General features: G+C 41.6%; 10 protein-coding genes and 3 long non-coding RNA genes across 20 annotated transcripts; 10 read left to right on the forward strand and 3 right to left on the reverse strand.

Moving 5' to 3' along the window:
* Nucleotides 1–670: 670 nt before the first annotated feature.
* Nucleotides 671–3782, reverse strand: evx1 (even-skipped homeobox 1). Its single transcript, XM_061060288.1, has 3 exons — nt 3158–3782; nt 2068–2303; nt 671–1537 (listed from the first exon to the last, which is right to left on the reverse strand). Exons 1-3 carry the CDS (start codon nt 3522–3524, stop codon nt 1010–1012), a joined length of 1131 nt encoding a protein of 376 aa, XP_060916271.1. The 5' UTR covers nt 3525–3782; the 3' UTR covers nt 671–1009.
* A 9306-nt stretch (nt 3783–13088) lies between these two features.
* hoxa13a (homeobox A13a) lies at nt 13089–15956 on the forward strand. The gene is made up of 2 exons (XM_061060131.1): nt 13089–13858; nt 14366–15956. Exons 1-2 carry the CDS (start codon nt 13198–13200, stop codon nt 14611–14613), a joined length of 909 nt encoding a protein of 302 aa, XP_060916114.1. The 5' UTR covers nt 13089–13197; the 3' UTR covers nt 14614–15956.
* A 4833-nt stretch (nt 15957–20789) lies between these two features.
* LOC132991369 (uncharacterized) lies at nt 20790–24038 on the reverse strand. The gene is made up of 2 exons (XR_009676175.1): nt 23090–24038; nt 20790–21300 (listed from the first exon to the last, which is right to left on the reverse strand). It is a non-coding gene; the product is annotated as an uncharacterized LOC132991369 (long non-coding RNA).
* LOC132991365 (homeobox protein Hox-A10) lies at nt 21222–35541 on the forward strand. Of its 2 annotated transcripts, none has more exons than XM_061060130.1 (3): nt 21222–21335; nt 32798–33811; nt 34576–35541. In XM_061060130.1, exons 2-3 carry the CDS (start codon nt 32941–32943, stop codon nt 34848–34850), a joined length of 1146 nt encoding a protein of 381 aa, XP_060916113.1. In that variant the 5' UTR covers nt 21222–21335; nt 32798–32940; the 3' UTR covers nt 34851–35541. The 2 variants fall into 2 exon arrangements, with proteins under 2 accessions (XP_060916113.1, XP_060916112.1); XM_061060129.1 differs by lacking the exon at nt 21222–21335 and adding an exon at nt 29373–29644.
* Nucleotides 24375–28342, forward strand: hoxa11a (homeobox A11a). Its single transcript, XM_061060132.1, has 2 exons — nt 24375–26218; nt 27008–28342. Exons 1-2 carry the CDS (start codon nt 25552–25554, stop codon nt 27238–27240), a joined length of 900 nt encoding a protein of 299 aa, XP_060916115.1. The 5' UTR covers nt 24375–25551; the 3' UTR covers nt 27241–28342.
* Nucleotides 35542–35683: 142 nt separating the features above from the next.
* hoxa9a (homeobox A9a) lies at nt 35684–41204 on the forward strand. Its single transcript, XM_061060133.1, has 2 exons — nt 35684–39753; nt 40120–41204. The coding sequence occupies exons 1-2, from the start codon at nt 39198–39200 to the stop codon at nt 40359–40361; spliced, it is 798 nt and encodes a 265-aa protein (XP_060916116.1). The 5' UTR covers nt 35684–39197; the 3' UTR covers nt 40362–41204.
* An 826-nt stretch (nt 41205–42030) lies between these two features.
* hoxa5a (homeobox A5a) lies at nt 42031–53463 on the forward strand. The gene is given in 5 exon segments (XM_061060296.1): nt 42031–44950; nt 45850–46116; nt 46119–46243; nt 50971–51682; nt 52310–53463. Coding segments are annotated over 5 exon segments (1725 nt in total). The 5' UTR covers nt 42031–44580; the 3' UTR covers nt 52561–53463.
* On the forward strand, nt 47593–77880 carry hoxa3a (homeobox A3a). 7 transcript variants are annotated; one of them, XM_061059888.1, is made up of 6 exons: nt 47593–48004; nt 54039–54124; nt 59505–59626; nt 69461–69521; nt 73120–73699; nt 76208–77880. In XM_061059888.1, the coding sequence occupies exons 5-6, from the start codon at nt 73237–73239 to the stop codon at nt 76984–76986; spliced, it is 1242 nt and encodes a 413-aa protein (XP_060915871.1). In that variant the 5' UTR covers nt 47593–48004; nt 54039–54124; nt 59505–59626; nt 69461–69521; nt 73120–73236; the 3' UTR covers nt 76987–77880. The 7 variants fall into 7 exon arrangements, with proteins under 7 accessions (XP_060915871.1, XP_060915873.1, XP_060915876.1 ...); XM_061059890.1 differs by lacking the exon at nt 54039–54124; XM_061059893.1 differs by lacking the exons at nt 54039–54124; nt 59505–59626.
* Nucleotides 60260–63135, forward strand: hoxa4a (homeobox A4a). The gene is made up of 2 exons (XM_061059898.1): nt 60260–61473; nt 62000–63135. Exons 1-2 carry the CDS (start codon nt 61050–61052, stop codon nt 62335–62337), a joined length of 762 nt encoding a protein of 253 aa, XP_060915881.1. The 5' UTR covers nt 60260–61049; the 3' UTR covers nt 62338–63135.
* Nucleotides 65570–72560, reverse strand: LOC132991231 (uncharacterized). Its single transcript, XR_009676157.1, has 2 exons — nt 72237–72560; nt 65570–66483 (listed from the first exon to the last, which is right to left on the reverse strand). It is a non-coding gene; the product is annotated as an uncharacterized LOC132991231 (long non-coding RNA).
* A 2933-nt stretch (nt 77881–80813) lies between the features above and the next one.
* Nucleotides 80814–83347, forward strand: LOC132991227 (homeobox protein Hox-A2a). Its single transcript, XM_061059896.1, has 2 exons — nt 80814–81642; nt 82234–83347. The coding sequence occupies exons 1-2, from the start codon at nt 81276–81278 to the stop codon at nt 82965–82967; spliced, it is 1101 nt and encodes a 366-aa protein (XP_060915879.1). The 5' UTR covers nt 80814–81275; the 3' UTR covers nt 82968–83347.
* Nucleotides 83348–87469: 4122 nt separating this feature from the next.
* On the forward strand, nt 87470–89914 carry hoxa1a (homeobox A1a). The gene is made up of 2 exons (XM_061059897.1): nt 87470–88088; nt 88625–89914. The coding sequence occupies exons 1-2, from the start codon at nt 87482–87484 to the stop codon at nt 89005–89007; spliced, it is 990 nt and encodes a 329-aa protein (XP_060915880.1). The 5' UTR covers nt 87470–87481; the 3' UTR covers nt 89008–89914.
* An 18652-nt stretch (nt 89915–108566) lies between these two features.
* Nucleotides 108567–110874, forward strand: LOC132991588 (uncharacterized). Its single transcript, XR_009676205.1, has 2 exons — nt 108567–110263; nt 110396–110874. It is a non-coding gene; the product is annotated as an uncharacterized LOC132991588 (long non-coding RNA).
* The last annotated feature ends 32516 nt before the right edge of the window (nt 110875–143390 follow it).

Below are 143390 nucleotides of genomic sequence, written 5' to 3' on the forward strand. Positions count from 1 at the left end.
TGAGGACAACTCTGCCCCAAGAAGAAAAAAAAAATCATCAAAAAAAAAAGAAACAATCAGTCATTTTAAGTCAATTTTTCTACAACCTGGTGCCACTGTGTTCAAACATATTTTTTAAGAGGCATATTGTCATATTGGTCATATATTAATCACATTTTTAATCGAAATTAGGAACTGGATTCCATGTCATTAGGAGAGGAAACTAAAGGAGTGTTAGATGTTCACTTTTATTCATTTCCTTTTTTTTTCAATGTGATTGTCCTCCCTCTGTCTCTCCATCCTCTTCCCTCTCCTCCCCCCTCTTCTTCCTCTTCTTCTTCTCCTCCTCGTCCCCCCTCGTCAAACCGTGCAGGCTGTAGTAATCCGTTCCCCTGGCGCCTTGTTACCTTTTGGCAGTAACGATCCCTTCCTGGTATTATCATTAATTCAACACTCAAAATTCGCCGGGTCGTACATATACATCACTCTCTAATTTTCACCAGCATCTGCACATTTCGGCCCGGGCTTCCAGTGCCGCCGCTGAGGCCCCCAGTGAGGAGAGCTGCTTTCTAATGAGACGACCTCAGTGCGTTAACAAATCTCCCTTGTTAAAAATAGTGATGGAAAGCATCATTCTCATGAAACAAACAATACATGTAGGACTATTTGGACGACATATAATATTATTTAAAAAAAAAAAAACTTAACGCCATCCATCACGCAGATTTTAAACGTTTCTCTGCACCCCGTCCTTCTCTCAAACATCTAATGAATCTTCTTAAAATCAAATCTGCTTTTTTGTCCATGTCCTAATATTTCAGTCCACTGTCTTGGCTCTGAATGAGATTATCAGTAATGGGAGATCCGTTGTGCGTCACGTAGCTGGAGATCTGGCTATATTTTGCCACAAAGTTTAAGCTGGCTTTCACTGCTTACAGGCTACCTCTTCATGCTGCTTCAGTCCTGATTTCATAATATGTGAGTTTAAAAAGCTTATGGTAAAGGCTTAAATTATGGAAGAGTTTTGGTTTTATCTGGTCAGGGGCACTTCCTCCCTCTGGTCTAACGTCACAGAGGAGGATTTGCTGAGCACTGAAGGCGTGAATGTAACAAAAGCGTCAGTCCTGCTGGTTGGAGAGCACGCGAAGTCCGATCCAGAGGGCCTGGTTGAGATACCGTTAGATTGACTTGAGTGACAGGCCAGACAGGAGCATGGGCTTCCTCCGGGACCGAGGCCGTGGGGAGGTCCGGGGTACAGGGAGGGGTGTCTGAAGGCGCACAGCAGCTCCGGCCTCTGGTAGGGATGAGACAGCATCCGGAAACTGTCCAGGGACCGCAGGGGATGTGAAAAGGGGGTGGCGGCCGGAGTAGCGCCAGCTCCGACACCCAGGTGGGAATAGTAAGGCAGCGGCAGGTGGGATGGGAATGGGTAGGGCAGGTTCCCCGTGGCCGCCGCGTGGCTCATCATGTAGGTGTAGAAGGCCGGATCTGCGGGGTGAGGCCACGTCATGGCCAGACGCTGGCGTTTGTCTTTCATCCTGCGGTTCTGAAACCACACCTGCGACGGAGACATAAAGAGTCAAATATTAACCACGACACCTACAAATCAAAGGGTGCAACACAAACCAACGAGAACAAAAGCAAACATGCAGAGCTAGGAACAGTAGTTCCGCCTTTACGCATTCATTTGGATTTTCTTTTCGTTACGTGCAGCAGGAATTAGCTTGTTGAATTTTGTCTTGGGAATAAAAAAATAAATTATGATAAGAAAAACGAAATGTGTCCTTGTTTTGCCACATGAAAAAAATAACTGAACAAATCCAGGCACTGTTGCCCATTAAAAACGAGGAGATTAGATTATTCTCACAATCTATTCTCGGTCTTTGCATGACACAATGTGCTGTCTTATTGTTATTACCTTGTATTCATTTATATATATTTAAAAAACTGTTTGGATTTAGTGACATAAAAAGAAAACTGTTTTGCAGAACTGTAGGTTTGATAAAACTATCTTTCTAAATACAAACTGAGAAAATATCGGCCTCAGGCCTGACTGTGCCCTGGTCGCCTGACACACCGTGGTCTCACCTTGATTGTGGTTTCAGGTAGATTTAAGGCGGCCGCAAGTTCGCATCTCCGCGGCCTGGACACATAGTTCTCCCGGTAAAATTCCTTCTCCAGCCGGCCGATCTGCTCCCGGGTGAACGCTGTCCGGTACCGGCGAATCTGATCCGCTGAGTAGGACAGAGAGCCCTGACCTGGGACCATCTTACCCGGGTCTGCTCCATTCTCACTTAGGTGTCCCGGAGAATCCCCATTCCGACCTGCATAAACAGACACATGAAAAAAAAAAAAAAATGAAGCATCATTTTTTGTTTTTCGTTTCATTTTTAGGTGTTACAGTTATTTACCTCAGTGGTTGGAGGTTACAGACTTATCATGATCATTTAAATACATTTTTATCCAGGTCCCTCCTGTGATATTCACAGGTTTGTGTGTTTTTAACAACAACTAACTTGTGTCTTTTTTTGTATTTTGATATTTATTTTGTGAAATATGCAGAACATCATTTAATTTGACTAGAATAATAAATGATGAGGATATTGTTGTCATTCGTTCACCAGTCTTCCTCGGCATCCTTTTTTAAATGGCCGCTACAAATTAGAAAAATATTCCTACCTTTATCATATTTTTTGGTATGATTTTAGAATTATGTCACCCATTTGCAGCACAAGGTTTTGTTCTTTGGAACATGCCTCATTCCATCCCATGTTAGTGGCCTTAGTTTCCTTTTTTTTTCTTCCTCTTGTTCACATTAAACTTCTGCATTCCTCGTGCAGTAAATATAGGCTACATATAGGCTCAATTGCCTGTATTGTTAAAGTCAAAGGGGAAAATGCCTGGTTAGATTGTGGGTGTCACCTCAGCATGTTTCCAGCCACACTGGTCACTTGACAGCACAGCTGTGCAGCACACACTGCATTTATCTGTTGGTATTGAAGCTAAACTGTACAGGATAGATTCATATTTTGATGCTATTGCACATTTTGATGTATTTGAAAAAGAGTCGGGGTTTAAATGACATTTTGATCGGCGTAACACACGTTTGCATTCGATCAGCGTCAAATTTGCACGAGCATGCATTCACGGAAAAAGCCGCAGTGCATGCAGCTCTTACCTCTAGCAGTCGGGTAGTCCATGCTCTCAGGCGTGCAGCTCACATCAATTTCTTCGTAGAAGTCCGACTCGGTGTCTGAGCTGCTGCCTTCTTTGTGGAGATGATCTGTCCGGTTTCTTCCTCCGGATGAAGAGGTGCCAACCGGTCGCATGTCTGCGCACAGATTCCTCCGTGGGCTCTCCTCCACCATCACCTCCGTCCTGTCCCGGGAGTAGGGCGCAGCACCGGGGCTCAGACAGCTCCTGTGGCCCGGCTTCCCTGGCTGTTCTCGCAACTCGGGGCTCCCAATGGCTTCCGGTAAATTAGAGCCGCTCTTGCTCAGCTGACCTGCTTCTGCCAGCATCACCATCTCCTCTCTGCTTTCCATCAGGAGTGACTTTAAAAACCTCGACTCCGCGTGAGAGCGCAAACACCGAAGCGACGGGTTTCAGGTTGGAGGGGTGTGTTTGTGTGTAGAGGTGGAGGTGGGTGGGGGTCTGACTCTTAGGGAGAAGGAAGGATAGGCTTCTAGAAAAAAAAAAGAGGGGATGCAATCCGGTGTGACCCTGAGAGGAGAGCGCTCCAGAGTGCGCAGAGGGAGCTCTGGGAAGGATCACCATTTACCCCCTCTCTCTCTCTCTCTCTCTCTCTCTCCCTCTCTCTCTCTCTTTCTCCGGAGCTGTCATTCTTAATAGGCTTGTCGTCATGACGGCCCCCCCCTCTGATGACGACACGCATTGATTGGAGATGGGTAAACAGACGGAGCGACGGCAGCGGTGGGGTTGAGGATTGGGGGGCATCTAAACATCTATCTGTCTATCTCATAAAGCACACTGATACTGACTCGATTTCTAAATAACAAAATGCAGACAAAATAACATGACTAGCCATTTAGTATGTTCATGCAGATTTGTATTTATTGTCCCCTTATCACTCTATCATACAAAGACATTTTTTTTAAATAAATTGGGTCCAGAGTTTCTGTAACTTTAACGGTGTAGTTTTCTTTTAATTAATATTTTAAAAATCAAACGTAAAAAAAAGAAGATATATTTTCTTGCCTTTGAGTACAACCCTCCCAACTCCCATTCTCAGCCTTAGTGCCTCTCTATTATTCACTTAAAGTGGAGTCAAGTAAAGTCCTCAAAGGTCAAGTCCTGAGGTCAGAGTTTAGATAAGAGGCAATTTGACATAAAGTCCTAAAAGTCAACAGCAGAGCAACCAGACAGACACATCTCTATTACTCATCTGGTCCTCTTAGATGGGGTATAGAGCATTAACATGAGTATGTGTAATATGGGATATTTTTTTAATTCACATTTAATATTCAAGAAATGTGTCTTTCTCTCACTCATCAACACACTTTGACAGTAGATGTTTTATAGTGTGGACTGCTGGGAAAATACCTCAACAAATAGCATACTATAGTGTGACAGAGTGGTGGCTGTTTTCTTTTCTTTTTTGGCCTTTTTCTTATTACCAAAATATGACACACAAGGTGGTGGGGGTGGTGGGGTGTTACTGGAAAACATCACAGGAAGATTGTCATTGAGAGGTTCAGACAGAGAAGACAACTTACAAGTTAACTTGTGTCATCACACACCATCTCTTTCACAAAGATCACAGGCATTAGTTTTAGTTTCAAATAAAGTTTGATGTTTAACTGAAGGATGCATTGAACATTTAAAAAAAAAAACAGAAAGTTTTTGGAGATGAATGCCTCCTAAGACTGTTACCGAGTTCATGCTGTCATTACTTTAACTTGCACCATGTAATAAAAAACAAGCCTCCCAAATAAATGGCAATCATTTACTTCTTTGAGCATTAATGACTTGAGATTGGATCCTTTATGCTTTATTAAAATATGGATTTGAATTGATTTTGAAGTGTGATTAAAAAAGCATTAAAGTAGCACTCCCCTTGAATGTGCTTTGAATCAGAATCAGTTTTATTCTCAAGTAGGTTTACACAAGTTGGAATATGTCCTAGTATATTGGTGCATTAAAAGTAAAACCCAAATAAAATAATGTGAAATAAAGAACCAAATTGAACAGCAGAACTTCTATTTTCAAGAGACATAGAATAAAAATAACAATGCACCAAATAACCTATAAACACATGACTAATAACAATACATTTTCAGGTATACTTGCCCCACTTTTTCAGTTGTTGTTAAAAAAAAAGGCAATTCATGAGAAGGACCTGACCATGCTTGACACTTTTCAAAGCAGTCTTTCCCACCGCCTCTTTGTCAGAGTGGAGGATTGCAGCGGTAGGGCTCAGTGGTAGTTGGACGGCCATGATGTGTCGTATATAGAGGTGGAGTCATGTGGTATCACAGAGAGGAGAGGGAGGCAGACTGAGCAGCTCTAGCAGCAGCCTCTGCTGTCCTTGTGCGCCCTCACCTGTCCGAATGAGGGAAAAGGCCCTCGAGCGATGTCTCCCCCTCCCCCCACACAGCCTGGCAGACAGGAGTGAGGGAAATTCCTCTGGCTTTCTCCCTCCACTCTTTCATCTGGCCAGCAAAGGAAAAAAAAAGTACACCCCGCTCTTTCTTGATTTCCATTCCTCTCTATCTTTTCCTGACTTGCAGAAGTGGCTCAGTGGTAGTCAGATCAGATGTCCCTTTTCCGTAAGGTTTCAGGATCGACCGGTAGCTCCGGTGACAAGCGCCTGAAACTAGACTGGTTAAACACAGCATATAGGTGAAATGCAATTTTCTCTTGTCAAAATGAGCTTTTCTGATATCCACAGTAACATTCTTCCTGCCTATCCATAATTATTTCACATATCCACAGATTCATTCAGCTTTCTACAACGTAATTTTTCCTATCCAGAATGAACAATCAAGATATCTGCGATTGAAATTTTCCTAAGAAAAACTCCCATTTTATAGATACCCTGACTACAACCCATTACTAGTTAGAATTTTATTTTCAGATATCCAAAATGAAAAATGATTCCAGATATCCATATTGTAATTAAGTATATCATTTGTCCATCTGTCTGTCTGTCACGAAAAAAACCGCCAAGGCACTCGCTTTTAAACTATTAAAATGCCTTTAATTTCATGGCATGGTCATGTGGACTTTAAAAACACACTTCAATGACCCTGCCCTGAAAGTAAAGGCATATGCATTGTTTAAATGAGAGTGCCTTGGAGTTTTTTTTTTCTTGTCAGACAGACACATAGACAAACATGCATTAAATGTAAATGATTTGCTTCAATAGAAGTCATTTGTTAATGAATTTGTTTTTTTTCTATGACTGAGTTGTTCCCTATCCAAAGAGCACCTCTAACCACACTTGTTTGAGTCCTGTTAGCGTTCCTTCCTACATTTGTTTGATAACACAATATGTCTGATTTTAGATTATTCTTCATATTGTTTATGAAGAACCAAAAACGTATAGCAAAGCATTGAATGAACTCTTAGAGGGGGAATGCAAATTTAATTGGTTTAATTTTTGACTTTGTGGCGCAGAGGCAAAGGTCAGTCAGCTTCTATCATTTATAGACCATACTGAATAGTTTTTAACTGGCGTTTAGAAAAATGATCAAACATCATTACATCCCCAATCAAAATGTGTTTCAAACAGTTATTGAATGTACCAGATATAAAATGATGCAGTGCAAACCCAAATCCAAGGCATGGAAGTCTCCTCACGACAACTCAAGATGTCCCCAGTGTTTTTTTTTTTTTTTTTGATGATACGTTTAAAAATCATAAAGAGGAGTCACCTTGTTGCGTTTTAATGGTGCGCCTTATGGTGGCAAAAAAACTCGTTGTTTTGCTACTTACCAGGAGGAGGAGTTATGCAACAGGTCTTGGCCAGGGCAGATGAGATCTTGTGATCGTCCAGAGATAAGTAAGAAGTGACTTTGCGCAAGAGATGAGTGACCTTGCGGGTTTACAGTAGTGTCACGTATACAGTGTGTGTTTAAGATAGTGAAGGACAGCGGATGGGTTTGGAGGGTTTTACTGATTGTGGAACCTTTTATTCCTTCTTTACATAAAGGCATTGCAGTTCTACATGCATCATCTTTAAAACATATAGACTATAGCTGATGGAAAACCCTGGGCAGTCTTGTTTTGCAAAAGTGCAGAAACTGGGCAACAGTCATGGCTCTCCTGCTTCAGTGTCTAGTTTTGCAGGAGCAGATCAAAGAGGGGGAGAGACCCACGCGGCAGACACTGCAGAATGCGCCCCCCAGTTTTACTAGCCAGCCCAACTTGAACTTGACCATGGAGCCTGCGCAGTAAGCTTGTAATCCAATCCACGGCCCTTGCAGTGCAGGCATGCCAGAATATTTTCTTTTGCCACAAAAAGTTTGAGTGTGTGAGATAGAAAAGCGCGAGAATGGTTTTGGTGAATGTTAAATCTGCCTCTGGCTGAAGGTGTAAAGCATTTCCTTAGGAGAGAATAAAAAAACCTAGACGGAAATAACGTCGCACCTCTTCTTCATTATCATGGCCCCTCCCTTCTCCATTGCTTCAACTTGGCCTTGAAACAAGATGACGCAGCTACCCAAGAGTTAACTCGATGACCTTGGGGAGAAACATGTCCTGATGACTATGAGCTAAAATTCTGTGCGCTTTAAGACTCGTTGTTATAGCTCTTCTCTACGCCATCCTGCAACCCCTTTTAGCTATCACACCAAGGGCTTAGCAAGCGATGAGAGCCAGCCAGTATCACCCTGTTAAAGAGGAACACATCACTGGGTACGGCTTACCACCAGTTCAGCAGTAGCAAAGCAGCACGCCAGGTGCAAAGCCCTTCGCTTGAGCGCATGTAAAGCTCGAGTCTTTGCGTATCTGGCGTCGTTGAGGGAGGTGATATTTACATGTATGTCTGCTTGCAAATGTTTTTTTTATTTTTAGGGCGTGTTGCTGTCATCAGTTCCATTTCACGTATATGTTCCCTCTGTTTGCTTTATGTCTTGTCAAACGACTTATAGCTTCTTTTTAAAGAACTGAAATCATGCCAGAGGTAGAACAGATGTAGGTACTTCAGTGATTTTTTTTTTCTGGAACTTTCCTCTAATTCAAAGCCTTCGTTGAGTGCTATTGTGTTGTGTTGATGAAAAGTAACTTTCAGACAGATATCCAACTTATTTTCATGCTATCCAAAATGCTTTACACAAAGCCCGGACAGAGGACTGATTGAACTCGTGTGTTATCGCTTTCCACCAGTACAATTGGCGCTTATTCAACAGTGATTGACAAAACCAGTAGATTTGTACAAATATCTCTCAGTAAATATATTAACTATAGTCAAAGTGTTTTAAATTACAAAGTTGTATTTTTTAAACGACATTGTGAAAGACTTTCTCTAGAAATACTTAACATTATAAACGGTTATTTATTACTATTAATTTTTTTAATTGAAATGACCCAACATAAACTTTTATTATGAACTTAATATGAAAAGAAGGATTTGGTTCCAAGTAGTCAAATAGTGAATTAAATTAAATACCCAAACCCTTTACATTTAGGCTCATTAAATGCTCATTTCATCCTTGAAAATCATTATTCCAGTTTACACTGATCAGAGATGTGTTATGGTGAAAACTGCCGGTGTTTATTTCTTCCTTTTGAAACTTTTTATTTCGGTTTTTAATGTTCTCTCATCGAAAACAATTTACAAAATGTCTGCATCTTCATGCGGCGACACCATGTCGTTAGTGTCAACGCATAGCCTACTTTAAAAGAACATAATGCATTGATAAATAAAACTGGGGTATGTCTTTCATGCCAGTGCAGCGCGTTGTATCATTTGAAAGTGGGACATAGGCTGCATTCGTATTCTGTAAATGCATTTTTATATAGTTTTATTTGTGGTATTCATGGCTTCTGAAGCTTGGCTCGGAAACATTTTCTATAGGCTATGTCGGCCTCCATGCTTTCTGCTCAGAGCAAAAGGCCATGACGGCAGATTGTAGAGACAGAATCTTATTCTGTTGACAATAACTGTAATTATCAACAACACGCTAAATAGGAGAGCTGCGTTAATAATGAACTAGGCCTATATTGTGCTGAATTCAAACTTGAAGAGCGATGTGGTCGAGAGAATAAACAAAGGTTGGTATTTAAATGATGACTTCATTGAAATGTGGCACATTCAAAATAGTACACACGCAAATGCTACAATTAGCCTATACAAATAATAACAACATAGTCTGAATGCAGTTAAAACACGCTGTATCTGCAATCACAAATACAACACATTTGAGACTGAGTACCGGCTGAACATTCTATCAGAATCCTGCGTGCCAATAAATGATTTCACACGCAGCTTACAGGCTCGAGCCTTAGCAGGCTGTTAACGCAACATTTAAGACTTCTGCAGGAGAAATAGAAACAGACTGACACACAGACACCAGCACACATTCAGAGCACCGTGGGAGTGAAAGTTTACAGTTAAACCGTGCACCTTAAGGTGGCATTCAGTGTGTGAGCTAGAATAAGTGGGGCATTTTTTTTTTCCTCTTTATTTTTACGCAATCCCTGTTAATCCCACCACAGGCCACCGTCCAGAAAATATGCAAAAGTCAAGTGTGTGACCGCCCTGTGGTTCACTGCTCTCACCAAAGAAATACATTACTTTTATGTTCTGACACTTTTTTTGACAGCAGCCTGTTTTAAACACGTGTCATCGACAAAACTGAAATTTGACTGCGTGTAGTTTGTCTCAGTAGCTCGTTTTATAACATAATTTATGCTATTAACGATATAAATTTATAGCCGATCATAACTTTATATAGACCTGTTCCTCCTTCAGGCGCTGGATGCGGGGAATGAAACGCGCGCGCGCTGCGTAATTTGGATAGCGTACAAACAGGGTTGAACCTTAATAATGACCTCAGAGAAAAGCCTCCAGGTTGTGCTGCCAGGTCCTTAAGGAAATTCCAGGGATCCTCAGATGGGTCATGGGGAAGTACTACCCAAAATTTGAAACACTTAAATTTGACATTTATTTATGTCTATCACTCAGAGCATGTTTAAATTACTTTTCACCATCAACTCAACACTTTCTGCAGGGAAATGAAATCAGTGAATTGACAAATCAAACATGAATACTCGTTTCCAAAGAGACTATTACAAAATGTTTAGCTCCAGGATTCACTGCATGTGCTTGTATTTGGCGGGACAATGAGTGCGCCGCCCCTGTATTGTGTTCATTGTTCCTTGGGATGTCTCATGTCTGGACTGACCACATGTGTGCGCGCGGCGACAGCCACCTTGGCGAGGACGCAGAGTTGCTGTGACTGTAGCAGGAAGAATAAGAAAAGGATCCAAAATCAATCTTGTCTGAGTGAAAACATCTCGCGGCAACATGTTAAAGAGACTCAGACGGTCTGAGATGGAGGCTCTGATACTGATCAATGTTCACCTAACATGACACTAGACGACAAGTGGAACAATAAATAATGAACGCGTTGGGGTTTATTTTGAAGATTTATTTGCCTAGATTGTAGAAAACGCCACAGGGCAGCGCGCAACAGGCCGGGCCTTGTGCAGTTACTCGGTGACTAACAGTAGCTACATGTTTCTGAATGATTTCATTATTAAAGATTTATTGTTTAATAAAGTAAGGACACATCCAGGCTGGTGGTAAGCGTTTGAGACACACTTTGGGATTTCTCCTCGTGAAATAGTAAGGGAAATTCAAATATCTCAACTGTTTATTAAGAATATTAAGCACAAATCGTCATTAGAATGATTTACCATTTCTCCCAAATAAACAACGTAGGCTACTAGATTTAGACCATGACTTTATTTATCCCAGAGGGCAATTCTGTTTTGTAATTTCGTATTATAACAATTCAACAAATGTCACTCTGCTTTAATTAATGTTGAATTTGATGCGCTTGCAGTTGAGTTAAATGAACTCTTAATTAGAAACGGTCCTTTAAAAAAAAAGAAGAAAAAAGAATCTTCAATCAACAACACTACAGAAAAATATCACCCTGTGTCACATTTGAGTTGAAATAAATGCATTACCTCACGATATACAGGTTCTAGCAATTGAATCAATAATAATTTGACAACACAAAGTAGACTACATCTCATCGCTTTCGTTGCTATCACGGCCTTAAACTCTCTGACCACCACCACCACCACCAGTCCGTCATATTTGTGTCTGGTCGACACTTGTTTTGTCCAGATGGGTTTCTTTTTAGATCTGTAAATAGCCTGTTAATCTTCATACTTAGGCTATTTATTTTGTGCTTTCCAAATAATGTGAATTTTGACATGATGTGAATATAGACTCTTTTTTTATTTTTTATTTTTTTTACATGTAGGTGAATCAACATGAATTGTGAATAACTTGTATGGTAAGCTTTCGCGTTGTTAAAGGATGCATTTGAAAACAGTGAAGCTAATTATATTTTACGTAAACGTTTCACGTCTATTGGTGGCAACCCAACCGTCTGCATGCATCAGTGTTTTACGCACTTCAGTGGCAGATTCTGCTGGTTTGAATGGTATCCCTTTGTTGCAGACAACACACAAGTACAAGTACAATTCCCCTCAGTCAGACATCAACTTATGTTGGACTTTGAAACAAATCAGGTGACAAGTCCAGTGAAAGGTCCACCAAGTCCATTTCCTCCAACAAGGAATAGAAAGAGAGCCTTAGGTCGTAAACACAAGCCACCAGACCAGACCAGACACACACGCACACACATTAAACACACACGACACGTCTATCCCTTTCCCTCTTTTCGGGGATCAACATTTTCACACGTATCTGTCAAAAACACCCCCAATAGATCTGCCAAAAAAAACCCCCAAAAAACCAGCAATTCCTTTTCATTTTTCCAACGCCAGGCCTCAAACGCACCACCCAGGAGTAGCGGGTACAGACCAGTCTGTGCGAGTAAGCGGCGGAGAAACCCAAATGATAGTAAAAGTTAATGTCCTCCAATAGCTTTCATTGGGACAGGAATTCTCACCCCTCTTCCGCTCCTTTCAGGCGCTCAGACGGTTCCTTCAAAGCGTGAATAGCCCGACAAGCTGGACGGCTAGACAGCAACTTTCAACTTGACCTTGGCCTCCAGCCGCGTCAACCTCCTATATGCAAAAAAAAAAAACATGCACGCACTGCAAGGTTGAGAGCAATCTTTGCCTATATTGTAATCATATCGGAAGTCTGATGTCTGGAATAGTCACTTATAAGCCTGATATAACAACCCATGGTCTTGATTTCTACCTGGGATTGCGTTTGGAGCTTTCTGGTGTGGGCTTTCTCTGACTGTATTTGTTCAAATCTTTGCAGGCACAACACAACATGATATATATATCGACTCTAATGCTGTCTATTAATGTCTTTATCCAATAGTGAACGCGAGTATCCAGAGTATTCATTATACAGACACACTATTGTGTATCAGCGATTGAGTTTACTTCATGCAGGCTATATAATGTGCAACATTAGTATACACTATACGAAAATATTGTATTTGTATTCGTGTGTATTTGCTTTTGGTGAAGGCTGTTTAATTTACTTCTCGTACCAACGCAGACATGTGATCAGTGCGTGCGTAAATGCCATAAATAAGCATATGATCCTTATGTAGATGCTTGAGTCTGTTTTCAAATCAATCCATCATTCTTTTACAATAATCGACTCTTATTTGAACTCAAACCAGGACAAGAAGCATTTTAAAGAAGCCATTTTAAATTCAAGTAATAAGGATTATACATTATATAACATTAGAAGTAAAAAGCAGACAACTCCTTTGTGTGTCTTACTTTAAAAAAAAAGGCATACAATCCATTTCAGTCGACGCAGACACGACAAAAGCGAAATTCCTGGAAAGGTACGGTCACCTTACTTCGTCGCATTTTTCTCCATTTAATTATCTGTACTGGGTGATGTTTACCGTCCTCTTTGCATAGCCTGGTCACGTGACAACCGCCTGGCCAATGACGGCACAACCTCTGCGCTCTTGTGCGCGTCAGAGTGGCATTACTCTCTGGGAACCAGTATCTCCTTTTTTCAGTCTCTGAGCTTTTTTAAAAAGAGCCAGAAGCTCTAATGTTGGATGCCGTGCTATGACAACATCACTGCTCCTCCGTCCGCGCTGGGTCGACCCGTCGGTTATGTTCCTCTACGACAACGGCGTCGGTTCCGATGAAGTAAGCAAGAACATGGACGGTTTTCCTGGTGGCAACTTTGCTGCGAACCAGTGTAGGAATCTGATGGCGCACCCCGCGTCCCTGGCACCCAGCACGGCTTACTCGTCCAGCGACGTGCCCACCTCCGGAATGGGCGAGCCAGTGAAGCAGTGCAGCCCCTGCTCTGCAGCTCAGAATTCATCCAGCGCGTCCCTGCCTTATGGGTACTTTGGTAGCGGCTATTACCCGTGCAGAATGTCGCATCACAGCAGCATAAAGTCGTGCGGAACGCAGCCTCCCTCTGTATATGGAGAAAAATATATGGACACCTCTGCCTCAGGCGACGACTTCACCTCTCGGGCAAAGGAATTCGCTTTTTATCCAACCTACCCTTCAGGCCCATACCAACCTGTTCCTAGCTACCTGGACGTTCCTGTGGTGCCAACAATCAGTGCGCCCTCAGAAGCCAGACACGAGTCCCTGTTGCCCATGGAGAGCTACCAGCCGTGGACTCTTGCCGCCAACGGCTGGAACGGGCAGGTTTACTGCGCCAAGGAGCAGCCGCAGCCCGGACACATGTGGAAGTCCTCCATACCAGGTAGGCTGCTTTCCTCTGAGTCCAGCCTTTAGACACAGAGCAGTCTGACCATGCTAGTGTGTTACCAAACGCAACCAGTATGCATTTTGTACAGAATGGAAGTGCATTAAATGTCAGTCAACCAGCAGAAAACACACCTGTGTGTTACTTTAACAAATAACTGGAATTATGTGCGACAGGAAAAAATGTTAAACTTGCATGGACGAAGAAGGAAAAGCCCGATGCGCATACATCATTTATGTAGCTTTTTTTTTTTTGTTACAGAAACAATTTTGTCATATTTATTTAATCATTGGGTACTATAACAAAATCAGTCCCATATATTTCTTACTTTTAACACAGTAAAGCAGATATAAATATTTAATTTAATTGAGAAGCTAGTTAAAAACGTGCGACTCATATTTTTATTTTGAGAAATAGAAAATCACTAAGAATTTTGAGGTTCATTCACTTGTTGAGAGGTGGCTACTCAACAGCTTCTTTTGTCTCTTGTCTCTTGTCTCTCAGACGCGGTGTCCCACTCCGGGGGAGACACAGGCTCTTATCGACGTGGAAGAAAGAAGCGCGTGCCATACACCAAGGTGCAACTGAAGGAACTCGAGCGCGAGTACGCTGCCAATAAATTTATCACGAAGGACAAACGGAGGAGGATATCGGCCCAGACCAACCTGTCCGAGCGGCAGGTCACGATATGGTTTCAAAACAGACGCGTAAAGGAGAAGAAAGTTGTGCACAAATTGAAAACCATCAGCTAGTTTATTGTTATTTTTACACGGACAATTATCTGTGGGAGATAAACTGACACACACACACACACACACACACACACACACACACACACACACACACACACACACTCACACGCGGACTCATGGATTGGAACAACTCTCCTTCCTGACTGAACATGATTTATTTTTCCGTTGCCAAATGATTTCCCGGACCTTTTGGAACAAAATCTAAGGCCTGTAAAGAAAGGCGGACCCTTCCACTTGTTGTATATTGTTTCAGGAGTCAAGTGGTGGGGAATAAGGGACAACATATATATATATATATATATATATATGCAGTATGTGTGCTCACTCTTAACACAAGAACAAATGACCCCGGCTCAGAACATTTTGCGCCTCCGAGCTACGCCTTTATCTGGAACTTTTAACGAGAGCGATAACGTGAAGATTCACAGGAAGTGGCGGATCTGGACCTTGGAAATGTTAAATATTAATCTCTCCTGGCTTCTTATTTTAAAACCTGCTCACATGCTTAGCTTGTATGAAGTTTTAGTCTTATCATATGAACCCTTGCTCTCATTCATATTCACTCAATCCATGTTGCAATCCCTCTTGTGATAATGCTTAGATAATCGTTGGGGATATGTGTTCATAGCGATCATAGCTTTTATAATGTGTGCGTATTCATGTGGTTGTATATAAAGTAAATTCCGGCATGGTATCAAGGTATTTGTATGAGTCCAATATGTCGGTGTTAAAGTCCGCCCAATTAAAATATGGACTTGGAATTTCATTTACGTGTTCTTCATAGTGGATCTGAGATATTTTGATGGCTCAGCTTTCAGTTTGTAGCCTATATTGACATTTTAGGGGTAAATTTAATATATTGTGCTCTTTCGTTACTGGTTTACTTCGGCTACTACCCATAAGGCCTCCCTACTCTCGCTGCATGTGGAAAGAAATCAGAAATGTTCTATAATCAAGGTATTTTTTAATGGGTTTTGCTGTAGCCTATTTTTTTGTTTTATATTCATACAGTTTGTATAAAAATATAAAAGAGTGCAGTGTGTGTAGCAGAGCTCTGTTTGACTCTGGGAAAAGAAGAAATAAGTCAGTGTGACCTGTCGGTTCTAAAATGTAGGCTGACATTGCCATCTAGCGGTGACTTTGTGACATAAACCAGATTACATCAGTGGTTAAATGCCCCATAGAAAGCTTGACTGCCTTCTAAATAACAATAATACTTTAGATATATTAATATTAATAGGAAATTTAAAAAAACATATAATTATAGTTAAATTCTACAACATTTGGAAGGCCTATGTTTCCATTTTCTCTGTCTTTGAGTAAAACGAATGCCACAAAAAATACTCAGGTGTTGTTGCTCATTAATTATTATTATTATTGTTTTTTATACAAACCAATGTAGAATATCACCGCTGACTCACTCCTGTAGAATATGTGTATGTGTGCAGCGAAATCCACCGCATAGCCTAAATATCGCGTTAATCTCAAGGACATTTAATGATAGAGGTCATGAAGGTAATCTCGTTTATTTTTACCCTCAAGCGAGTTTCGTTGTGATTTTTTTTTTTTGCCAATATAAGAGAGATATATATTTTTTTCAGCTATTGGGTAGGCTACTTTGAAAAGCAGCACGTTTTAAACAGGACTTAGATTGTTATGCCGTCTTTTGCTGCGTTTTCTCACGGTCGGCAATTTTCAACGGTGAACATTATTCAACGTTCAACGTGGAAAAAAATCAATTCTGAAGAAATAATTGACAAAAGGGTTTGTTGAGTTTCAATCCCTTAATGCTGAATGAGCTTTATTTAAAGGTAAAGAGGTAACTGGATTCAAACGGCAGACAGTCAGGAATTAGATCTGGTTATATAGAAAATATTGAAAAGCATTCAGTGGCCTTATCTGTTAGTCTCCATCAGGTTTTTAAAAATACAACTGGACTACATATTACATATTTCATAAACTCAGCCAAGCGAAACATCTTTAATTTGACATGTCTGTCTTTAAGGGGTTTTGGACTAATTAAAAATAAGAAGCAAAACAGAAAGTTATCCTGGGACTTAAAATTAAAATTAAATTAAGATGTAAACGTTCATCTACATTAATGTCTATTTTCTTATCACTTTTTGAAAAATAAATACTGTATAAAATAGGGGTTAAATGTAAATGAGGTGTTGTAACTTAACCTGATCACATTGTTTTGTCGCGTTGCAAAGACAAATGTGTAATTGAAGAAACCACACACGTCTCCTTTGTGTCTGTTGCCACTGGTATCACTTTATTTGTCACTGTCGATAATTATATGATAGTTTTGAACTGTGAATGTGAACTCGTATGAAATATTTACTTTCGTAGTGACCAAGTGCAATATTAACGCGCAGCTGTAGCCAGAAACCCAAGATCCGCACGCTTGACTGCATTCGGTGAAATGAGTCAGTCTCACTGGCACTCAAATTTCAGACATGAAACCAAATCCCTCCTCGTTTGGAGCTGGTAACTCCTTTGGGTGCCAGTCCCACCTGTTAGACGGATTTACACCGTGTTATAATTGTTTATTTTTTACCCTTTTTTTTGTCGTATATACGCATTTTTATCATGCCAGTAAGGGCAAACATAGCCTACCCATACTACAACTATTCCATATGTAACATCATATTCCCAATCATTTGAAAGCTAATCTTACTTCTCCGGTGATCGCATAAAAGAAGCATTCATATTAAAAGTCCATAACTTTTTGTATTCATTCATTTGCATTGCATGAACTAAAAAGCCCAAATGTTGATGTCTTTATTTCACTGAAAGATCAAAACTCTCTACATTCTCTTGACTCACATAGTAATGGCCTAAATAATAGTTATAGTAAGAAATCTAATAATAGTGATTAAACCTAGGGGCTAAACCATTAAGCTTTATTAGCCTATAGCCTATAAACAGGGACTTTTTTGGCTCTTTGGTTGTTATTATTTACAATAGACTAAATAAAATAAACAAAGTGACATAGGTATGTTGTGGTTGTCAGGCCATATCTAGTCTATTATGTGAATGTTCTTGTTTAAATAATTATAATCTCTAAACTGTGTGCGTGTTTTAACACTTTACACCAAACGTTTTAATTTTCCATGATAATATAAGAGTTCTACAAGCCTGCCTAAAGCACAGCTTTTCCCCCACACTTTAAAAATCAGAAAATAATAAGTAACCTATCCTACTATAACTCAGCCTCAACTAGAGTATTTAAAAAATCTGAGTAGTCTGCTATCGTGTGTTTATGATGTGCGCATGACCAACTGAATGACAGAAAGTAACCTCACTGAAATGTGAGACAATAAACTGCGTCCGCGAGCACGGCATTCAGCGTGGCTCTACTACCACCCCCCTGTGACGTAGCACGGCGGAGCGCGCACGCGTTATAAACTCAGAGATGGGAGAAAAAGTGTGATGTCTGACTGCACAATATATTCTGGAGTCCAAAAGCACAGACTCGTGTAAGTAGCGGAAGTTAACTGCAGAGACTTGTTAGCGCGATTCCTCATTGGTTGTAAGGGAGCACAATGGCGTCCCATTGGCTCACCGAACCAAAACAAGGCTATAAATCCCGCCCCATTTGCCATAAATATGTCAATCTAAAGCTCACAGCAGAAAGCTCCGCCTATCCCTCTTACTGCACGAGCCATCTTTGACGGGACAGGAAACACAGCAGACTGCACAGAATGACTGTAAAAATTGAGTTTTGCTGCCACACTAAGGCGAAATTTTGAATTACAATTAATTTCAGTTCACAAAAAAAAAAAAAAAATTAACATCAAATATAACATAATCCTATTTCTGTTACAACATGCAAAGTTAGTTTACTGGATTTTATAATCAAAACAGACAACTCATAGAGAAGCTATAAGGGTAGACTAATAAATAGGCCAAATGTGAATATGAGATTTCCATCAGCATATAATCAATTTTAAAGTCTGTGTTTACTATCAAATTAAACCAACACTGGCCCTGCTTATGCCATGTTTATAGAAAATAAATAGTCATTGTATCTTTAAGCGTGATATTTAAATGACTATTTTGCCTCCTCCGACACGTATGATTTTAATGTAGCCTATAGCCTGAGAAAAGAACATTTCAACTGCTAATGGCCTATCTGAAATGCACTGATGCCATGTAAGGTGTTGGGATCAATGCATTTGTTTAATAGTCCACAAATCCACCAGGCAGCCTGTGTGTGTCCCCTCCGCCTGTCAGACCCTGTTGAGCACAGACAGGCCCACATTGCTCTTTACATTGACCTTCGCTGTCTCTGTGCGTAATGGAGGCGAGGCCTGCAACCTTCAGACAGACTCAAAACAATGTAGCTCTCCTCTGGTCAAGCTTCAATGCATTTGAGTTTCAAGGTAATCTCGTAATACAGAAAAAGGACCGGAGCAGACATACATTAATCCAGCACCGTGTCAGCGGTCAAATAGAAGCACTTGACAGAGATTATGTGAAAGCCTCCTCCATGTCCCAGTCGGCGCCTCATTCCCCCACAGACACGCAGGCTTCCCCTGTCCTCATCTCATTTCATTTGAAATATAAATTCCAAATAATTTACGCAGTTCATTTATAGAGGCTGTGGCCTATCGAATAAATATGTTTTGTACACAGCAAGGAGAGCGTATGGTTTATAAACGGACGCACAGTCTGTTTCCTTGGTGTGGCTTTAGCTTTGTTTATTAAATTATTTATTTCAAAATAAAGAAACGAATCACTTCAGATAGAGTAATTTACACGCTGCAGCACGATGGAAAACACATATTCCCTCTGAAAGAAAGGCGCTTACAAAAAGTGACAAGGAACAAAATAAGAAAAAAAGTTTTTTTTAAAAAAGGTTCGATAACCACTGCAAATGTTCAATTCTTGACTTTCTTTATTGGTCTCTGTTAAAAAAAGACTGTACAGACGGAGTTACCCTTATGCAAAAGAAATGGGAATAATTTGTCACAGCCTATTTTGAACATCTTTCCAGCTAAAAACACTGTGGGCTATTTAATAAAAACTAAGATTTTTTCTGACTAAGTAGGATCATTTAAAGGGAGATCTTTTTTTTACTTTCATTGATGGTAACCTGGATAAATTGAGACAACTAAAACATTTGTGAAATCGTTCGTTAACATTCGCGCTCGCATGAAAAAAAAAAGAAAGCGACTCGCTGTGGATAGGTTACAATAAAAGAATAAAGGCTAACTTGTTTTCATATAGGCATCCATAGGAAACACGGAGTCATATAGCCAATTGATCTGGTTTTGAAATCGAAATATAACTGCTTAATGTTTTATTGAGGACAACAGGCTGTATCTCTTGGCAAAAAAAAGGAAATTTTACATTTAGGGGAACAAAACAAACCTACAACCCCAGCCATTTAGACTCCATTTCACTATTTCTGATCAAAATACGATGCCAACTTGAATCCGATTTTAGTGAAACATCCTGTGCAGAATCCTGTGTCATAATCTACAATTATTTAATTTTGAGTTGTCTTCATTTTATTTGGGTAGAAAACCACATGTCGAATTCAGTTTGAATGCCTTCCAACAACTGGACGAAACCGCTCTTGTTTTTCAAATGAAAAATCTAACTGAGAAAAGCGCGCTCTAAAAATCCACATTTGTACTGTAACTAGCCTATTCTCACCTTAATCCAGCCATATCTACGACTGCTGGATAGTCTATTTTCCTTTTTTTGTTTAGAAACAATCCTAAAGTCAGTTGCAGTACAGATGCTGAAAACAATCATCTTGATGAATGTACAAGTCGCTATATGTTTAAAAAAAAAGATGTAAAAAACGCTCCTCATATAATAGTGACTACAATTCATCAGGCTGAATGTAACTATCCGGCAGTAAGATATTCACGTGTGTCTTGTTATGAAGGATGAGTGGAGCTGCTGAAAACTGAACATCTGATAAATCTGCTTTCTTTTTCAAAATCCAATGTAGAAAAACAGCGTTTGAATATTACTCTATATCTTTCAGCAGGTTCGGTTGAACTCTACGCGTTTGAGCTGTTTCATTCTGTAAATAAAGACAATATCCTTTCTAATTCACATGTGGATGCGCCGAAAATATACCGAGATACGCATATCAGGAGGAAATGTGTTTCAATGTGAAACTCAAATTAATAAAAGTCTACAAATCATCAGCGTCAAGCTAACTATTGTCTGTATTTATGTTTAGAGTTAAAAACACAACTAGCGAGTTAAATGTAAACTCTAATCTTCTAATTGTGTTCTGTTTTTATGGTTATACAGTCTCTCAATTCTTCAAATGCAAACGCGCAATGAAGACACTATCTTCTTCTGTCGCAGAATTGAATTTTTACACAGGTTCCTTTTCCAGACAGTAAACTTTGCCTTCTTTATAATTTAACTGGGACTCTTTCTCTCGCTCTGTTTTCCCCTCTGTGTTTGTTTCCATTGTAAAATTTCATTTCTCCCCCACTGAAGTCCAGTTTATGTCCTTTTGTCCCATGCAGGCCCTCTGATGATGACGCCTTGTCTCCCAGGACACCCTCCACAGGCTGATCCAGCATTGTGAGTCAGTCAGAGGGACTCCCATTGACCGTGGAGTTGGTCGGTTTCCCCCGCTTGGCCCCTGTGTGGTCCCGCTTGAGCCCTCTTGTCGTCGCCGTCTCTGCGAGCCAACATCTCTGTCACCTGTGGATAAATCAACAGATGTGTCGCTTAATCAGGTTCCCATTTAATGATATTTTTTTTCCTGCTCGTTCACTTGTTATTTGTGCGGTTCTGATTGCTTCATGTTTCAGTGTGACGCTTTTTCTAATCGCCCCGCAAATCCAAGCTGGCTTCAGAGTGGCCAGTAACATGATAATGTGTTTTAAATGACTTTCCTGCATTCAAGTTCAAACACATCTTTTTAAACACATCTTAATGTAGAAATACAGAGGACACAAATAACCCAAGATTGCAGGGAAATTCCTATTTTTCAAGCATTTTGATTGAGTGTTACACACTTAATAATGAGTTAAGTCCATTCCTGCTTTGGTTGTGCGACTTTTTGTTCGCATAACAAACCCTCATGTTGAGTTAAACCTGCAGTTTGTGATCTTTAATTGCTTTCATCAGTGTGTGCATTAACAACTCACGGTTGACGCCTGTAGTCTTCCTTATTGTACAATCAGACTGTATCTGTTCGGCCTCCTGCTCAGCATGCTGCACTGCAAACTGTGTCTTCATTTAGGGATTAAGAATATACTGAAAAGAAGCTTTCAAATGCAGGTGTGGTGGCCCCATTTTCCCCCCCTAAAAATGCAAACAACAGAGCAGCCTGTACTAAAGCTCTGCGCTTTTGATTTCAATTGAGGACTAAAACTACAGGAGGTTTCTTTGCAAGACACTGCATGTGTCCATTTAGCCTGCTTTACAGCCTATAGGCCTACCTGACGTGGCGTTAAACTGTACTCTCAGTTCCAACACGTGATTGTTTACTTGTTGTCTCACAAGGTTTTATGGCGCACGGATTGGGCTATCTGTGCGTCTCGTTCTCTTCCTGTCCTGTCCAGTCCGCTTCTGTCACCCGACGAGTCACACTTCAATTACCCCTTTTCCTTCCATTTATTGTTAATTTGTTTTGTAATATTAACATCAAGTGTGTGCGTTTATGGATGTCTCCGTAAAGGCCAAAATATTTGAGACAAAAAGGTGTGGAAAACTATTTTACTGCGTAAATACACTGTATCTGTCTATATGTCAAATCTCCCTCATAGTCACCCGGGGTCTTTAATATCAAATATCAGTGTTGTAATGTTTATCCTTGAGGTTTAATGTTTCTGTTTTTGGTCCAAACCCTGACAGACCAAATATTTTCCTTGTGTTTGGTGAAAACATGATGGCATCATCAACCTTTAGTCTTGAAAAACTCCCCAAACTTTGCCAACACCATATGTTGCTAATATATTGCTATCTTTTTTCAGTTTGTTAAGGGCATTATGCTAAGTGAAAATAAAAACCTACAGCATATAGCATCTTACGCCTGTATCAAACCTAATGCGCTTTTAAAGGAAAAGTGAAAGTGAATTTGACTTTTCCTTAGTTTAGACTTACAGGTTCACATTATCGACCACACTTGTAACCTGGGGGCCTGCGTAAATGCAAAAGCAATTAGAGGAACTCCATCCGGGGCACAGTTGGGCCCTTTGCTCGCTCTGAAGGACCCTCTCCCTCCCCCGAACTTGAAGTCGACCGTACAGACAAGCTTTGGCTTTGAGAGCTTTTACGCAGCGCCAGACTGCAAGTTTGATCAACAAAAACCGCACGAGGAGGCTGGTTAGAGGATCACCAGAACGACATTCTTAAATACAAAACTCATTTGACTTTAAAGACATTGATTTTTTTTTTTATGCTTGTCTATTTTTAGAATACATATTTGATTCAAATGAGTCAAATGGTTAGAAGTAGGCCGGTTTGGTTTAAGAATAATTCTTACCTTAGCTTGTAACAAACATGATTAGTTTCTATGATGTTGAAAATCCTCAGCTGCTGACTTTGAGTCCGTGTAGGTGGCGACTTCCCATCACGCTTGAACAGTTTTGTGGTGTCTGTCTGGCCGGGGAGGAAAAAAAGGCACAGCAGAATACTATAGCAGCTATAAAAACGCAGGTCTATGCAAAACCGGCTTTGGTTTTCCTGGGCATCCTGTGCTCAATTACGGCTTAAAAGCTTCAGCACAACTCGTAGAATTTGTCTGGATTGACTGAGAGGCGGAGCGTGTGGTCGCAGAGGCACTCGGCTTGTTTGTGCCCCTGCAATTTATCCAAACAAAAGGGCCTGTGAGCTGGACTCTGGCTAGCAAAACGGCTACATGCTTTTTCCTGTTTTGGTACACTCGCAAGGCGTTAGTTGGTGCTTGCACAGTCTTTATGTCTGTGATATTTTAAGGTTGTGTTTCACATGTGCCACCAAGGAACCCCTAGATCTCCATGTGCACATCGGGCTGTGGGGCCCGGCCAGCCGCGGCGGTCTTAATCCCAGCTCAGGTCTCTCATTCACAGCACATTAGAGTCAAGTTGCAGCCTCTCAAAAACAAGCTCCATGGTGGCCTCAGAGCAGATATCCAGGGAATGTATACGGATATGAAAACCAAATCACGTAGATGGAATCTCAGCATTTCAAAAGATACTTGGTATTATTTACACTGATTTACTTTTACTTCCGAACAAATTCAACTTTTATATAAAATGTATTTAAATAATTCAGTATGACAATGTAGCCTATATCCTCATGCTCTATAATGTTTTTCACATTCCTAATGAAAAATATTTGCCTCGAAAATATTTCATATATATATATGTATATATATATATATATATGAGCTCTGACTATGAGGAAAGGTTGCAGGTATTTTAGAATAGTGTGCAGCAACATCCGTAAGCAAATTATTTCTTCACTTCCAGGTATTATTTTTTTTTGATAGAATTGACCCACAATATTTTTTCCTCATGTTTATAAATATATAAAAATGGCATCTGGTTGAAATTATTGTTCATTTAAACATAAAAGTGTCTTGTAAATGTGTAGGAGCTATCTTTCTTCTCAACGACACACATCTGAGTAAATATTTGCACAAAAACCTGAAGAAATGGCGGTGCGTAAAAAGGAGTGCCGAAATGTTTCGGCTTGTTGGGATTTAAGTGGATCCATTAAAAGTCAGTTTGAGGAACAATAGAAACAGTAAGGCAAAAACATTCAAAAATAGAGTTAGTTTATATTTTATAAGAGGATGTAACATTTAATAATGAGGCAGACTTGTTTAAATGATTTCCCGCTGCTGATTCTCAGTTCTTGCGCATTTACCTCAATACCCCTCTAGTGTTTACTTAGACCTATGTGTCTCTTTCTTCCGTTGAGACTGAAAAATAAATACAATGTAACACAATTACACTGATAAAACATGAAATGTCTTACTTACGCCTGTGCGTAAGGTTGTACGTACCATCAAAACACAATTATCTTTGATGACCTTATTCTTGAATTCTATACTGTTTCATTTTAAGGTGATACTTTGTTGTTGTTAAACTCAATAGTTTATTTGTTACACTTACTAACACAAGGCCTTGGCCAGTTGAAACATTAGCCGCTACTTTGAACATGACCCTGATAACCAAATGCCCACTGGGCCAAATGCTACGTTGTAAAAGCACCAAATGATGATGACTAAGACCTTTCTAAAAGCAGACACAAGATAAACTGGTTGTCTCCTTCCTCCAATTCAGGTCCCATGTTATCTGTGCACGGTAAAGCTGATGTAGTTAATGTTATTGTCAGGTTGGGCTTGGCCAATTATCCGGCTGAAATGTCCTTTTTATTATTCAAACGCTATTGTGGAAAAAAAATAGCGAACGCGTAAAATACGCACATGTTTTTCCACAACAGAGTTAGAGTGTAAAAAACACAGAACATATGGGAAAATTAACATCACAGTTTTGAATTAAACTTCGATTAAAGTTCCTCCCCTTTAGTTTAACAAACAACATCACATAACAGTTTCATGTTCTTCCTCAGACTTCCTTGCATGTTAAGGAATTCTTTCTTAAGCAGACATGGCGATGAACCACCAATGTCAAGCTTTAGGACACAGCAGTCATGGCTTTTACACTCCTACACACACTCCTTCTCTTTTCTTCACACACACACACACACATGCACACAGTCACGCACACACACACAAACACACACCCTGAAAATCTGTCAATTTCTGCCGCGTGGTCACGTGACCTCCTCCTCAGTGGAGTGGATGGAGATGGCTCTCCACGTCAGCTTACGTCTCCAAATTTCTGCTTAGCGAACCTGCTTCAAAGAGGCAGGAGGCACGGCGCTTCAGAGCCATGTTCAGGGCGGTTATAGAGGAATCAAAGCCCAACATAGAATTATAGTGGAGGGTGAACTACGATGATGGATTTTGACGAAAGGGTCCCCGTCGGATCAAACATGTATTTGCCCAGTTGCACTTATTACGTGTCGGCGGGGGCTGATTTCTCCGGTCTCCCCTCTTTTTTATCCCAGACCCCGTCCACCCGCCCCATGACATACTCCTACTCCTCCAATTTACCGCAGGTCCAGCCCGTCAGAGAGGTGACGTTCAGGGACTATGCAGCCATTGACGCGTCCGGTAAATGGCCGCACCGAGGAAACTTACCCCATGGCTACCCGAGCGCGGAGGACATGGTGCACCGGGACTGTTTGTCGGCGCAGACTGCCGTTGTAGGGGACATGTTCGGTAAAAACAGCCCCGCAGCAGCCGCCGCGGCGTACCATCACCACCATCACCACCACCACACGGGAGCCGGGTCCGCTGCCTCCAATTTCTACGGGAACGTGGGCAGAAACGGCGTGCTGCCACAAGCCTTCGACCAGTTTTACGAGACGGCGTATGGGAACACGTCGGAAAGCTCATCCACAAACGGCTTCTCGGGGGACAAAACCCCGACCAAGCAGCCCAGCTCTGCGCCGGAGGACGCACCTTCATGCAGGGACTCGGAGGCGAAGGAGCCGCGGGAGGAGACGAGCAGCCCAGAGTTATCTTCCGGCAACAATGAGGAGAAATCCAGCAGCAGCAGTACGTATTAAAGTCAGCGCCTTGGTTATGAGAGAAAGTTTGCAATCTTGCGCGCTGCTGTTAAAAATTTTATATGCTGTTTTATAAGCATATAAGGTTTATAGAGGGCCTGTAGACCCCCCACCCCCCAACAAAACTTTGTTATAAACTGCAGGATCACGTGTTTGGAGTTGAAATTGGCCGTGAAAGGCATTAGCCCTGTGCATTTCCTATAACACTCCCTGGCGTTTTCAAAAAAAGCACCACGTTATGAAGGAGAATTCTTACACAGACATGCGTTAACTCCGTGTGTTATAAACGTGCTTGTTTCACGGTTTTTTAACGTAAAGAGTATTTGCTCGTAATGAAGGTTGCGCCTCTGGTTTGAAGCTTAACACACTTGAGCTCTTGTGTTGTGTTTCCAACGTAAATCTTCCCTTTATGTGTTCTATAAATCTGATAATTTCATAAAATATACAAGGTGTAACGATGTCGTTTTCATGTAGCTTTTAGTTGCCTTTATTTGATAGGTAGCTTTTGTTTTCATTTGGTAGAAAAGGTTATTTCCCAAGTAGGTTGTCTGTTGAATCAGCAGTAAATTAACTAATATTCCAGTGGTATTTAATATGTTGTATTATAGAATTTGGAAATATGTTGTGTAATGCTGTATGTAAAGGAAATCAGCTCATGTATAATCTTGAGAAAAAAATCCAGGGCGTATATATATTTTTTAAAGCCTTTTAAGTCTTGGCTTATTTGAAATGTTTCCAATTTATATCACAGCTATAATTTTATTCTCTTGCATTTCAGGTGGACAGAGGACACGCAAGAAAAGGTGCCCTTATTCCAAATACCAGATCCGAGAACTTGAACGAGAATTCTTCTTCAGTGTGTACATTAACAAGGAAAAACGCATGCAACTGTCTCGGATGCTCAACCTCACCGATCGACAAGTGAAGATCTGGTTTCAGAACCGTCGCATGAAGGAGAAGAAACTGAACAGAGATCGATTACAATATTACACGTCTAACCCTCTGCTTTAGGGGACAGAACAGAACAGCACCGCGCCCTGCTGTGGGACTCTGTTGCGTTTACAGACACACTGACTGACTCTCCGGCTGCGACTCTCCGGCTGTACATTCTGTACCACAATGGCTGAGACAGCAGCAACAACAACGTCGCTGCTCAGTGGTTAATTTCAAGTTCGAGGACAACAGCACCCTGTGATCTGAAAAAACCTCAAGCGTGAGCATGTATTAAGACAGTCTGTGGACTTTGAGTTCTCTCTTCAGGCTCTGTAAGGCGAAATGTCACGGATTTCTGTTTTCGCCAGGACTGCGAAGGCCCATGTTAATATTATTGTCACTCACAAACGCCTTGTTTCTTTTCCTTTCACGCGGCAGAAATTAGCAGTCACTTAAATGACTAAGCCAGTGTATTTTGTAATCAAAAGACTTATTTTACGTATTCTGTTTTGAAATCAGAAAAGGGGTGCGTTTATGATGATGGCGGCTTTGATTTCATATTGGTGTGACCAAATAATGAGTCCGAACGGGTGAGAATGTAACGTGTTTCTGTTTGTTGTGTGCTTATTTATTCTGTAGCCACTCGTTTACTATCTCCTTTAAAGCCACGGCGAACCAGGCAAAGTCCATTATTACAGGCAGGCTTGTTGTGATTCCGTGTTCAGCCTGGGGTGACCTCAAAGCGAGCTTTTGTTGTCCCTCCTACAGCCTGCAGAATGAGAGCTATGCGTATTTATATTTAGCGTATCTCTTGAACTTAAATCCATGCTGTCTTTTTGATTCTTTGGAGACTATCAGTCCAGTATTGATAATGCAGGCCACACCAGAGAGATAAGCTTGTCTACTGGAGCAGTGTGGAGTTGCACTGAAGTTCACGCCCAACAGATTCACACAGGTAGACATGCAGCGGGCCTCTTTGGTCTCACATTGATACGCATAAACAGAATATTTTTCTCACGACTGGCGAGCCTTTGGTACTTGCTGAGTAAAGAAGGTCACGTTTTCAAGTGTGCTGGCCAGGGTCATCGCATTGAATCAATTGCTTGATATGCCCAAACTATTGTTGTGTATTATACTATATTTCCAAATAAAAAACGAATGAAAAAAAATACTGAAAAAAATGTATACATTCCTGCGTGTTTATTCTGTTCATTTTCTAACAAAGATTCATTTTTTCTTATTAGTTCTGTAACACTTTTCATAAATACAATTACGCACAGGTCGAGCATTTTACGCACGCAAATTCACCACATTTACCTCGAGCATTCAGAAGAATTCTTACAAGTTGTGGCTTTGTTTGTAAAATAAGACTTAAAAAACAGAAGTGACGCAGATTTAAAGGATCAAGTGCTTATTGTAAACCGCCCAAGCTAATGGAGACGAACACAAAACAACTCCCACTACTACTGCAAAATGAAGAATGCTTATGTTCAGTTTCTTTGAGATAATTCTTTAATAATTAAGTTACACCTTAACTATTCAAGGTGTCCAGTCTAAATGCTTCTCAGATAACCCTGACTCTTTTTACCTGCTGCGGTTGATTAGAGATAAATAATAATAATAATAAAAATACTTCTGAATTTGAATTTCAACTGTTGTGTACTATTATGAATCATGTCTTTATATCTTGGGGCAGTGCAAGAAATCTTAGATCATGCATTCAACCTTTTAATCTTTTGGCCGCTGTGGTTAGCTTGTTGGTTCACTTTTATCCATCTCTCTACATAATATTGTACATTAACATTTTGACTTCTATTCGTTTCTCATTTGTTCTATTTCTCTCTCTGTAGTATGTTTGTGTGTTTGAGCAAGCTGTCATTTCGCTGATTGGCTTTGGAAACACTGTTCCAACAACACTCTCCTTTAGCGAGGGTCGCCATATTTGCTGTTGTTATCACTGTGTTTATGGGGTCTAGCCGCAGCGCATTGGCGTTCATATATGACAGTCAAAAGGGCCATAAACGCGGGGAGAGAGGCTGAAGTTTATGGTTGCCTCTCTCTGCCATAGTCCGGCCTTGCCTTGCGCATCCTTTACTGCGCGCTGGAATTCCGTCCCTAATTACGGGACATCCTCCCCGTTGCCGCAGCAACGCGGCCATAAAAGCTGTCTGAGAGTCTGGGGCATTTGTACAATTGGAGTGCAGTGCCATAAACCGTCTGAGACCAAGGTTATTATCTGTGTTACCAAGGAGGCGAGAGCCACGACATGGTGAGGACGGATAGGAAACGCTTCTGCTCGCTCGCTGCAGCAGCTTCATTTGAGAGGCTTTTCCCCCTCGTGTGGTTTGTCCACCTCGACTCACATTAGCGGCGAGCTGCGGCACTCAGGATGAGACCCATCTTTACCACAGGGCGGCGCTATTGGGACCAATGTCATGGCCGTGGATCTTTTCTTCTCTAAGCTCACCTCGAATGCACGCAGGTAAAATAAGTTGTCAACACAGCCTAAGGCGTTGGTAGTTTCTTGCAGGAACAGCCCCTCTGTGTCTAGATTATTCTCCTGCATGCGAGGCTTGTTAGTTTGAGATTTAAGTTTACTTTCCACATTTCTCTCAGTGCTCACTGGGCCGTGCTGAATAGAAAGTCATCCTGGGGGCCCTAATAAGGCAACACATCTGTGCCAAACCTTCGTGCTGCATGTGCTATTCATTTTGCTGAGCTGGAGCTTTTTAATGGTAGAAGTATAGCAAGGCTTGACTATACCTGGAGAGCTCTGCAGTCCAGCCTCAACCACAAATGCTTTGGATTTGTGGGAAAGTCTGCTTTATTATTTGAAAATGCATATAGGGTTACAATCTAAACGATAGCCGTAAGCAGTTGTGGCTGTCTACAAAACAAATGATTTCATTTCTGGTTCTCGTGCTTATCTTAAATCACATCCCTGCCTAATATGCTCACTCTCTCCTCTTCAAATAACTCATTGACGACATTTGACGTCCTTCCAAATAACATTATTGTGTGTACGTGCCAAGAGTACCAAAAGTCTTCTTAGAAGATTCGATTGGACTGTGATAGGGCAGCTTACGCGTGTCCCCTTACTTCCTGTCATGGACACAGAGCCGCACACTGAGGATATCAGTGTCAGAGTGGCTATTCTGGACCTTTAATGCACGCCGACCGAGTCTCTTTCTCCTTTGTCTCTCGTGAAAAATAAATGCTTCCGCTGGATGTAATAAAACGCCGCATTATTGTTCATAACTGCACTCGGGACGAACATGATACGGCTCAAACGGCCTCTTTGGCCACGATTATATGGGCCGGATCAAAGCCAGTGGTCAGAGTAAACTGTTTGGAGGATATAATAGCCGGGCAGCTGTGAAAATGAAGATTTAATAGCTACAATTAATAACTGTAACACTCAAGATATCGATAGGCCCCCATGCCTGTACAACACCACGAAGTGTGCTGGGTAAAACAGTTTAATCCTGGGCACACATAATTAATTGATGTATTTAGTTTCCTTACTGGCTCATATGTCCCATAAGGACCAGGCCGCTGTAGGGAAGGAAACAAAGGCTTTGGAGCTAAAGCCGTGAGTTTTTCTGTATTTAATGGGTTAACATTGCATTGAATTATGTTTTGGTTTTAGAGGAAATTTACTAAACAGGCGCAAACGCTCGGAGCACGGCATGTGCTTTAAATTCCCACACAGAATAAAAATCCTCTTTTCTCTCCTTATTTCTGTAATACATAATTTAACTCTCCAGTATGATTATTGCATTATATTTATTCTCGCATAAATAACCTCCAACTAACTTCCAGACATTTAAGTCATCTGAAATATGCTCGTTTTGACCACGAGCGAGTGACAAATGTCCACCATCAACACGCTAAAAATCCCAGCCAGTGTGCATAAATGAGCTGTCAATGACACAAGCGTTTAAAAAGCTAAATGGCCTCAATTTATGTATTTCTCGAAATTTTTCCTCATTTCAGTTCAACAAGCTGGAAAAAAAAAGAAACCGGTGGGGGGCTCGCAGCGGCCACCTGGGCCTGGTAATGGCAAGGCTGGCCGAGATTAACTTCAACCTGGAGAGAGCAATAGAGTGCACATGGCCAAGGACACTAGGAGATGGAAGGAAAGTTTTATTGTGGCTCTTATTGCCCCAAATTGGACCGACAGGATGACTTGTATGTGCAACAATCCTGTCTTTGTTGTGGCAAACAGCGCCTGTTTTCTCACAGCGCTGGAATCAATATTCTAGGAGTTTAACGAATTAGAGTTATATCCCCGAGCACATTTTAGATTATTTGATCCCTAAAACAAGGATGTATGAATACTGAATTATGAATTTAGTGGAATTTTATCGACGCTTGTAGCATCAAAACAGCACTACCTGCAGGTTTAAGTATCTTTGTGTCGTGCGTAATGGCTATTTGATCCCGGATAAAACAATCATATTTTTTTTAATTATTAAAAATAATCCAAAAATAGGACCTAAACCCTATTTGACAAAGATATGTTGCGCAATATATGCCATATACGATATGGTAAAATATAAAATATTTTGAGTTTAATTCTAATTTATTATTAAAATGAAACCATTACCGTCTGTTATAGAGTAAATGTTTTTTCTTACATGGAACAATTATGTGATGTTAAAAAAAAAAGTTTCAAAGGGCGCATGAATTCTTTTGATGTGAAACCAGCTATGCTGCATAAATGCTTTTTCGTTACGTTACCTTCATTGATTTTAATTGACAGGGAATTGGTAAACTGTCGATACGCACAGGGATAGTTTTAAAAAAATAATAATAATTATATATTTACACAGCTTATTTAAAAAAAAAAAAATAAGTCAGTAATTTGGAGAATACGCTAAGACAGTTAAAAGAATTACACTCGATATTAAAATACTTCAGAGAACTTTCCTGTTGTAACAAATCTATTAGCCTACATAAAAGAATACAGTGTGCTTTGTTTGGTTCACTTTATCTCTAGCAAACATGAGCTCTTTTGATTGTAGTACGGAAGAGCTGAGACTGTCTTAAGGCTAAAGGAAGCATCATATAATATGGCTTCTTTCTAAGTCATTTTGCCATTGCCTACTGTTAGAAACTGTTTTATTACCACTACGTCCGATGGCTTTGTTGTTGTATTTCTTTGGTGGTGGGATTCTGCAGCTAAACTTTTAAACTTGATTTTCTTGCTTCAGGCCATATTTTATTTTGTACACAAACATTCTGTGTGTGGTTGTAGCGCGTAATGGTATGCTTTTTTTCCTATATATTATTGTCTCCTTCTCTTACTTCAGCAAAATCAGTTGACAAGTTTCAGATTCTAAAGATCTGAAGCTTTAAACTGTGTTTTTATTGCTGATCATTGTGGTGACATATGATTTGCATACACTGCACTGCATGGAAGCAGTGTTCAAACAACACTTTGTGGTTTGTACAGTAGGAAACTGATTTATAAGCTTATTTAAACCACAAATTCAGTAGATTCTTAACTTCAGCTCATCAATATTTACTGTTAAACTTTGTATCGGGTTGGACCTCGCCCCTAAATGGTGGTGCATTAAGGCGAGGTGAGGCAACACACTGATTGCTGTGCTGTCTTCTTTCTCTGCCTCAGCTCCATGATGGATTTCGCTCCGGCTTCTACGTAGCTGCGGTGTGGGAGGGACTGCCCATCTTCCAGCATTTCCATTGGTTTTACAGTCTGCATGGTGGAGAGGGGGGTGCCTCTAATCATATCCAGCATGTTTTGTACAAGAAATGTCAGCCAGAAAGGGCTATCTTCTCCCTTCGCCAAAATACACCACAATAATGTCATGTTCGGACACTCCGTCAGGAAATGCGTTTTTAGTGGATTCTCTGATCAATGGCCGCAGCGAGAGTGCCGGAGGTCACTACGCAGGGAGCGCAGTGTGCGTGCCCCATAGCACCGCAGCTACAGAAGTGCCTTACGGACTACACAATTATGGATACTTCCCAGGTATGGGTAAGCGGGGCGAGGTGGGTCCACAGAACATTGTTTCTGGCTCAGGCGCGTACATGTCCAGCATGGAGATGTGGATGGACGCGCAGAGGTCATGTCGTATGGACCAAGAGCACCCTGCGGGTCCCCAGGTCGCGCCCTGCTCGTTCCCGCAGAACATTAAGGAAGAGAGCACATACTGCCTGTATGAACAGCCCAAGTGCCCTAAAGCCTCCACCGCCGAAGATCTCACATATTCGAGGTTAGCGACAGCCGGACTCGGTTCGAGTTCCTGCACAGGTACCGATGGCGGTGGTGGTGGCGGGGGCTCAGTGCCTGTGCCGGGCTACTTCCGCTTGTCTCAGACGCACGCACATTCTCATAAACTTTACAACAGCAACGGCCCCCAGCCGAACCCTTCCCATTCTCATTTTGGCCTACACCCCACTGCTCCAGTTCGCTTCCATACGCCACCGACTCCGACTTCTGCTCCAGCCACGGCGCAGGAAGGAAGGACCACCGAGGAGCCCGCGCCGTCGGTAAAAGCCGACCTGCAGCCTCACCCTGGACCGGTGACCGATGAGGCACGCGAGTCCTCGGACGCGGAAGCCTCGTCGGGTGACGAGACGGAAGAACGTGGCAAAGCTAGACCAACTAAAGCTACTAAAGGTAAACATAATTCGTCATAGGTGTGGTCCTGTAAAGTTCTGACTGCATGCTGCACAGGTAGAGAAGACAGGCTTTTTATGGCACCTGTCAAGTACCATTTTAGTGTACCGCAGAGACCGGTCAAGACACGGGTACCAAAAGTGTACAGTAACGAATTGGACCTTGTTTTTATACCATGAGCTTTTGATTAAGTTGAAGTGCTATAAATGTGCATCATTACTGCCGTAAAATTATGCGTAGAATTAAAGTTAACCAAAGCTAGTTTTGGTTTAATCAGACTATTCGTTACTGTAAAACGAGATGAGATGTTTTTTCCCAGATGAATACTGCATGATACATTTTGTGGCCCTAAGCTAGTATTTCTATTCAGGCGCTGCGTAGAATACAGACCTAAATGAAAATAGGCCTGCATGTAATCGTGTTGTGCCATAATGTAATTGATATTAATTAAACACACACCATGTTTTGTATTCACTGGACTGTTGTTCTGCTGTACTGAAAGTTCTATGAAATGTTATCTGAATCATACTCGTACCCATAAAACATACTTTACGCATAACACACACACACACACACACACACACACACACACACACACACACACCTACACACACACACCTACACACACACACCTACACACACACACACACACACACACACACACACACACACACACACACACACACACACACATACACAAGCACACACACACCAGTCCCTCATATTGCAGTGCGTAAAACTCTTGTGTCTGCCATTCTCTCCAGGAGACACAAAAAGTGAAAACATGGCTAACTGGCTGACAGCGAAAAGCGGCCGGAAGAAACGCTGTCCATACACCAAACACCAGACACTGGAGCTGGAGAAGGAGTTCCTCTTCAACATGTACCTGACCCGAGAGCGCCGCCTAGAGATCAGTAAAGGCGTCCACCTGACGGACAGACAGGTTAAGATCTGGTTCCAGAACCGCAGGATGAAACTGAAGAAAATGACGCGGGAAAATAGGATCCGGGAGCTCACTTCCAACTACGGATTTTCGTGATGAACGAGGTGATCACATTGAAATAGAAGTAAATGGGGGAAATCAATGGCACCCATACTCCCTCACCACTATGGCTGCATATTGACTCATTTTACTGTAGGGTACAACTCTCATTTTTATTACCAAACAAATTCAGTGCATCGTCCTCTGTGAGCTTCTGAGCAGAGAAAAAGGAAGAAAATGTGAATATAATGGGTTACATTTGGTTTACGAGGGCGTGTTTTTGTATTGTAAACCTGTTTTTGTGTGGTTGGATTGTATCAGTGGAGTTAAATGAAAACAATTTTAAAAGAGTAGAAAAGTGAAAACTTATCCACTTTCCCCTACTTTTGAAAATTATCTTTTTTTTCTATTCATTTAATCCAAAAGTATGACTTTATTTTATTGAATTGGAATTGCATGATAAAACGTTTTCACATAAAAAATATTAACCCCCCTCCCCCATGGAATATAATGCCCATGTTTCACCAGGGGAAGAATAATTCACATATGGACATTAGCTGTAGTTTCCCGTGAAATAGAGTTATAATGTGTACGAGCTAAATGTAGAATTGAAACCTTTGTTCACAATGAGGACGTTCACACGACAACGATGCGCAAAGTGAAGGAGGAATGTTTTTATTGTATATTTCTGTGTACATATGACATTGTGTTTTTGTGTAATGCTTAATAAATTATCAGCTGGCATTGAGCAGTAGCAGCTTGTATTTTTTTGTTCTTTGGGTTTATATTTTTCAGCCGTTCTTTTTTGTTATTCAGAAGTAAAATGTTTTATTCAAATATAAAACAAAAAAAAACTGGCTTTTTGGTAACCAGCTCCTAGAAATGTTTCTAGAGGCTAAAGTAATGGTCATCGGAAATAATAAAGATATTAGGCTATAAGCCGTCTAGCTGCAAGCCCAGCCGGCTATTGTAGAGTTTTATGACTGGCTGGTATATGAGGTTTCTCCCTCTCCTCTAAGAGCTGCTTCAGTCGTGGGAGAGCCTTTGAGACGGAGAGGAGAGGAGGCCCGGCTCTGTGCTATGAATCTGAACTGTACAGAGACACTGTGTGTTCATTAAACATTTCCTTCTGTGCTGGTGTTGGGAATACTGGCATTAACATCTCCGGGATTTGGGTGAGTCCATGTGTCATTGTGAATTTTGCCTTTGTGCATCTTGTTGCTGTGGCTTCACTTCTGTGTGTGTACGATAGAGATGTACTTTTTTCCTGTACAGATTATTTTTGGACACTTGATGACTGGACCGGAGAGCACGGGGCATTGTCTGTCGCTGGTTGTGTTCCACTTGAGGCCCTGATCGACTGTCGAGTGGTTTAGGTAGTTTCATGTTGTTGGGGTCAATTTCTAACTCTGCAACATGAAACTGTCTTAATTGCCCCAGTTCCACACATCGGAGAGTAAACGGAGACAAATCAGAGACACAAAGATGACTCGAATTGATGAAAATAGTGGAGACGTGTTTTGGAAGCATACTCTAATCCCCCCTGGTTTACCATCCGGAGAGGGGTGGGTGGCTGCTGTGTATATTCTTAACCTATCTCCTGCAATGTTTTCTTTAGACCAACGCGCTTGTTTTCGACGTTACAGTGAGCCGCGCGCGCTTGTGTGCTCAATTTAAACGTGGTCAAAGCTGAGCTACAGTATGCGTCGTGGACTTGGGGGATTAAGAGTAAAGCCGCGAGAGTTTTCCGTGAGTAGTAGTGACACAGACACGCCAGACAAGGCCTCGGTTACGACCACTGCAGTGGAGGGGAAGGGGAAGGTGAATGGGGCAACAGCGACCTCCGTGGGCAATGAGACCGGATGCTTCCTGTGCGCAATAGTGGCTCAGACAAAAGGAGGGGAAGGGCTTTATGGCGATATTTAGATCCGCCAGACAGGCTGTTATCTGCAGAAGCAAAAGAAGTGAATAGCCCCTGCGGTAAACTGGGTGAAAAACACACCCTGATTTAGGTTTACAGCCTGAGAGCCATTGGAAGAGCGGCGTCTTTTCCTGCTCTGAAGGTGTTTGTCTATTCGAACTTTTAGTGCACAAATAGGCGCTGAGCCGCTCCTTTCCCCCGTCGGCGTGTTTGAAGTCTGTTGGCCAAATAATGTGCAAGTACCAAGGAGGTGATAGCTCGCAATTGCAGTGCACATTATCGACAGCTTGTGTCTCCCCCCCCGCCCCCCCCCCCCCTGAGATTCTATTTTAAAGGCAGTAACAGAAAAATAGAGAGAATCCCTGTGTTGGATCGCCTGTGGCCTTGTGGGGTGTTGGCCAAGCTCTGCGTTTATTTGATGGTAATAAATAAAACACGCAGAGTAATGTGCGAGAACTCAAGGTTGCTGCTTTGGAGACGTGAGCTGCAGTGTAGGGTTATAGGTTTAGGATGGTACGCAGGAAAAACAAACAGTGTGTGTGTGTGTGTAGTTCATGTTGAGTTTCAGCTGTGGCTTTATTTCTGTTTAATATAAAAAATCAGCATTTCTGTGTAAAATGTGTGAACCATGGTTAAATCACTGTAGTTCATTTAAGTTGCTTTTACGCGCTGTTTTGCAGAATCAATGTAACAATAGTAATTTTAAAATCTACAAATATGTTCTTATATCAATATTTCGAACCGCTAATTTTTGATGTTTAACAATTTATTTTATTATTTTATTTGCAACACATTACAATCTAAGTCTCCACTAAACACGTGTATTTTGAACGTGTCGTTTCTCGCCAATCCTCGCACCATTTAATTTTAAAAGGAGGAAACCACAAACACCACATTACGCACATTTGTAGCTCTATTTGAGTGTAACGTTACACCGACGCTCTGGCCTCTCTCTGGCATTACAGTTAATACGCTGATGGTGGTGATGATGGCAACATATAGGCCCATACAAGTGATAACGGCGGTGTAAATAATAAACGGGTTAAACGGCAGGTTGTGCGTGGAGCAACGAGCATCTGCCATCAGTATGCTGTCTGTAAAATATAAAAACAATTTAAAATCACCGTGCTTCCATTCAGTATCTGTTTAACACAAAAACAACACACGTGGCCTAATCCGCATTATATTCGTGATTTAATTCATTTTACTATATTTATTTTAAATATTGACAATTTCCTACACGATTTAACACACACAGTTCAACCCTTTATACCCTGTAGTCGTGATTTTATCAGTAAGTAACTTTTATTTTTGTTTATCATATAGGTTAATATTTTGCAGCGTATTTGTAGCGACACTTTAGTAGACTGTTACTACCACTAAAGTTTAAGATTTAATATTGTCCTTTTTTGTGAACCTGATTGAAAAGTCGAAAAACGGATGAATAAAGTTTTGAATTATCCACAAAGTAACAACATGTATTTACTGTTTTCTTTTTAACTTAAATAAATGTAGCCTACGTCATGCTGTGATCACCGTTATTTATTTTCTATTATGTAGAGTATTAGTTGTAATATATTCAGATAGACCATGGACTTAGTCACAATCACGAAATGTGGATTAAAAAAAATAGCAGGATCTTTTTCATAATCTTATACTTTTAAAATTGTTTAAATTGACAAAAGTGCACCGATAGACACCCTGTGAAGCACACAGGTTGAACACACTAAGCTCGTGCAACATATTCCCTATGAGGCTGAAGTAGTTACTCTCACTTTGTAAGTTTTGCTTTTAGAATATATTTAAAGGATCACACACGGACAATAGAAAATGTCTGCCGCAGAGAAGGAACTGAAAATAGTGTAATTTGGTTGGATGCAATTTGTAATCCATGATTTCTTTCAGCTCTGAGCCGCTAAGTTTCTTTATTACTTTGGTGTTTAAAATGTGTTTTGGTGAGCAGTAGTCGTAGGGTGCTTACGTGTCCTATAAAATACCTCGTAAAATAAGCTTTCCAAAAACATGCAGCATCGTTTGGGAGAACCAGAATGGGTTTTATCTGCAGCAGAAGAAGAGGTATAAGATCCTGTAAAGTATTTTATTTTTAGATTCATTAATTCATATTCAGTCTCACAGATAACAGATCTAACCCATAACTTGATCATTCTTAGCTTTAAAACTAGAGGTTGTTACTGGAGAGCGGGTGAGTATTTAATGACCAGCGGGATTGATTTATCCTTTATTGTTCAGCCTTTATGATCACGTGCGTCTTCTACCCAATGGCGCGGCAGCCTAGCTCCCCATTACTAGCCCACTGTAGTTCTCTGTGGGGCCAAGTTGCTACTTGATTTCTCCACATTGTTATTTTGTGAGGCTGGGTTTACTGCGTGTGTATGTGTGTGTGGTGTGTGTGTGTGCGCGTTTTACTTTTGCATGTATCTTGCTGTATGACTGCGTACATGTGAACGTATCATTTTTCTGCCATGTCGACATCCGGAACACTGACTAGTTACTACGTCGATTCCCTCATTCTGCCCGAGAGCGAGGAGCTCTCTGTGCCGAGATACCCCTCCGGTCCTGGGCTCCAGCACGCCAGACAGTCCGCCTCCTCTATTGGCGACCACAACGAGCTCGGGACCTGCACCTTCCCGTCCAAGCCCCCGGTATTCGGGCCGTCGTGGAGCCACGTTCCTGCTCAGTTCCCCGGCACCGTCTCGTCTGTGTATCACCACCACTATGGGCATCCACAGGGCCCGGTTGGTGCAGACACAGACGGTCGCTATCAGTCATGGCTACTGGAACCAATGTCCGGTTCTCTTCCCATGGCCGGATTACCCACAACTCATCACTACGGGATCAAACCGGAGGGTATTGGAGCGAGAGTTGACAGTGCGCTGCCCGGCTCCCACACGGCACTGCTGCTCTCTGATTACGCAAACGGCACGGTGGCCACGGCATCACCGGGGGAAAAGGACGCACTGGCCAGCCAGGCTGGGGACATAAGCGGGGAGACTGAGGAGAAACCGGGCCTCGATCCAAGTAAGTCACTGCACAGCCCTTTATGTTTATAGCTGACTATTTATACCGCATAAAGCTGTGAGGATTTGGGTGCGTGATGGGGGTGCGCGTCTGCACAACAGATGCCATTCTGAACGTGCCATTTCCTTATGGGGACTTTTAATGGCCCGGCTCCCATAGCAATATTAGATAACCCTTTACAGCTTTCAAAGTGAAACAGAGAAATGGGGGGAACGTGTTACTTGGATGGAGCTGCTTTTACGCACGTCCTTTCGTTTTTTTCTATTAATGGATTTATTTTTCCATTGAAGTAATATTTGTTGTTTGCATTTGGTCACTCGGCACCGGACAGCTCACACCAGTGTCGCCCCCCTCCACTCTTTCCAGATAACCCAGTGTCCAACTGGCTCCACGCGAGTGCCACGAGAAAAAAGCGCTGTCCGTACACCAAGCACCAGATCCTGGAGCTGGAGAAAGAGTTCCTCTTTAACACCTACCTGACCAGGGACCGTAGGTACGAGGTGGCGAGGCAGCTAAACCTCACCGAGAGACAGGTTAAAATCTGGTTCCAGAACCGCAGGATGAAGATGAAGAAGTTTAATAAAGACGGCGCACCGAAAGACGAATAACTGAGCCGTAGTGAATCAGTATTTAGGCTGTTAGCGAGCTTTGTGTGTGGAAGCTCTTAACCCTGCTGGACCTTGTTTTTAAACTTCATTGTCTTATTATTCTATATTACAGAAGCTATTGGGCTTATTTGTCTTGTAAAAAAGCATGTTGGGCTTCAGTTTGATGCGACTACCTTTATATTGCACAATTTTAACAGTGCCCACTCGTTTTTTTAATTTTTCTTAAGCTGTTTTTTTTTTTTTTTTTTTTTTAAATAATACCTCGTTAAAGTGACTTAGTTGGCCTGGTCCCTGTGCTTGTCTGTGTATGAATGTTACATTCTGTGTTCGTTCTGGTTTGTAGCTCTATTTGTTGTCTGTCTCAGAGTTATCTGAGCGTATAGTTTGTAATGTATTAATTTGAATGTTGTCTTCCCTCACTGGTAGAACTATGACTGATGACCATGAGTTTTAACCTAACATTGGAAACATGGAAAACCCCGACTGAGCGCATATTGAAGAAGGTGCTAAAACCTCAGAAACCTCTTTAAAATGTTCCAAATTAAAATGTGTAATAGAAGCTATATTACATGACTACCTATGTCTTTCAACTACCTACAATAACCTATTCTTTTTTTGATGACGGATCCTTGTAGATTTACTTGCATTAGATGCTGAACTATGACTTTCAGGGAGTAGCTAACATGTTAAAAGTACATAATGTTTGCTCGTGAGAGAAAATTAACTCTAAACACTGTAGGCTACTTATTGATACCTCACGGTCTGCTGACCGTCTGACTTTTGGTTCACAAATGTAATTTGTACTTTATTTATTAAATAAAACGAATTATATCTGCGAATGCATGCAAGTTGCATTCTCATTTCATTTTGGACTCGCATCTAAATGAATTATATAATTAATTAATTCACGATTTGTTGCTGTAAACAAAATTTTACTGGTGCAAGATCGTTTTTATTGCGGCAGGAAAAATCTGAAGGTTACTGCTGTCAACCACACACACACACACACACACACACACACAGGCACACACACAGGCACACAGGCACCCGACCCACCCACCCTCCCCCCCCCCCCCCCCCCCCACACACACACACCATTTTCTCTAAAACGACATCTTGATAGGACTACGTGCTCTTTAAGCAAATACAAAAATTTAAAAGTTGCAAAGAGCACACACACAACACACACACACACACACACACACACACACACACACACACACACACACACACACACACACACCATTTAAAAGAAACATCTAAGGTGAATATGTAGGCTATGTGTTTCTGGGTTGGGGACAGAGCTGTGTCTTGGCAGAGGATGTTGTTAGCTGTATACAGCCATAAAAGACAATTACCGCAATAACCTTTTATGGGGTGCAAAGCGCTGCGAGGTGATAGGACACAAAGCAAAAAAAGACATCGACGGCTTCGACAGCTGAGGCCCAAAATAATGCAGCCGATGTGTTTGTACTCAGCTCAGATATGACAAGGCCGATATGCCGAAAGCTCCAGCACTAGAGATCAGTCCGTCATTTACAGAAAGTAAGATTCTGTGAATGAATATCTTAAGATAGGGAAGCTCGACACATGTTGTTTTTTAACCGCAGCTTGACTGACAGAATGTATAAAACAAGTTTTAGGACAAGACGATCATTGAAGACGAGTCTTTGCATGTTGGAGGAAATATTTGGCACATAGAAAATGAGATAATCAGCAAACCCAATTTGAACTTTCTTAACTGGAAAGCCAAAGTGAGAGTCGAGCGTGGTCATGCACGACTCTGTCACATACACCAGCTCATTTACTTGTCATTAAAGGGCTGCGCTGAAACTAGTTGATAATTGTAGATAGAAGGTAACTTTAGTCCAGCTGGAGTGCTGTTGTGACGCGTAAGGAGCCGCAGATGGACCCAAACTTCAAAGACTCGACCAGAGACAGTGCAATAAAACGCCTGGTCTGCTATACTGTCTGGCATTCCAGTTTTAATGGCTTTATGGCCGTCCAGACACAATTAGGCTGTTTCCAGAATGGCACCCATTTGTTTTTTCTTCCTTTTCTGAGACTCTGCGCCCTGGACAAAAGGCCGAGCGGAAATGATCAGCTTTATTGGATTCTACCCGACGGGGACGCGCAGGACTCACGGTCATTTGGAGCGATCCTTTGTCTCTACCTGGGAACCTTCCGCCCTCTGCTCCTCTGTTAGACCCGACCTAAAGGAGAAGGAGCAATAAAGCCAGCGGCGGGTTTCAAACCAATGGGATTGCCTGAGTACTGATGCTTATTGAATACATCCGGAGAAATCTGCTTAAAGACATTGGCGCTTTCCTGAAAATCATAACCTTATAAAGATGGAGGCCCCGTTTGAGAGTCATTTTTCCTTTTTGTATCTTGCATTTTTAACCGGTATTGCAGCAGAGACCCTATGCGTGCGCAGTGTTGTTCCCTGGCCTGCAATCCCTTCATGTCACCAGAGGGTGGCGACACTGTTCCACAACATCCCCTTAACTCTTTGAACACTTCTCCCTAATGAACCTGCTCTGGGAACAAACTTTAGTAACATTTACAAGAGTCCAGCTAAATAATTTCACACCTTTTTACAGTCTCAGAGCAGAAGCTGTTTCTGCAGCCTGCGGAAATAATGAAACAGGCAGCACGCGGTGCCTGCTGGATGTGCTCCAGCTCGGATGTTTCAGTATGGCTTCACAGACGCTGTGCATTTTGAACCAAGAGCAGTGTTTGGTTTACAACGAACCTTTAAAACTAAGCCTACTTTTCTATATTGAATTTACAAATAACCTGTATGTAGATTAAGATATCTTCACCCAGATTTCTGTTTGCATTGAACGGTTTTAAACAAGTTAAACACAGCAACACAAAAACACATTCGTTTCTTATGCGCAATAAAACGGGTCATAAAAACACCCTTTTTCTAATTCAAACAGAGTTTAAAATAGTTATTGTTTTTATTTAATTTCAATTATTGCTATTATTTTGACTTGTTTTTGTCTGTTGGCATTAGAAGTTCAAATAGGAATTATGAGAAGGCCTATTATAAGTTTTGGTTTAAATTATGTTCATCGTAATATTATTTTTTTAAATTGTAGAATACTTCTATTTCCTGCTCTTTGAATTCCAGTTTCCGTTAGCATAATTCAAAAATATATTTTTTATTAGAATTTAATTTATTGAAGATAACATTGTTATGCCATAAACACACTTTTCAGGAGGACACAAAGACTTGATAGTAGTAGTAATAATAATAATAATAGTCATAATAATAATAGCAATAATAAATAGAATTATAATTTCAAATGTTCTATAATACAAACACTGTTTATTATGTAGGCTAATGATATAATAAATACTTAACATCATGAACGGCTTATACGTCTACAACAAATGCTAACAATGAAAACAATTGATTTAAATTACTATAATTATGGAAAGGCTTATAACATGTATTGTTGTACTAATATCACTATTAACAAAATATATATCAATATTCTATATTACTGCCAAAAACACACTCTATACACATACACTCTTAAACCATCTATGTGGGGAAAATATTATTCAAATCAATGACGTTCAAAGCTCAGAAATAGTTGCTGGTATTAATCATCGGTGGGGTTATTTAAGACTACACAGCGTATAATCAAACTGTTTTTAAGACAAAAAATAATGAACTATGTAGTTAAGAAAAAACTATTATTTGGAAAACGAGATTACTTACAAGATCTGATAATAGCCATCAAACCCGTTATGTTCTTTGTATATTTTTTTCAGTACTGAGAGAGAATCCGTATCGAGTATTTTCAAAGCATTCTATGGAGTCACATGAAATTAAATAAAGGTAAACAGATGATTATTTGTACATAAGAAGTAAAATAAATCATGTAAAACAAGTACATTCAATGGCGTAAATTACGTTTGGAACACCGAGATTGTGTGAATTTCTCTCGTGTGTGTTTATGTGTGTGTGTACGTGTTTGTATGTGAAGTGTTAATCCCACTCTGCAGTCCTGCGCCATAATGAAACCCTTATCTGCCCGCTGATTGGACGGCAGCGTCCAGGCCGGAGTCACGTGGGTGAGTTCTTTGGTCCAGAGTAAAAATGGGCTTTGGTGTAAATCTAGGGTGTATTGCTGTCATATATCACACTACCTCGTAAAAACGACACTGAGGATTCTGGGCCAACAAATCAGAGAGAAAAAATATGAGTTCTTATTATGTGGACGGTCTTCTTAGCAAATATACTGCTGCTGGTTCTTTCTTCCCAAACGTGGAGCGGGCGTCCTGCAGCATTGGACCCGCTGGAGAGGACTCGGCTCGGAGTGCTGCCGCCATCGCGTTCGCCCCATCTCTGTCTGGAGTTTACAGCGTCAGCAATGCGGTGTACCAGACCCGGCCTGCTTTTACCTCGGACTATGTCCAGGGGCAGGACCCACACATACCACAGACTCTGCACTACAGCTTGTTTGACCAGAACCGCCTGTTCACCGACAGCTGCTGCCATCCGGAGCCTGGACACCTCGCTGTGCCGCCGGACAAACAATACCGGATGTACCCCTGGATGACAGCATCAGGTATGTTCTGGTTCTGTCTCTTATAGCTGTTTCAAAGCCCTCAGGTCAATGCTTCCAGAAAACATTGGGATACTTACATTGGCCGTTACTGGTTCAATTAATTTCGTGAAGCCATTGGTGTTGCATGGAAAGAATCGTAAAACTTTTATTGCGCAACTAATGAGTTCTGCAGCCATAAATTCATTTGGCCAGCGCTCCTGTGTGTTGAGTGTGCAGAGACCTTGCCGCTGGGGGGTTTCGCTGCACTCCTATTACTCTTATAGCCTCTTCTCCCCTTTGTGGTTGTAAAAAAGAGCAGCCTGTTGTGTAAATCAGCTCTCTCGCACTCTGCAGCTCCTTTCTAATTGGGTCTGCACTGCAGAGGCTCTGCTATTTTCTTAACCTGGTTCGTACAGACATTACTTGATCAATATGGCCCAGTATTGTCGATTACATAAAGAAGTCAAGTGGATTTAGAATGCAAGTAATTTGAAACATTAGGTTTTGTTATACTTGTGAAGGAGCAGGGTGTTGGGAGTTATAATCTAATTACTTATGTGGCCCTTTTAGTGTGCAGAGGATTGTTGGCTTTTAATTGGGAAGGCATGCAGAGTATCAAAGGAGGCAAAGGCCAAACATCACAGCAAGAACACTTTAAATAGATGTAGGGACCGACCAAAAAAAAGGCTGTCTTTGAGTATTAGTAGTATGCTCCGTGAGGGTGTTTTTAGAGAAAATGTAAAAAAAAATATAGTCCCAATTAATTGCACAAAAATAAAAAAAGAATGCCCAAGATGATTCCACATACAGAATTTTATTGAAGCGATAGCAACATTTTATTTTCTGCAGAATTGTATTTCATAATTTGTTAGAAAATATTATCTGAAAGATACAATAATAGCTCATCTTCTGCACCACAGATCCAAACAAAAAGCGGGGCCGGCAGACCTACTCCCGGTACCAGACCCTGGAGCTGGAGAAGGAGTTCCACTTCAGCCGGTACCTGGCCCGCAGGAGGAGGATCGAGATCGCCCACGCCCTCTGCCTCTCAGAGAGACAGGTCAAAATCTGGTTTCAGAACCGCAGGATGAAGTGGAAGAAAGACCACAAGGAGGATCCGGTGTCGACTGCTGACGGCGAAAAGGAGGGTGAAACCCGGGCTGCGTCAGAGTCCACTCAGCCCGGAGCAGGAGACACCCGGAGCGCCGGCTCGGAGCCAGAAACGGCTGCAAAGTAACAAAAGAGACAGAAGGGGCATTAAAAAAAACACCATATAAAAACACGGCAGTTAAACGGTTAGAGATATTTCTCACATAACATACATGCACTACTTTGTATGCTGATGATGAAATAAGCATTTAACAACACAGCATATATGTTTCATTTTTTTAACATATATTCAGTTCAATGATCCCTGCGATAGAGCCATGTTATTTAAACATTATTTTTTATAAGCAATAGGACATATTATCTTACGTCATTGTATCACTGAAGCAACATTCCTTAACGAAAAACTACCTACTATTGACCTGCTAACATACAAGTAATGACACAAGCTGAACATGATTGTAAATAACTATGCTACCTATTCGAATATCTCTCTCAAGGTGATTATTTTCTAAATTGAACAAATACACATTCTGCGCAAAGGTGCCTTACTATGAATCAAGGCTTAATATAAATGCATAATTCGTCTATAAAGTGCATCCAACTGTTTTTATATCACTTCTAATCACTCAGACGCAACTGTTTTTACTTATTTACTCTTCATCCAGGGTTGACTAAACTATTTGTTGAGTTCTGGATGAACTCTTGTAACCTACCTCAGATTCTCATTGCTTATTACACTGTAAACAGGAATATCCTAACGTAAATATTTTGAAGTCTTCGCCTTGCAGCGTAACGATGTTCTTGCCTTTTTTATTTAAGGCTTTACATATTATAGCGGATTGTCGATACCAACAAGCAAGCACCCTTTATTACCCTTTACCCCTTATAAATACATAATTGCAAAACGCTTTTTTTCTTCATCATTGCTATTATCATTATTATTATTATTATTATTATTATTATAAATGAGTAGGTTGCAATCCAACATGTGCAAACACTGTGATATATTTAGGTTCAGTGCCCACGCTTCAATGTGAATTATGTAAACAAGTCAATAAAATAAACATTTCTCATGTCTTCAATCTGTGAATGAAAATATAAACTTTGATTTAATAGCTCTGATCTGTCTTTTTTGTCTGCTCGATATTTGCCAACTGAACATTGAGTGGCCAAAACATTCATTCACTAACCTCAACAATTACGCACCGGTTTAGTGACAATAAGTCGGGTTCACTGCGGTCAATATTAGGTTGCATGACATGAAACGTTTTAGTCCATTCTGCGGGTTGGGTAAACACTGCAGCTGGGGAATGTGAACTATGAGGATGCGAGATGGGGCAGGCTGCAGATGAAGGGAAATTACTGTTGAACTCTGCGTTGCCTCTTCCCTGTGTAAGATGGCGCCTGACGGTGACCTGCCCCCTTTCCTCCCCCCCCCCCCCCCCCCCTTTCTCCCCATCTCTCCCTCCAGCGCTGGGTCATAAATCCGTTGTTGTTTATGAAAATTTACAACATAGCAATGCAACTTTACGACCCTACTCGTCTTCCTATTGGCTGCGGTTTGTCACGTGGTAGGGAGCCGTGAACATGAACTTTTTTTTATATATAATTTCCAATAGCGGAATAGAGCAGCCTTTCATTTAACGGTCTCGAGCGTCCGCACGGCTGTTTTCACCAGCGACTCTCTGCATTTTTATACATCCTGTCCTCTTTTGCGGAGTTTTCTCTCGTCGAGACAGGGCTTCTAGGCGCAGGAGCTTGCCTTTGGACATGTCTGGATCCTTTGGGTGTCCTACTGTCGCTCTCCTGACACGTTTTGGCAGGATGAGTGGATGGAGCCCCGGTACGTCACTAACCCCTCGGGAGCCTCAGCTTCCGTCCGGGGACGCAGCTGGATACTTCCCTCCGTCACTGGTCGTTTACACCTGCCAACTCCCTCCTCTCAGCTCCATGGCACCTCAAAAAGTAAGTCAAATGTGTGTTTTTTGTTTGTCAATTTGTAAAGACATAGCCGAATAATGGCAGTTCACTAATTTAAATATGACGCCTCATTTGCTTAAGGAAGCAAATGAGAAAACTAAGGAGTTTGGTTTACATGGTTTCAGATTAGTTTATTTGATTAGGATTTGAATGTCAGATGCTTCGTGATTAATTCAATCTAAATCAGATAACAAGAAACTAGTGCCTTTGCCTTGAACTTCCTGCTGGCTTCTGCATTCTGTCAAGACTGTGTTTGTTGTGGCATTTAAATGTGGACGGGCTTTCGTCCATAGTGCATTTGGGTGGATTGTGCTCATGAGACGTGCTCTTTGACGCCCTCCTGTGGAGGCTCAGGGTTTGTGGTGGTTGCAGCTCTGCTTGTTATGCTGCAAAAGGAACATGTCGACCTCTATTTTTTGCCTGTGTGTCCTCTTCGATGCTGTAAAATGGTGTGCTTCATATACGTGCGCGTACAAGCCCATATTCAAATATTGATAGATGGTATGATGGTAAAATTGTACAAAACATGATTGTTTCGAAGTTTGGACGACCTTAATTGTATGCACATTGAATTCTCTGAGCGAAATATTTAAATGTTAGTATGTATTTGTTTGAAAACATTTACTAGATTCAGTGCTGCTATATGGTGTTCCAAATACTATCTTCATATTGATTTTATTTTTCATGCAGAAAATTGAGTCGGGCAATCAACTAATGTTTGACCATCAAAAATGTGAGAGAAATAAATGCATAGTCCATGCATGTGTATATGCGATGATGTGCCCTTCTTATGATTACCATTAAAACACATCTATGCTGTTTTAACTTGAATAGGCCGTGGTGACAACCATTCCTGTGTGCTAGGGATTTGGCTGTTGTGCACTTTGTCTGATTCAAATGAGTGTTTCATTGACGTAGGGTTGAAAAGTGTGCCATGATAATTTGTTGTGACTACTGTGCGATTTAGTCGAACTGCGGTCGTGCGTAATGATACTTAAACATCATTACGCACAATATTTTACTCGCGAGTGCTGGTGTGTGTTAGTGCCTGCAGAGAGCAGTGCCCTCTTGTTTTTCAGCAGCAGTGGACCCCTCGCTCCCAGTCCCATATGTTTGACACTAACTCTTTCCCTTTCTTTTGGTGCCTGGGTGTGTCCCTGGCTCGATTCCGGGAAATACTTTTCGTGGGAACTTTGTTGCCATTGGCCAGCCATAAATCAGCTGTTGGGGCATGACTGTTTAAACAGCACACACGGAGTAGTTCTCTCATTATGGGCCTACTGGATGTGGGATCCCGGTGCTTCGGCTACCGCGCTTTTTGCGTGTGTTTTTACCGATACAAGCGCATATACGTGGATCAGAATAAACAATATCGCAGTGTTTTGTCCGGAAACACGTGATTATGCTTGTACTCGTTGCAGGGGCTGCTTTTGGAGACAAGTCGCAGCCTTGAAGAGACGAAGGTGCCATAAAAATTCCAGAAGGAGAAAAGCAAACGGAGAGTGCGAGGCTCAATTTAGGCGTCGTGTCAGTGTCAGAATCAGCGGAGTTTCCTGTTGTGTATGCATGCTTTGAATTAACAGGACCAAAGTGCATTCGCACTTTTCCATTAACGGTCAGGTCAGGTTACAAAAAGTGTCACTTCTCTAAAATTAGTTAATAACTAAGACTAAACGATTTAAGTCAAAATACGAATTATCAAATTGTAATTGATCAATTACAGAAATGTTTGAAACTATTAACTTTCGTACAGAAGAGACTCATTTTATGCAGTGGAAGAGAACCTAGTGTTAAATACAAACAGCCTACAGCACGGTGCAGAATATGAATTTTTATCTGATCTTTATTTTTATAAAATGTTGCAAATATATTGCCAACAATTTAGAGTTTCTCAAATCTGTCTTTTCATAAATAGGCCGACGCTTAATTTGATTCTATTATTAATTTTCAGTCTTTGTTACCTGTTGAAGGACATTATGCTCTTGATATCAAACAAAAACTCAAAATACACAAGAAAACACGCGAAAAAAAAAATCTACGTTTTGGACCTAACAATGAACGACAATTTGCCACCATACAAATGCGCCTGGTTTAAAGCTACTTAAATCAACAGAGGTAATTATGTAAGCGTGAATTGTAAAAAAAAAAAAAGCCCCAAAAATGTGTTATGTGGAATCACATGAGTTCATTTCGAGCTTATATTCTAGACTTTCGTTTTTCAAAGTGCCATAAAATAAAGGCCTGGTTGGCAGTCTCTGCAATATTATTCGAGAATGTGGTGTTATGCTGTTATCTTTTTTTCAAACTTTTATAAATTAGTTTTGCATGAAATGAGTGGGGTTTTTTTTTTCAAACTTTTTTTTAAGATTATAAGAAAAACATCTAAAGAAATAAGGAAAGAAAGAAAAACACGCAGCTCTGCTCTGGATGGGCCTTTATTCTATTAACTGCACAGACTATTTGCACTCACTCGCCTATCATAACATATAAAGATCCTAATGGAATTATTTCTGTACACTCTCCCCGCAAAGATTGCACTCTCAGCGTGTCACTTGTTGTATTGTTTAGGAGCTCGTTGCTTTTTTTGCCGCAATAGTCGTTAACCTCTGAATGACCCCGCGCGGAGCCCACGCCTGACAAACCTCCGCAGACACGCAGTGCAACTATTACGCCAGAGGATGGCGCACCACGACAATCCAAAACACAGGAGCCCTGCCTCTGAGTTTGCCCTAGCCACGAGCGCTCGGAGGCGCGCGCCCTTCACATCCCACCCAGTATTTCCTGTGTGCACGAGTTTACCTCTCGAGGTCACCAAGGAGGATTTACGACTGGTCAACAAAAGCACGTGATACCTCGCCGTACCCCATATTTGGGTGCCTACGTAAGAGAGAATCAAGTCCATGTCCCACTCATTTCCATAATTCATCATAAATTGTGCAAGGGTGCTATAGGACGCGCTAAAGCATAAGAGCCACAAATCAAGCACACAGGTTTATGCTGTTTTAACCTACAAAAACAACAAAACAACAACAAAACCTGCAACGAGCAAACTGCGGAATTGTCAACAAATGAGCTCCTATTTTGTGAACTCATTCTGCGGACGCTATCCCAATGGCGCGGACTTCCAGTTACATAATTATGGAGACCATAGTTCGGCAAACGAGCAATACAGAGACTCAACAGCCATGCATTCCAGCAGGTACGGCTATGGCTACAACGGGATGGACCTGACAGTCGACCGGGCCGGTACAGGACACTTTGTGGGCAACGAGCGGACGCAGGGCTACTCCCCGAGTCACTCAGCGGCGGCGACACCCTCAGTGGAGCAGGTCAGGTACAGCCAGTCCGCAAACAGCACCGGGACCGCGTCTCTATCGCCTCCACCTGACCCGCTGCCATGCTCATCGGTCGCCAGCTCGTCCCCGGCCACCGAGACTCAACCTCAACACCGAGCCGTGAAAAACTCTATCCCGACCTCGTGCTCAACCCCGTGCTCGAGCTCCAACGGAGGCACGCTGCTGCTCAACCGGGACTGTTTGTCCAAAGCTTCGCCCCTCGAGGAGGAGAAGCCTGCGGGGAGCGCACAGACAACTCCTCAAAATACCACCGACTCTACACAGCCTCAGATCTATCCGTGGATGAGAAAACTGCACATAAATCACGGTAAACTTCTCTTTTTAATTGACTTGAATGATTTTAGGGACGTGGCGCTCTATATGTTCCTTGTAAGGTTAAGGCGAACATGCTTTTTAGCTTACTAGAGTAGTTTTTAAACTTTGTAATAAAGGGATCATTATTTGCTATACATAATAAAAATAGAAAGTGGGTAAACCTTCTATGATGTGCCTCTCACCTGTTTGGTGTGTTATAGCTTTTTTTGCACTGTCAACATAGAGCAGGTACGCTTTAATATAATAATATAATAATACAACATACAAGTATAAATTAAGTGGGAAAAAGAATTAATGTTAAATTAGATAGCCTACATTATTTTTTATTGTCTTATTTTAATGTACTGCTTCTGGTAAAACATGTCCGATTCTTAATAAATATTTTTACGCAAAGTCTAACTGCCAAGGTGTGTCTCACTTTAATAACTGATCTTAATAATGTTTTGTGAGCCTCTAAGGCGACTTACAAATCTGAGCTTGTGTTAACTTTCAGCTAGTCCTAACTAAAAACCAATAACATTCAGAACGCGAGGGATTTGGTTCAAAAGTATTTGTTAGAGCTAACTAGTATAAAAAATGTTTTTGCATCTACTGATGTTTCTTTTTTTTTCCGTCGAAGATTTAGCTGGACCAGAGGGCAAAAGAGCCAGGACTGCATACACCCGGTACCAGACCCTGGAGCTGGAGAAGGAGTTCCACTTCAACCGGTACCTGACCCGCAGGCGGAGGATCGAGATCGCTCACGCCCTCTGCCTCTCAGAGAGACAGATCAAAATCTGGTTTCAGAACCGCAGGATGAAGTGGAAGAAAGACAACAAGCTGAAGAGCATGAACATGGCGGCTGCAGGCGGGGGAGTCTACAGGCCCTGATATCCCCCACTTTACACCTGATAACGAGCACTATGAAAATAAAACAAAGATTGTCATATGAACTTCTCCTTTTCCTTCCCCTTGAAAAGGCGCAGAGACTTATAAACGGGGATGTGTGCTGGACAGGGGACATCCTCAGTCACACCCCGCTGTGTGTCCAACAACTGTCCCATTATATATTCCTTGATATTATTTCCTTTTTACCCCCTCCGTGGTTATGCGTATGTGATTACAAAAAGATGCATTCTGTACAGTTCTGTCTAGATTTAGAGGAAAAAGACACATAAGTGTTTGTTTAAATTATTTGTTGTTCTGACGGACAAAAAAAACATAAAAATAAAGCTTGAAATGCTACAAACTAACAGCAAATAAATCCAGTAAAAGTTGTATGATGCACTCAGAAGGGAAAATACCCTAATAAAATGAGGGTTAAGGTTGGGCTTCCTTTGTTTTTAGCCTTCGTTTTCTCTGAATGTACTGTATATGTATGTATTTATTTGTTTGATGTATTGTACCAGCTTGTCAGAAAACTTGCTTCCAAAAAAGTAGAGCCAGCAGTCAGCCGTGTGTGGTTATTGTGTATGTCGTGGACAATTGTATGGACAGAGGTTCCGAATCTGTCTTGTATGTACAGTAGCTGTTGCCTTGTGTCTTCTTTTAGCTCTTTTTTTTTCTGCAGGAGCTGCTGTTTGTGTTATTCACCTGAACGCAACATTTGCGTAAAAATGTATTCTGTCTTTGTTTGATCGTGGAGGGCTCCACAGTAAACGTTGTCGCCTATATGTGTATAGCTCCATCGTGTTTAGCTTTTTGTAAATGTTTTTCAAAGACTGGAAGTCAAGAATATACTATAATAATACAAACGATGATTATTGCCAATATAATAAACTTTCTATTGGAAATACAACTTTTCAGTGAGTTTCTTCCCCTAAAATAATTTGCATGTCATTAACGTGTTTGAAGCGCTTCGTTGTGGAAAGGAAGTCAGATTGCAGTTTTTTTCTAAGTACCATTTTAACGTATGAGATGTAAGAAATTGCCGTAGTTTTACCGAGTTCAATCCTGAAATCAACAGGTCCCCTTGAATGAAAGCTTCATCTCTTACTCACCTTGCTGTGGAGCTTGGGGGGCTTTATTTGGGGGTCCTTGGTCACTAACCGGCTTCAGGGGCCACGCGTCCCCCTGTTGCGCACAGACTCCTGGGCTTTTCCCGGAGAATCAGCACTACTTTTCGAGCTGTAAACTTTATTAGGCTTGACTCTGACTCTCTGACATTTGGGTGCTAAATGAATGGGGGTTTTTGTCTATGAATTAGATCGTAAAAATCATCCGGAGCGCGGCCAGATAGGCTCACTGGCCATAAACGGTCACGTGGTGGCCATTAAAGTAAGTTTTATGGTTTTGGGGAGTTGACAGTATATTGCACATAACATATAATCGTACTGACGGCGAGGCTTCGTCTGACTCTCTCTTTGCAGGCTGTTAGTGTTACTTGACCGGTACAGAGCGTCTATTTGCCTCAGTATGGACCGGACGCTCTACAGGACGAGGAGCGCCTCTCTGGGTAAGTTTCTGCAGACTATCCGGTAGCGCGAGAACAGCCAGCTTGTGTCAAACAGCCGTATTATTGTATTCGCTCCCTCTATCCGTCCCTATTAGACCATTACACTAATTTGTCAGTTGTGCAGTGCTGAATGCTGGTCTCGGCAGATGTTGCGCAGGGTTGGGTCCGGCTCATGGCTATTTAATTGCTTCCTTCCCCGTGTAACTTGTTTCCCTCCATCTGTGGTGTAACTCATAATCCATTTTTACATGTTGGATAATTATCTCTGTGTCCATTTCCACCCCCTCAAACTTCTAGTTGTTGTCGTTTATTGCATTGGAGGATTCACAGAGCCAGAAAGTTTCCACGGGGTGTGTGGAGTGTGGAGCTTCCCCTGATGAAGTTACGCGCTAATGCAGTCCTATACATTTGCAGCGATTGGATTCTGTGTGTGTGTGTGTGTGTGTTCATGACTTCTGGAAGTTGTTGCTCCATCACTGGAAAAAGTTACAGTAGTCGTTTGGCTGCGCGCGTTCCACACGTTGGCACCATGTTTGGCTCCAGGCTGTAAACAGTGTCAAGTAAACACAACATGGAAACAAACAGCAGCAGGGAGACGTTTGAAAAGGAATTCCGTTTTGTGTCTGCCACGTCGTTTTGTGTTTGGGGTTGAAAAGTTCAGATGACCTCTTTAAAAGTCACTCTCGCTTTGAGCTGACCTCTTGTCCGTTCTGTGACCGGCTGGTGGACGACCCTCCCTCTCCCCCCCCCCCTCCAAAACATGGACTGTAATCTGGAAAAAATACATAATTTCTCACCTTTTTTTTGGACGAGTTGGCCTTTTTCTTTTCATCGCTTTGGGATTAGTTTTTCAATTTATCCCAGTCTGTTTCTTGATGCGCTCGTTTCTAATTTGACATTTCCAGTCAAAACATGAAAACATCTGAAAAATGTAGAGGACATTTGAGTCTAATGAGTCATTTCGCATCGTAGTTTGAATTGTCCCCTGAGCGAATTCACAAAAGTAAAATGTTTGGCAGGTGTTCTTTATTTTTGAATTTCCGAGTTTGTTTTTTTTAACGCACAGGCCTACATCTCAGCATCTTGAGCCTTTGTGGGATATTTCAGAAGCTTTGAAAAGACACGTTTAAAAAGAACGTGTTTAATTCTGTCCGCTTGAATCAAAAATCTGGACAGATAAAGCGGATTTTTTTTAAACCAAATAATCTTTATTTCTTCTTTGATCAAACAGAAATCAGACATAAACAAAATTCTATAAATACCACGTTACCTTTACCTAATGTTTCATAGTTTAACACAAGTAGTTCATTGGTAAAGAAGTTACAAGTCAACCAAAATACGGAATATAGGCACAGACTCTGTAGTTTGATTTCAGGTGCACTGAAAATAAAAAAAAGGACAAATGGGATTTCAGCAATTTGGAAATTAAAAGCCTATCCAATATTTCAAAGTAAGATATTTCGACAGGGCCCCATGTGCGGCAGACTGCCAGGCAGAGGGAGAGAGGAGCTGTAGGTTCATCTGGAGGTCAGCCACAGCACCAAGATAAATCTGCATCCTCTCTGAGCCACCAGCAGAGCTCGCTTTAGGCCAAGTTCACTGTCAGCCTCCTGTATGGAGAGAGAGGGGGAACCATTCACACACTCCTGGCACCGTGCACATACACGCGCGCACACATGCGTTTTCACGTTAATGACACGTTTACTATGCGTTGCCTATAAGCACAATGCGTAAAAATGAATTTAGCGAAGGGACACAAAAAGCCTTTGGCTGCATCGTGTACCCGAGGAGAAACTATGTGAGGAGAGAGGGGGAGACTAACTTTAAACTATGGCCTCCAACAAAGACTTTTGGCTGCTTTGGTGTCCCTATAACGCTAATGAATGATTTGCATATTTTACAGCTCTATTAGTCTTGAGAAGGAGCCGATTGGATTTATCTTTTCACTCCCTTGTTGGAAGCATCATAAAGCTACACTCGCATTTCAGGTCTTATCCTGGCATCTTCTCTAATTATGAAATTTGGGGAAATTATCATACTGATAGCAAGAGAGAAACACATTGTTCAAATCAATTTTTCGTTTCAAGAGGGCTTGATGCCTCGCTGGGCTGGGACAGATGAGGGGGAGATAGCTGCAGAAGAGGAGGAAAAATTGGGGTCAAAAGTTTATGCACTGAACAAGTCTCCGTCATCTGTTCTCCCAGAGCTTGATGCCAGCCTTATAATAGCGATCTTGACTCTCCACACAAAAGACAGAATAGCTTTGAATTACATATGTTGCACGGTGCACTCCAGGTGAACCCTGGAAGCGCGGTGACCTCGCGTTTGGGATCGGGGGAGGGGACCCCCGCCCGTCCCCGGCAACAAGATTGAGTGGCTGGCGTTTTATTAGGGCGGTTGATTGGTGAATTTCCTTTGAATAAATTGCATTTGATATGTTTAGGGACGAGGGCAAAATTTGCATTTTGAGGATTGATACTTTCGACCCGGTCACAGGGTAATGGGAAGGCCCACAGCCCCCCAAATCGAGCCCCCGGACCCCTTAAAAAACATTTAGCCCCTCTCTTCCTGCTCTGTTGAATAGAAGCTTTTCAAGAAAGCAGAAATGACACAGATGTTTTTGTGACTCATAAAGAGAAAGTTTGAAGAAAAACGTTATTATGTGCTAATATAAGCCTATATATATATTTGTGTTATTACTTTTCAGTGGCTTTGTGAAATGAATGCTGTGCCTTTTTCTTTAATCTGACTGAAATATCAAACATTTTGTTGTAAATGTAAAGGAAAAATATGAAAAATCTCAATTTAATAAAAAAAATAGCTGATAATTATTCAAAAAAGACATTTAAAGCAAACTATATTTTATGTAATGCTAAAAAGTAGAAACTGTTTTCTCGCCAGTAGCGCGTGACTTCTTTTTCATCGGCATCTCTACAGACACGAATGTAAAGGTTACTTCTCAGGACAAAAAAAATCCGTTTTAACAACAGTAAATACAACTTTACACTTCGTGGAAAAACGCCAAACAAAAAAGAAAATAGTAGAACTTCCACTTTCATCAACTTTTTATTGTCATATAAGAGAAACAAACAGAAAACACTTTAGTATTTGAACAGATTATACCAATACTTGTATTTATAAATGAGATTGTTAAAAACACAAAGCGCAACACCATACATTTTTCTGTGTTTCGTAAACCTTTTAAGTGTTAAAATATCCAAACAATGTTTAGAGAAATTCAGAGAATCCACGCCCGATGTTTGATATTCACAATCTGTTTAGAATACTGGATTTAAAAGTTAGAGCCACCTCGTTCATCCAAAGACACCAGCGTTGTTATGATATCACAACCTACGGGGTCAGTTATTGATAGGCTACTATTTTTATGCAGAACGCGTTATTTTATGGGTTTTTAAATCTTGTCAATTAACCCTTAAAACCTTCAAATATCCCTTCAAACTATAGTTTTCCAAATAAATATATTTTAGCCTTCAGCCATTTGGAAACAATAGTTTGGTTTTCTTTTAGATTGAATGGTTGAGCTCGTTGGATTGAACAATTCAGAGAAATAAGGCGGTTGTCTATTCTTATGTGAAGGATGTAGCTGCTTTTGTTCGAATCTTAAAACTCTATTGAATGCTTGAAGGTCAGCTTGTTGCCTAATCAGAGATTGCTGCTGTATATTTTAAATATTGACCATTATTGGGAAACCTATTCTATTTCGTGATCTTTTAAAATGATGATTCACACATGAAACTATGAGGAAAGGAAAAACATTTTATTTTGGATGCCCCCCTAATCAAAATATTTCCATAAAGCTATGTGAAAAATGTTTCTTAGCCTGAATCTCCGTCACATCTTGAATGCAGAGAGGATTTTTATTCGGCTGTCATGACTCCGGATAGACAGGAGACCTTGTGAGAAGCATCTGCAATCTGTCACCAGCGTCACAGCACTTCTCTGATAATCTAAATGTACAGTAAACTGTCAGCGTGATGTATAAACTGAAATAGGCTTTCACTTCACAGTATACACTCTGAAAGGGAGCATCGAGTATGGCTTTTGGATTTTTTTAGTCCAAGGTTAACATTACATGCAGTGACTGTTTGTTATTCCGCATAAAGTGCAAAGAATGTCTCTATATTTTGTGGAAAATTCTCCAAGTTTGTGAAAGTTAATTCGAAAATAGCTTCCACGTGCGTCATTTTAGTCGAATAGTCAAATAGCTGATCCTTATCCTGTTGTATTTAGTGCGTGAAGAGATCTCATGAAGCTTCATTGCATTTAAACGCACCTTGCAGGCCTGTAGGAGATAGCAGAAATATTACCAGCACTGTTATCTTACATGCTTCTGTTGCAGCACTAGATCGGTTACTTGATGGTAATTCTAGTAAAAGTCTTCACAGTTGGGAAATAAAAAAGAAAAAGTAGTCGATTGCAACAGGTACCTATAAAACAGGGAGGCCATATTCACGCGAGGATAAGTCAGAGTGTAAGTGGATAATAGCCGAGCTGGTGTTGCCCATATTTACACTGGACATATATAATAGAATGGCAGCAGACTGTAAATTTAGATATCATGTGAAGTCGTCTTACCGCTGACATTATGTTGACATATTGCCTCTCAGGTGGTCTCTGGGCCATGTGGATGCACGGTGGATATATGGCGGAAAGAAGCACCAGCTGCCATGTACAATGAGTTAGGTGCGAAGAAGGCTGTAAGATACACAAGATAGCATCAGTTCTGCCTTACAGCAACAGTGTGGGGACATAAGAGAAAAAGATGGAGGAGCAAAAAAGTGAGGCCTGCTAGAGGAAAAGAAGAAATCACCTGTTTAAATTGTCTGAATCAACATAATCCATAATCCAGAGTTTCATGGATGGAAATTCAAACTCTAACGAAAAAAATAAAATAATTTAAAGCTTATTTGCAGCAGATTTGTATAGTTGCAAGAGTCCCTGCTCTATGCTAACCAAGAGTTCCACGTGTGATTTTTTGAGAAAGTTGGTCCTCTTTTGCACAACCCCCAACCCCCCAACGCACTCATCAGCTCCCTCGGAGTTGAACAGATCCTGGACAACCGAAGTCCAAGTCCGGGGTGAACCCCAGGTCACTGCGTCTAACAGATATGAAAATGTCGCCTCTTTGGAAAAAGGGGGCACGCCTTGTTGTTTAACAAAGACTGTCAATGGGCAAGATTAATCAGAAACAAAATGGAAACGGTGTCACTTTGGGGTCAGGCAGAAGTTATCTCTGTTTAGAGGAGCCAGAGAATAGAATAGAGGGGAGGGGGTGCCGAGAGGGGGGAAAGGACAGAAGAGGAGTGAAAAAGAAAGCTTTCAATATTTCCGAAGTTTGGCCTCTTGTTTCACCATGCAGGGGCCTCGTTGACGTGGACAGTGTGGACGGGCTTTGTGAAGAGAAGCTGCAGATACAGTGAGCCGCCTCGGACATGGAGAGAAAACACGAGCTGGACGTGATGGCTGACGGCGAGGAGCACGGTCAGACACTTTTACAATTTTCCTCATAGATATAAAAAATCAAATATAGCTGGAAACCAAAGTGCCCAAAATTTAAATTTTTTAAGAGTGTTTAAATTTATAGGACTCTGACAAAGGGCTACCCTGACTTTTGCAATTTACTTTCCAAAATTATGTATTTTAAAAATGTAGGGGAAGAATTTAACATTTGAATTTGTATCCTTTTAAACTAGTTACCACTCTCTAAGTGTGTCTCTAATTATATTTCACTGTTACAATACATGTAACATACTGAGTTATCATCTCAGCTGCAGGTTGATGTACAGTAATCTGGCATTGTTGCACACCAACATAAATGTTGGCAAACTTTCTGTACATTGTTGTTTAAAAAAAAAAAATCTGAATAAATGTATGTTTAGAAAAATGTAATGGAGGGGATGTCGTCTCTGAATTACAGAGCACACATGGCATTTCTTACTGTATGCTGGTTTTCAATCCCACGCTTTGTTGTATACATCTAATGTCACAAACATGTCCTGCAAGTTTTCGGATGAGCTTTTCGTAAAGGCTTTTAAAAGCAACATGACTGAGAATATAGGTGATGAACATGCGATGCGATGTATAAAGAAGTTTGTTGTCTTGTGTTTGTACATACAGAAAGCAAGGAAAAATCACCTTTAAATAATTATTATAACGTCTTGGTTAATGGCAATAACAGCCGTTTTATACATTTCTAGTCGTGCAAAATGCGAGACCATGGGTTTAGAAATGTAAGGTTGTGCAACGTGAGAGATGGAAAGAGTTTTTGCGTTTTTATTTGTGTGTGGTGTTGACCAGGTTTTAGTGGTGCAGGTCTTTATCTGCAGGCTTGTGTGTCCGCAGAGGAGCGGCTAGTCAGTGAGCTCGTGTTGTTTTCTTTACCCATCGATTGAATTGTCAATTTGCGTGGTTCTGTGAGTGTTTTCTGTTTCCCTGTGCTCCTCGTTATTACAATTTAACACATTTTTTTTTGATCAAAACATGATATAGCTCTCTGATAGAAAAAAGGTCTTTGTTTGTGACAACCTTTGTTTTGTCAGGGCTTGAATTTCACATCCACTGTCTAGTTTTAGAGGATGCTGATTTTTTTCTCTCTCGCATCAAAGCCTCACCCACAGAAGTTTGGCCCCATGCAGTAAACAAGTTAGTTGATTGCTTTTGCTTTATATACCGTGATTTAATAAGGAAAACACCAACGCAAGCCAGTCCGAGCAGCGTTGGTGGTACCAATGCCATGCTTTCCATTGGTTCCTGTTTACATGATGCCCACAGGACACGCCGTGATTGGTGGCGCCTCACACGTGACCAGGCAACTTTGTACATTTGACAGGGAGTAGGAGGGTTTTGTGGAGATCAGAAAAACGACAGCGCGATAAAAATTAGTATTGTTGCACTTCACAAATTAATGACCATGAGTTCCTACTTGATAAACTCCAACTATATCGAGCCTTCCTTTCCTCCATGCGACGAATATCAGCAGAGCGGATACATCCCCAACCCCGGTGATTACTACGAGCGGCCAAAAGATACGGGCTTCCCCCATCATGAAGAGCCATCCTATCCGAGGTCAAACTACACGGAATCGGGATACGACTACGCGAATGTGCCCGCCACGGGACTCGATGATTTCAGCGACGGGCATCACGCACAGCCGCAGCCGCAGCCGGTTCCACAGAACCACGGTCCCCGCCTCACCGCGGCCCCAGACGGTGGCGCAGGGGCAAATGCCAGCAAAGACTGCAGCCTCGCCGGTGAGGTGTATCCCGGCGTTGCGAAGGGCAAGGAGCCGGTGGTCTATCCTTGGATGAAAAAGGTCCACGTTAACACCGGTGAGTTATCGTCACGGTTAAATAGCAGAACCACTGAGAAACAAGCACTGGAACACACGCGAACCTATTGAAGCAGCACTAGTAGCAGCCCTTACAACAGCAATTTACGACTATCGAGCAGCAGGGTCGGTAATTAAGGACCCTCGTAAATTTTATAGCCTGTGTTCGTCTGTCGGGGCCATGTGCCTTTGTTGCTTTTTAAACCCAAACTACCTCCACCACTGGATCCGAGCCAAACTGTAATATCCAACCCCGCTGTTTTGTTAATCATTTCTAAGCTTGATCTGTCCCTGGATGCGAGTGCTTGTACACTCGGCATCTCCACATTAAGGTCATGTCCGTAAACGGAAACAAGACAGAGAGTAAAACAAACAGATCGGCTTTAATTTCTAACCAAATCCAATATTGCTTTATAGTTTTTTAGCTTGTTATGCTCTCAGTGGAAGAATTAAGGGGGGGTCAGAATAAACGCTATCATGTAACACCTGCTTGCATGCCTCTATATGGCTTTTCTTCCCCCCTCCAGTCAATGCCAATTACACTGGAGGAGTGCCCAAGAGGTCCCGCACTGCCTACACCCGCCAGCAGGCTCTGGAGCTGGAGAAGGAGTTCCACTTCAACCGGTACCTGACCCGGCGCAGGCGGGTGGAAATTGCGCACACCATGTGCTTGTCCGAGCGCCAGGTGAAGATCTGGTTTCAGAACCGGAGGATGAAGTGGAAGAAGGAGCACAAGCTTCCCAACACCAAGATCCGTTCCTCTTCCAGCTCGGCCTCGTCCTCAACCTCGGGGGCCCAGCAGCAGCAGCAGCAGATCAAAACAGGCCAGCAGCTCGTCCCCACGCCGTGCACCGTAGGTCTATAGTGCCTGAACGAACCCCCACCCCACAAGAACCCCAATCCAGACTGAGATGGCAAATAACACAAGTGGAATTTGATGGACCGATTCTCAGTATTTTACACTCATGGTGTTCTCTCCTTCCCCTTACCTCTGGGCCCCTGTCACGTCCTTTGTGCCCTCTACCCTCTCCGCTCGTCCTCGCCCTCTTCATATAAGCTTGAAATCCACCTTTAATTGCCACGGTGGCAACTGAAGTGTTTATATATTTGTTTATTATCATAAAAGGAAGGATAACGCACATTCAAACATAGGACTTGGATCAAATTGTATTATTACAGTTAAAACTGAGTGAGGTCAAAGTAAGTTGGAGATCATTTTTTACGTCTTTTTTTATTATTTTTTTTATTATTGCTCATGGAAAGTTCTAATATACTTGAAAGATATTTAGCGAGAGAATTTAGATGCCTGTTTGAGATCCACACGGCTGTTTTTAGAGTGCCATCAGTCAGAGTAACATTGTAGTTTGTGTGTTTGTTTGAGTGGGTTGGTTTACTGTTGAATGTAGTCCAGGAGACGTTCACATTTTAATGTACATAGGCAGATCATAACGAAGGCACAATAAGGAGAGCATTTCGTCATGTAGATTTTATGTTGTTGGTGTCGTAAGGTCTAGTTTTATTTGTGCTAGCCAGTCCCATGTTGTGCTGTGTTCTAAACTGTGAATATTTGTATGTGCTGTCTCAGTAATGATCGCTGTGATGTCGGCTAGTGTAGGCTCAATATGTCCTTGTGAAATAAATATGTACTTCACTTATAAAGCTGCATTGGTTTTTGGAGATTTTGTCATTTCTAATTCTGGTTTTATATGACCGCAATATTCATCATTTGAAACGTGCATAATTACATACCCAAACGCGTGTTTTTCGTTTTGTTACGATTCATAAATTTGTGGATATCATTTTTAAAGTATTTTTATTTTATTTTATTGCTGCTTCTATTCATTTCAGTATGTTCACAGAGATTTCTAATATATCTACTTTGAAGCGTTAACCAGTTATCCAGTGTTTAGAGATGCGTGCGTACAAATTTGTGAAACTGTGTCCCAGTTTGGAAAAGTTACTACTCCTCACCTTGACTTTAGATCATATATGTCATTTTCACTTTATCAGAGCATAAATAAAAATGCTTTATTTAATGAAATAATAAATCAGGATTAACGTGATTCCCAGTGCGTAAAGTTGCACATTCTCTCCAAAAGAAAGATTTACTGAGAGGGAAATCGTTCCGACATCTTTTGTGTATTAATCTCTGTATCCGTTTCACTTTGGATAATGTACAACAATCTTACAAACCCCATCTGCAACACGTTGTTTAAAGAGTTTAAAAACGTCTAATTCCATTATGTATTTTATCGCTCAATCGTCTGTAGTTCTAATCCGTGAAATGTGCATGAATGTCATGCGTATTTTCGCGGATAAAGATGAAATGGGGAAAGAATTTGTGAGGCAGATATCAGCTGCTTCTGTAGCAGCCTTTGCTTCCCACGCGGGAATCAAAGCAACCCTCAGTTGTTAAATGTATCAGTCCACACATATTGTTCTCACTTTGCATTATGAGGAGATCTCAGCCAACCTTAGTGCACCAGAGTGTGAGTGTTGGTCACTACCTGCTACATCCAAACAATAGAGAGTTCAACCAGGGGACACAGCCGAATCTGGCCAATCATCAGCTCCGAGCACTTCTTCTGACCCCTGACCTTTCGACACACACACAGTGTTCAGACTATACATCAGCGCTGAGACCTCCACGAGCTTGGTCTTCTTTTTTTAAGATAAAGACAGCATGGAAACAAAAAAAAAACGGAGTCAAGGTGTGAATCTAAGCCATGAATTTTCCCAAAATTATTTCAAGAGACAGCTCCTCTGCAATTCATCACAGAAACACATCTGTCAGGCCGCGCAGGGCACAGTTATGAGTTAAAACAGGCTGGCATTGTTCGTGCAATTTAGCATGATTTTCAATATTGTTATGGCATTGATGGGGTCTGCTCGACATTTAGGACTATAAAAGCATAATGAATGGGGTTATAATTAATTTATCTTAAATGATAAAATAACATTCGCAAAACCCTCCACAGTAAAGATTCACACGACGACAGATACAAAAAGAAGTTTTAAATCCTTTAATTGTATCCTTCACATTTTATCATGACAAAAATATGAATGGAGAAACGTTAGCACCTTCTGTACATGCACTATCCGTGTCTTCATGTGTCCAGTTCAGCCCTCGCTGCAGACATGGTCGCTGTGCAGGAGATGGCGTTGAGGCTGATTGGAACCGATTTTGCGCAGACTCCAAGAAGCCCAACTAGTTAAATCACGGTTCTCATGTCATTTGATTCGGGGATAGAGGTCACTTCCAATGTTCTGAAATTTTAATTCGCTGGTTCACGTGACTTGTTCAATAATGAATGCCCCGGGGTCAGAAATAGATCTGAAAATCTGCCTTATTTTCATTTGAAGTGATCCTCTGCAGGGTGCGAGTCACATCTCCTCTCCCCTGACTAAACTCTGGATTCAGACCGACATGACCTGTGAGTAGATGTGCCTATTTCTTTCTACTAAGATTTTTACAAAAACCTGGAAAAAATCTCGAAATTATTGTTAGGTTCATGTTCACTTGCTCATATTCCTCTTTTATTTTTGTTATAAACTCGGCTTGTTTCTTACATTTTCTCTTTTTATATTACTGTGATTGCAGAAGAACTTTAGTGTATACATTTAGTGTACTGATATATACATTCATGGCATGATAAGGATTATTGTGATACATTCTGAGATATCAGTTATACTCACAACTGGCATCATATCGAATCTTGGAGTGAATATGATACAAGGGAACCTTTTATAAAAATGCCTTGGCTAAAAGTCTTCACACCAGACCAGTTAGAATGAAAACAACTTCTTTACCTTTTACAAATAATTTAAGTAGACTAAATACTTTTGTTAAATATCTTAAAAATAAAGTGATACATACATATGGGACTGCATGGTGAAAATGCTCAATTGCTATAGCTTAAACTTATTGGTCATAAAGTGGAATAGTCAGCATTTGTGATTTGTGCAAAGTTAACCTAAAATATACTTTATAAGCATTCAAAAACGGAGCAAATCTTAATTCCTTTTATAATGGAATTAAGGGGAAAAAAGCTCAACGTTTTGCTTTTTGTCAATAAGATACATTTCACAATTAGATATAGAATTAAGAGGAAGTTTAATTTAGCCCAGATACAAAACAAAAGTTTCTCCTGTTGCCTGTTAAAGAGCCTTTCAGCCAGTCTGAACACAGAAGTCGATTCAGGCAAAGGTTAATCAATAACAAAGTCCCGGGACAACGCGAACATGTTAATAGTCATTATTATAACTTTTTAATGATCACGTTGGGTTACATTTTAACTTACCTTCACAATGTAACTGGTATTTAATGCATAAGCATTTTATAATACGAGATAACATTTCAGCCAAGAAAAAGAGCCAGTAGCAGAGACATTTCATTTCTTTATTATAACCAACTTCACGCACAGTTACGCCGCCCTGCTCCTCCTTGGGGATGTCTCCAATTCTACCAAAGCGTTGACTTTCGCTTAGCCTTGATGTTGGCCGCTGTAAACCTCGCAGAAAGAGTTTTATCTTCGTCTGAGAGTATCTCTAACCCTTGCCTGCCTGTTTAAGAGCTCAGTGTCAACAATGTGGGAAGATATGGACCTTTGCCTGGCCAACATCCAGAGGTCTGCGCCTCTAACTCCTCTTTGCTGACAGTGATAAGGAGACCTGATTCGTGGAAACAAACCTGAACCTTTTTTTTTTCATTCTTAAAAAGCTCAGATCCAAAACATAATCAACTATAACTTTTTTTCTTTAAGCAATTGGCAAGTCCGGAAAAAGTGCAACAAAAGGTGAAAGATGTAGGCTACCAGCTGGTGGCTTTTGGTTTCCATCTTCTTCTTGTTTTTGAAATCGAAATAATTCCCCACTCCACACCCTACGATGCCTCTGCCCGGGTCAGTAAAGAGTTCAGGTGCGGTGGCGAAAGGCAACGAGGGATTAGTTTCCATTGCGCGGTCATGGCGAGGCATACAATCCTATCCTGGTTACAGCTTCATATCTGTCACTAAAAAAAGAACCAAACATTAAGAAAATACACATTTAGATGATAAATATTGTGTTTCACAACAAAAAAAATTACTCTCCTATTCATAATAATTAGACAAAAATCCGTGCGTAAAACTTAAATCAGAATCCTAAATCATTAATATTCCTTCCTTTCTGAAGTGCTGAAGGCGAATTAATAAGAGCTGCTCTGCTTCTGTTCCTGTCTTTAAAAAGTTTGCCGCTCAACTTGTAGTTTGAGAAGACAAAGGCTGGTGTGGGTGTGGGATGCTGTCTATGTCCGCCCCACATGATTAATAGTTGTGGTGGGATTTTTCCACGCCCGCTGCTCGGTGTTGACGGAAAACAAGCGCCAACGGTGCCGAGATGAGAGCATCTCTTCCGGGCTGGGACTTTTGGCAAAATCTGCTGTGGCAAAAGCCAGAAACATCCCATGGCACACGCATGGCACGCTCTTTAGACGGGATTGAGTTAATCATTTAGCAGCTTTAGGCAAACTTCAGCAAGAATATGGCTAAATTGGTACTTTTCCCACCATGCCCTCCTCCCCTCCTCTTTTGCAAAATCTCCAAACTTCCGCTACACAAACCTATAATTTCCCTCAGCTGGTAGGAAACGCGTAAGCGCATGTAGGTCTAATGGGGGTCCATGTTCTGATCAGCGGGGTCGAGCAGCCACTCTTTGGTTCCATCACCTCCACTTTCCGCCCACTGCTGACTGACACGCACCCCTCACGACCACCAGGACGTACCGCGTCCTTGTGTAGGACAGGTAAACGTGTGGCTTTTGTTTTCGATTTGGCTCAAAAGCATGCAGGCTTCTGCTGATGGAGAACCAGGGGCAACCTAAGTGGTGCTACAACCTAACTGTGGGTCTGAGAGCGGGGGCGATGTTTAGTAAAGCTCTGTGTAACCCTGGCTTTATTGTAAAGAGAAAGAAGGCATGATGAGGAATTATTATGTCATGCTCTAAATGGCGTTTTGTAGAAAAAAAAAAGAAGTCCTCTCCATCTCACATAGTGCGAATTATCACGCTGCAGTGCAAAACACTCCGCTTTCTAACCTGGCTCTGAGCCGCGTCTGTACTTGAAACTCAGCATAATACAGCAGGATTAGCTCTTTCAGCCGCTAACAGGCACAGAATATATGGCACTTTAAACCTGACAGAGTAGTCTTTCCCCCTGAATGGGCGACACGTGGAAAAGCTGCTTCTCTGCGAGAGACCTGCTCCTCTGCCAGATACATTGCAGTGTCACATAGCCCTCTTTTTTCTCCCTCCAAACTGATCCGTTTCTCCTCAGGGGCAATGACTGCCTCCATTAATGATTCACGGGCTCAAATAAAAGGGATTTAAGTTGACGTTGCGTCACGTGAGCGGGGCGCATAATACTGCGCGATGTTATGGCACGGGGAAGAAAACCGAAGCCCCGGTCTGGCCATATGATGCTGATTATACGCGGGTTACCCCCACTTACCGTGAGGGGAGTCCGGGTTTTGTAGTTTGTTTATCGAGAGGAGAAAAGGAGCCGAGAGGCGAGCTGATGTAGAGAGGATCCCGGGTTTGTGGATGTATTCTACTGCTGTCACGGACGGATATGTTTTTCCACGCGGACAGAGTTAGAGTGCGAGCTTTGGGAGGATGGATTTTATTTTGAGGTATTTCCGCCGATTGTTCATTACTGTCGTGAGTTATTGCTGCGTGAGGCAGAGGTCAGTCAAAAGGGAGTCCGGGGCTTCTGCAGGGCGAGAATAGACCGATATAAGCTCTCTTTATATTTATCTGTTAATTTATGTGATTCTTCGTCGTTAATAAAGCGACACACAAATAGGCCTTTAGGATTTACACATCACTTTTACAGGTTTTTATTTAAGAATCCATCAGGGCCAGTAAGGTTAACACTATGTTCATTTTATGCACACTGGTTTAAACGTTTACATTGAGGCCTGCTACATTTAAGATTAAACTCGGATTACATCAACAAAACATATTTGTATTTTATTTTAATTAGATTCTGAATTACACCAGCAGTCATTTGGATAAAGGGCCTGTACAGCCATTTGTAAATAAAGCAGCCATTTGAATATCGGCTTCTAAGAAAGAAAAGAAACAGAACGCGCGGCTGCTCCGAGGTTCAACCGGTCCTGTGAAACAAAACATCTCGTGTTGTTACGTGAGGTTTTAGTGCGTAAATGATACATCAGAACGAGCGCCATAAAAAAGTCGGGCAAAGCGGTGGGGTTGTGTCGCTCCGCCGGGAAACGAGGATATAATGGGAGACGGAGTGCCATCCAGGATAGCGCGGCCGCGCTGAGGTCACGGTGCTCCTGCTTGATTTATGGGCCCGGGGACTTGGGGAAGATGGTGCGCGAGAGCTAATGACTGTTCGATCCGTGTGGAGAAAATGCTCACTGGGCAGCGGGGAAACAACAAACACGTTATTTGCATATATGAGCATTATATTTTATTAGTTGTTATATGCTGATAGGCAGACATATTTGAATGAATTGTTTTAATTGTCAGAGACTAATCCGTGCGACTTTGTTGTATTTTTTTTTCCAGTTTAATGAATTATTTTTTTTATATTCTCTTGTCTGTATGGAAATAGGTTTGCCTTTTTTGTTTTGGAATAAAACAAGTCACCTTTATTTATGGTACCAAGACGATGTAGCTGTACGATACACATAATTCCATGTAGAAAATGTAAATAAAATGACCCAAATAATTATCTTGAAAGTGTTTGTCACATATTCTTAATAAATCTGGGTTGGCCTTTTGTCAGATATTTCTTGCGCCTTCTTAAAATTGTGCCTAAACAATTACTTATTGTAATAACAGACCTTTTATTTAAAATTCACTTACAATAAAGGTAGCAACTATTGGAAGGAAGAAATCCACATTGAATGTTTTTTTTTAAATCGATTAAAAATGTGATGTTATCCTCAAAATAAAAAAACAAAACATGTATTCTTCCTTTTCAGAAATCCAGCTGAGTGAATTCAGGCAATCGAACTTTGTAGGAGACACCTTGAACTGCCTTCGGTAAGTCCATATATCTTTATTGATTTGTGTTATGAATGCTTGATGGTGATATCCTTATTCAATTTCTAATAAGTATCCCACACGCCCACCGAAGCACGCGCAGGGATAGAGAGGCAGCTTATGGCTTGTACATTTCCTTGTAACAGCAATATGACCGGCGCGAGAGCAATAATTCCTTCTCTTCCACTTGTCTTTGTGGTGTAATTTGTCACTATAAAAGTGACGAGGGGAATCGCAGCACTTGGAGCGCTGCCTTACTCCTTTCACAAACTACTTTCTATGAAAGCCATCTGCTTTTAGCTGCTGTACTTTGCTGGACTGAAAATTTCAAAACGTTTTTCTTCTATCACCGATTTTTCCACGCATGTTTTTTTTTACGCAGGGAACAATACAACCTACACTTCTCTGACATTTAACCCTGTGCTCAGGGCCAAATTGCAGAGAGTGACGAATCAGCAGTTTGAAGCACAAAGTAGTAAATAATTATACAAAGTAACTGAAAGAAAAAGCCGAGTTGACCAAAAAAAAAAATCCTCACGCGTGAATTTTTGTCCCACTCACCCTCCTACGCCGTCCGTGTGTTATACCTTTTTAATTGTGTCGATGCATTTCATCCCAGAGCCTGGAAGAAGCAGGGAAGCTGTAGCTTTGGACGTGTTTACAGCCTCGAGTAGCCGGGAGGACATCAATCTTTCTCTTTTTTTTTTTCATTCTGTCTTTTGGCTGGAAAGAGGCAGCATTACCCTGCAGAGGGATTCCCCCTGCTGCCGGCTCTCCTCTCCCCCGCTCCTCGCTGCAGGTCCTCGGCTTTGCCTTTTGGTGATGAAACTTCTTCCCATTTTTCACACCCTGCTCCCGGTGGGGTTTTTCCCTTGATATACACCGACCACGGCTTTGATGTGAGGCTGTTGTGCTTTCTAATCTTTGAGAATATAGATTGTATTCTACACAGAAAGACTCGTGCAGGCAGGGGAGAAGCAGGCGCTGCAATGAGAACGAATTGTGCGTGCTTGTGCCAAAAGATTGAGGACAATATGCAAAAATGTCGGTTAATGATTAAGCCGTGGATAGAAGCCCCTTTTAGTCCCGTGGAAATGGAAATGCAGCGTCTGATTATTCCTTTGTATTCTATTTTCAATCCGAAATCTCTGTCACTCAGCTCATAACTCCATTGGAAGGCTTGGAGTAAATACCAACAAAAACATCAAAAACACTCACAGAATGGGGTTATATTCAGTAACTACTATAAGGTGTAGTATTTTTTCTAGACACTCCGACTCATTTGGTTGGGGGAGGAGGAGAGGCAGCCACTTGATTTGAACTGGCTTTCCAAGGCGCTACTTATTTGCATAATTTTTTTGTCTATGGTGACGCTCTGGTTCGGGGCAGTTCACTGGTGTCTGCATGGTACTGGTGAAGGATCACACAGTCCAGCATAGCCTAAGCTGACTTTAATGTTGATATGAAGCTCTGGCCATTGCTCTATAGAGGATTAAATCCCGAGGTCAGATACATCTTATCTCGCTGACCTGACTGCTCGCTCCTGCTTTCGTAATCTCGGTTTGCCCATCCACGTCGAGTAGAAAAAAAAAAGAAAAGGAAGAAAGGAAGGGGTTCTCTCTGCTCTTCCCTGTTTGTTGAGGCTGCTAATGCCTGGTGTATGGCAGGGTATATTCTGCTGCTGCTTCACCCAGCCAGCCCTGCCTGTAAACTTTTTCTCTGGATTACTGCTTTGATCGATTTCGTCGCTGAATGAGAAAGTATCGCTCGGTGCTCTGCATTCGTCGTCAGAGGATAAGGTAAGCAGGGCCAGAAATAGGCTCCCTCGGTTGTAAATGGCGGAGTTTGTGTGTCGCGCGGTGATTTATCACCGTATGACTTAGATCTCGGTTCAGGAAGAGTTCACACACACTGAGTCAGGCAGCCAGATTTCTCTAACACGGAGCAGGCTGCTGCTGCGGCTCCACGTAGAAACGCTCAAGTCTGTCATTTGTCTCTCTTTCTCAGCCATTTATGACTATCGCTAGGGCTCGCCTGAAGACACCCAGCTCTCTCATATCTTTTCCCAGGTCACCGTGGGTGCACATAACGTGAAGACACCTTATTTCACTCTGCGGCTAAACTGCTCTGGGGGTAAAGCTCAGGGCTAATTTTGGACTGATTTGCTGTTGTTATGCACAAATGCACAAACCCAGAGATGATACAAATTCTTAATTTCTTTGTGCAAATTTAATGAAAATGCATTTTCTTTCTGCCCTGGGACTGTAGTCTTATTTACCTTTCTACTATGAAAGAAACAATCAGATTTGTAATCGGGCATGCAGTTATAACAGCGTTACTGTTGGGATTATATTTGTATTTGACATATAACGCAAAATCTAGCACCTAACATTTCAAATGTGAAAACTAGGCCTATATGAATGAAAATATTTATTATTATTATTTCTCCAAATCATCTGCTTGATTGAGCGACTGTTAATTTAAAGACTGAATGCAGACTAAAGAACAACATGATTTCTGGGCAAACAATAAATTAAACGAGCGGTTTTTAATTTAATCTATTATTGCAGTTTTTAATTGCTCTAGTGAAAAAGGCGGGCACATTTTACAATCTCTATCGTTTTATTACTGATGTTAAATAATGAAATTTCCCCAAAGTTACCCGTTTCTATTATAGTTTTCCCAATAATCTCTCAGACTCACCTCCATGCTTACCTGCGTGAATGATGGTGCTTTAGTAGCAGCCTCTGGCTGTGCCCTCCCGGGTTTCTTCACCCCTGAGTACCGGACCTGGCTGCTTACCGGGCCGCTCATTCCGGCCCAATGACCCCCATACATCACCGCGCTGGGCCGCCGTGCAGACAGCACCGACAGCAGCCATTATTATGGGCCTGCAAGGAGAAGTTCACATCTTGGTCATGGAGATGCACGGGTGCCCGCCCGCCCGGTTTTTCAGGTTTCTTCGGGGGCCTTCCATTTATCTTGCATCATGCAAAGAAAAGAAAAAGAAGAGAATGTGGTTGTTATTGCTTTGCACCAGGTGCCCGGGAAGCACCGCGCTCTGAGGGCTGTCGGTCTTCGTTAAGAAAGATTTCTGGTTTTAGTGAAAGACAAAAAAAGGTTTAACAGTTTGTGGAAACGGACGGAATATTTCCACATACTACCAGGGAAATACGATAAAGTGCTGACAGGCCTGTTGGTAGAATAACAATAAAACTGAAATATTATTTCCCTGTGTGTGGTAACCCGCTAATAATCTCTCCCCACAGCATTTTCTGTGAATGTTTCTTTGAATTCAGTTTTATTGTTAACAGGCTCTAAGGTTTAAAATGTCAACCAGTTTCTAGTTAGATCTTAAAATTGATTTGGCAATCTGAAATGCTTGTGAAAAGGTTTTGTTTTGATGTGGTTTGGCACAGATGGTAATACAAGGTTAGTGCATGCCTTTGTGCCCTGTGTAAGCCAGAAGGTAAACGGTAATAGTCTACAGGACTGCTGGCCCTATCTCGCTTCCATAGTCTCCAGTGTCACGCCTGTATTGAAAAGTAAGATGGATCGCCACCATTTCTTCTCCTCACAGTGCTTCTTGTAACCCTAGGTTCACCCGAGGAGGCCATTGGCGGAGAGGCGTCACGTGACCACGGGGTGCCAATGTTATTCTACAAGGGTGTCAAGACCCTGTCAGTTTCTGAAATAAATATTGGGAAACGGCGAGATGCAAAAGGCAACCTACTACGACAGCTCCGCAATTTACAGTGGCTACCCATATCAAAGCGCAAATGGCTTCAGTTATGATGCCAATCAGGTCCAATATCCCCGCGCCTCTCATGTGGAAAGTGAGTACCATCGACCTGCCTGCTCCCTGCAGTCTCCTGACGGCTCCGTGGCTCTGCAGAAGCCGGGGGAGATAGCGGAGAGCTGCGACAGGACCACAGCCATTCAGGCGGCGCAGTCTAAGGTTCATACCGAAAGCAATCAACCACAGGTGCCGGTGTCAGGCCCACCCCCTCCCTCACAGTCCCCCGGTGCTATCAGCCATAACACGAGCAACGGGTCCAGCCAGCCCAGTGCCAAGAACGGCTCCCCGACCTCAACCACCCGCAGCAAACATATCTTCCCCTGGATGAAGGAATCCCGCCAGAACACCAAGCAAAAACCAGCCAGTAGCTCCAGTTCAGGTACTTTGCACCTACAAACTCATTTCACAAAGCCAATTAATCTTATAGCCTGACTAGAGAGTTACATAAGTTTTGTTGAGGGAGGACTTCATGCGTAGGGGGTGTAGGTGGGTGGTCAGGTAAGGAGCTGGGAGGGAGGTGACAACAGGAGAATTTAAAGGTTAATCCGTTTTTTTTTCTTTTACCACACTTAACCTCACTTCTTTACTTACACTGCTGTCTTAGTCAGATATGGCATTATATTCTTCACCCTCTTTGTAGACATGTTTATCATATAAATGGTTTTCAATTATTTTATTTAGGAACATCAGACAAACACTATCACAAACTACATTCCGTGTACAAAGTGTTAGTTCAATTGTATCAACATTGTGCAAATTTCTTGAAATTTCCTCAAAATAATATCATTCACATTAAATCCGATATACAGTACATATACCATGATTCAAGGCTTTAAAAGAAACGTTTGCTAGAAGACGATCCCACCATTTGTTGTCCCTGTGCCCTGCAGCTGACCTGTCCCTACTGTAAACATGCATCTCCACTGATCACACAATGTTCCCACAGAGACAACAAACAAACACGCACAACAGTTGTTTCAGTTTGTCCTGATGTTTTGATTAGACGGAGACTTGAAGGGTCAAAGAGGGGGTTAGGGCTTTTCATTTACATGGTGAAACCTAAAAAAAAAATCAGAGTATGTCATGTTCCCATGACCCTCTTATTTTGTGTGCAATATTTTGATGATGCACACAGGTAGTGTTCAGAGAAGGCATCATTATGACGTGGTTGGGTGGTTTCATTCGTTTGAATCAAACGGTAAAGGGCTAAAATGAAGATCCCGGTGTTTTAATCAGAGGGAAAATCTTTGTATCTTTGAGTAGGGCGTTTGGGTGTAAGGATCCTTGTTCATACAAACAATTAAAACATAGACACCCGAATCCCTTTTTTTAAAAACGCCAAATGATGTGGGTCAATTAGATATTCAGTTATATACTTCCCTGTAGTGAACGTTGAAACATTCAAAGAAACATGGCCCTCTTCAATATATATATATATATATATATGTATATATATATGATTAATGTTAAGGAGAAAGTTCTAGGATACTTTGACACGTGAGTATGTATGGAACCGCTTTTACGCATTTTTACGCACGCACCCAAACAAAAACTTTTGGGAATGAGGAAAACAAAAGGTCAGGGTAGGGACTAGGGATTTGTTTTGCTCTTGCCAAGGGTAAACCGAATAAATCACAGATACGCATATACCTGTGACCTAAAATTGTTCTAAGTGATAGTCTACACCAACTGCTGAAATTCAAAAATGATGTAGTTCTTATATTGCTTTTATGCACGTAAAGTCAAGTTTATTTATAAAGCACATTTCATACGACAGGCGTAGACTCAACGCACATACGCGAGCCAGATACTGCTATACGTTTAGATACAAACTTTGTTCATTGGTTTTGGGTTATGTATTCTTCTTTTATTTGTTTGGGAAAGTGACATCATCAAATTACAACATTAAATTGTCTATTACAACAACACTTAGGTTTTAAACGTTTTCAAAGCCTTTTACGCACGCTTTACGCACACAGAATACAATAAGCCTGTACTTTACAGGCGATTTCCAGCTCATCTTATTGCATAATTCTACCCACAAGACTTTTGGAAATGAACTATAAATAACCATACAGTAATAATCGTTGTCAAAAGTGATTACCCTACATACACTGTTCCTCCTATTCCTCGTCTAAACATCGCTTTCATGTCTTTTATGACCTAATGACTCAGGTAATGTCATGCTGCATTCCTTTTGCTTCATGTTTGGGTGACAGGTAGTAAAATGTATTAAGTGTTGGACACGTGCCACAGCAGTTAGTAGACCAACGCCTTGCTGCTCTGTAGCCAAACTCCAGCCTCTTAGAGGGTGAGGCTTATCAGCGAGGGCGAGGCGAGCTGCTAAACCCTGAGGAATACATAATGCCTGTGTTTGCAATACGCGTGTGCTACTCTGTGACTACGGAGGGAGATGAGGGTCAAAATGTTTTAGAAATCTTAGGTTACCTGGTTCCACACTAGACATTGACCCACTCCTCTCCAGTTACATTGTTTTTTTTTCTTCTATTGCAGCGTGCACGTTATGTACATGGGTTGATAGTCAAATGTATGGAGCCTCATGATAACTCATGTGCTCTAACGTAGCTGGCACATTTATAAAAATGTAGTGATATTTGTAACACATGGCGGCGCCCACGTGCATACGCTCGCTTAAAAGCTGAGACTGAGGAGAGAGATAAATAGTCTATGATAAACTCCTATTTTAGAAGGATTATTTATGTGCTTTCTGTTTAGGATCCCCACCCCCTTTCAAGTTATGTTATCAGCTGTGTGAGTTTGGCCACACGGTTTGATTTTTCTCTCACTCTCCTGTCTCTGTACCTCTCTCTCCTCTCTGTCTGTAATGGATTACTGATTGACACCCTCCTCTCATCCTCCCTGACAGTGGAGAGTTGCCCCGGAGACAAGAGTCCTCCGGGGTCAGCAGCGTCGAAGAGGGCCAGGACAGCTTACACCAGTGCGCAGCTCGTGGAGCTGGAGAAGGAGTTTCACTTTAACCGGTACCTCTGTAGACCGCGAAGGGTGGAGATGGCCAACCTGCTCAACCTCACAGAGAGACAGATTAAAATCTGGTTCCAGAACCGCAGGATGAAATACAAGAAAGATCAGAAAGGCGTCGGGATGATGCCTTCTCCTGGCGGACAGTCCCCTCGGAGTCCCGTGGGCCCTGTCTCTGGTGGTGGAGGCAGTGGAGGATACCTCAACTCTATGCATTCTCTTGTAAACAGTGTACCTTACGACTCACAGTCGCCAACGTCTTACAATAAACCTCATCAAAACGCGTACGGTATGGCCACTTCATACCCCCCTCCTTTGAACAACTGCCCGCCCTCCCAGAAGAGGTATCCCGGGACCGACTCGGCCACGCCCGAGTATGACGCGCACCCTCTCCAAGGCAATGGCAACTACGGGACGCACATGCAGGGTAGCCCTGTTTATGTCGGCGGAGGTTACATGGACTCAGTGCCTAACTCTGGGACCTCCGTTTTCGGTCTAACCCACCTCTCGCACCCACCGCCTGCAAACATGGACTACAATGGAGCGATCACAATGGGCAACAGTCAGCATCACGGTGTGTGTGATCCCACACCGACGTACACTGACCTAACGCCGCACTACTCTCAGGGAAGAATCCAGGAAGCGCCCAAACTGACGCATCTGTAGCGGTGGATCACTCCGCCCCATTGTCTTATTCACCTCCAGACACATCACTGCTTTTTTCTGCGCCTACTCACGGCTTCCACCTCTTCTCTGCCTTTGTTTATTTTCACTATAGTTTGATGTGTGAAGTAGCGTAGGATAAATAATCACGACTTGCTTGAATTTTTCTCTATTTGCTCGTGTCATTGTCTCACAGAGACCTTTTATCTGGGCTGTAGAGCGGGAGGGAGGGGGGCATCGTATATGCTTAGGCCTATTTAATCTTTTTTTTTTTTAAATCTTATTTTAAATTGAATCTCAAACAGGGTATTATGAACATATGTTATTCATTTTTAATGTGAACTTTTCTGTATTTTATTTATCCGCAGTTGAAGAATTGTGTTATGCATTTTGTTGCACTTGTGAAAGGATCCTTCCAGAGCCACGAGCTGGGATTGTGAGGAAAACACATTTTCAAAAACAAGGGTCACGGGCTTACACACAACCTCCCTTGCGTGTGTTGTCCAATTTCTTATGTTATTTATTTTGTTGGGTGTAAAGATAAAGGAGTCCTTTAGTATTATTTGACACCTCACCGATCTGTATGTGGGGAGAAGGTTTGTGGGAAAGTATAGCGTCTCGGTCCTTCTCCAGCAGCAGCAGCATCTCACCATGTTGTTAATACAGGCTATGCTTCAAATTGTTATTCTTCTTCTTCTTCTTCTTCTTCTTCTTCTTCCTCAATGAGGTGTTTCCTTTTCTCAGCGAATGTAAAATCAATCAGTGATGCAATAAGGGTGCAAAGAAGGACACGTTTCTTTATTGAAGATACAAGAAACATACATTTAATTTTTTTCGATGTCATACATTCCCTGCTGCTCCAGTCCGAAGAACTAAATAAAAAACATTGAAATATAATTGCAGCAAAGCTGGTAGTTTTAATTAAGATGCATCAGAAGCTTTTCACATGATCACAAAATTAAAACAGTTTCTTCAATAAAAATCTCAAAATATTTTTCTAGTTTTTCCATCATTGCATTTTATTATTAAAGTTATACAAACAGTGATTGTTTAAAAAGATAAGGCTGATGATATGAAGGAAAAATACATTTTGGGCAAATTCTAAAAAGCTTACTTACCAAAATTAGGACATAATTAATAACCTATGGTCCATAAAGAAATACATCTTCACAATTGGTAGTCTGATAATACATAAACGTCTTGTGAAATAAAAGGATACAATTAATATTCGTTAACATAAAAGGAAATTACCGCAGACAAAAACAAACACTGAATAAATGCTACTTGTTATTTTTCCTCCCTTGTTCTTGATTCGACGTGAAGTCAAATTCTCCGGTGGCCTCCTTCCCTCCTCTCATCCGCGTGGGCACATCCATAATAATAAAAATGTCACGCGGGCCCCTTCATGGACATTCTGCGAGAGACAAACAAGCTAAATGAGAAATCGTTTGAAAAAATAATTATCTGAAATATTCAGTCAGTCAAATTCGACCAGGGAGGATACATAGTGAACTCGAATCATTGTGAGGCTTATCTGGTTCATTATTGTGCTGATTTGCAGAAAAACAGATCAACATAAAACGCCTCAGTTATGGATGGTTACAGTAAAGCACATAATGAATGCTTAACTGAAAAACGACAAGTGCAGTTTGTTAAAATGAAGGGTATGATTACATTTTGTTTTTATATATTATTTAATTGAAATCAATGTCATTAATTGCAGTCGTTTCTCTGCATTGCTGAAATGCAAAATACACGAAGCTAAAATGTGATTTTTTTTTGTTGGTAAAACTCAGATTCTTTGTGAATCATTTCTAATGACAAGGCCCTTTCCCCAAAATATCCCTAAACACTTTCTTCCATATTTCCTTTTTTTTTTTTGTAAAATTTGTATTGTGTGTATTTGCACTAATATTTCCTTTCTCTGATTTTGCACTTTGAATAATTTAAATCTGATTGATATAAAAGGGCACGAACATTAGCAGCCCTGACATATGGTTAGCAGGGAAACCTAGAACAATTGAACCATGGTGTGTCACAAAAAAAAAGCTGATGCATTGAGTATTTCTTCATCTAACACACACACGCACACTGAGATATACACGCGCACTCATGCACTCTTACACACAGCCAGACACTGATTTGACCCATATGCGCCATCCTCAGGTAGCATATAAATAACGTTTTTAACTGAAACAGAAGATTTTGCATTTCTGTCATTGAATATCCCTCCGTGGGAAAGAGGTCTTAAATCAATCCTGCTGGAAGACAAGTGTGTAGGACAGGCTGGGCTCCACTAAAAGCCGCCACCCACTCCTTTCCTTGCACACAAAGCCAGTGCGTAATTCCAAAAAAGCCATCCATCTCTTCCCCTAGCAACTCCACAAGGTCTGGTCCCCCTCACAAACCTGCATGACTAACAAAATACCTCAAATACATTTCGTTCTGCAAAAAAATAAAAATTGCATTTCAAAGACAAAAGCCAGGTGGGGAAGCTGCTTCGCCCTCTACTCACCGCTGGTGCACTCATACCTCCTCCTCAAAAAAAGGAAATGGTTGCATCTTGTGGATTCTTATTTATCTTCTAAAAAATCCCTCCAGCGACAGCCCGGCTACAACTGTGAGCAGAAACTGGTTCTAATCTGAGTGGCCAGTGTTTCTCGCCGCTTCCTGGCTGCATTTGATCCGGGGGAGAGTTAGAAGCCTTAAATGTGTTGTGAGGGCACCGAGCTGTCAGACCTTTTGGCGAGTAAGATTGATCGCGCGAAGGCTTCCAGGACTCTTTGTTTGGTATATAAGCAACAAACTGAGAGAGGCCTACCACTTTTCCTCTTCCTGTCTCTTATACTCATTATTGAACCAGATATTTTATTCAAAGAATGAATTTACAGCATGTACACCTTGACGAAAAACACACCGAATGTGGCTTTCACAGATGACTCTGGATGGACTATAAACCGCTGCAACACTGCGGGGAACAACCATTCAATAACAATTTAATCTCCATAATAACGAATGGGCTCGTTGTAAATGGTCGATGGTGATTGTAATTTATGCTGAAAATACAGTGATATGCTTTTGTTAGCATTGTAGCAACAGTCCTCTCAGTAACCCTCTCTCCAGCCTGATTGATGGTTTTCTACTGCGAACATGACGATGAAAGCATTATAAAAAGTATTAATATTCGAATATTTCAGTTATTATGGCGTAAATTATGGCAGATTTTGGTTATTGAAAAAAAAGAACACTTTTAGCAACATAAAAGAAATCACGTGTTTCTCAAACCAATTGTGATATTTTCTATAGTAACGCACACGGGTGCTCATAAACCCTTCCTAAAAACAATAAAAACCAACGAGCTTTGATATCATATTATAGAGGCACCTTACGAAGGCTTCTAATTAAACACTGTTTATGAGTGCACATGCCCACACACACATAAACCCACACTCATTAGTATCTGTTCACAACTTTTGTAAATCTTATCTGTAAATGTTAAACAGCTGTTATGGGATGAAATGGTCTGACTGTGTCATATCCGTCAGTATTAACTTAATGGATTGGCTTTTTATTGCAACACATGTCAATGGATGCACTGCATATTTCACTGTTATGCAACTGCAAAGAAGCACAGCTATCCTGCAGTCATTGAGCAAGCTGGAGTTGGAGTTTGCTTCTAAATATCAATTTTAGGGGGGTATATTTTTCTCCATCTGAAGGCAGACTCTTGCCTGTATGAATAGCTACTGGTGTGCAATGGTGAGTGTGTGTGTGGGGTGGGGGCGTTCTCGACTGACATCTTCAAACAATACGAGAAAGAGGAGTGCACGAATCCGCGCACACCAGGCTGGGCTGCTTCCCTGTAATAGTGAGCGTCAGCCATTCTTAAAAACACAGATTTTGTGGCTTAGTGGAGTGGACTGGAGGGGCGCGAGGAGCATAAACTGAGCGGACAAAGATGTAAATAAAAACAGCCATCTCCCTGCTGAGCGAGGCGTTCTTCAGCAGAGTTTTTGGATCAATCAGGCAGACAGGGGCTTCTTTTGATTAAACCCCAAATTGTCATTGGGCAGAGGTAATCATGTGACAGGCAATTCGGTCCAATTTCAACCTTGTCTCCATGAATTCAATAGTTTAACTCTAGCTCGGTCCCCATACGGCCGTAATCAGTGAAATAGAAAAAACACCACCAGGAGATTTTTTTAATGATTTTTTTCTTCCTCGTCCTCACTGAGCTGCAACATTTCTAAAATATACGCGTGCAAACTTTCCTCGGCTCTCAGGGAGCGGAGATGAATTACGAATTCGAGCGAGAGAGCGGTTTTATCAATAGTCAGCCGTCGCTTGCTGAGTGCCTGACATCTTTCCCCCCTGTCGCTGATTCATTTCAAAGTTCATCAATCAAGAGCTCGACGCTTTCACGCCCGACACTGATTCCTCCTCCCTTTGAGCAGACCATCCCCAGCCTCAACCCGGGCAGCCATCCGAGGCACGGCCGGCCCAGGCACAGCCCCGATGGATGCAGCCCGCTGCCCACAGCCTCCTTACCCCCGGAGTACCCGTGGATGCGCGAGAAGAAAGCGTCCAAGAGGAACCACCTGCCGACCTCCACCGCCACTACCACAATCTCGAATGGACCCGTGTGCTTCTCCCCGAAAGGTGGGTTCATTTTAGAGCACTTAGCAAAAGTGTTCCCTATCTGGAGCTAATACAGAGCCTAGGCCCCTTCCCTTTAAAATAAAAACAGATAATAAAAAAAAAACAGGTTTATGTTTCTACTGATAGATTGTAGTTGTAGTGAGTGGTGATTGTGTACAAGCAAGAGGGAAAAAAGTTTGGGTAAAGTTTGGTGATGTAAGATGATTTATTCCCCGAGCCGAAGCAGTTTTGATGTGTGACAGTAATGAAGAGTGATGGAGTGCCGTTGCCGAGGAGGGCAGCTGGAGCATTCATTAGAATCCCACACCAGCCTGGACATCACTGCTTTTATACTGTTTGCTTCACGCACAGGCTGCACCTTATTTTATGCGTAACAGTCTGATTCGTATCTTTATGTTGCACGATTGTCTGGTCGAAATGTTTATAAGCTTGGGCCAGCAAAGCTCCAGCGGCCATTTTGCTGCAGCCTGCTGTCAGCCTCTCTCTGGTGGTTTGTGGGAGCCATAATGTTAGATTTACGGGCAGCGGGGTTATGTAACTGTTGTGTCCAGAGTTTTTAATCCCATGCTACCGTGTGTGCTTGTTTTCCAGGCTCGCCTGAGATCGTGGAGAGCGCCGGAGGAGGCGGAGGCTCCCGGCGGCTGAGGACAGCGTATACCAACACGCAGCTGCTGGAGCTGGAGAAGGAGTTCCACTTCAACAAGTATTTGTGCCGACCAAGGAGGGTTGAGATAGCGGCCCTGCTGGACCTGACCGAGAGGCAGGTTAAAGTGTGGTTCCAAAATCGGCGCATGAAGCACAAACGGCAGACGCAGAGCAAGGAGAACCACAACGGGGAGGGAAAGGGGCCGTGTGCCGAAGACGGCATCCACAGCGAGGAGGAGGAGGAGGACGAGACGGGCCCCCTGTACGAGCGGAGCGGGGCCCTGCTGGAGAGAGATACCTGCTCCTTTCAGAATAACTCTCTCGGCTCCTCACAGCACCTCCACAATAGCGAGGCTTTGGGTTTTGCTGCTGGGCCGCTGAACAGCAATGACAAAAATCTGAAACATTTTCCCAACCCGTCACCCACTGTTCCGGGATGCATGTCAACAATGGGCCCCGGCTCGGCATCTGGCCCGGACAATGGCAACAGTCCCCCGGCCCTGGATGTTTCTTTACACGATTTTCAACCTTTCTCCTCGGATTCCTGCCTACAGCTCTCCGACGCAGCCTCGCCGAGCCTGTCAGAATCTCTGGATAGTCCCGTGGACATTTCCACGGACAGTTTCTATTTTTTCTCGGAGTCTCTTACTACAATCGACCTGCAGCATCTGAGTTATTAACTAAACTCAATCACAATAATTATTTGCTCTTTTCGGGACACTAAAAATCAGGCTTCGGTGGTATTAACTCTGGTGTTATTTGTATATTCGGCACATTTATTCTGTTGATATTTGACTTGACGATTAATACAAGGTAAGGATGGAATTAAATCACTGAATTTGTTTTACTCAAAGTTGCAGTTACCATAACAAATTTAATTCTTGAAATGGAAATTATGAGTTTGTGGCTGTGTGTGTGTGTGGGTGTGTGTGGCTGTGTGTGTGTTTGTAAATAAGTATACAATATTAGGCCAATGGAAACTGGTCCTTTATTTTTTGTATAGCTTCCAATGTCTTGGATATTTTTGTTAGAATACAAATAACTTGCTACAATCTCCTTTTCTCTGGTGTTTTGAGTCGTTTCTTCTTCTATTCATAGACTAAAAAACTGTGCTTGTATTATTTATGTCTAAAGAATTAAAAAATGTATATTTATATAAAAGTAGGGTACAGAAAGATAGGGACGTTATGCAAATGTTCACAACAGGTTGGCGATGAAATGAGGTACGGCGTTGAGTTGTGGAGTCACACACAAGTTTGAATTATAATAGTATAGTGTAAATTATTTTAAAAACGGCTTGATTAAAACAATGTTAGTAAAATATAATAAGCCTTCATTGCTTTTGCAAAAAATAATAGCTTTGACTTTTTAATTAATCTAATTCAATTCAAAACTTTTGTGAGAAAACTTTTTTTTATGTTTCACTATTTAATAATAACTGCACACGAGCTGGTAGCCTAATTAACACAAAGAATGCCAAGTTTCATTTAATCCAAAATTAACTTTTTATTTATTTATTTGATATAAGCATTAGTTATATTCCGTTTAAAACCCCTAACATGAGATTGTTTTTATTTCCACCTTTAAACTTCATACTTTTGCAGAGTAAAAGCAAACAGACCAGCACGGATCTTAGCATGACAGGGCTCTTAACATTGTGAGCATTTTGCAGGCGAATGGCCGAGCCATGTTTGCCTTCAGGAGCTCATAAATCACTCCGTGGCATGAATGAGACGGACATTAAGAAGACCAATTGTGGCGTAATGTGCACAAATAAAACCCCACTTACATTTTCAGACGGGACTCCCCAATTCCTGCGCTAAAAAGGGGCAGAGTCTCTACATGCGTTTGGTCATAATTCATTTTTATAGCTTGTTTAAACACGGCTCTGGCTCTGGCGCGGCCACATCGGGAGCATGCAGAAGCTGCCTGCAGATTAAAGGCTGCACTATTTCCCCTCTGTGCAAATAGACCAAACTCCAAACAGACTACTTGTGGAGTACTTGTATTTTATCAGCCAACATTTAATAATAATAGCTGCAGAGGGCTTTTTAGTTAAACAATATCTGGCTTACTTTTTTACTTTTTAAAGATGTTTTGTGCACTTTTTGGGGGTATGGAGCAGTTCTTTTGGAAAGCTTTGGAGGTCAATACAGAGATTATGAAAGGACTTGCTTTATAGTATTGCACTTGCGTTGATTTATAGTAAACAGATATAAACGTGCAGAACTCGGCTCTCTCACTGCTTTTCCACTTAAGCTTTGTGTGAGGAAAAATAGAACAGCAACCACTGGTTGCGTCACAAATCGATTCACTAACTCTACACGTACGATTTCCACCAGCGCCAGAGTTCAGGAGCAGTTTATCGAATAATCTAGAAATCATAAGCAATCCATCGACTCCCTCAACATTAGCCTACTGGTTAACTGGAGTGTGTGTTTAAGGAGGGGGTTTTGGGGGTTAAAGGGAGAGGGGGCGAACCTCCACACTCCTTCACTCCTGTGACTAAGCCACAAACCCAGTATAACCAAATCATTCCGAGACAGCGCGCCTTTTCTGCGCACATGTGAGCACACAAAGAGCAAAGAAAGCTCGAGGCCTGGTGAAGTTTCCACATGCAGCAGGATCCTCTACGCCCTCTCACTCAGTGCAGAGGCAGCTGCGAAGACAGACAGAGGGGAGAGAGAGGAGGGGTGGCAGTATTGACCCCCTGCGACTTTTTTTCTCCAGTGGGAACTTTGCACCACCTACTCACTTTCTTTAGCATTCCACAAGCTTGATGTATAAGAATTTAAAAGACAGAAGTGTCGATAACTTTTTTAGAAACGTGACTTTATTTAGAAACTAAAATTGTCAGGAGCACACTACAGGAAGTCTAAAAGTCATGTGCAACTCTTTAGTAAAAGAACTATGTGCAACAAAACTGTTCCAAAGCAAACATAGGCTAAGTCAGATTGACAATGTAATACACAACCTATTGAAATGACTAATTAGTATAGATAACAGCAGGTTTATGTTAATATCATTTTATAGGCTTAGGTGGTCAGTGTCTTTTTCTGTTGTATAAAAGTCCCAATACCTATCAGAAGAATGGAGCCTAGCCACTTTTTCCCCTTCAAATTGTATTGCAAAGTGGCAAGAAATGGAAATAATGATACAAGTGCATGGAAATTACACTTAAAGGAGAAACTTGTAAGGAGTTTTAATCTGCTTATGTAACAAATAAAACAAACAAACATTAATATTATAATGAGTGAAATAAAAATATAAGACCAACAATATAAAGATTGACTATTTCTATATCATTATTTTTAAATGTCTGAAACCTCTGCCATGTGGTTTGTGTCAGACAAGACAATGAACACCACACTGAATAAAATCATGTTTTTCCACATTTTCCACATCAGATGTTTTTGTTGATGAGTGATACTTTTCAATGCTTAAATAGATCAGGATTATTTTTTTTTTGTCAAAAACACTGTTGATACATGTACAAGACAAAATCAGCAATGTTTCTTGCATTACACAGGAGGCGCCAAAATATATACAAACCAAAAGTACCTCATATAGGCTTTAAGTTCTTTCCTAAGTTACTTTTTACTATTCCCTAAAATTATCCTTTTGAACATTTATCTATCTATCTATCTATCTATCTATTCAGCCATCCATCCATCCAAAACCAACAAACCAACCAACCAACCTACCTACCTACCTACCTTCCTTCCTTCCTTCCTTCCTTCCTCTATAAATGCTTGGTGTTCTCTCACGGACTGCCAGTGGGGGCGCTCATCCCCCCATATGATCCTCTCTTCCTCCCTCTCCTCTCCTCCCCTCCCCTCTCTTTCCCTTCCTCAGTGAAAGGTTGACTCTGCTCTCTTCAAGTCGCTCCACCGCAGCTCTCCCGCCCACTCACTCACTCTCTCTCTCTCTCTCTCTCTCTCTCCCCTCAGTCTTTTTCTCCTCTCGCTGCACAGCTTTCCGTGGCCATTAATTTCTCCAACAGCTTTATTTGATGAACTTAACAGGATAATCAGCCCACACTCGCACCTCGGGCTATATGTGCACATTATAGCTCCACGACGGACCCCGCATTATCACATCATTTGATCACTATACATACATAATGAATACATGTGGGAGTGAAATCAGGGTAGATAGCAGACCCCATGACCCCGGGAGAGAAAAATTAATACCACATCATCTTGTTGTTAATATGTTTCCTTGTCTTTGCTTCACCTGCGACCTCCCTGAAGAGCTGAAAAGCAGCCAAATGTTTCTAACGCGACCTTGATAGGGGAAGTCGTAATAAAAAAAAAAAAAGCTATCTCCCTTTTTGCTGGTGTCAGGAGTGAAGACTTCCTGCCTCTCCCTCAATGTCGCACCGTGAAAATATTTGCTGAGCGAATCCCTCACAGAGTTAAAGCGTGAAACAGTTCGCATTGGAATGGGACATTGAAAGCCCACAGCCTGAGGCAATCTCACACCCACACACACACACACACACACACACACACACACACACACACACACACACACACACACACACACACACACACATTGAGCCATCCATCCATTTGGGAGAGAATGACGTTATTATACAGATGGCATCACACGCACAGAGGGCACATGCACTATACTTTCTGTCCGCAGACTAACACGTTTACGCGCGCACACCTATTCTCCTCCCTGTTCCAAAAATATCGTACCTGAGGTCAGAGTGCAGGTCTTCCTCGTGGAGAGGTTGCACAGGGTCAAACATTAATCTTTCCCCGGGTTGAGAGCGCATGTCGGTAGGTTGGAAGCCGCCGGTCTCCTCTCTTTATGCGACCCCGGAGCTGTCCGCCGCCGTCTGCCTCCCAGCTCATTGTTTGCTCGGCCAATACATTAGTGGCGACGCGCGTCACCTTGATCGACGAGCGCCTGGAATTTAAATAGCCACTCAAACACCAATCTGTCACCGGCTGAGGGGATAAGGACAAGTGCCTCACTGGCTGACCCGGGGCCCACGTGACAGCACCCGTTCATTGATATCGGCCCTTGCGCCCCCCTCCTCCTTCTAATCAGATCTGAGTATAGGTAAAGGTTGGCACGGTCACTCAGGGTAAGAGTGGGAGAGAGAGAGAGAAAGAGGAAGAGAGATCAGAGGGTGTCTGTTCAGCGGATGGTCCCTCGGTCCCGGTAGAACGATGCTACAATGAGCAGCTTCTTAGACTACTCAGTGATGAGCGGTGAAGGTGGCTCCTGCTCTGTCAGGGCTTTCCACTCAGACCACGGGATTACAACTTTCCAGTCGTGCGCGGTGAGTGTCAACAATTGCGGGGCGGATGAGCGTTTCATGGCGAGCAGGGCTTCCCCTGACATAATCCCTCACCAGCCCGGGTCATACCAGACTACCGCGAGCTCTCTGGGTCTCGCTTATGGGGCCCATCCGGCCTGCAGCTCCAGCTATGCACCCCAAAGTTTCTGCACTACGTATAACCATTACGCGCTCAACCAGGAAGTAGACTCCGCAGCAGGTTTCCCCCAGTGCGGCCCACTGATGTACTCTGGTAACCTTTCCTCCTCCATGGTCTCCCAGCATCGCCAAGGTTACAGTGCAGCACCCCTGGGTCAGCTGCAGTTTGCCCACGCTGCGTATGGCGGCGGGCACGAGCAAGCAACCCCTTTTCCTGGGTGCTCGAACTCGCTGTCACCTCTGCACGCGGCTCACCTGGATACATGTTGCTCACCTCTGTCTGAAGGAGCATCTTCTGCACAGACCTTCGACTGGATGAAAGTCAAGAGGAACCCACCAAAGACAGGTGGGTCCCAAGTGGTGTCTTTGACAATGGCATAGTTTTGTTTTTAATCAACACCAGCTAGAAACGTATCAAAACTCTTACAATTTGATTGACATAATGGCAGATGTGTACACATTGCAGTATATTCAACATAAAGTTGTTTAAATTCTGGATTTTATGTTTTCTTTCCTGCTTATGGCTTGCGCCTTATACACAATAAGAACGTGTTGTGTTTTAGTGTTACTTTGTCAAGGCCTATATGAAAAATGAATCCAGAATGTTTAAAATTCCCTGTCGAGTAAAAGGGGTTCATATTTTTTGTAGTTGCTCTATTGTTAGTAAAAGTTGCTTTTTAGCTGCGTAAAAGTTGCTTTTTAGCTGCGTAAAAGTTGCTTTTTAGCTGCGTAAAAGTTGCTCCATGCTGCGTAAAAGTTGCTTCTTGCAGCGAATAGGTTGCTCCATGGCTCCAGCACGTTTAGCTCTTGTTTGCTGTGATTATAGAAGACATGCAGGGTGACTATCTTCTGCGAGCTCACTGTGATCTGTGTCGTTGTCAGGAGGCAGGTCCGGGGAGTACGGCTATGGGGGTCAGCCCAACACGGTCAGGACCAACTTCACCACGAAGCAGCTGACGGAGCTGGAAAAAGAGTTCCACTTCAACAAGTACCTGACACGAGCCCGGCGAGTTGAGATCGCGGCCGCGCTTCAGCTGAATGAGACTCAAGTCAAAATCTGGTTCCAGAACCGTAGAATGAAGCAGAAGAAGAGGGAGAAAGAAGGGCTGATGCCGGCCAAAGCTGCACCCTCAGACCCGGGAGAGAGGGTTCAAGATAAAATGGACGATGCCGAGTCAGAGAAGTCAATCTCAGCCCCCTCTACTCCGTCTCCTACATCCTCCACTGTCTCCTCGACAGGCGCTGATCCTTACTCCTCCAGCTAAACTGCCATGTTACCTCTTTGGGCCACAGGCGGCCTGTCTATATCAAAGCTCATAACCAGTGTACCAAAGCCAAAGTCATGGTGGATGGAGAGCATTTGTGGACCTTTAGGATGGGTTAATGGAGTATTTAGGATTTTGGACAGCAATGTGGACCACTTTTGAGTGAAAGATTTGTTATATATTGTGTACTATGTTCACAAAACGCTTTCTTTGCTGTCCACCAAATGTAGGTCATGTGTGTATTTTTTTATTTGAAACCTACGTTGAATATGCGTGACATCACGACTATGTGTACTTCATCAGACCTGTTTCCGATCATTGTTGCTTCAAAGTCAGAAGTCTGCACACCTAAACAAATACCTCAAATGTGCCAAAGTTGTTTGTCATGGCCCCGGCCTGGCTTATTGCACTGGATGTCCCTAATTAGGCATTCCACAATCAAAGAGATGACCTCGTGTATATATCCTTATAGAGTACATTCTTATTTTACACCCTTAATCACTTTAACCGTTGTGTATAGGGCGAGTGTGTGTATGTGCGTCTGTCTGAATGCCCAGTTGTGTGAGATTGCATGATGCGTAATGCTTTCATGTATTATTTGCAGGGCGCTGAGTTTTATCAGTTGAGGAGCCGGTCATGGCCATGTCTGTTCCATACCTTTATGTGTTGTCTGTATAATCTAGTGGAGCAGTATGTTTAGTCCAGAGAGACGTTTACGGGTCAATCATGTGTATTAAAGTGCGTTTCCCTCTAAAAAATGAATCCTCTTTGTCATTTGGTGAGCGGAAGTCTTTGGAGAGACAATGGCCAAAATCTTCTCACCCAACCTTTATTTTAATCGTTGTCCATTTCCATATGGTTTTAGGGGCTGCACGTCTCTCCTTTACGCACCGCAGAGTCTCTCAATGTATGCTGTCGCGCGCGCTCCCATCCCTGGGGTGAAGAGTTATTGACATAATAAAGGCATGTTTATCCACGGAGGAGATGAGAGCGCGGACGTCAGCGTCATTTGTGATGACAACCTTATCGAGCTCTCGGCTTATTGAGGGGACAAAAAAAGAAACTCTATTGATTAAAACATCGAGGTTAGGCTATCGACAAGGATGGTGCCCCACTGGCCCTGTCAGTGTTAACTCTTCAGTCCCTCCCGGGTCACATGGAGGTGTCATCATCCACACCTGACGACACAACGAACAGTGAAAAGTTGCAGCACTGCATGTCACATACTCAGCTTCACAATTCAACTTTGGAAAGAGTTATTATCAAAGGTTTCGTCGACCCCTGATTTGAAATCTATTTTTTAAAGATAAGTTATGTAGTTGATCATATTAAATTTACAAGTTAACCTATATTCAATTTGGAATAATATTTACTTTACTACAGTTTAGTAAGTATCCTCGATTCTTTGTTCAATTTCTAAACATAAACAAGTCAATTCCTGACTCTTTTGCTGTTTTAATTCCTGTTGTGCAGAGCGCGAGTCCATCTTACCATAAAAGGGCAAAAAACCGCCAAAAGCTCCGCGATTAATGAGCCACGTCCACCTTTACCTTGAATCTACCTGCAGGAAAAGACTCTTTCGGAGCTATGGAGACCTGCTGAACAGCACACACGGAAGAAGAGAGTAAGTTGTTCAGCAAATCTCCGATTTATTTCCTCTCATACTTTAAAACTGCATTTTATTAAGTGTTTTTTTTTAAATGCACATCGTCATTTTTTTTTGACAAGGTTAGTTTGGTGACTACAGACGCCCTCATTTTGTTGCTGGAGGAGTTGTTTCAGTATAAATACAGAAGTATGGACACAGACATGTTGCTCAAGGGCCTGTTTGTGTTGTCAGGACAGAATGTGTTGATAAATCAACTTTTCTTTTATTTCCGGAAAATCATCTTTTGGATGTTTATGAGCTCTATTTGTGCGACTAACTAAGCTGGTTTTAGCGTTGATGTTTCAATAACATTGATTTTCATGAAAAGATCAGGAGAAATACGTTTGAATGCATTCATATTTTTGTAAATTCAAAACGAGATTGGAAGTTTCTTTCCAGGAACAACGAAAAAGTAATCATTTTCTGTAGGTTATATCATATTATTCTGTTTTTTAAATAAACATAATAATTTACGCGATTATTAGACTGTTAAGATAGGCCAAAGAAGAAACACATATAGCCTAATAGACGGTGTAAATACAATAAGTATCATTGCTTTACATTAATTTAAACAAAGGAAAACATAATTAAAAATTCCTCAATTTTAAAGTTATTAAATAAAAAAATACACTTTTGCACATGTTCTTTCAAAGAAAGAACTTGAAATATTTATTTTATTTGTATTAAGGGCTTTGAGGACAAACATTCACCGCCTATTGTGTGATTTGAGTTTTTAAAAACACATTTGGATTTTGTTAACGAACCTCTGCAACTTTGGAATAGGTCCTAACCAAAGAACCCAACACTAGTGTTTACGTGATTCCTCTAAATCGCCATTCTGGTGTCCCTCGATCCACATATGCAGCTAGGACCGACAACACATTGGTAAATAATTTCTCACTTGACATTTAAATTCCAATTTAATATTTTCCCCGTATGTTAAACCTGATAGAGTTCACACAATACAATTAAGTTGAAAACTGAAGTTATACGAAAACTAAAGACAACAACTTAATTTCATCAAACATTTAAAACAGCTATCTATAGCCTATGTCTAAATGGGAGGAATTAAATAAATGTAACCCGTTCGTGGACCCTTGGGTGCCCCCGGAGCCCACTCTTTGGGATTGTCTCCGGGCCTCTGTGCGCTGCAGGAGCCACACAGTGTGGATTAGAAACGCAGCTGATCCTTAAAAGGAAGGCCGGGGTCAGTCCTCGGTCAGAGTTTGAGTTTGTTGTCACAGCACCACCCACCTAAACAACAGTTTACAGAGCACACTTGGCAAACAAGCAGCTCAACAACGCAGTCACAGTCCAGCTACGACGGCCTGTTTGACCAAAACACCTACAGGCTCGTTGCTAAAAGTTTAAAATGACCTCAGCCTTGTGAAAGCAGGACGTTCAGACAGGCAGAATATTTAACCTCGGCGCGGCTGATGGTTCCCATTAGAGCCTCAGATAAACACATGGGCGCTGACAGATGTTTGATGAAAACCATTAGGGCCTTGTGAAGAAGGAAAATATGTTTAAAGCTCGACTTTAAGGAGATGACACAGACATTGTGCATTCATTCATTTGCGAGTCCTTGATGTGGCCTGACCGCGCGCCTTGTGCCAACCAGACATTTGTGCCTGTTAATTGGAATACAGCTGTGAAAAAGACGACTTTCTGACATAAGTAGTTCAAATAAAATTGATTAAAACTGTAACATAGGGAGAATGTTAGGCTGCTGACATAAAAGTAAAAACAAAAACATATGTAACTCTAATATTATTACCCGGACTAAAATAGAACATTTCTAATAAGGAGTTAAGGAAAAACGCCTAAATAAAAAACAGTCTTAAATACTGAAAATGCAGACAGATTAAAAAAAATAAACGTTTAAAAAAACCTTAACAATAAAGGTTGACGTTCAAGCATGTTTTATTGAAATAATAATAGTAAATAAATATATAGCCTATATAGTTATATACTAAAGCAAGCTCCATTGATAAATAACGTTTTTTTTATATCGACCGGTGAGAAAGGAAATGTGTTTCACAAGAAAAAAAAATCCATATTTGTGTTTCTTAAGTTTGACTATAATTTATTTTTGAAATGTTCCTTATCTTTTTATGCATGACATAAATTTGTTTTTAATAACAATACATTAACTCAAAGTAAAATAGATTATTAAATATTTGAAGGCACGTTTCTCCCTTACTGATGAGCGTCATTCTTTTGTTTTTTCTTCTCTGCTTTAGTATTTTTGCTGTTCTTTAAGTACTGAATAAAACAAATAAAAATCCACATTTCAAATTTTTAATTATCATAGCCTCTATATATGTTTTGGAGAAGGGACGCTTCCTCAACATAGATTTTTTTTCTCAACCTTAATCCATGCTGTGAAGGTAATAGTCTCCACAGGGTGCTGAAATGAATTAAAGCTCCTTTTTTTTACTAACTGTGACAAATAAATCCTAAATTATCATTTCATGTATGAATTTATTTAAACTGAATTAAAAGCAATGGTGCGGAGTTGTGAAAGTGTCACTCTTCTTTGACTGATACAAAGATGACTTTTAGAGATGACAACTAGACTCACAGATCACCAACTTCAGGCTGTACAGGTATTTACTGATCCACGCCCCTCGAAACACACACACACACACACACACACACACACACACACACACACACACACACTTTGACACAGTCAAGTGAAGTAACACATGCATATTATTTGTTAATAAACAAATGCAAATACAGGTACTTGTGTGAAGGTCATACAAGTTACATGCACAGGAGCAAGAGAACACACACACACACACACACACACACACACACACACACACACACACATACACAAAGACAGCAGAGAGATAAAAGAGAAACAGTGAGGCAAAAGGCCTACTTTAAAAAAAAGTCACCTTCAAGTGCGAAAGGGATGCCTCTGCCTTTGAAATATCACCTTGCTTTATTTTTCTAATTTCGCTTTAGTGTGTGTGTGTGTGTGTGTGTGTGTGTGTATGTTATACAATATACAATAAGACAATATAAAGAACCATAGAGTTAAGAAAGTAATCACACACAAAAAATACATTAGAAAATGTTGGAAGCCCCTGACAAGGCTTTATTAAACAAGTATTGTACCTCCAAATGCACTTTTGGCGGTGCAATCGAACCTTATTGAACCAAGCTTTCGAGGTTTAGCCTCATTTAACCATCTTCAGGATATTATGTAAATGAAATGTGAAGTGATGTTAATGTGATCAGTGTGACCTGGTGTCCTCTGCAGTAACACCTGCACGGATTGGATTTCACTCTTACACACAAATCTGTTTCTTCTTCTTTTTTTTTAGTCAGCTATAGAATTGTGTTATAAAACCCCTCAAAGTTTGAACAATCAACTAAAAAACCAAAACAAGGTGAGCAAAGACAGACAACATCATCCCACAGGCAGGGTGACTGTTGGTAAGCAGACGGAAAATAACTTGACGCTCGGAGAGAGCGAGAGGCAGACAGAAGTCAGTCATCAGCTCAGTCCAGGTATTGGCACGTCTGCGCTCATTGACTACTCCCCTGTTGTGATTGGCAGCCAAAATGAATTCCTCCATCGACAGATTTGCGTCCCTGTGAGCCGATACAGGGCCGGAGCCAATAGAGGGATTGACAGTTTGATGGAGGAAGAGAACAAGGGAAGGAGAGATGACATCATGGGGTTAGTGGATGTTGTGTGTGCACATAAGCGATGAAGTTGTTGGTGGTGTTTAGAAAGAAAGGAAGGGATTTGGAAGTTTAGAGGCTTGACGGTACATGCAGAGCAGAACTCACCTCAAATAGACGTCTGCAGGTTTGTTTAAGCTCCTTTTGTGTGTAGAACTGTTCCTGCGTGGATCAGAGTTGAGCACAGCCAGGACGCCTCAGCAGGTTTGAGGCCCTCATGAGCAGAGAAGACCGGGAGAAGGGCAGCAGTGTAGAGACAGAGCTCCATCCATCACACATGTCCTGACCTCAGCCTGACCCCAGCATGGCAGCCAATGAGGCGCCCGCACCCCCTAAAGAAAGCCCCATCACCACACACACACACACACACACACACACACACACACACACACACACACTTATTTACCCACTCACACACACAGGAGATCGGGTGACACTGAGTGGAGCCTGGATGCTCTTTGTGTCGGCCATTGTTGCGTCCCACAATCCTTTATTTTTTACATGACTAATGTGAGTACCAACACCTGACAGCCAGGCTGTTCGGCCCATGTCTTTTCTCTTGTCTATTTCTCTTTCCCTCTCTTTCATTCAGACACACAAACACGTCTCAGAAATGTACATTTATTTTGTGCATGGTAAAAAAAAGAAAAACAGACAGGAATAACCAATCTGAACATATTTAAAAAAAAAAAAAAAAAAAGCAAAAAAAAAAAAAAAGCTTTGGAGACCAGATTGGCTGAAAACATGGGGTGGACTAAATCAGGTAAACTGAGATTTCATTGATTAGTACAAAATGAAGTAAAATTATACATCCCTTATCTCTTTTCAAAACTTAAACAGCTAAGTCGAATCTTCATTTGTCCCTGAGGACAAAATCAATATGCCTGGTGAGATTTTGATATGGTTAATGTTAGCATTTGTTTTGGAAGCAAAAAGAAAAAAAACTTTCTGACAACATTATTATTATTATCATTCGTATTATGATTTGTAAACAGCTGCTTGCAGGTTTCATGGTGAAGTAATGTGTCTCTTTGTGGTTTTGTGAGATTAACAACTTGATTAACATGTTGACGATGGAATATTGTTTGATTTATACAGCTTGTTTAGCCTTTAGCTCACAGATTTAGTTAAATATAAGAAGTTGTTTTAGCAATGTTATGCCTTTCTACATAACATTACAATAGAACAGACATGTAAAAAACCTGGATGTGATTTATAGATGTTATAGGGTAAAATCAGGATCACTTTTGAATAGAGAAAATCACACCATTCTGTCTGTCAATTCTTGGCCCTGTGTGTCTTGCTGTTCCGCCCTTTACATTTAAATTGCATAATGTAAGTTACTCTGACAGGAAAACTATATATATGAAAATGAAATGAATGATATCTCTTATTCTATTTATTTGTTCTTCAGACTCACTGAAAGCTTTGATCAGTCTTAAGAATCACTATATTGAAAAGCTTTATCTCTTTTTGATGGTCTGGTCTGCTTTTGGAAGTCAAAAAACAGTTGTGAATAAACCTCTTCTCAAAGGACATTGAGGACAATAATCAGATGAAAAGAAGGAACGTGGAGTTTCTGTAGACACGACAACTCATCACTGAAATTGTTTAAAAAAAACCAACCCTGATTTATACATGTTGGCATCTGGGAGACCTTTAAAATTGATTAGATTAAATAATTCCCATTTATTAACAGTGTAACTATATTATTATTATTATTATTATTATTATTTACAAAACTAGCTGCAGGTTAGTTTTCCATCCAGGCAGAATCCAACTTAAAGACAACCTTTTTGTCATCAAACCAAACCATTAAAAACATTTCACCATCACCATGTACAGATTTCTTTCCAAGTGTCCATACAGATTTACATGTTTTCTTTTATACCTTACAAGACCTTATGGACAACCAAATCACCAATTTTCCTGTCATCACAGCGGTACTAGACAAGTTACAAATAAACTGTTTCTAGCTACTACTTAATAATTATCTTTAAAATCTTCATAAACTATTTATACTGTTAACTCAACAGCAAAAGCTGAGTTGATAGTGTCATCACAGAAGTGTAATGCTACCTTGGCAGAACAACAGTAAATGGTAAATGGTAAACTTTGAGTGTTTTTCTAGTGTTCTGACTACTCAAAGCGTTTTTACACCTACCCATTAACACTCTGATGGCAGTGGATGCTATGTAGTGAGACCATCAGTATTATTAATCCTGTTCATACGCCGCCGCCGAAGCAGCGGGAGCAATTTGGGGTTAAGTGTCTTGCCCAACGACACACCGGACATGTTGCTGGAGGAGCTGGGGATCGAACCCTCGACCTTCCGACGACGACTCTACTGACTGATCCACAGCCTGTATGTGACATGAATCAAATAAAAGTAACATGCTGATTTTTTTGTCAACCGATAATCTGCTGACATACATTTTTGTTTAAGTAATCATGACTATCTGAAAAAGTTTTTTTTTTTTAAATAATAATATTTTTTACTTAAAAAAACAAGATGAGAAAAAAGGAAGTCACCACAGTGTTTCTTTTAAACATTGTTGTAACTTATACTACTGCATGCTTGTTTTGATTCTCTTATTGAACCAGAGATTGAAGATCAACACGCAAAGCTAAATCATAATCCCAAACTGCACAGCCAGCGACACACACAACAGCCTCTCCAGAGTGCCTGTCAATAAATTCAAAATTGAGCCAAGCCTTTGATATCAAGGACTTGAGCCTTTGGTCTTATGAACAACTCGACAGGTGAAGCAGCACGTGTTAAAACAGCCTCAAGGAGTCAAATGCTAACCTATCATGAAAAAGCAGCATAGAACCACAGTTGCAACTTTCAAACCCACAGGCACGCACACTAACACACATAGAACTGGAGGGCAGAGAGGAGGTTTCAGCACCTCAGATTAAACGTCTCCATGTCAGGGAGAGTTTGTGCGCTCTTGCCCGGGGCGACGTGCTGCGATTGTCAGGCCTTTTGAGCTCACCTGACACCCATTTCTACCTGGGAACCACCTGTCAGGCCTGAGCATAGGAAGAGCAATGGTGCTCACGTGCGCGGTGACAAGAGACCACTGGAAACACAATCTGTGAGGGATTAGGGAGCAATTTGTGCGTTAACTGACACAAAAAGGAGAGCTCAAACTCTTTGATGGCCGATGACATCAGTCACATCAAGAAATGTTTTTTCATTTTTCAGTTAAATGAGAGACAGTTTTTGCACTTGACTTGTTTTTTCTCCTTTAACTCTTTGGTCATGTTAAAGCATTTTTATATAAAAAGCATTTAAGGAGCATCCGTCATCAGACACAAGTTTTCAGCGCCCAATTACTTAACTGCATTTTACGAGTAGTTTTAGGCCAGAAATTACACGTGCAAACCCAACGTTAAAACCAGCACAGGCGTTAAAATATTCAGTGTTAGAGCAACAGCTTGTTATTGTAAAGAATGACAGAGATGTTTCAGTGACAGATGTAAGGCTTCGTGTAACTCTAAGCCTGTCGTTTGTACAAGCCCTGAAGCGCATCGCACTGTGGGAGTCTGAGCAGCAGAATGAAACTATTCACTGATGTGCTTGCCTGTCCCCTTCAGGCAAAAGAGCAGTCAAGATTTGCATCTGCTGCACCCTCTACAGTGGGAGCTTAGCAAGACAAATTGATTCTAAGTGAAATCAGTGAGATACTGTATGTTTATGGCTGTGTAAACACAGCAGATAAAGACTTCTTATCTCTCTGTAGGAGAGAAAACGCTGAGAGAGCAGCAGTAGCCATCAGAAAACATTGCTCATGTTTTGTGATGTGGAGAAAGTGAAAGTCTACCTAGCTATGTTTCCTCAATTATGAATCGTGAAGCTATGATGAACATAGAATTTGACTTCCTGCCGCTTCCTAGAAGCACAGAAAATAAATGGACCCTCACAAATGCTCACACGCAGAATTTTTTCATTTTATTTACCGAGGGGTCACTATGTTGGCAAAGGTGTCTACCAGTATGTCTACCAACTGATCATGAAACTGGGATTTATTGAAACCTTTTGTTTTTGTTTCAAACTTTCACCATTAGCCCCTTTCACACATGCACTGCAGTCCCGAAAACAGGAAAATATCAGGACGTTGTGTAAAAGGGGCTTTACGTGAAAAATGTATTTTTAAAAATTGAGTGGCTTAAACACACTACACAAGGCTCAAAAACAGAGGCAAAGTGTCCACCATAAACTTAAGAAATGCTGCAATAATCAATCCAGTTTGCTTCACAGCTTTGCCATATTTCCTTGTGTAATTATTTCCAATTTTACTGTAAAATTGGAATTAATTTTAATTACTGTAAATGTTGCAATTTTCATTCATGTGTATCTCAGTTTGCTTGTTTAATTCCTTTGAATATTATAAGACAGAGAGAGACTATTCTGGTCGGACCAGAGGGGGGCATGGGGTATCCTAACCCAGAATTTCCAGCAGATTATGGCTCTGTGCACCCTCGTCCGTCAACTCCCACAGGTGCCCACAGACAATTTTACAGATTCACTTGCGACAGCACAAGATAATACTATGTGTGTGGTATAAAACCGTATAACACTATTTAAAACACATAAACAAACAAACATACGATCATTGTACTGAACCGTCAAAACGTAGTGTTTTACTCTGAAAATAAACCGGATAAATAACCAGAAGACAAATAACTTGCATTTCTTGCAAACTTTTTTTCCGCAGTGTTTACATTTGACTTCTTTTGGTGCTTCCTTTTGTCTTCCCTAAAGACAAAATGTGTCCAAACGATGGACATTGCTTCTACGTCACGGATTGGACGTGTCGTCACGTTACTCTGCGCTGAAAATAATCAAAATGGGCAAGTACACGTCGGTTACAGGTTCTGAATGTCGTATTCGATTAATTTTCGATGAACTTCCCAGCCCTACCCTTGCGTATCTGCTACGGAGGGCTCCGGACTGCCAGAGTTGAGACAGAGCTGAGACACAGCGGAGCCAGTGGAAGCACACACATTGAATAAAATAAAAAGTTTGACTTTTGAACACGAGACTGAACACGCATCTGGTGGAATTTGGCCGTAAGGCATTACATGACACAAAAAGAGCAACGTGAAAGTGGGCAGATGAAGCAACAGAGTTTGCTATACCACGCTATAATGACGCTATCTCTGCCTATACATCAATGCTTCGTGTTAGACAGAATTACAATGACAACTAAAGAGCCGAGAAGAACATACTGTCTCAGTGGTCACGTGCATAATGTCTATGGTTGTGCACTGATCGATCGCAGGTAATAAACCTCAAAACCCCCTTCTACCCGACATGGACTCTGCTTCGTCCGTGTCCTTTTTCATAACATCAGGTGTTGCCTTAGGAGACCCCGCCACTACTCCTTTCTGAAATAGATAGTCTCCCACTGTGAGGTGCATACGTGAACAGCCAGGTCTGGAGAATTTCAGGAGCAGTCCTCCTGAAATTATCTAGATATTTTCAGTAGTGCATTATGTGAAAATAGATTCTGACTATCTGAAGAAAAAAATACTATTGGGGCTGAGTCTGAGTGAAAAATGTGGCTGTGTTCACAAATGCAGCTCATCTCGAAAACTTCAGGGATTTTTGTGCAATTGAAAGCACTATAAATGATTAGATTGCTGTCTTCTCTCCTGTTTTTCCTCCTCCAGCTGTTCCGTCAAATATGCCGGAGTGCAAATAATGTGACATAACATTAACAGTAATGACACCTTGGGGGACAAGTTTAACTATGTTTCAAGTCATTAATTCTTTACTAAAAAAGTTTTTGTATGTTATTTAAGAGAAAGTTAGACTTTATTTTTGGAGGCGTGAATCTGATGAGAGAAGCAACATCTGCACAAAAAAACGGTAGAAGCCCACTTAAGTAGGAACTTCTATAAACTGTCATCACTGGAGCTGACATTGTCCTTCAGGGGAAAGCTTGAGGGCTTAAGAGTCTGTGTTAAGTAGCAATGAAACTGATCAAAGCACAGTATGTTTGAACCCAGCGTCACAGCGGCTCCTGAAAATGTTACAAACTTATTTTCTAGATTTCTTTTACATTGAGAAAATCTTGTCTTTCTTTACAGACAGTCATCATGGATTTCAAAGCATGGATTTTCTTGTCAGTCAGCAAAACCACATTGGTGGTGGCATGCATCATGTGCCTTGGCAGACTTCAGGGTCTTTTCGCTGCTCTCTAACCTTAACCTGCAATTTCCACATAGTCCGTCAGCGCCGCGCAATACGGTGCCTTTCGCTCTCACTCTATTAAATGATTGTGTTTACATAGCACGCACAGCAGTCCATCTCCAGCAGCGCCTTGCCGCTCTGCACCGTTTCAAATGCGCATTTTGCGCTGCAAGCATGCATCAAGTTGAACAGAATAGATGGACCAGAACAGGAAGTCAGACAAGGAAATACACAGAGAATCCGGTCAATTTAAGAATAAAACACTATTAACGCCATCCACTCCAACTATGTTCCATCACTTTATCAACATTACATTAAAACAGACACCAAATGAACAGATGGAAAGACAAAGCAACATGTTATTTGTGCATTGTTCTCTTTATTACCGCATGAACTTGTAGTTCTCCTGTGATCTTGTAAACCTGTGATCGGTGTGTCAAGGCTGCACTCATGCTCCAGAAACTGACTTGGTGTGGCAGGGCCGTCAGACGGAGCAAAACCGTGGAGCAGAACTAACACTGCGTGCACAGACTGAACTTTGCGAGTAACCCAAAAATAATGTTCACATCACACAATATTAAGAATGAATGCTCACATATTGTTTTAGCCAAAACCATGGTCTTTTCCAAGTACTTTAGGTGGATAAGTTTAAAAAAAAGGGAACTGGTTTTGGTTAAATAAAATATTAGGTTTATAAATATAGATTTTTATGAAATGCTGCAATATCTTAATGGCTGGAACTAAATAGCTATCATTTCCCCGTGCAACTTTGACAATATTCACACTTCAAGCCTTAACGCTCTATTCAAATTTATTGCTCTGATCTAACTTTTTTGTTTACTTTTTAAATGTCAATCAGCATTTCAGAAATGAACTGACCTCCATTCAACAAACATTTTAAAATGTGTTTTCTTCTCCATCTTGTAGTTTGTGTTGTGTGAATATATAAACTTAATTAACTGAGGCATAACAAGGTTATTAGTACGATTCGTGTTAGCTACCTAACTAGCTAGCCTGCTAGCAGAAGTATCAGTTTGCATATGGCGCCGGGGGAGGGGAAACATTATCATGGTGATCGCGAGCTTCACCTATCAGAGACATTGCTGTGATACTCGTGGGTAGTGTGAGTCTTGTTTGGTATCGTATCTTTATCCTGGTATTACAAATAAACTGTGTTTGTCTTAAAATGAGGCTGATGTCATACGAACTTATGTCTTCTACAAGAGCATATACAATCACTTACCACTCAAGAAGCTCATGGTAAGTCTACTTTGGATGGTTATTACATAATGACTTATGGGTTCTGAGATTGCAAAAGATCTGACCTGTTAGCTAACTTATGTAAGACAATGTAGTAAGGTGGCCACAATCTGATTTCCAAAGATCAGATTTCATGTGTCATGCTATTCAAACTGAATCAAACTACAGCTTGGATGGTCAAACTTATTTGTACTTAGTGTTCATTCTCTTGTATGTGTCCTTTTTAATTATGTAACATTTTTATAAGATGCACCCAGGACAATAAAAATACAGTAGGCCTACAGCAGCCTCGCCAGTCTTTCTTGATATTGTATCAGAGGAGTGTCAGAATTTGTGGAATCTCAACAATTTCTTTCCCCTTTTCCTTGGAAAAGTTTCTCATCCCTGAGGGCTCGTTTTGAAAGTCCCCTGAACCTTTGCCATTTTCATTCCTTTCTTTAAAATGAAAGCAACAGAATTCACAGAAAATAAACTTCAAAATGAAGAATAAGGCTTAAACATTATCTAATCTATTCTGGAGATTTCACTGAAACTCCCCAGAAACTAAAAATAGTCTTTTGACATTGTGCAGCTGATGGGAATGAACAGTTTAGTAGACATGTTCTTTTGAATGTGTAGTCTGTGTCCATTGTGTGAGGGTACTTTGTGCGTGTTCTAAGTGTGTGTGTGTGTGTGTGTGTGTGTGTGTGTGTGTGTGTGTGTGTTAAAGCAAGCTGACCTCTCCAACGCCACACGCTTACCTGCAGACAGCCGGACAGTCACCCTTGTCAACAACCCCTCCCCTTACTCCCCCTTTGCTCGTTATCATTTGAGCTCCGCTGAGACTCCTCTAATGACAGCGCTTGTCTATAACGTCGTCGTCACCACTCGCGTACGTGTGTGTGTTACTATGTGTGTGTGTGTGCGTCCGTGCACTTGTACGGGTGCATGTTTGGTCGGTAATGACAGCAGCTGTCTATAACAGCTCGTCCTGGCAGGGATCATTCGGCCCTCCCTCTCTCCCACGTCCGCTGTCCGGTGTCACCCGTGTCCTGTTGGACGATGATGTGATCTTTAGTCCCCTCTGCGATCTATAGACTGGCATTTGGCTCAGGGAGCGTCCCCAGGCCCTGACATGCATGCTAAAACTTGCTGCTTCTTCTGCCGATATCCCCCCAGCCCGCCTTACCTCCCAGTTAACGCCAGCCAGCGCAATATTCCGACAGGCAGCGTTAGATACTGGTGTGGCAGTTAGCCACTGAAGTTCCAAACCTGTAGGGAAAAGTATGGATGCTTTGTGTATATTCATGAATGTGTGTGATGCAGTGTGTCTTTGGGAGAAGATGTGTATGGTTTCATTTGTGCATATCATTAAAGAGCCATATCGCTTTCATGAGTTGTTGGATGTCACTTATATTAATACAAATCGTTTCAACGGCATAATCCCGTTGTTTTCCCTCTTTGTTCCTGTTCATAGTCAGTCTTGAACTTCTTTTAGCTTCTATGTGCAGTTTACAAACTCTATTCTCAGAGGATGTGAGCTTTGACTGGTATAACCTCTAATGAGAGCCCTATTTTGATATTTTAAGTAAAGTAATGTCAAAGTACCGGAATATTAAAGTGCAAAAGTGCTGGAGTATTGCACATGATTATGAGGTACTGATGTAAATTGCACATTTGCCCTCCAGCCTGTAACTTTAAAGTGCTGGTGTGATTGCACATGGTATTCTTGGCTGTTGGTTAGGAATGAAAAGGTCCATCCACCTGTCTATTAATTACTTGATCTACACACTCTGTTCTGGGTTTTGAGTGACTGGGGCCTTCCCGGCAACAACCTGGACTAAGAAAGGATACACCCAGGAAAAGGTGTCCTACTTATCACACGTCTGCGGCAAACAGCCAGAAAAAAAAACTCAACTCTAAAGACAATGCAATGAAAAAGAAATAACCCAAAACGATTTAATTGTAAAGTAGATCTATTACTTCAAATATGCGCATTAAGTTCACATGTTTGACCAAAGAAAGTCTCTATCTTGACACTTAATTAGATTATTGTATTGACATGTGTGCACTGTTTATGCGTCCGTGATTTTGATCTCTAATGTAGGCTTATATGCTTTTTGGTCTGCCATTCTGTGTGTGTGTTCTGGCTGGTGCGTGTGGTCCTAAGGGACTCGCTGAGTCCACTCCTGCATTGATGTGATCACACTCATCTGCATACATGACAGCAAAGACCTTATTCTTTCCTCTTCTAACACCCTTACCTCAGTCTCTGTGTGCTTCTGTGTGTCTTCCAGTGCAATCTTTTTCTGTAAATTCTTCTAATTTTCCACTATTTTTCTCATTTGCTTAATCACTTTTTTCTTGGTTGTCCTGTCTTACTCTCATTCTTTGCTTTCTTTCCACCTTGCTATTTTCCTCTCCGGGTCAATACTGTGTGTGTTGGGGATTCAGCAGTTGCAGTTCCTAGATAAACACCCTGTTAGCAGGATTATCCATGTTGTCCTAACAATGTAAACCCGGGATTAGACTACACTCCCCAGGGATATTTGTGTGTGCATGTTTGTGTTTGTTGCCCTAAACCAGCAGATGCCATGTTATTCAGATACGTGTTTAAAATGTGTTGTTATATAATATTTTCAATGTCGCCTTGATTCCAAAAAATGTATATTTACTTTTTAGTGACAATGTCTCAGGGTTTTTCCTGGCTCAAAATTAGACGGAGTTGGTATATTCCTTACTCTGGGATGTGTGCATCTTTACCATGTGTACTAATTTTTTTGCAGGTGGTGTATTTAAAAAAAAAAAAAAAAAAGTATGCTCCATGACAGGACCATGGATAGAGTTGGAAATCAGGGACAGAGAGAGTTGGGAATCAGGGACAGAGAGAGTTGAGAATGACATGCTGGGAAGGCGCAACTCGTCGGATTTGAACCTGAGCCGCCTGCTTCGAGGACTACATTCTCTGTACATGTGGCGCATACACTTACCACTAGGCGCCCCAAGGTGACGTATTTTAGGAATCCTTATAAATGTAGTACTGAAGAAAGATCTTTTTGTGCTTTGGTGCCAACTGAAGTTTCCTGAGTTAGGGCTGAACAATGAGTCATTTTAACATCGCAATTGAGATGTGTACATGTGCAATAGTCACATCGCAGGACGTGTGCTGCTAATTTACTTCACATCAAAAAATAGAAAATAGACTTTTTAGGTACAAATATCTACATAGGAAGACATCATATTTAAATTCCGTGCTTGAATTAGCTGTGTTGATGTCTAGCTCACAGCTTGCAACATTCACCTTTGATTTAAAGCATTTTTAGGCTTTTTAGGTCAGGTATAATCAGATATATCTGAACCAGTTCGCTTGCATGCTTCCATCGCTGCGACACCTGAATGTTTGCCATGATAACTGGTCTCATATCTGGCAAACCAAAGGGCACGAAAACAGCCTTGTCTGGATCTACCTTCTCTGGTCAAAACACATACAGATCATTCAGGACTGGAACCGAAACTTAGAAGGAGGACATACTGGCTACTGCATTCTTTTCAGAGACGCCAGCACTTCAACAAAGCATGTTTGACAATTTGACTGGCTTCTGGAGGCTACCCCAATTGAGGAACTGCAGTGTTTTGGTACTTGCTCAATGGCTTCATCTATTTCAGCCCCAGGTTGCTTCTTGATTTATAAAGTGTTCCTCAACATGGCGTTGACTTATCTCATAAGAAAATTAGTGTAGGAAAAATCTGAAACAACTATTTTTATTTTTTTCAAAACTCTTAAAAATCAGAACTTAACTATTTAAAAAGAAAGTGAAGAGTTGAACCAGCTCTGACCACTAGAGTAGTGTGACTGCTGGTGAAGGGGAGCACTAGAAAGTGCTGAAAATAAAATAAAGCAGGGATTCAAATATGGGGGTGGTTGAGAAGGCAGGGCGAAGGCTGCGAGGAGGTGAGAGGTCAAAGGTCAGCCCCCCTAGTGATATCTCCTGTGCCAGAGAGGCAGTCACGACCCAGTCAGCGGAGGTTCAGGTGTCAGAGAGAGACGACTGACTGACGGGACCAAGCGGGACCTCTCCTACGCTCCGTCCCAGTTGGACCTTTCATCCTTCCTTCCCTCTCTCTCCCTGTCACTCCTCCTTGACCCATCTCTCCCTTTCTTCAACCGCTTCCCTCTTCACTCTCTTCACTTTCTGTCTACCCACAGAACCCCAAACTGTCATCCGCTCATCCTTCTCTCCTTCCTTTCCCCCCCACTCACCTTCTTTTTCACCCCTTAAGCTAAACATTAGAACAGGGTTTCACTCAGCAGGCTGGGCCTACAGGGGCAGCTCTCTGCGGGGCTGCACGTCTTCAGTCCACCATCATTTTCTCAGTCACATGGCTTACTTTCACACTCGCATAGACACATAAATATTCACATACTGCATATATATAAACACAGATTGTGGTCTATACTTTGCTGCCGATCTTAAAGAGACATTATGAGTATCTGAATTTGAAGGAATATTCAACTTCTCACACAATCTTATTATTAGTTTGTTTCTGTCATGCCTGCTGGTTAAGAAAACACCTTAACCAGTGAGCTCATTCTGCACACAGGAAACCATTAGGCAAAGATTTTGACTTGATGCAAAGAAGTGATACGAAATAAGAACATATTTTTCTGTTTATTGTTAATGCTCTTTAGTCTTCCATGCCTTCTTCTGAATATTTTGTGACACAGGACTAAATTTAAACCTGTGTCATGTTGACCGTCTAAACTGCTGTAAAGCTAAGGAGCCTTCATGCTGTGCAAAAATGTTACTTTCAAGTAAGTTGCAACCTAAACTGATCCTTAATATGACCCAAGGTTATGTTACTTGGACTATTTGCTTTGAAAGATGGCAAATAGTATCTTGCACACAATTGTTATGTCGCTTCTATTGATTCTGTTTACCTGCAAAGACTTACTATGGTCATGAAGCGCAGTGAATGGGACAGTAACATTTTTAATTATGGCAGCTTTAGCAAATACAGGATACTCATTTCTATCATCACATGCATCCATTAAATCAATATAATACACCTTTTATTAGGGGTGGATAGCATTACAGACTTGTTACCTAGCATCACATTGGGAGGGAATGAGCTGCCTTTGATGACTGCTCCCTAATTACAGCACACTGTAAGAGCAATAATGAAACCACACATCAGAGAAACTATGTTTGCATGTCAACTTACCTTAAAAGATAATAGGCAATGTCCCAACAGTGGATAGTCATATCTTATTGACTCTGTCTGACCTGGTTGCCAGCATGAGCTGATAGATTAACCACAGCTGACTGCAGGTCACATGAAAGATGTCATCAACCTCTGGTGATGGACTGACAAAATGTAGCTATTCGTTATCGAGATAGTAATGAGGCCTATTGTTTGTTCAGAATTAACAAGGCGTTTCTTAAGCGATGAGTAATGGCATAATACTTGTTAATAACACAGTCACCATACGATGGACCCCAAATCCAACAAAATAGATATATATGGTTCTCAGTTTGTAAAGTTAGTTTTATATTTAGTATTTTTTAATTCTATTGGCTGTAAGTTTCTTTACATTAAGAGCACTTATTTTCACTCTTCTTCTTATTCTACAACATGTTTTCATTTGCAATTAGTATTTGTTTTGGACTTTTGCTCGTGTTTTTCAGTTCTAATCGTATTGAAATTTGCAGCTGGTTGTTCTAATGGACATTATATGGGCCAATGTAAAGTGTTTGCACTTGTCAGCCACAATAACATTCACAAACTGACATACAAGAAAAACATTGACTTATTATTCTGGCGGAAGTTTTGTAAAATGACTTTGAGGCAGTCTTTCTGAATGAAATTTGCTGAATTGATTAAGCTAATGACTTGCACAATACCTGCAGCTAAATTCAAAGCTCATAACTTTACATGTTTGATGGAGTGCTATGCAAAATCTAGGACACTGCATATAGATTATATGTAATTCAGCAAGTCTCATTTAAGTGAATTAAGATATGCAATATCTTTTTTTTTTAACCCTGGCTCGTGATAATGGGGTCTCAAAAAACAGCGTTATTCCTTCCCCTCAGCTTTCTTACTGCTAGCGTAGAAACAGTCGTTTTAATTCACAAACATTTCTCATCTCTGCATCGAAACCTCAGCCTGAAGGTATAGAGAAGCTTCTCATCACTCTATTAACGTCTCCTCCTTGTGTTGACTGGCTGGCACGCCCCAGGACATGGGACAGCCAGACATAGGCACTGGCAAGTATGCACACACAGACATCCACTGTGGCAGGTGCAGGCTGCACTTCTGTGTTGCTTTTCATTAACTTGTCTAATGCAATCAAAGACTGTCAGCGGGAGTGACAGAAGGAGAAAGAGAAAGGAAGAAAGGAAGGAGGTAAAGAGAGATCACCTGCTTCTTTTTCACAGATATGACACTGTTCACAAAGCTGCAGCCTAAAATTAAACTTCCTTTTTCTGTGAGATAACATTGTTTCTGACCCTTTTGTTGCTCCTGAAATGTCCTCAGGTGTTATTTTGCACACACACACACACACACACACACACACACACACACACACACACACACACACACACACACACACACACACACACACACACAGATGCAGCACATACACACCTACAGGTGAGAAAGTGTCGTGATAAAAGCATGAGCGCTCTGGGGAGTGTACATTTTACACTGTCAGCTCGTCATATATCTCCAGAAGCACACACCTGCATGACCCCCCTCCCTCCCAAAAAAAATTGAAAGCGGAGTATTATTGTTGAAAAGCGGCATTATCAGGACGTTGAGTGAAATGCCACAGCATAATGAAAAAACGACAGAATACATTTCCCTCTCTGCATTAACCGATGGCTTATTTCTTTGCTTTCGAGAGGCGCGTCACTCTGCGAAAGGTTAAAGGGAAGATATTCTAATCAGGGACTCTTACAGAACAGCAGCTCAATAAGGTCAACTGGTGTCACAACATTCAGCTTGGAGGGAGGAATTTGTGTGTGTACAAGTGTGTGTGCACTGATGTGTAAACTTTGTCACTGTCATACTGTCAGTGTTGCTTGTGCAGTGTTTCTTTTCTCTCTTTCCTTATCTTTTGTTGCTGGTTTCTTGCTAATCTTACCATGAAAACACTATCACCACATCCTTCTTAGACACACACACACACACACGTACACTGAGTCACATGTAAAGCGCTGGTGTCTGACGGGGTGATCCGCCGGCCAATCGGCTGTATTGATTATTGGGCCAGGGGAGGTTGGTGGAGCGGCAGCAGTAATTAGGGCTTTTTGGTGTGGATTAGCTGAGAGAAAAGGTCACACGCTCAACATCAGTGGCAGGACCACAGGCAGAGACAGGACAAGGAGGGGGGGACTGTTCCCTAACGTGATTGTCAGCACATGAATATAGAGGTACATAAGCACATGCAGAAATTAAGTGACAGACATTCATTGGCAGACATTTTTAATGGTTATGCTTTAAAAGCAATTACTGAGCTCTTTGAGCAGAGTGACATTGAAATCTGAGAGAGCAGGAAACTTGATCTTCCAGACAGGTTGTAAAGACTCCAATAGTGTTGACTGTGATATTAGACTCACCCTTGATGTCAGTAGCAAACTCACATAGCACAGGGAAACTGAGCACACTCAAACATTCAGTTGCCTTAGCTGAAACCAAGTTGTTGGTCCAAAGTCATTTTGGGAAATAATATCAAAGATTTTTGCTTGATTTTAGGGTTAGGGTTACTTAACAACCTTAATACATCATTTAATCCATGTTAGTTTAAACAGGTTTGTCAGTTTGGGATGATTACCAAACATCTATAACCTGCTCCTCATCTCAACTTGAGGCTGGCCCTAAGATCTCAGACAGGAATGCTTGTGGTTGAGTTGTACTGTGTTCAACGTAGGCAACATGTTTTTATGAGGGAGTGGCATGGGTAAAATAATATGTTGAACAATCCACAATCATTTTCATCCTTTAAAAAAAAACTGCTTCCCCTCCCAAGTTTAAGAATTTGACATCTTCTCAAGTCTGTTAGTTTCTTCAAAGGGCTGTGCAATTCACAAAACAAGGAACAACCTCTGTACATGTAACCACTCTTATTTTGATTAGGGTTAAGCTGCAAGTAAATTGTTTCACAGTTGTTTTTTTTTTTTTTGCGCTGTCTGCCTTTTTTCAGTAATGTCCAAGTCCAAGGCAAATTTTCCACAGGGACAATAAAGGGAGTCTTATCTTATCGTGTCACCATATTCAGTATTTGCAGAGTACTTGGTGTGTAGTGTCATGGTGACCTATCGAGCGGATTGCTTAACCAACACAATTATTAACCTAGGTGTACAAACACTCTATGCTTGTTAACATGCATATAATCATTATGGATGAAGTATACTTATGATACTCGGATCAGGCAGGAATAAACACCATGGACTGTAAGACTATTCTCATGGCTATAAATGTAATCTACGTTTTGCTGAGTTAAAAATTGTAATTCTTGACTCATTTAATCTCTCTCTCTCTCTCTCTCTCTCTCTCTCTCTCTCTCTCTCTCTCTCCCTCTGCAGACCTGCAGGTTGACTTCTCAGTGGTATGGCAGGTCTGAGTGTACCTAAGAGGGTCACGACCCTTACAGACTGTGAGACTGTGATCTGGACAAACAGGACCGAGGAGCTGCTGCAGGACATGGAATGTTCCTTTTGTTTTTTTCTTTGTTCCACTTTTTTTGTTGAAAAGGTAGAAAATTCCTTCCTCGCATTGGCAGCAGTCTAAGAAGATTTTGCAAAACTAAATGGATAAATGCTTAGGTAGTTCTTGGTGTTGGTGTTGTAACTGAGAGTTCATTCTTTTGTATTTTCTCCTTCTAAGACACTAAAGATTCAATTTAGGATAAAGACAAGCACTTTTTCCTTTTGAAGATTTTTTTGGTTTTCAGTACAGCTTGTCTCTATAATCTGTGTCCAGCATAATATATGTTTCCTATTTGTCCAGTAACATGTGGAACATATATTTTCTTAATAAAAAAGCCACTGTTAGTGATTTAGAAGGTGTCTGCTTGTCTGCATTTACTGGGTGTCAGCTCCCCTTCTTCTGCTGCACACTGGCTCAGTGCCAGGCAGCAGCAGCAGCTGTGGACGATTTGGGATTGCTGGTTTTGTGCAAAGCTGCAGCACTCCTAGTGGTGGACCATGGGAGAGACTTCTCTGCTAAAGGAAACACACAGGAGAAGGCAAGTGATGAGTGAGACATCTTGGGTATTGTTTTGTTTTGTGTTTACCTGCACCTCAGGGCTCAGGCTGTGTGCTTTTGACCTATTTCTATGTACAACACAGTGTGTATGATTCGTAAATGTCATTGAAAATGGCGTGCCAACAGAGGTTCTGAAGAACTGTTGTGTGACAATAGAGGAAGTATAGCCAAGTAGGGAGTCAGGAAACAGAAACATTAGGGCCAAAACTTGAATCCTGTTAGACTGCAGAACAAAATGACTTTGAGACTAATGGGAAGAAAATTCGCCCAATAATTATTTGGCAGGAAAACACTCAAATATATTATTCTCAATAGGAGAGAGGGATTGGCCACTGATGACCAATTTGATGCATTATAGCAACTGTGGCTGACAAGGACAACATCATCTGAACCAGCCCAAACAATTTCCAAAAGGAGTATTTTGTTTCAAATTTGGAATTGGCAATCAAAGTCAAACACAGATACAAAAGTTAAAAAAACAAAGTCAACAATGGAAACTGGCTAATTGAAAACAACATGCTGCAGATAAACAAAACATTTGCATGCATTGCAAAGAATCAGCAAATACAGAAATAATGCACGGTGAAAACCACAAACCCAGACAACAACTGCAAATGGTAATGGAAGTCCTCCCAGTCTTGACTGATAATCTAATGTGTAACAAACACGTCCTAACAGAAGGTTTAATCAGCAAAGTCAACAGAGTATTAGAACTTCAACACTTACTACAAACACAAAACCCCTTTACAACCAGGTGTTCATGTTGTCACAGCAAAATGTTGAGATTTGGTCGTTTCCAGGGCAAGTGCAGCCTTGATTCTGTCTGTTTGGGTCGCTGTTACAGAATTTGTTGTCAAGGTGCATAATATTGTCTTTACTCAAGCTAACCACACACCTATATGGTACAATGCAGCAGCAGGATAGGCAAGGGCAGCCGGCATCTATCTGGCCTCTGCACAACTCCAGCATCACAGAGTTCACCAGAGGGTCAAAAGTGTCACCACATACATCACAGCTGTAGCAGAACGGCACACACTGTTGCCATGGTGATCAGCCATTCCCCCCCCCTCCCCAACTGTGCTAAGCCAAACAGTGGTGGGTGGGTGGGTGCCGAGATACGGAGACAAGACAAAAAGGATTGTGTGCACGCTTTTCTTATGCATGTTCCACAGTGTGTGTATGTAAAGTAAGAGGGTTTGTTAGCCCAGGTTAGTGCTAAAGAGACGTGTGGGTGCCTGTGTTTGGTTGGATGATCTGTGGTCTCAGCTGTACTCATCAGGATGGCTGTGCAACAATAGCCAAGGTGCCCACGGTGGGTGCTGCACAGCGTGATAAAACCGGCAAAATGAGGGTGTCAGAGGCTCCATTGAACATAATCAGGCTGTGGTGGATGGCCTCGGCTGTTGGGTTTGGGACCATAACTCTGGCGATTAAACATGCATGGGGAGAATCCTTCATCACGGGGCGAAACAAAGCCGCCCTGCCCTTACCCACGTGTTCCCGCATCGCCATGGAAAAAGCCTGTTTCCTTGGCAACCAAACTGGCTCTCTTTGTCACAGAACTGGGGAAGGAGGAGGAGGCAGAAGGAGGACGGGGGTTTGAGTGGAGGCATGACAGTCAGAGCTGACCTCTACCTGACCTCTAGGTGAACATGCTGTATTGGTTTCCTGCTTCCCTGGAGGGAGAGTTATGATTGGTCCTTTTTGAGGAGACAAAGATGATGTCTGTCACCTGAGCTCAAATACATCGGAAACTTAATTTCTCTTTACGAGTTTGACGTCAACTTGGTGTCATAAAAAGGCATAGGAATATAAAGTGCATCTCGCAAATAGGACATTTCCATGGGCTTTGAGCATGTCTTAGTGCGTTCCTTCTGAGGAAAGAATATTTTCTTCTACCAACCCCAGTGGTGGATTGTAACTCCACTCAAGGTGAAACAGAGGGATGGAAAGAAAATGAGGGTGAAAAAAGATTGTAATGGAGGATGCAGTTCCAAACTGGTAGTAGGGAGAAAAAAGACAATTGCAGCCTAAAATTGAGGGGAAGCGAGACAAAGTGAGTCGTCGCTTTTGTGTCGAGCCACGGCTGCTCCCGTAGTGAAGCCTGGTACTCTGGCTGTATGTTAACCTAGTGTTTCCCTAATGGGCTTAATGACATATGAACCACAGATTGCAGCAGGAGTTGGCTCACTTTGAAACCGCTATCGCCTCCCTCAGGTCTTTACAAGCACTACAGTATGAAGAGGAAATGGCATGACAAAGGACACACGTCATGTCTGGTGAACTTGTGTGGTAATTTCTGATCATTTAAAGGATGTTTTTTCACGACTTGAAGCATGTCAGGATCCGACTTTTAACGTCTTTTAGCAATCTTTACCTCAGACATCACTTTCTGATTCGCCTTCTTTTGTTAATTCTCATCCACTGGCCCGGATGACATCTCCTTAAGCATCTCTCCAAAGCACATCACCTGCCATTTTCTTTATTCTGTTCCCAATTCTGATATCTATTCTTCCTCTCAGCTCCTTCAGCCCGTCCATATCTCGACTTGTCGTTTGGCCTTCATCTGCTCGCGGACTGTTACAGATTATATCAGATCGCTGTTGGCGTTACAGCACTGGAAAGTGGAGCTAATGGGTTTTCAAATGCTTTATTGTGAATGCAGGCTGTCAGAGGGGTCGAGATAGGATCAGATTTAATCAGGAGGCGACAGCGGTGGAATAAAATGCGCAAGAAAAAGAGGGGCTTTTGTTTTTTTTTAAGTACGTTTGCGTGCAGTGCAAATAAATCCAGTTCTTAGAGCATATTTGGCCAAATTTGAAGCTTTGTGACGAGTTAGTAGATGCCCTTGGATCATCCTTATCTCCTTTTTCCCTTTCTCCCTTTCTTACCAGTTTCTTTTTTCAACATCTTTCCCTCCACAGCCGAGCAGAGTAACACTGCCTCTTTAGGCAGGATGCGGTACATGTGCTCCTCTCTGGCAGATGAATGATGTCAAACAGACATATTTATATTCATTTAGGACTGAGGAGGAGGAGAACCCATCTGTAACGGATGTGATAGGAACCGCCATGTGTGAGTGTGCGCGTTCAATGTGTGTGTGTCTGTGTGTTGGTGTGTAGGCACACGCCTGTTTGAGCATGTGTTCCAAGGTATCCATCGTTTGTGATGAATGAATCATGCTTTTGTGTGAGTTGATACTGTGTTTGTGGCTATGTGTGTATGTGTGTGTGTGAGTGTTTACAGCGTATGTGTGTGTGTGTTGTGTGTGTGTATGTGTGCGAGCGAGGTCATTCCCCGGTCAGTCGTTCAGGCTGTGTGATGAATGAAGAGGAGAGGTGCCTGCAAAGCCGGAGAGATTTGGGAGAAACATTGTTCCGCGGGGTTAAAAATGGTCTTGTGTTGTGCCAGAGGCTGAGGGAATGTTACTAAAAAAAATGCGGCGTAAGTGAATGTTCATCATTCTCTATGTTTAATATCAAGCAAAGCAAAGTAATAAACTAATCAAATATTAATAAAAGGCATGTGATTTTGCAGATTAGCTCAGCAAGAGACTTAACAAGCAAGCTAAGGATCCGAATGTTATTTTCTCCCCATGTTCATTTCTGCTTTCCTGTGAGAGAAATGAGGTGGAAGTGGCAGTGTTTGGTTTGGACGGCAGGCCGGAGGGGTCAAAGACATCTGACTGACCAGGAAGTATCATGTTACACTAGACAGTAGACAGGAAGCCAGTGGACCAAACAGGAAAGATTTTTTTTTTTTTTTTTTACAAAAGAGGCTACTGAAAGCCAGCAGCATTCACAGTAATCAGTGTCTGACAGCACGGGGCCAAAAATGGCTCGTGTCTTTGTTTAAATGTGCCCACAATAGGTTTATTAGCAGTTTATTTGTCATCCTTAATATCTGTATCTGGCTTTATAACACATGAATCCCAGATTTCCTTTTTTCATGATTTTAATATTTGTCACAAAAAAGTACATCAATACTTCTTATTGCAAAGCCTCTAGATATGTGGCTTAAAATAATGTACAATAAAAAGGTTGAGTGTCATGAAGCATGCACAATAACTCCATAATTGTCAATAACTATTAGAAAACCTGGGGGGAAAAAACAGCTTAATTTGATGGTGAGACCAGCTCCAAAGACCCTGTGGGCGTGGCCAATCAAAGCTGGTTGCAGACTTCCAGGCTGTGCATACAAATATTGCCCATGTGACCATACATTTGTTTGGGTTTGTGTGAGTCAGAATCAGTGGGCGAAGAGTCCATTATCATAGTTAGCAGTTAGCATATACAGGCAAAATTAGCTTTGAGGACCCTACTTGTTAAAAAAAAAAAAAAAAAAAAAGATACATTTCAGACCCAAGTGTAACCTTGCCCAGTTCACAAAACTTAACAACAATATTTTTGTTTTTGATTATTTATTTTTAGATGTGTGATGATGTATATAGACCACATAGAAGGATATTGTGGATTTGGTTCTCCAGAGGCTTTATTAATATATCAAAATAAACAGACAATGGTGCATCTACAGCCAGAGAGTGATCATTTGTCTGGATGGAGGCTTGATAGACGTCAGCTTTGATCTAAGATGCCACTGTGGATGATTTGTGTGTGTCTCTGTGTGTGTCTGAGAATATGGGCTTGGGACAATGTGGTAAGGCAGAAGTGCATTGTGGGATCGATGTCCACACCTCGTCCTAAATTATTCATCTTGTCAGCTAGCCTGTCCACCATCGCGGAGGAAATCGCTGACCAAGAGCTTTACCCCCTATCCCCACGGATTCACCTCTTCATCCCTTCCCCAGCCCTCACTTTCACCCCCCTCTCTCTCTCTTTCTCTCTCTCTCTCTCATTATCACGCCCCTGATTTCACAACATCTCTCGCCCTCACTACTACTTTCCTCACTTCTCGGATGTTTTCATCTGTCTTTCTTCTACTGCCATTATTCAGTCTATCTGTCTTCCTCACTAGCCCTGAACTCCCACTGACTCACTTTCTATTTCTTTCTTTCCATGCTGACACTCCCTCCTCTGCTGCCCCCATGTTGCTGACTAAGATTATAATGTGTCGGCTTTTGTCGGATGTTTATGTTTGTATCGTTGAAGTCTTCCCCAGTGGCCTCAGGGAAGATGGCCATAATCCTGGTGAGCTGCCAGAGGTTGTAGTCTGTATTTTTTTTTTATTAGTGGGTGTGTATTCATCCTCAAATGTGAATGCATGTGTGCACATGTTCAACTCTGAGTGCAATGTGTGCGTGTGTGTGAGTCAGTAATTGTGACATGGCTCATACATCATAGCCAGAGCCCGTTTGATTGCAAGCGGAGGGGCCCGGTGATTAATCGTTGGACTCAGCTTCCTGGCCCGAGCTGTGACACCCGGTCACAGAGCATCTGTACTGACACACCTCCCCTCGCCCCACTGCCCTGCTCCAGTGTTCCCCCATACTGCCTACACCCTTACACACACCCACACATGCACCTCAAGACCCCCTGCCTTCCTCTTACTTCTTCCCCAGCACTCCATTACCTGCTGCCCTTCGATGGCCTCCAACAACCTACACCTACCATTCCCTCACCTGTTTTATTTTAGCCAAAGCCTCCCACTCTACTCTTACACACCTATAGTACTTCTGTATCTCCCACAACCTCCTCACACTCTCTAATCCTGCTCCTCTCCCCGGACCTTTCCTCAGCTGTTCATAACATATTAACTAAAGCCTTCTACTATTTTAATCTTATCACCTTTTGCCCCGTCATTTTTATCACAAGTTATGATCCCCTTTGCTCCCCCCCCACCCCCTTTTTTTAGCAGTTACACATACCCTTCTCCTTATCTGATTCTGCACCCCTAGAAATGTATCCTTCATAAAGACACAAGCAGCAAAACACACTTAATCTTAGCAAATGGTCCACAAAACACACACACACATATATCTATCTATATATATATATTCAGTTCCCTCTTCTGTACAGCATCAGCTTCTACCTGCCAGTTAATTGCATGTGATTCAGGTCCCTGAGGCCCAAAGCAGACCTGTATTATAGGAGCAAGCAACCTTTGTTTGCTTTTGGGCTAACAGTTTTAATTCGGTCTGAATGTAGTTGTCAAAATAAGGGTCTCTTTCTTTAGGTATGCATTCCTGTAAATCTCTGCATATAGCATTTAATGTGGTTTGTTTTAAAGAGTGTCTGTTAATTCTGGTATTGCAATGTTAAAAATATAGAAAAGTAAGCAATGCAAGTAATAAGCTGCTGCTCTTTTATGTTGGTTCGAGCTACAAAGAAATATCCCGAAGAAATTACAATCAAATCAATTTGGACTGCATATCAGAATAAGGATCAGTTCCACAAATGGCTGCACTTGGTCAGAGCATTAAGGGAGGGGGGTGGGGGGGGGGAGGCAGTGCGTCCAGAGAATTGTGATTTGCTCTGAGAGACTGGTGCCACTGTTGGAATTTAAGTCCCATATTATACCTTTAATGCAAGCAAATGAAAATAATAAACCAGGTGTCAATGTTTTTTTTTTTTATCTTAAAGAAATACAGTTATATATATCCCAACATCATCTATTTATCAACCCATCTTTTGAAGCTTCCGACTTTACACGTCTGCAGTATAAATTAGAGTTAAAGCATTCTTGGCTATAGGGCTAGTTTCAGCCTCAAATGAATACATATTTGTTGTTCTACCTTGTTATTTATGGTGGTGTATGTAGGATCTTCTAAAAAATAAATAAACTACAGTGCACATATTCATCAGAAATGAAGACAAATGTAACAATAGCACCTTGGCCTCTTTGATGAGTTTCTCATGGCAGAGGGAATTAGCAGGCTTTAGCTACAAAGACTACAGCAGTATAGACTCAATGTTGATTTTTGTCTTTTCATGTGGTTTGTTGACAAAAAGATACCATGTTTAAATATATAAAACCTCTTAAATACAGGACAGGTTTGAGGGATCGAAAAAGAATGCGAGGAAGCAATAAATGCAGGATAACCGTAAATGGAAAACAAAGGAAGGAAGAATCTTTGAGTGGAAGCAAGCAAGGTAGTGAAGAGGAGAGACAGGTTTTGTGTGTCTAAGTGTGTGTGTGTGTGTGTGCGCGTTCCCCTGGCTCTCACCTCCATGCGGTATCAGGATGAGGGATGGTCCTGCCAGCGATCTGCCCAGACCTGGACTCAAGCTCTGCACAAGGATTCCCTGCTGAAACCATTAGTCTGGGCATTAAACACCATTAGAGCACACACACACATTCACGTACACACACATATACACACATACACGTACACACACACGCACACACACACACACACACACACACTCAGAAAATGTGAGTGCTTTCTCCCAGCCTTACACTCACAAATATACATCGATGGCGGAAGCGTGTAGGTTGATGCCCATACAAACACATGAAGATCCTGAACGCACACACCACTTCATGCACACACACCATTCGACGAGAGTGTGGAGGAAAGTGACTGCCAGGAGGATTGGTTCAAGCTGAAGGTAACAGAGCAAGAGGAGAGGAAGGACAATAAGAAAAGGAGGGACAGGAGATATACAGCAGAAGGTGGTAGGGCGTTCAAAAATCCACTTTTCCTTGTATGTCTCATTTCTCTTGCAGTCATCATCTCCATTTGCCTGTTCTAATGCATAATTAATTCACGGCGAGTACAAAATTAATTTCCTGGGTGTGTGTTTTTTTTCTTCTTGTGTAGACTTACCTCATCTTTCTTTCTCACACTCAGCGCATGAATGCTTGTTTCATATCTGCGTGTTGTTTGTGTGTGTATGTGTTCACGATGGAGGCTGGAGCGAGCGTGTCCCCGGCGATCCTGGTGTAATTGGGTTAGTGACAACCAGGACAATGTGACACCTGCAGGTCTCAGCTGCGCCGCTCCCCGCTGAACTGGCCTCAAGTCAGCTGGAGCTCTGTCATCTGGACCGGCCTCAGCTGAAGTGGCCACTCTGGGATAGGTCCAGGGTTAGAGGCTTCAGCGAGCTCAACACACATATCAGCCTGAATACCAACATCATGACTTTAAATGGACAGTAAGAGCAAAAAAAGACAGGGGAAAAAAGCTATATATCATTCATTTTGTAGTTATTTAAACTGCAGCATTTAATGAACTTAAAATGTAGTGAGGCCTTTCTCTTTTTCCATTTCCTTACTTGTATAACACACTTTGCACAAACAGCAGCTTTCACTTTGTATTAATCATTTGAACCACTCTTCATGTATACACCTATCATTCACCAACATGTGCTGTGATTTTTCCCTCCCCTAGATGGCTGCTCCTGCATGGATTTCCACAAATGTTGGTACGCAGCTTCCTTCTTCTTTAATGAAACCCTCCAGAACAAACAGTGGGATCATGATTTTGTCTGCCTGGGAGATTTTAATGCTCTAATAAAAATGCATTTCTCTTAAAAATGTTGACTTTTTCTAACACATTGTCCTTTATTGCTTTTTTTCATGGGCCTCATTTGTTGTTCCTTCCATTCCTTCCGTTTATGATATGCACTATCTTACAACATTTGGGACCAAGGCAATGGAGTGCCAACTAGGAATGGTCTGGATTAAGATGATTAAAGGGCGGTGTAGCATAACGATGTCTTACTAGTGGGAGAAAACGTTGAACTTTTGTGAGAGACAAAAGCCCTTTTCACATTGACATTCCACCAGAGTGCTTTAAAGAAGCTCAGCAGTCACTGCTTCTTTGTACTTTTATATTAAACACCACAACAGCATAATATTGGTGTCCTACTGTGTGATTTGACATTGTGTTACAGCGATGTGGAAGCTCAGGTGGAGTGACACAAACAAACAGTCAAACACTCACATGTGCCCCTCTGACCGGTCGTTCCAGCTCCAACATTTACAAATTGGCAATGTAAAAGGGCCTTAAGAATCAGTGAAAGCATGTGATATCAGATGTGATAGGCAAACTTTTTTAAACCACTATCCTTTTTTAACTGTTAGTTAAGTATGATACTTCTACCCATCCGAGTAGTTTTGGTGTCTAAGCCTTTAAAAAGTTTGATTATCTCACAACATTTCATGATTTCTGTGGTACCTAGGCTACAGGTAAAAGGAAGTGTTCATTCCCATCTGATGGGGTGTCATGTAAGCAAAGCAATGCTGTGTTGTTAAGGAGGAGAGGTGTAAACATTGGTGGTTGTATGGATTTAAGGACTTATTGTTGCATCTCTTTCTCCATTTAAATGTTTAACAAATGCAGGAAACCAAATCATTACTTTCACACTAAATCTTCAGAAAAACTTGAAGGAATTTGAATGAACTCATTGAGTAGTTAAAGCCCAACGTACACTGTACTATTGTATAGAAGTCGTGGTGGAATGTGAACTCATACTGTATGTCCAAACTGTTTATGACGCAGTGCTCACACGGTTAAAGCGGTACAGGGCATTCACAATTGTCAAATAAGTTTCCATCGAAAACTCCCACAGATGGAGGTTGAAGTCAGATTTATGAGTAGGCTATATAATTGGTGTCATACACTCAAATCCACAGGCTATTGGATAAAACACTCTCACTCTCTCACTAACACTCTCTCACCAATAAACACAAGCTAACCAGCAGCTAACTCATAAATATTCATCGGCATGTGGAGGTCTGCAGATATTTCCTGCCAAAGATTCTCTTGTTCATATCTTTCGATTGCAGGGAAGACGAATCAAACAGGCCCGACTACCATGGCACGTTCAGATGCTGTCTGCCAGTTTGTGCAGGCACAAATCAGAAGACAAAAAACAGTCCTGCACAGCTTGGGCTCTGCTCCCACTGTTCGCGTGTTTGCAATAGCAAGACCAAAATTTCAAACGCTCCAAAAGAATCATCATAACTGTCAGGAGCAGCTGATCGGGCTGTGATTGGAAGTCGTACACTTTTGTACACTGCACAATGACTAGGCTGAAATTCGGTCCTTCGAAATAAGTCATAAGACTGACATCTCACTGTGTATCCTAGGTTTAAGATGATAACAGGAAGCTCTGTGCTGTTCTCTTTAAGGCATCTTGTGGCCTGAGCATCACTGCCGAAGAATCCCACATACATGCAGGAAATAAACTCTGCTGGTGTGTGACAGCTTCCCGGATGTCCTCCTCCTCTCATCAGGCAGAACTTGTGATCACAGACTGATAGCTTCACACAAACGTCTCCCTGTCACATCACATTTCTGCAGCTTCTGTCTGAGTTCTGTCTCTCCAGGCCCGAGTGGCGGCAGACCATGCTAACCAGCGCGACGCCATCGGAAGCTAATAAATCATCTGTGGTTTTATTTCAGATTTATTCGGACCATAATGAAGACGCGATGGGCCCCAGGCTGTAACCGACGGCGACAGGGTGACACTGATGAATGGCTGAAGGTGCGTTCTCTACAGTTGGAAGGACAGGGAGGACTGTCAGGCTGTGTGTGTGTGTGCGTGTGTGTGTGTGTGTGTGTGTGTGTGTGTGTGTGTGTGTGTGTGTGTGTGTGTGTGTGTGTGTGTGTGTGTGTGTATGTGTGTGTGTGACAGGGTATGTGTGTGATTAGTTGCACTCCAAGAATCTGTTAGATCACATATAAACGCATTATATTTTCAAGGTAAAGTAGGCCTATTACTCTTTAGATAGACATCTTTAGATGTGGTATGGGTATCTAAAAAGACTCGAACCAGCGCCAGAATCATGCCTAATGTCTCTATCTCCATTTGAAATGTCTTAATCTTTATAACCTGAACCAACATGACCATAAAGTACATCCAAATCATTTTCATTGCCGCCATCTCTCTTGTCTTCATCATTACCTTTGTTATTTGAGTATTTGGCATTTAACAATCATATTCACAATCGCCTCCAATCTAATTCTTTTTTTTGCGGAGCTGGTGGCCTAGTGGTTGGTGTGCATGCCCCATGTACATGTATTGAACTGAATAAACGAAGAAAAATCTCGGACATGCAGGAAAATGAATGGACAAAGCAGAGAACTGCTACAGAGCATGTACCCTGTTGTGATTTCGTAGAGTATCATCCATATGTTCTTTAACATGTTATTATGGAAACAAATTGTTCATAACAATATCAAAACATTGCTCTTAACTTCACCATCATTATCATCACCATTATCACACTGATCATCATAATCAAACCGCTGAGCCTTGACCACCACCCTCACCTTGTTTACTCTATTACATGTGAGTGTGTTTTGATAGCGTGCTCTTTTTGTGTCATCACAGTCTCTCCCCCCCTCCCACGTCAGCCAAGGACAAATCGACTCAGTCGACTCAATGCTTCAAGCCAATGCGGCTTCCAGTCATCTTGTCAATCAATGAATCCATACACAACTCATCTCAGCTGACACAGTACAGCACAGCACTTTTTGAAGAGCACAAAGAGACGCGAGTACACAACACATTACACTGTAGCAAAATGTATTACAACACGTTTCATTTCTCACCCAGAACAGAAAAAACAGGCTGTAAATGTACAGTATGGACTTAAATAGATCATGTAGCGGTCTCCCATGCAGTAGATAGCCTACTCTTATCAACTTCAAACAAAGCATTGTAATGTATTCCATAAAGGACTTTTTTTTGCTGTTTTATAGGTTCACACTTTTACAATGTTCACTTCAGTACATTGAGCTATTACTGTAATGCCACTACTATTTGCAGTAACTAGTAACGTATCCAGTTACTTCCAGATTCAATAACGCTGTTACAATTATTGACATTTAAAAGCCAGCGTTTCTTTTAACTTTGGGCTATGTGAAACAGCCGACAAAAACACATGATTAAGGTTTATTGACATCGATTTGGCGGGCCAGGTTATGCTAACGGTAATGCTAACATTAATTCTAACGTCAGCTAAACAACACACTTCTAGAGAGCTCGTTGCTGCAAACAACCCAAGACCCAGGGGAAGCTCACGTTAGTTCGGCAGACCAAGGCTTTATTTAAAACACCGCCTGCACCACAATCTGTTAGCCAGACTACTGATAGACAGGTATATTACCGGTGACCTGCTTCATACCAACTGTTGAGTTGTCAGAAATACCTACAAACTGAAAGAGTGTTTTTTAAAGTTATTAAAGTGTTATTTTAAATGTTCGAGATGTCACAGCACAATTCTTCCACAGCAACACTAAAACATGTGAACACTAATATGAGGATTGAAGCAAATAAAGTAACGCTGAAGTTACTTTCCGAGGTAACTACCTTTATAATGCAGTAACTCAGTGACTTAGTTACTTTTTGATTCTAGTATAGTACCTGTAACTACTTACTTATTTTCAAAACTGGCTATGAGTATTCTACATAAACATGTGGAATCTGGGGTCAGGAGATATGAGTCTTAAGGGTTCTAGACAGTTTCTTTTTGTAGCAGGTTTTAGGGCATGCAGGAAAAACACTATGTATGGAGAGCAAAAACAGACTTAAGCTGTAATGACATCCCTGTTCCTATCCGTGGTCATTCTGCAGACAATTTATTTATCTCTAAAAACAGACATCTAAATTCATTTGATTAAAAAAATACAAATAAATTCAGCTTGAGCCAACTTTGAATAATAAGTCTTGGCTGGAAGTCGTTTATGGCTAACTGCTGGCTAACTAAAAAGTCTGCCATCGTTCCCAGAGCATTATGATTGATCATTGATTGTCATAATTGAGCTGTGAGGAGATGATAGAAGGAAAACAATGTGAATTAATTGCAATGAGTTTTGATTGTATGGAATGAAAAGCTGCTTCCCGAGCACACACCAATTTATTTGCTATTGATTGGAGTTGATTGTTCAGTAGTATTTCATGTACCAAACATAACCTGCTCCACAACAGGTTAAGAAAAAAGACTTCCATGAGTGATTATCACTATTTACAATAAGCTGTGTTAATTAAAAAAAAAAAAACGTTTTAATTTGTTTCTCCTTCCACACTTATGCAGCATTTATCTTATGTGAATATTATTTTTCAAATGGTAAAAAAATCTGTCATGCATTTTAGTTTCATACACAAGGCATCTGTCTGCTCAGATGCCGTCAGGGCTGTGAAATGAAGAGGATAACTTTCTGTTGCCTCTACCTCTCTCTGTGATCTTTCATTTTAAATGTCAGTGTATCACAATACACAGAGATTAGATCTGTGTGACAGAAGAGCAGCCAATGTATCTGTTTGTCTTCGTTTTGTTCCTATCTGACAGGGGGGGGGGGGGGGGGGAGGAGAGGTTACACACTTCTCCAGCTCACCACCACTGCCAACGAAGACGTTAAGACATTTTTCTGTAATTAATACAAATCTGTATAAAAAAAAGTGAAGCCCAGATAAGAGTATGAGGGCAACCACGTGTAGAGAGGATGCTGCAGATGCTAATGTTAAAGACGTTATGGCGGTCACTAGCCACAAACAGTGCTAGAGCTGCAAAGGATTCTCACAGTCACCACAGCCGGGTCTGTCACAGTTCTGTAGAGGATCTGGGAATCAGTTGGCTATCGTCTGAAAAATTGCATAGCCCCTGGGAGTTAGAGACAACTTTTTCAGGTATGATAATGAGAAATATCATCTAAGAAGGGATCATTTTCTGCACTTGTGTTTATCTTAATTTTTACAATATGCTACAATATGAAGTGTTTCATTCTACTTGACTGTTCCCGAGGTTTGTGCAAGTTTGGTTCACATGGTAGTTTCATCAGCTCATGGAACAAAAGAATTGGTATTAAAAAGGCACCTGCTGGATTTTCTGTAAACAATGCTTTTGTTCCTCTAGATTTTTATTAATGTTTTAGATCGGGTTTGTTTGGGGGGGAAACACCAACCTTTATGTTTTAACAGCACTATTGCTTCAGCATCCTTAAAACGTTTGGATATAAATTTGGATGTGAAATAAGTACATTTAACATTTTTAATGTGTCAGATATTGAGAAATGTGTATTTCAGATACGGAATCAGAGCAGTGATGTATTCTTCAAGCTTTTTTTGTATTTAGTATTTTGCACTGTAATTTGTGTGGGTACAGTGTGTGTGTGTGTGTGTGTGTGTGTGTGTGTGTGTGTGTGTGTGTGTGTGTGTTAGAACTCAATCAGCCTGTCTCTCTAATTACTGCTGTTTGTCCGTCGTGAGACAACATGAAGGCACTTGGCCTCTCCAGCTGACAAGCACCAATGAAAGGACAGATAACACACTCCTCCTTTACACCAGACTGGCACCATCTCGCTCCTTCCATCTTCATCACTTCCTCTCACACACTCTGTTACACTCCTTCACTCTGCCTCTCCAGCGCCGTTCTCCTCCTCTGCAAAGCCGTCACTCACTAGCTGCAGAAATCTCTAACACAATCCCTTATCCAGTTATCTCCCCTGTCTCTTCCCATTCTCTCTATCTTTCTCTTTGATTCCCGTTTCCTATCCTCTGCCCTAATAGTCTAAATGAAAAGTTGTGATCTGTGCACTATATTTGCAACATGGTATCACCCTGCGGGTCCTGAAGTCTTGTATGGATGACAAACACACCATTATTATACACATAACACAAGCACACACACACACACACACACACTACCTATAGGTGCACAGAGCCAGTTAATTAGAGCTGGAGGCCCCTCTTTCCTAACGAACCTGAGGGTAATTAAAGAGCCCCTGGACACGGGTGTGTCTGCGAGCTGCTTCTAATTAAGCCCCAGCGAGCTGATTTAGCTAATTAGCTAAAGGCTCAATGTTCGACACCAAAGCATTGCAGCCCCTCAGAACACAGGAAGTTACAATGTTCCCACACCGTCCCTGGCAACACTTTCATTTCCTCAGGCATTAATCACTAGTTACAACTGTCACCATAGTGACTACCGTGTGGGAGAGGAAGAAGTGGGGGCAGCTGCAACCCTGGGGGGTGAGAGGTTTTGAACCAGTCATGTTTAGGGATGATGAGACCAATCATAAAACAGCCGGTATTTTTTGTTAATATCAAACAGATACTGATACATCGGTTATTATACAAGAAAACACTCATTTATGTGGACAATAGCAATAACTTCCCAAATCAAACAAATAAATTAAAGTCTATCCAGTCGTTGCCAGAAGGTTATTAATAACTTGGATAATTAGCTATTTAGATAATTTTTCAAACAGATTGAGTTTCTTTTTTTTGTGAGATAGTTGAACAAAGTTGTTCATTTATTAGAATCAAAGCAAAGAGTCTGAAGTTGCCAACTCTGAACAGTTTTGCTTGCAATAGTTGTGAGAGTTTAGTTTCTCTGTTCCCTTATTCATAACTTGTCTAAATGTTGATACAGTTGTTAACCTTGTTAACCTCGGTTATATCTCGTTACAGATATAACCGATCTTTGTAGGAGCAATATGTACAATATCTACTGAATTAAATCATGAACTTACTATGTCATCAGACATTAAGGAAACATGCTATGTTAAGGTGCTGGCTTCTCTGACAACAATACAGCAGTAGGTATGTCCTCCTTCTCAATTGTGATTCGGGTCTGTTTTTGTCTTGAAGAGAAGGTAGGCGGTTTATAAGGCACCCACACACAGTCGTATTGGATGCCCCTCAGTTTGCCACATATGAGACCAGTTATCACGGCAAACCAACAGGTGCAAGCGAAATGTTTCACATATACTGTATCTAATTCTACCCGACCTAAAAAAGCCTAAACATTTTTCTAATAAGCTCCACGACTAGAAACGTGGTAAAATTAGCATAAATATTATTGAATAATGGAGAGAGGTCAGAACGCAGAAAGGTTTAAAGACCGATGCAGAGCTGGCTAAACACTGAAGCTTCAGTGAATACTTGGTTTGCTTGTTAAGGATCTTTGTATGTTGTTTAGTTTACCATTCTAAAAATAACATTAAGCGAAGCGTTGCATGTCGTCAGCATAATGTGTAAGGCTAACACTTTAAGGATAAGCAGGAACAAAAGTCGGACAGAAGTTAGTGCTGTTCTTCTATCGCAGGTAGGAAGACTTGATATCACTTAATCTGTTCGAGTGTTTTGTAAGTCCTCCCGGAAATCAGAAAACTTCTAAGACACGTTCCAGAGAAGATGTTCATATCGTTTCATTTGCCTTTTTTCATCACTTTTTGTCTTGTCTTTGTTCCTCTCTCGAGCTTGTGTCACCAATAACTCAGCATCCAACTTCATAGCCGGAGCGCATCTGATCCCCATTCATTTCCGCCGTGGGAGAGGGAGAGCTGGCGTTGGCCACTAAGGCCCTGATCAATCATGATCTAGCATGACAGCTTGCATTAGAGACAGAAAGATAGAACGATGGAGCGATACAGAGGAAGAGAGCGGGAATGTGAGCTATTCAGACATGGGTATTTTTCTTTGGGAGCTGCGCGTGATTTGTCGACATGACCAGATGTGATCAGAAGACGGTCAAAGGGAGACGACTGAGAGGAGGGGGGGGATGAAAAAAACATTCCCAGCCCTGTTCGTTATTAAGAGATTAAATCCCATCTCTGACAGACTTGTCAGAGCTGGAGACAGAATCAAGCACGGCCGGTAATTTGACTAGTTCCCTATCCCTATCTCCTCGGCGTTCAGTTGGCCGATGACAGCCAGGCGACAGAGCGTTGAATATGCAAGATGTCTCGCTCTTTTCCTCTAAACTCTCCCGTCTAAGTCGCTTTTGAGCTCTGTCATGGCTACCTGAGAGACATACACACTCACAAAAAAATGTATGCAAACACACACGCACACACAGCCTGTGAAATTGAAGAGTCTAAACCATTCGCATCCTCACCAAGACATGTTGACTCCCCTGGATATTGATGGATGAAGGCTTGCAGGTTCAGGTCCCTCGTTTTTAAGAACTAGCATTAACCTCTTTCTCTTTCATGCGTGTGTGTGTGTGTGTGTGTGTGTGTGTGCATCTTCACTGACAGTTCCTGTTAGCCTGTTGTGTGGATTCTTCCAGCACACCCACAGTGACTCCACTCAGGCCAGGTGTTATTTTAACACTCACTTTCAGAAGATGAACGAGGGACGCTTTCCTTCCTCCTCCTCCTATCTCACACACTCTCATCCTCTGTTCCCCCCAGTCTCATCCCTCCAGTCGGAAAAGCCTGACCCAGTATTACTGTGACATTATGGGGCCACTTACCGCCCTGCTAAAATAAACCCCAGTGAAGGAGCCGTGTGACAGAACGGGGTTACAGCGTGCCGTCGTGCAAATTAATCAAACAAATAAACGAGGAATTTAGACTTAAACAGGGAGGATCTCTCCCTCCTCTCCCATCTGCTCTCATCTCTCCCTTCCTTTTTTTTTTCCTCTTGCATAGAGACACTTTCTGATTAAAACACACAGACAGACAGGCATGCACACACACACACACACACATTACTGCAGAAAAAGCAGCGCCCTGTGCAGTCACAGGTGAGGTAGCCTCCAAAGCAGCTTCAGTCAGACTGGTTTGGCATTCATCCCCTCACTCATGTCTTTGTATCGTGGCAGCTGGAACTGCTACATAGCTTTAGCTTCTTCACAGTCAGGCAGATGATGATTGCTGCTGGCGACACACAGCAGCTAGGGATAAACCACAATTCTTGATTTAAAGATTTCTATCCAAATTTTAGTCAAGCAACCCTTTTCCTATGTTTCTTGTCAAACTTCACACATAACATTCCTAATCTGTCAGCACAATAAAACATATCAAGACCTTAAGGTTTGTCATGCTAACAGGCACGACAACTGTAGCATCACTAATGAGCTCAGTGTTCATGTTACGTTCTGTTGCAGTTTTGTATTGATGCAAAGCTTGCCAGGGATCATTGCCTTTATTGTTGCTTTTGTGGGTGGTGCAATCATTACATATGGAAATATTAAAGGCTACCCACGAAATCACTCAAAAGCCTTCTTGGTTTATTTTAGTGTTGTGTATATTAAGGTGGTGACATCATTTATATGTTATTCAATCATTGTTACACATTTAAAAACGTTCCCTGTTTCAACACGTGACTATCGTGTTATCTAGAAGGAGAAAAAGACGTGACTTAACGTAATGTGTTGTTTGTAAGTTGAACAGAAGTGCATGCCATTTCTTTACAGACTGCACTTTTGTCCTTCTCAGATATGCACTCCTGAGGAATGTTCCCAATTGCTTGTTCACACATCCCTCGCTGGAAGTTTTTCAACCAACCAGGAGTCTCTGGTGGCAAGCCTAGCAAAAAAAAGGACGCGGTAGTCAAGAAACCGAGTCGGATGCTATCATGACAGTATTTGCCTTTATATCAGTGCTTCATGTAATAGGACATATTCACATTATAAACAAAAGAGCGGAGAAGTGACTGGAGAGAAAGAAAAAAAAACTAAACTAAACTAATTGTAAACTGCAAGTTGTTTCATCAACAAACAAACAAAGAGGAAACTTTAGATGTTCTTACTTATTAAAGAAACTTTAATCTCTTCTTCGATGACCAAATTACATTCCCTTTCATACGTCAATGTTATCGCAAGTATGGTCCTGGATAGTTCTGATTTTAAAATGTAAAAAGTGATACATGGTCAACATTGTTCCAATTCTTCTATTTTGGAACATTTTTCCAAGATTTAGCGACTAACATCCTTCCCAGCCAGCCCACCTTTAGATTTTTTACATGCTTTCTTTTCACCTCTGCAAAAAAAAAATACTTTTTTGCCACTGTCATTTAGTTGAAAGGTTTAAAGGGCTCTTGAATCAGTGTTTTGCTTAAATAAGAATCTAATTCTCTTATTTTGGCACCTGTTGGTTCATGACAATCATCCAATCATTGAGTCATCTCTCAACACTCTCAGATGAATCCTGGTGTAGCATGATGTTCACCATAGCAGCGAGGCCCGTTCTGCATGCAGGAAACATCTTGATTAATCTCGACGATGACAGTGCGACTCTTGATGCGGACGGCTCCACATTGATCCGTAATGAAGCCATTGAGCCGCATGACGAATGGAGGGGAAGGAAATGTGTGAGCACATGATTAATGAAATAATTTATTAAGTAATTGGATTGACTTAATTATTTATTTCTCAGTCCTCGGATCTGGGAAAAGTTTGATTACATATTCAGATTGGTGGGGATGCAATGAGGTGAGCAGTGTTCTGCTTTTGACGTCTTTGGAAAGATCAAAGCTACAAAATGAGCTGGAATGTTTCATTCAAGTCTGAGCCAAATAAACTCCACTCTTTTTACCCCTTTTCATCACATCGCAGGAACATTTTTTTCCAGCGACTTGTGATGATTTGTTTTTCAGGTGCTGAGATAGATTAACATCTTTGGGAGTCTGTCTCATGAGCTCTCAAGTCAAGCCAAACACAATTGTTTCATATTGTTAATGAAATCGATGATTAACTATCTAAATGAAGAGTGAATTCTCTGATCCTATTCCCATATGTGACTCTCAGCTCCTCTGGAAATAGATTGTGCGATTCCACGTAGACTTTTCCATCTGCTGCCTGCTGTTGCGGGGTGTGTGTGATGTTTCCTGGACCTGCTGTCAGGACTGCGAGCCTTTCCAGGGAAAACATGCAGAAATCTTGGACCTTATTTTGAAAAGCACCATGAATTTCACCATATGTCGTACCTGGCATTAGAGCTTTCATTTCACACAAACTCAAATGAAAATCCCCTTCTGATTTCCCACAGCACATCAGAAACAGTTCACTTATTGTGTAATGCAGCATTGAACTATGCATACACATACACACGTTTTTATCACCTTCTCTGTCTGTACTGAAGCATTTGATACTCTAATCAAATAAGTCAGAATTACAGATTACTTTCTTTTGTGTGTATTCCTATTTTACCTTCACAGGATTTGCTGAGTATATCTGTTCTTCTGTTAGCTATGGCCTGCTTCACGAGGCAAACACAATGCTATAGTTTTAATTATTCTCCTGTCATTCACTAGTGTTTCATCAAGCAGTGGCAGTAAGCAGGAAAGGGGTAAAGTCTGTGTGGAGAGCAAAAGTGGGGGGAATCCAATCTACTGTAATGCAATCCTGGAACCCATTGGCAACAATTCAGCTTTAATTAGTTTCTTTTAACAGATACACAGACGCAGCTAATAATACACTCTTAGGTGGTGTTTCTCAACACCAACTCCTTGCTTCTCAAGTTACCTGTCGGACAGTAAACAATGGCAACACTAGGAAACAAATGTCTTCTCCGGAAGTCCTTTATTGTGTACCTGTGGCTACACCATCAATCAGTCAATCCATCAATCTTTATTTGTATAGCGCCATCTCATAACAAATGTTATCTCAAGACACTTCACAAAAAGCAGGTAAAAGACCTTACTCTTTGTTATGTTACAAAGGAGCAGGTAAAACACCTTTCTCATTGTTATATTATCTACAAAAACCCAACGTTAATCCATCATGAGCACTAAGCAACATTTAGCAAAGTTACAGTGGCAAGAAAAATCTTCCTTTTCAGAGGCAGAATTCTTGGGCAAAACCAGACTTACGATAAACAGCCATCTGCTAAAACGTCAGCTGAAAAATGAAGCCCACAGAAGTTGGTTGTTGCTGAGGCTATGATGTCGCCAGGTGATAGCTGGCTTAATTCCAAGGTTGTTCTTGTGGAGTTCTCGCAGTTAAATATACTAGTCTGTCTTGTCTGAGTTAAGACCAGTTCAACTTGTAATGCACATATCCTGAAATACAAAAATGACAAGGGTAACCCTGCCACTCAACAAAAATAATGGTTTAAACTTTTTTTGCAAAACCTTGAAAATATTTGATACCAAAAACATCAAAGTGTTTGATCTCTTAAATACTATTAAATGCCATCTGAACGGTTTAATGTCTTGGTTATGTTGTGTAATTTAATGGATGAGGTGCAAATTGTGATGGGGAGGAGGTCTGGATCCATGAATAGGTTAAACATTAGTCTTTGTTCCAGGAGACAGAGGTTAATGTGTCATGTGATTCAAAGAGCCAACATTGAATTAATACTTTTAACCAAACAAATTCATAATTTCCTGAATAAAACCAACTATATTAAGTCCCAAAAAAAAGATATATGACAAGGTGTGAAACTATAATGTGTAAATGTAAACTTAGCTTATTTGCAGGTAACTCTGTAAGATGCTTGCAAACAAAAACAAACAACTCAGTTCAAGCCACATCCACACAATGTGGTGTTATGAGGTCATGCTAACTACCATGGGGGGTAAAATATTAAATTTTTGTACACATATACAACTATATTTTGTGATAATTGAAAGAAATATTTTCAGTTCTTCATTCAACAGTTAGTCCGTGATTGTTGCTCCAATCTGGACGTTAGGTAAAATAACTTCTTTCGTCTAAAACAGCTCAAATGCCAAAGATTTTCAAATAAAATGAAGGATTGATTTTCTTTCAATAGATGACTTGATTAATCATTGCAGCGTTAACCAACTTACAATCCAGACACAGAGCTCTTTCACTACAACAGGCTACATTTCCTGCTCTTCATCAGGTGTCCTGCAGACTTCTCCCTGTACTTCGCTCCTTTGGTTTTATATCTCCGTGATGGCCAATCAAATAAATGGTTATTACTAAGTGTTTTAACTAAAGATGTAATGGTTTAAATGGATCCTCTGATGTTTTTGCTAGAGCTATAAAAGCATGCACATATGAGCCTGTGTGTGTTTGAATGTGTTTGTGTGAGCATGTGTTTCTATGCAGCATGCGCATGTCTCACTGCGTCCTATCAGAGATGATTGTGCATCCATCAGTATGCCGTTAAGTAGTGGCCAGTGAGGATATGAAACGTCTCTCACTTTGGGGCTGTCGTTGATCAATGCTCATAAACATTTAATATCATAATCAGCCGTCGGGAGGCACAATAACACATCAGCCTTAACAGCTCTGGGACAGCAGGACAATACACACACATACATGAAGACACACACATCCTCATGAACAACTGCATGCAAAGACTCACTTCTTTTGTGTTAACATCTCTGCTACACTGAGTATGTATATTTTATATATCACTGCTGCGGAGGTGGAAACACACACATTAGAAATCTTCCCTCACACACCATTTAACAAACACATACCATCAACCATTTAAGCAGTAAAATAGTGTGTGCGCAGAGTGTGTGATGTTGTGCTGTGGTCTGGGTGAGGGATGAAAGAGAGAGACATTTGGGGGAGGCTACGGGGTAGAGGAAGGGGGAGTATTATCTGGGGAGGGCTTTACAAAGTAAGCCAATTTATACAAGGTATCTCGGCTCGAATTAGCGGCTAATGACTCTATTAGCTTTCATTTTTGCACCGAGGAGATTTGCCTGCATAAATTAGGACCCGATCATTGGCAAAGTGTCACAGCCAAAGGACAGTTTATAAATACAACAGCCAGGCCCTGTCAGCCGCACCGGGCGCTGATATAGACGTCTCTGCAGACTTTGTCGTTGAGCGCAACAGACTCATGCCAGTCAGAAGGTGACAGGGGACCGTGGGGGTCCCGGGGGGAGCTTTCTTACCGTCGTCCCTGAAAAGGTCAACTTGACGCGGGCACAGCACATCGACCTGCCCCCCTGTCGTGGCCGCTGATAAAAATCAGATAAACTTAAGACCACTCATCGATCCGGGCTGCAGAGCCTTAGGCAAATGTTGGCCGAGGCCCTCCTCCTCTCCTCTTTCTCCTCATCCTCCTCCTTCTCTTTCTGCATATGATTACACACAACAAATTAAAATAAGGTTTGGGGGACAGAGAGAAAGAGACGGAGGGAGAGGGAGAAAGAGAGAGGAAGGCAGGAATTCGTGTTCCTCTGAGGAGAAGAGGGAGGGGAAGTTATTAAGAGGTGAGGGGATGAGAAGTGGGAGTCGGCACGGTAAGATTAATCGCAGAAATTTGAGCTGAGACAGGGAAATTTCATTAACTATGAGAGCACTTGTTAGAGCTAAATGGTCAGAGAGGGGAGGGAGGTGGAAGGGGGGGGTGAGAAAGGGTGGATCTTCAAAGTGGAAAAAAAAAGAAAATCAGAGACTTATCACATCCTTTTGCATTCCTCTCCAAGAACAGCATGGGTCCTATATTGTCTCTTGTTTTTTTTCTTGCCGTCCATGTCTTTTCCGTAAGCTGTAAAGTCCGAAAAGTTTGCAGAAACCGGGATGAAGACACAACAGCTGTGGGAAAGAGTGATGGCAGAAGAGGCCCTGCAGCAGGAAGGATACGGAGCCAAGCAGAGGGCCAGGAGTCACAGTTAGCGAGAAGAGACGAAGTACAAACTGCTGCAAAAACGACAGAATTACAGCAAAACTCCCGGAGAAGTGAGTTACACATACAGAGGTGCAGCACGTCTACACATCTGGCGGGCAACCTCCGTAATCAGACCACACATCCTCATTGCGTCTCCCTGTGTGTCTGTCTGCTGCCCTCTGCACCCGCACTATCTTTACACACTTCCTCCCTGCATCACTTTCCCCACAAAACCACACACTGTATACACACTGTATACACACAGGCACGCACACTCACTCAGTCTCTGCGTCTCTCTCAGGAGGACGAGCATTACAGCTCAGGGCAAAGAGGTGCAGATAAGGGGACAGGAGTGTGACGAGAGCACAGGCCCATAACCACAGATAACAGTCTTATTTGTGCACGTGTCTGCGCGTGTATGTGTGTGTGTGTGTGTGTGTGTGTGTGTGTGTGTTTTCATTTCTGTGCGTGTGTGTGAGGCCTGTAGTCATCAGGGTGTAAGTGGGAATGATGAGGGTAACCCCGTTATCAGCTCTGTCTGTGTCAGCACTTCCATCTGCCGTCGGCTCTCCTGCCAGTGTGTGTGTGTGTGAATGTGTGTGTGTGTGTGTGTGTGTGTGTGTGTGTGTGTGTGTGTGTGTGTGTGTGTGAATGTGTGTGTGTGTCACTACAGGGCAATAGTTGTCTTGTGAGCAGGAAGTGCAGTCTGGGTCAGACTGGTGACACATGCAGCGCAGCCTTTAGTATCTAAGGCGGTCTCTTATTCTGCTTCTGCTGTTAGAGTTTGAGTGCATGTTGACATGTGTGTCTCTGCGTGTGTTTTTGTGGGTGATTTAAGCCCTATTATGAAAAAGGAGGAATTGAAGTTTGTATCTAAGAAAATATATCAACTTACTGGATCAGCCCTCTTTACCTGTTAATATAGCACACCACTTATTTTAACTTCAGTCTGCAGTTTCTAAAGTGTTGTTGCATCACAGTCTTTTATCTCAGAATGCCTATTCTGAATTTGCTTCATTACCAACTTATTGGTTTAAAAAGGTGTCTAAAGTGATGAAGACGCAGATGCTGTTAGCAGCAGAGGAGGTATGAGTGAGTGTTGGAATGAAGCCATTGTCCACAGCTTTAGTCCTCTGCTGCCAACTAGTGATGGGATTATAGAACTGCACAAACTCACTCTGAATTTAAGGAGCCTCTTATTGTACTATCCTCTGTGACTTCTCTATCAGCTTATTGTAGAAACAAATAGGCACGTAGAATAATGCTTATTTGCGAGGATTTTAAATGTAATGCTCAAGGATGTTGATAATCATAAAAAACACTTTATTCTTTTGGGGAAACTTTACAAGGCTTTAAAATTAGATATTGGAAGGTTTTATCTGGGATTTATGTGGGAACTTGCAGTGACTTTTTCCTCTAAAGTCATAAAAAGGTTCTCAATATTGTTCTACTTTATTAAAAAACGAGCGAAGTCTCTGTTTTACCAGAGGAATATTCAGAAAGCTAAAGCTATTACTTTGCATGCAATAATACCAAACTCGTTGTGTCTAGTAGTCTTTTGTATTTTTCTCTACATGACTTTCTCAGAAAGCAAATATTTTCTTTTCACTCTGCGGGAGAGTTCAACTAGAGCTCTCTGATGACATATGGTGCTCATTTTTTAAAATGTCTCCTTGGCACTTATGCCTCTAATTGTAGTATAATGGTTATGCGTTCACTGCTAAATCATATTGTATCTATATCAGAGATCTCTATCTTACTATGGGACGTCACAAAAAAGTTTAGCTTGTTTTTATGCATTAAAATAAACTACAGTGACCATGGCTACTGTGTTATCTGAAGCTATTCTGCCTCTTTTCTCTGCACACATAGCACTAAACACACCAGATGCAACACAAAAAGTAGACTTTATCATCCTAAATGTATGTATGTGTTAAAAAACATGATTCATGTGGACAAATTGCTAAATAACTCATAGGAGATGGGTCATTATGATTACACAGAGTGCTCCCTGCTGGCCATTATCATTCAAGTGCATCTTTACACTGAAGGACACAGCAAACCCTGCTTGGCTCTGAGGCTGTGGTACTATTTGTGTGTGCGCGCCCGCGTGTGTGTGTGTGTGTGTGTGTGTGTGTGTGTGTGTGTGTGTGTGTGTGTGTGTGTGTGTGTGTGTGTGTGTGTGTGTGTGGATGGGGGGTTGGAGTGAGGATGGAGACAAAGCTTTTTTTTTTTTAAGAAAAAAGGAACAGGTGCACTTATTATTGCAAACAGAGTTATAAGGACACTTCGATCAACAGTGCATTAACACTGGAGTAACTTTGTGCATCTGAAAGTGTGTGTGTGTGTTTGGGTGTGTGTGTGTGTGTGTGTGTGTGTGTGTGTGTGTGTGTGTGTGTGTGTGTGTTTGGGTGTGTGTTTGTGTTTGTGTGTAACCCTGAAAGCTTTAACGTCTAAAATGTGATCATAAGCTGCAGTGGACAGTAAAAGATGCAGATAGGCTCAGTAAAGTATCTGTTATTTTTTAAATCTAATATGGATGATTCAGTGCGCAGCCTCTCAATAAAACGCTGCAGTAAATGGCCGCTGGATTCATCTGTTACCATAACCTGACCATAAGGTTAAGTGTACCTAATAGTTACAAATGAGAGGCGGACCGTTACTTTTGTTTATTGGCATGCTTTCTGTAAGGTCCCCTCTCTGATTCCAGTAATATAACATGTGGCTCTCTCACCGCGCTGCAGAATGAGATTAGACTCTGACATGGGCCCCGCATCATCCAGATGAGCCCACACCGTGAACTCTTCACCGGGGCACGGCACGGCACGGCACGGCGGCGAGACGACGCACGGAGGCGGAATATCCGAGCAGGAAGGCAGGCAGGAGAGAAGACACAGGCTGCGCGCTCCCTGGAGCTCCAGGCGCTTGCTTGTGCTCCTGCAAAAATTACTCATTCAAGTCTGCCATCTAGCGGCGGAAAAACACAATTACACCGTCAGATGTGAGTACCTGGTTTATGTAGGCTATCCACTGACAAAATACCATGCAAATCCTATAGTAGTGGTATAATTATTGCATATTGTGCTTTTTATAACCTCTCCGGGGCTGTGAAGTAAATAACACATTACCAGCTAAATAACAATGAAATCAAGATATCCTATCTTTCTAAACAAAGATTACGTGGCTTTTGGTTTATGTACTTTAATTTAGCCTACAAATTGTAATAATGTATTACATTTTTGTCTTGTTTTATTATTGTTTAAGCAGTCTATTTTATTGCATTTCCATTTGGCCTGACTTGAAAAAATATATTTCCATGTTGTGTATTAGAAATGTCAAAAATGTCATGATCCTTGTATAAAAAGTAGGCTTTATCGTGCTCTTGAACGGAACAAATTCTGCGACTCTGATCAGTAAGCTATATTAAGTTTTTATATTGCCAAGTACATTTACACCTACGAGGAATTTGACTTGTTGTTTGGTGCACAACAATTCGCAAATCTTATTTGTAGCTCATGAATTCCCTCTATTTAGAAAACTTCTTCATTTTGTTATAAATCTTTCAAATGCAGCATGAAGAGTCTTTATGCTATCCATGAGGTCAACAATTTGATCTCAGAAAAAGGCATGCTGTGTGGAGGGGAAAAAAATAGAAAGTGATTCATTATAAGTTACTTTAGATAAGAGCAGAAATACTGAAAGTACAACAGTTTTTGGTTTAATCTAATATCTGTTTTTCAGTAAATTAAGATTACTTAACATGGACATGTATTTAATCCAGATGATAGATAGATAGATAGATAGATAGATAGACAGACAGACAGACAGACAGACAGACAGACAGACAGACAGACAGATAGATAGATAGATAGATAGATAGATAGATAGATAGATAGATAGATAGATATTCTACAGATAGAGATGTATACAGAGATCAGAAGGAGCTGCAGTAGTAGAAGGAGAAACAGGGTGCGTTTTATTGGCCTGGTTTTATTGCTCTCACTCAGGACTCATATCCTGAGTTTAACAGGGCCAAAGGCAAAGGTTTTGAAGTGTGTTAATGTGAGCGAGTGCATGCTTGTGTGTATTTGTGTGTGTGTGTGTGTGTGTGTGTGTGTGTGTGTGTGTGTGTGTGTGTGTGTGTGTGAGAGAGAGAGAGAGAGAGAGAGAGTGAGAGAGTGAAGAAAGCAGATAAGTGGAAGTTACTGCTTATTACTGAGGGTTGCACATATATAGGCCATGGCCACATTGGATTGGTTTTAACAAGCTGATGTTGGCCAGAGAGTGTGCTACTGATGAATTCAGAGAGGACTGGTCATTTCTCTGGCAGGTTTTCCACCTTGTATTAAAAACATGCACTGTGAGGTCTGATTCAGTGGAAATGAGAACATTGAAGATTTCAGAGGGAGGAAAATAACCAACATTATTTATTTATTATGTTAGCTGTCGTCCCCGTTTTCTCATGCTCAAAAGAAAGTTTGACAAAAGCTTTTTAACCAGTTCCAACATCACAATATTTACATATCTTGTTAATAGCGTGACCGACTGTGTTTCCCAGAAGGCCTGAGATGCATCCTTGCACTGGGTCATTTTACAGTTTGTTTATAATGAAAGCAAACAAAAGCTTATTTCCTGTTATTTAATCCGTTTTAGAATGCACAGAACCACGATGAAGATAATGAAACAAAATGATGTTGTTTTGTTGTGATTTATCAGTGCAGTCATGAAGGTTATGTAAGTGTGGACTGCTGCAGAGTTTGTGCTCTGCAAAAACCTTTAAGGAGCCGTGGGTGAACCTAAGCTATAAGGCTCTTTAGTGGCCATGTGTTATCTTTTATATTCTATTCACATTGATAAAAACTCTTTAAAGTTTGGAAATTTACACCCTGGGGTTTGAGCAGGTCAATCCTGTGTCTATTTTTCTTCTACATATTGCAGCTTCCATGAGGTCAAAGTGCACGCATGAATATACCTTTGCTCCGAGAAAAGGTAGGCTTGTAAATCAGTTAAGCAAAAAAGAGAGAGATTTAGTTGAGCTTTTTAGCTTCAATCATAAAACCATAAATCTAAGATGCTGAAAATTTCGTTGAGAGGATTTTTTTTCCCCCTTTTGGTGTAATGAGAAACCAATCCCAGCACAGTTTAGATCCAGGGAGAGCTGTGCTGTCACTCAATCTTTAAAACTGCATGTTAAATACAGGGGCAAACAAAATGAAGATGAAGATTAAAACGGTCTTTTTTACATTCATTTTGACCACAGAGGCCATACCAATATGCCCCCCCCCCCCCCCCCCCCCCACACACACACACACACACACACACACACTCACACACAAAACATGTAACCACCACTATGCTTTAGCAGTAGCAATTCAAGTGCATTTAAATGTATGCCCAAGTAACCACACAGTAAAAGCAATCAGTAATGGAGGTTATAAAAGTGATTACTTTAATGATGGTAATGGCAGAGGCACTGATTTCTATTCAAGTGTTGCTGTAAACAAGAGACCGCGTAAAAACATGAACACAACCAGGACACTGACACTGAAGCAGCTAAGTAACATTCGGCCATCATTCATTTAATACCCCGTTTGCTCCTCATTCAGGACTTGTCTTCAGAGAAAAAAAAGAACTATCAAGAAAAATCAACGTCAGAGGACAGATTATTAAAACACGATGATGAATAAAAACTCAAATTAAATAACTGATTAAATCCATGAAAGGTATTTAAAAACATGTCACGTTTGTAGGCCTATAAAATGAGTGCGATCGATTCACAGTGAAAGGATGAATCTGTTATTCATCATTGGATGCTGTTCCGCTTGTTGGCCTGTAGATGGCAGTAAACGACCAATAATGGCCTCCGTCACATACGGCAGCGGTGTGTCGTTATCAGGCTGTATGACTTGAAGTCATATTTTACTTCCTGAGACCTTAATCCAGTGAGCAAGGGATGATATTGAATAGGCTACACTAAATACAATGCAGCATTTTGAAACATTTAATCAGGTAGGCTTATTGGGCCTATTAACAGGAATTTCCCATAGGCCTTTATCCATTTCATCATTAACAACACATAGCATGTTAACCTGCCTAAAACACACACGTGCTTAAATATAGGCCTACCTCGTTGTTTGATGACAAAATGACACAGACCCGTTGTGTATCAATTCATCTCTGCCTGGCTTTGTGTCAGGCTACAATTTCTAATTCTATTAGGCCTACAAGCTGCTAAACCGGCATCCGTGTGATCATCTAGGCCTACACATGAAACTGTAATTGACAACCTTCTTGGCTGCCGTCATATTAGGGCGGGTAAAATGCAACCTGGTGGCAGACTATAATTAATATGAACTGTTTACGTCGTCAGCGGGGCCACGTTAGTTAATGGTGTTGTTTATTGTGTTGCGGGAGCCGCGCGCTTCCGGTGCATCAATCCTCATGTCAGTGCCCGGGCCCCGGTGTCGCCGAGGAGTGATGGCCGCGATGGTGATTATAACGGAATAAAAGGACGTAATGAAGTGCTTTCCGCCCCGTTATTCTCGCGTGCCCGGCTGCTGTCATCCACATCACGCACCTCCACGCGCTGCCTTCACGCTCCACCCTTCCGCCCTCTCTCTCTCTCTCTCTCTCTCTCTCTCCAACCCTCAACCCCACAGCAGCTCTGTAGGCTACTTGGTTTCTCTTCTTTCACTTCCTCTTGATGAAGTTAATACACATTTAAATACTTGTGCAGTGTGTGTCAGTGCAGCGTTCACATTATAATGTGTTCAAGCTTGACGTAAGCATAGTATGTCTGCTACGTTTGTTGTTACTGTGTGCAGCCCTAGTGGTTTGTGTGCACATATGAGACACACAGAGAGAGAGAGAGAGGGAGAGACTAATGGAACAGGTTGGTGGTGATTAATTGGAGAAATAGAGAGTTGATTGTAGTAATTAAACAAAACAAGGTAAAGCAAACGACTGGGCTGCCATCTGGGCCCGCAGGCTGAGAGCACACGCATTTACCCACTGCCAAGCACACCATTTATTTACTCATATAAAGATGCTAGGGGACCGTCTGGGGCTCACTGTGCATGTTTGTGTGAGTGTGTTGAGCATTTTAGTCAGCAAGAAAGACCACTTTATACATAATGTGGCAACGTGTATGTGCTAACATAATGTTCGAAGGGAGTGTTTTCGGTTTCTCAAATGCAATGCAGTATGTGTGCAATGCAATATCTGTGTGCGTATGTGCCCAAGTTTTTCTGAGTTGATATCTTATTTGCATCTGTGGTGGTTAGAGACATTCATCCGGTGTCACTCTGCTGATCATCGTTGCTGTTTTGGTGGATAAACACCACAATCAAGCAAGTGCTGCCGCGGAGTGTGAATGTGCAGGGATGCATAACAGAGATGTGGATGGCAACACATTAATTAACACACACACTTATCCAAATACCCATACACACATGCACACAGCTAAATGAGCTTCAATGCAAATGCTTAACGCAGACAAAAAACACACAGACATCTTCCCTCCACACACACACACACACACCCAGGCCATGTGTTATTTTTGAAGTCAGTCAACCGTCGGCTAAATCTGCTCTCTTCATTTTCCCGGGCGCTTCAGACAGAAAGCTGTGAGAGGTTGGTGTGCGCAGACGAAATTGCTTACATTATATGCTGCAATGTTTTTCCAATGGGCTGGAACATATTAAGCTGAAAATGAATAGCAGGTCTTCTCGGCACCATGTTGAGCGGCGGCTTAGCCTTCACTTCCCCTTCTCTGAGTGCTCCATCATAAAGACAGCTGTCACTTTTATAGCGCGTGTGTGCGTCTGCCTGTGTGCATGTACTGTGTTTGGACCATATGTTTGAATTTATCTGCATGCATGTGTGCATTTCTGTGAGTCGGTGTGTGAGTGTTGATGCTACTGTGTGGCTGTGTGTGCAGTGGCCCTCTATAGCAGGTCATGTGCTGAGACAAAGGATCACATCTGCCTGACTCCAGCTGGAAGGGAAGCCATGCACTTCTATTTGTTTTAGCGCCGCTCGTACAAAGCAGGAAGATGTTCAAATGATGCCCATGCAGATGATTATCATAAATATGACATCTTTTACGGCCCCCAGCAGGAGCACAGTGTATGCATCCAAGCATATATGCATGTGTTGGAGTGTGTGTGTGTGTGTGTGTTCGGGTTAGGTTGTGATCTCTGCGTGCTCACATATGCATATTTATGCCTGTGTGTGCATGTGTGTGTGTGTGTATGTGTGTGTGTGTGTGTGTGTGTGTGTGTGTGTGTGTGTGTGTTTGTGTTTGTGTGTCAGACAGTGGCTCATTGGTATGCTGAGTGTCTCTGGTTCCCCTGTGGTGCTGGGTGGGATAGGAAGCATCTGTCACCTCTGCAGAGATCCAGCATGCTGCCGACTTAACCCTTAAAGCGCTGCATCACCTGAGGGCTGTTATCTGAGAGAGAGAGAGAAAGAGAGAGGGGGGGGTTTCTATTGGCAGAACCACCCACATGGGCGTGTCTAATGTCAAGATTTTGCCTTGATTGATAAATCAGAAGGAGGAGCAGATGCAGACGGACATGGCCTATCCTGGCAGAAGGTGGAGCTTGGTTGCCAAGCAACCTTACACCTGAGAACCTATTGGAGGACCCAGAAAATTGCTGACATATTGCTCTCTCTTGCCCTTTATCCCTATTTTCCTTTCTCAGTTATTACCCCCATTCTCTCTCTCTCTCTCTCTCTCTCTCTCTCTCTCTCTGTAACACTCACTCACTGTTTTGATCTGACCTGTTGTTGTTTGCGGGAGGCGGTCAACCCAAAGCAGCAACACAGGCCACATTCTGTGCACAACATACAATCCCACACACAAGTCCTACACACAAGAGATGTGTGTGTGTGTACATTCTACATGTGTGTGTACGTGTGTGTTTTGAGGGGATAAATGAGGGTTGCCATGTCTTATCAGAAATGCACAGGGGTAATTTATAACTTTAATGAGGTCTGCATCTCATTTATGTGGGCAAGAAGAAAGGTCTTGGTTTTGTTCATGCTAGCATCGTTAAACATATTGTTACACCTGTGCATGTCATTATTTGGCCATCACACCAAAAAAATTGCCCTGTTAAAATGTTTTGTTT

The sequence above is a fragment of the Labrus mixtus genome, chromosome 16, assembly GCF_963584025.1.
Source record: "Labrus mixtus chromosome 16, fLabMix1.1, whole genome shotgun sequence".
In the NCBI taxonomy this organism is placed as follows: domain Eukaryota; kingdom Metazoa; phylum Chordata; class Actinopteri; order Labriformes; family Labridae; genus Labrus; species Labrus mixtus.

What these genes read in the sequence shown, in the direction of transcription:
- hoxa4a (XM_061059898.1), top strand. Translation starts at nt 61,050, where the DNA reads ATGACCATGAGTTCCTACTTGATAAACTCCAACTATATCGAGCCTTCC. An exon ending in AAAGGTCCACGTTAACACCG is followed by an intron (nt 61,474 to 61,999) that starts GTGAGTTATCGT and finishes TCCCCCCTCCAG; the next exon opens with TCAATGCCAATTACACTGGA.
- LOC132991365 (XM_061060130.1), top strand. Translation starts at nt 32,941, where the DNA reads ATGTCAGCCAGAAAGGGCTATCTTCTCCCTTCGCCAAAATACACCACA. An exon ending in ACCAACTAAAGCTACTAAAG is followed by an intron (nt 33,812 to 34,575) that starts GTAAACATAATT and finishes CATTCTCTCCAG; the next exon opens with GAGACACAAAAAGTGAAAAC.
- evx1 (XM_061060288.1), bottom strand. Translation starts at nt 3,524, where the DNA reads ATGGAAAGCAGAGAGGAGATGGTGATGCTGGCAGAAGCAGGTCAGCTG. An exon ending in GGACTACCCGACTGCTAGAG is followed by an intron (nt 2,304 to 3,157) that starts GTAAGAGCTGCA and finishes CTGTTTATGCAG; the next exon opens with GTCGGAATGGGGATTCTCCG. An exon ending in TACCTGAAACCACAATCAAG is followed by an intron (nt 1,538 to 2,067) that starts GTGAGACCACGG and finishes TCTCCGTCGCAG; the next exon opens with GTGTGGTTTCAGAACCGCAG.
- hoxa3a (XM_061059888.1), top strand. Translation starts at nt 73,237, where the DNA reads ATGCAAAAGGCAACCTACTACGACAGCTCCGCAATTTACAGTGGCTAC. An exon ending in AGCCAGTAGCTCCAGTTCAG is followed by an intron (nt 73,700 to 76,207) that starts GTACTTTGCACC and finishes CCTCCCTGACAG; the next exon opens with TGGAGAGTTGCCCCGGAGAC.
- hoxa11a (XM_061060132.1), top strand. Translation starts at nt 25,552, where the DNA reads ATGATGGATTTTGACGAAAGGGTCCCCGTCGGATCAAACATGTATTTG. An exon ending in GGAGAAATCCAGCAGCAGCA is followed by an intron (nt 26,219 to 27,007) that starts GTACGTATTAAA and finishes CTTGCATTTCAG; the next exon opens with GTGGACAGAGGACACGCAAG.
- LOC132991227 (XM_061059896.1), top strand. Translation starts at nt 81,276, where the DNA reads ATGAATTACGAATTCGAGCGAGAGAGCGGTTTTATCAATAGTCAGCCG. An exon ending in CGTGTGCTTCTCCCCGAAAG is followed by an intron (nt 81,643 to 82,233) that starts GTGGGTTCATTT and finishes CTTGTTTTCCAG; the next exon opens with GCTCGCCTGAGATCGTGGAG.
- hoxa9a (XM_061060133.1), top strand. Translation starts at nt 39,198, where the DNA reads ATGTCGACATCCGGAACACTGACTAGTTACTACGTCGATTCCCTCATT. An exon ending in GAAACCGGGCCTCGATCCAA is followed by an intron (nt 39,754 to 40,119) that starts GTAAGTCACTGC and finishes CACTCTTTCCAG; the next exon opens with ATAACCCAGTGTCCAACTGG.
- hoxa1a (XM_061059897.1), top strand. Translation starts at nt 87,482, where the DNA reads ATGAGCAGCTTCTTAGACTACTCAGTGATGAGCGGTGAAGGTGGCTCC. An exon ending in GAGGAACCCACCAAAGACAG is followed by an intron (nt 88,089 to 88,624) that starts GTGGGTCCCAAG and finishes TGTCGTTGTCAG; the next exon opens with GAGGCAGGTCCGGGGAGTAC.
- hoxa13a (XM_061060131.1), top strand. Translation starts at nt 13,198, where the DNA reads ATGACAACATCACTGCTCCTCCGTCCGCGCTGGGTCGACCCGTCGGTT. An exon ending in GTGGAAGTCCTCCATACCAG is followed by an intron (nt 13,859 to 14,365) that starts GTAGGCTGCTTT and finishes CTTGTCTCTCAG; the next exon opens with ACGCGGTGTCCCACTCCGGG.